The sequence below is a fragment of the Drosophila suzukii genome (genome assembly GCF_043229965.1).
Source record: "Drosophila suzukii chromosome 2 unlocalized genomic scaffold, CBGP_Dsuzu_IsoJpt1.0 scf_2c, whole genome shotgun sequence".
NCBI lineage: Eukaryota > Metazoa > Arthropoda > Insecta > Diptera > Drosophilidae > Drosophila > Drosophila suzukii.
Window position 1 is genome coordinate 13,995,291 of NW_027255896.1, and position 144,179 is coordinate 14,139,469.

At 42.0% G+C, this 144,179-nt stretch overlaps 4 protein-coding genes and 1 long non-coding RNA gene across 10 annotated transcripts; 2 read left to right on the forward strand and 3 right to left on the reverse strand.

The window, feature by feature from the left end:
• The first annotated feature begins 14,663 nt into the window (after positions 1-14,663).
• On the forward strand, positions 14,664-15,032 carry LOC139354303 (uncharacterized). Its single transcript, XM_070998524.1, has one exon. The coding sequence runs from the start codon at positions 14,664-14,666 to the stop codon at positions 15,030-15,032; it is 369 nt and encodes a 122-aa protein (XP_070854625.1).
• Positions 15,033-37,509: 22,477 nt separating this feature from the next.
• Positions 37,510-52,587, reverse strand: LOC139354046 (histone-lysine N-methyltransferase SETD1B-like). 4 transcript variants are annotated; one of them, XM_070998286.1, is made up of 4 exons: positions 52,423-52,587; positions 51,599-51,708; positions 47,659-50,161; positions 37,510-40,726 (listed from the first exon to the last, which is right to left on the reverse strand). In XM_070998286.1, exons 3-4 carry the CDS (start codon positions 47,780-47,782, stop codon positions 39,387-39,389), a joined length of 1,464 nt encoding a protein of 487 aa, XP_070854387.1. In that variant the 5' UTR covers positions 47,783-50,161; positions 51,599-51,708; positions 52,423-52,587; the 3' UTR covers positions 37,510-39,386. The 4 variants fall into 4 exon arrangements, with proteins under 4 accessions (XP_070854387.1, XP_070854385.1, XP_070854386.1 ...); XM_070998284.1 differs by having other exon boundaries at positions 47,659-51,708; XM_070998285.1 differs by lacking the exon at positions 52,423-52,587 and having other exon boundaries at positions 51,599-51,783.
• Positions 52,588-53,988: 1,401 nt separating this feature from the next.
• On the forward strand, positions 53,989-56,971 carry LOC136117551 (uncharacterized). 3 transcript variants are annotated; one of them, XR_011605147.1, is made up of 6 exons: positions 53,989-54,134; positions 54,699-54,799; positions 54,997-55,598; positions 55,663-55,756; positions 56,300-56,454; positions 56,564-56,971. It is a non-coding gene; the product is annotated as an uncharacterized lncRNA (long non-coding RNA). The 3 variants fall into 3 exon arrangements; XR_011605148.1 differs by lacking the exon at positions 53,989-54,134 and adding an exon at positions 54,285-54,303; XR_011605146.1 differs by lacking the exon at positions 53,989-54,134 and adding an exon at positions 54,315-54,460.
• Positions 56,972-60,724: 3,753 nt separating this feature from the next.
• Positions 60,725-61,954, reverse strand: LOC139354012 (uncharacterized). Its single transcript, XM_070998225.1, has 2 exons — positions 61,869-61,954; positions 60,725-61,812 (listed from the first exon to the last, which is right to left on the reverse strand). Exon 2 carries the CDS (start codon positions 61,674-61,676, stop codon positions 61,131-61,133), a length of 546 nt encoding a protein of 181 aa, XP_070854326.1. The 5' UTR covers positions 61,677-61,812; positions 61,869-61,954; the 3' UTR covers positions 60,725-61,130.
• Positions 61,955-72,885: 10,931 nt separating this feature from the next.
• On the reverse strand, positions 72,886-100,427 carry LOC139354009 (apical junction component 1 homolog). Its single transcript, XM_070998221.1, has 3 exons — positions 100,221-100,427; positions 75,343-75,420; positions 72,886-75,288 (listed from the first exon to the last, which is right to left on the reverse strand). The coding sequence occupies exons 1-3, from the start codon at positions 100,417-100,419 to the stop codon at positions 74,111-74,113; spliced, it is 1,455 nt and encodes a 484-aa protein (XP_070854322.1). The 5' UTR covers positions 100,420-100,427; the 3' UTR covers positions 72,886-74,110.
• Positions 100,428-144,179: the final 43,752 nt, after the last annotated feature.

Consider the following 144,179-nt stretch of genomic DNA (forward strand, 5'->3'; position numbering starts at 1 on the left):
AGACATTCAGACAGACAGACAGACATTCAGACAGACAGACAGGCAGACAGACAGACATTCAGACAGACAGACAGACATTCAGACAGACAGACAGACATTCAGACAGACAGACAGACATTCAGACAGACAGACAGACATTCAGACAGACAGACAGGCAGACAGACAGACATTCAGACAGACAGACAGACATTCAGACAGACAGACAGACAGACAGACAGACAGACAGACAGACAGACAGACAGACATTCAGACAGACAGACAGACAGTCAGACAGACAGACAGACAGTCAGACAGACAGACAGACATTCAGACAGACAGACAGACATTCAGACAGACAGAACGGCGCGCTTGCATGCTGGAGACGATAAGCGCTCAACCTACAGCAACACTACGCCATCAGTCAGTTCACAACACAGAGAGAGGTGTAAGATTTGTCACCTAGGACCACATAATCTTAGAGCATGTAGCCGTTTCCAGCAAATGGACCCCAAAACACGGCGCCAAGCCATTATTCAAATAGGAGCATGCACAAATTGTTTGTCTACAGCTCAAATGGCTGAAAACTGCGGATCACCGACCAATTGTCGAGTCTGCCAGCAACGGCATCATTCACTGTTACACAAAGGACCAACTAGCAATCCAGTGGACGACGTAGGGGGATATACTCTGCTCGCGACCGCCAAGGTATCATTACAAGGGCCAAACGGTCAATTGCAAACATGTCGCGCTGTAATAGATGCTGAATCACAGGTGAATCTTATCTCAAGGAAGATGACAGATCTGCTATCTCTTACGGAAATGTCGCCACCGATTGAAGTATCTGGAATTGGAGGAAAAATAACAACAGCAATTATATCAATACTAACGCTCTCATCAGTTAGATCAGGGTTTGAAACACCAATAGAGGTATTTATTATTCCCACAGTCATTACAGACCAACCGTCAGTACCGATTGATACCGATCTTAATATTCCCGAGGGACTGCCGTCAGCAGATCCTGACTTTCGGCAACCTGGACCCATTGACCTAACCTTAGGGGTTGAGGTGTATTCTCGTGTAATAACCGGTGAGCTTCTTGAACTAGAACCTAATAAACCTTTGGCACAAGGCACTAGGCTTGGTTATGTAATCACAGGTTATCTCAATAAAGAAACCTCATCTGATACGGAAGTCAACCGTATTCTGGTAGAAGGCAGAGGTGATTTTGCAGGACCGAACGCTGCTTATGAGCCCACAAAAGATAAAAATCCGCTGAATATAGAACCGACTTCTAATCAATTTAAAACCTACAAGAAGGCTGACTTTGGTTCAACATTTCTAAACTTAAACAAGGATTATCTTAGTTTTGTTGCAGAATGTCCACATACCATAGACGTGACAAATGCTCAAGTTCTACGAGGGCACAATTTCAGTCCCCACGGTAATGTCAATTTTATCGCAAAGGGGAGTGTTAAGCAGCATCAAGAAGATGTGAAGGACCTGAATCACAAACATGATCCTCAGTTGAAGGAAAGATCCACCTTGGTCAATGATTTGTTAGGTGCTTCCTATAAAATTCGGTCAAGGGCTGACCGACATCACGACTTAATTGAGGGTACCCCTCAATGGGGGGGGGGGAGAATGTTCGTACCCAAAGGTACTCAACATGACCACACCCAACAAATCAAGCAGCAGCCAAGTTGGGAACAGTACCAGGCGCTCAGTAGCTCCCACTGCATATGAGAATTGCTGATCATCAGACCGTGTTCCAAGTAGTATATAAACATGTTCCAAATGAAGCATAAAACAGTTATCAACACACCTCTTAAGTCCGCGGTTCTACTTTCTACATCTGGGAATAGGGCTCGTAATACACTATCTCAACTAGCAGCTAACCACGTTAGCTCAACCTCAGCGCAGCTCAGCATCGCCTGTGGTCCGGCATCACAGTAACCATCGTTACCATTGCCGCGACACGATCGTCCTGCCATCAAAGCGTCCCCGTGCCGGCGACAAGTGCTCATTACCCCCTTGTCCCGCAGTGTGACCCGGAAGAGTCTACTTCGGTTAGGCACAAACATATACTACAAATCGACTCCAAGGATACTACAGGGCAACTACAAAGGTGCAAAGAAATACATAAAGGACATCAGGAGAACGTTAAGAACACAAAGGGAGCAAACCAGAGCGTCCAAAGACTCGATTGGGACTGATTGGAGGAAAGAAAAAAAACACGCATCAACAGTCTGCCGAAGGAAGGGGGAAGACGGCACAGAGCAGAGAGCTGTACCGTAGATCTGAGTAGTAAGAAGGAGAGACCGAAGAAAATAGCTTGATTGAGCAAAGAGGAAGGCTCGGAACCGAGGTGTCGTTGAAGGGAGCCCAGGCTTCAAATGAACAATCAAAATCGACAAGCATCATGAGCACACATGTGACGAGGAGCGAAGCGCGCAAGATGATGGCTGCCCACCAGCCGTCCGGAGGATCCAGCCCGGTGAAAGGATAGTCGACAGCTTGGCCTACCCGAACCTCGCGGCGGATCTCCGGGCAGGGCGTTCCCGAGCCGGTCATCAGCTCCGACAGCGACGTCGAGTTGGTGGAAGACCCGCGGGTGAAGCAGCGGCGTTGGCGGCTTCGCAAAGCGGTCAACCGGGACGACGGCCGCATCCCGACTGGCGCGGCGGAGGTCGAATGGGCCAGCGAGGAACCGCCCCACGACCAGCAGGCTCCCGGTAGCCATGCCGAGTCTGTGGCAGCGGCCACGTTGGAGCGAGGAAGGAGGTAAAGAAATCGCCGTAGTGGCAGGCCCAACTGCGGACGGTCGTGGCGGAGGAGCAGCAGCTGTGGGAAAACCCAGGGTACCCATCCACGCCGTGGTGTGCGCCCGAGCCCTGCATCCCGCCGCCAGAAGTGGCAGAAGACTGAACTCACCTCCTCACCTCCGCGGTGACTGCCCGAAATCCCACCCACACCGCGGTACGAGGGATCACCGCAGTGGACGCCAGCACGACCACCCACGCCGAGGTTCGAGCAGCCACTACCGCAGCAGCAGCCACCAGCCAGCAGCAGCTCGAACGCGAGCAGCCACCACCGCTGCAGCAGCCACCACCGCAAAAGCAGCTCGAACGCGAGCAGCAACCACCGCAGCAGCAGCCACCACAGCAGCAGCAGACCGAACGCGAGCGACGCCAGCAGTAACAGACCGATCCGCCGCAGCAACAGCCAGGGAACCCGACGGGACAACACAACCGGACGGACATACCGGCGGCAGACGGTCTTCTGGACCTGCCCGGAGGGACCGGCGGAGGAGACGGCGGCAACGGAAGCGCCCCGAATCTGGGAGGAGAGTGGTCCCCGGGTGAGCCCGCTGGACCCCAGGACCCGCGTCGCACCAGACCGACGACGCCAAGGATAGGGCCATCGACGCCAGCGCCAACAGGGAGCGCGACGGTAACCGCGGATCCAGACGAGCCGCTGGAGCGAGGACCCTGGGAGTGGCCCGAACCCGTGGAAGGTGGCCGACCTCCGCTCAAGCGACAGCACTCGGCGCCCGAAGTGTCCGAGGTGGTGGCACGCCCGAAATTGTCGCGGACGGTGTCGGCGCCGGAGGGCCAGCGATGGCGAGAGATCGCGGAGCACGAATGGCCCGAAGGGATCGCGGAGGCACCGGCGGTGAAGGAGGCTCGCATCCTGGGCGGCAGGCGCAGCGTGCGCGTATGGAGAGAGGGGGGCGCGTTCCGAGTCCGGTTGGGGCTTGCGGGCACGAGAGTGTTCGAGGCGCAGCCAAATAATGTTTAAAAATAAAAGAAACGAAACAGAGTTTAAAACCGGCATAGGACGGGAAACGCAGCTGAAACAGAGGCCAGAAGAGAGGGGCATACTTGGCAGCTCCGGCATCCTGAAATTCACATTGGGTTAATACAGGTAGCAGCCAAGCGACACCAAAATACTTACCTGCTGCGAAGCAAATGCGAAGTCCTCTCCACACCCGCTCTCGAGTGTTGCCAGCGCGGAGCCAGGATCAGCCGGCTGAGGACGATTGAAGGGCGAGAGAGAGAGACGAGAGGCGAGAGAGGTCGTATGGGGAGAGAAAGGATGAAATAGAAAGGAGTGAAGAAATGCGAAAACTCACCTAGACAGTTACAAAATCACCATGAGACAGGGAAGGGGGCGTCTCGATAGGCGATCGATTGGCACTGGACGATAGTGCGATCGATGGGCACACGAAAATGGAAATATCGGCAAAGGTGGAAATATCGCAACGAGCAGCTGGCAACGCCGCACCGTCGGTATCGATAGTCGCAGAAACAGGCGGAGGAACCGTGGAAAGGTGTGGACGCAGCAATGAGCAGCGAGCTGGGGATCGATAGCCCATGAGTATCGATGTCCCAGTGGAAACACGGGAAATATCGGCGCGGGAGACTTAAAGTTGCTACGAGGAGGATGACCAGCGCTGTAGGAACTCGGTAGAGTTAAGAGCGTCGAGGGAGCATCGAGGGAGCAACGAGGGAGCGCCGCGGGAATCACAAGGACTCGAAGGCTAGGATATGCAAGGAAACGCATATATGAACAAGTTTTAAATGTTTCCCGAAGCAAGGGGGGAATGTGAGGAGTTGAACAACTCCCCACAAATAGAAGCAGCAGCAGATGGCCGGCCGCTTACCAGATACGCGGAGAGTTTGGAGACTTCGATGGAGAAAGAGAGAGTTTGGAGACTTGGATGGAGAACGAGAGAGTTTGGAGAACAAGGATGGAGAGCGAGAGAGTTTGGAGACCAAGGATGGAGAGCGAGAGAGTTTGGAGACCAAGGATGGAGAAGGAGAGAGTTTGGAGACCAAGGGTGGAGATCGAGAGAGAATGGAGATTGCGCGGGCAAGGCAAGAGTGCCGTGTGCAAAAGCGGATAACGGAACTCCACCGGACTTTGGACTCTCCCGTGAATTTTGTACCGGGAGAAGAAGTGCCACATCTCGGAAGTGGAGTGGCACACAGACGTGCCACAAGCACCACGGAAACCAGCGGGACGGCAGCAGTGGGCGGAGCATCGATTGGAAGCGGTACGTGAAGGACACGTGGGTCAACCAGGAGGCACGGACTTTGGACCCGGAGTGGAGAGACCCAGCGGGCCATGCGCAAAAGGGAAATAACGGTTCCCGGAGGCCCTATATTAGGCCCCAGAGCGTTGGCAGCTGGATCAGTCGATCACAAGGAGTCAAACCGTCATGATCAATCAGATTAACAAAGTGAACAATCAAAACAGCCAGAGTCGTCGGTGAAGCAGCGCCGTGGGAGCCTACGAGGAACAAGATTGCTACGTCGAGACGTTAGGGATTGGGATACCAGGAATCTCCGAATTGAGACGCAGGTAACTGAGGTCCAGAGGGCATCAATCGGATACGTCAAGGCGGTCGGCTTAACCCTATCAACAAAGTCCTGGACGCCTGGTGGTTAACGAGTATAACAAGCCAGAAGGGAGAACGGTCGATCGGTACGGTCTCAAGTGGAGTTGTCCAGGAGAGCCATACGGTCTCGACTTGCGAGGTCCCGGAGCGGCGTGCCCGAACCCCAAGTATAACAAGCCAGAAGGAAGACCGGTCAATCGGTACGGTCTCGAGTGGAGATGCCCAGGAGAGCCCTACGATTTCGACTTGCGAGGTCCCAGAGCGGCGTGCCTGAACCCCGAGTACCAAAGCCACGCTACGTCCAGTCGCGCAGCCAGCACCGCCAGGAGCAGTGCGTGAGAGATAGCGTCAGCAGCAAACCAGCCACCACATCACGACAGCCACGCAACACAGAGCGAGCCATGCGGAAACGTCCCGGACCACACGCAGAAGGGTGAGGCTAGGGTGGAACGTTCGTTTACACTAGGCGTAGAAGCAAAGTAAAGCGAGAGGCAGCTTCCTGGTGTTCCGCCTTGACTGTCCGCGCGGGCTGAGCAGAAACCCCAATGGGACCATCCGGGACAGAGCAAGGGACAGGCGGCGGTGTGTCGAAAGGAGTGATCCTGAAGAGCGCAGTTTTTGTTCACCCTAGTCTGAGAACGATGACGCTTCCCTAAGCCCGTACGGCTGATCCCCCTCGCGAGTCCGAGTCGTTACCAGCAGTCACCAAGTCAACGCGTCAGGAGCGAGCAGCGAGCGAGCATCTTCAGGGAGCTGCGAGGATCTTCAGGGAGCTACAGGACTGGAGCGCCGAGTCATCAAGGCGAGAGGTCGTCGAGTCAATCAGGACCGTCGGAACTACCGAAGGTCACAAGCGACGAGTCAAGGCCAACCAAGCTACCAAGACATATGTAATAATATACCCGCAATAAGCCCACTACAAGCCCGTAAATTCTGTGCTTTCTCACTGAGCTACAGGTCGGTCACGTTTATATAAATTTGGTGGGACGATCACACAATTTACTGAGCTAGACGCACGATTCTCGTAGCGAGCAGACCACAAAAATCAGTTCGTTACAACGTTTAAAACGGGAACACCTGGAGAAATTGCAAGAAGAAGTACAAGAAGACGACTTTGCAAGGCAAACACGGAGCAATACCACTTCTTCAATGGCAATCAACAGCAGCAGGTCAGAATCAACCGGACATAGCCCGGCGTATATATTATTATTACCGGCAAACCTGTTCAACGAAACCACACCCGGATCCGGAATCGTGCAGGAGACGATAGAGGCGCGATTACAACGAATTATAGAATCAAGCAAGTTGCCACATTGGCACATGGGAAAAGCAGCACAATATCAAGCCAGGGCGTATAACTTACGAAAAAGTGACTGGAGGCACAAGAGAAGAGACATCGTATGGGAACGACAACACCCATTATCCGAAGCAGCTATTGGGTTCGCAGCCAAGCTAGCACCAAAGTATGAGGACCCATTTAAAGTGACAGGCTTCGTGTCTACAGTGATAGCAACGATCAAACACACGGCGACAAGAATGACACACAGAGCGGACATAACGAACTGAAACCCGTAGTAGAGATCGAACTAACCACCCCGTGTCGAATTAGACTTTACACTGAACAACAGGCCATCCATTACAGAATGAAATACAAGCTAAAGAACTCGCTAGCGAAGTAACGAGAGAACTTTCAGCTCCTAAACCAGCAGCGGCGGAAGGTCGTAGTACTCGGGGCTGCTTACGTAGCTGACCCAAAAGGAGTACGAAGGCCGACCTGAGCAGCACCAGTCGCGAGACAGGCACCCCGACGACGACACGGCAGACACATGGCAACGAAGAAGGACACCAAGATAAAGAACGACGAACCCAAGGAAATAATAGCCCAAGCCACCGATCAAGATCCCCCAGACCAAAGACAACAACCGGTACTAAAGAGGCCTGGACTCAGTCATCGGACCAGAGATAGAACCATTTGCATTTGCATACCTGGATCACAAGTGGTCATCGGACGTACGAAGCGGAGAAACTGGAGAAACTGCAAGAAGTGATAAGACGACTTCGCAAGGCAACCATAAGGATCAGCAAGGAGCAATGACACTTCATCAAAGTAGAGCTAACATATCTGATCACTTAGTCAGCGCAAGAGGATACACAATGATTCGGAAAAGATAGCTGCGATCCTCAACATGCCAAGCCAAAAGGCTACGAAGCAGGTACACAGCTTCCTGGGTTCATTATCATGGTACAGAAGGTTCGTTCCTAACTTCACGGAACTGGCGCATCCGCTGTACAACCTGGTCAAAAAGGGTACGAAGTTAAAATGGAACGAAGAGACAGAAGAGGCAACCAAAAACTTGAAGAAAGCTCTAACAGAAACACCAATCCTAACTTGCCCTGACTTTGAAAAGACCTTTGTACTCCAGACGGACGCCAGTAACCGCCGATTAGGAAAACGGCGAAGACGTTATCTCATACTCCAGTCGAAAACATACAAAGACAAAGCAGATATACTCGGCCACCGAAAAGGAGTGCCCGGCAATCCACTGCATTATCCCAGATGCTCAAGGAAGAGGTAGACGGAGCCAAAGTCGAGGAAGACGAGTGGATAACACAGAAACTCCTGGCGATAGAAAGAGATCCAGAAACGTGACCAGATTATGCATTTATGGAAGGAAAACTATTTAGACATCTATTGTCATGGGACGCAGACGAGGATACACAACCGTGGAAACTATGCGTGGCATAGAACCAACAGGAAGGAGCTGTAAGGGAAATCACAGCGAAGCAGCAGCAGGACACCTAAGTATTATGAAAAGTAAGAACCGGATAGTGGCGTCATACTACTGGCAAGGGATGCACAGGGATATACAGCAAAACGTGCCAACGTTACAAGACTTCACAACAACAGGCTTTGGAAAAAATGATGACATAAATAGCAAAAGAACCCTGGGAAACCCTTTGCATAGACTTCGTTGGCCCACTACCTAGATCTAGCCACGGCAACAACATCCTACTGGTTGTGTTTAACAAGTTATCGAAATGGGTAGAGCTAGCAGAGAGAGAGCTAGAGAGTGCAAACAGGACAATCAAAACAATAAAAGCCCAATTCTTTGGACGACTGGGTACCCGAGATATCAATGGCAATCAACAGCAGCAGGTCAGAATCAACCGGAATAGCTCTGCGCATATAATTTACGGACGTGAAATACGATATCCGGGAAGCCTGTTCAACGAAACCACACCCGGATCCGGAATGGTTAAGGAGACGATCTAGGCACTATTATAACGATTTATAGAAACAAGTAAGTTGGCACATCGGATCATAAGAAAAGCAGCACAAGATCAAGCCAGGGCGTATAACCTACGAAAAAGTGACTGCAGGCCCAAGAGAGGAGACATCGTATAGGAACGACAACACCCATTATCCAAAGCAGCTATTGGGCTCGCAGCCGAGCTAGCACCAAAGTACGAGGACCCATTTAAAGTAACAGGTTTCGTGTCTACAGTGATAGTAACGATGAAACACACGGCGACAGGAATGACACACATAGCGTACATTAACGAACTGAAGCCCATAGTAGAGATCGAATTAACATAAAAACTAACCACCCCGTGTCGAATCAGATTTCACACTAAACAAAAGGTCATCCGTTACAGCGTGGAAAACAAACTAAATAACTCGATAGCGAAGTACCGGGAGAACGCGCAGCTCCTGAACCAGCAGCGGCGGGAGATCGTAGTACTCGGGGCTGGCCCAACAGGAGTACGAAGGCAGCACCCTGGCCCACCGTCACAATAACACGATATAGAAACCAAACCAAACAGAAAACACCCCAAAACAATGGTCTTTCATTTAGAAATCCTACGCCCGCACAACTATTCAAATGCGTGCACAAAGCTGGTCCACATATTCAGCGGAAATATCGATGGTCGATAGTAATCACCAGTGCCGTAACCCGATAATTATCGAAGCGGGATTATCACCATCGACCGCCCTGATCACACTAAACGGCGTCTATATAAACAGAAGCCCAGCGCTTTAGGAACTCGATAGAGTTAAGAGCGTCGACGGAGCTTCGAGGGAGCAACGAGGGAGCGCCGCGGGAATCACAAGAACTCGAAGACTAGGATATGCAAGGAAACGCATGTAGGAACAAGTTTTAAATGTTTCCCGAAGCAAGGGGGGAATGTGAGGAGTTGAACAACTTCCCACAAATAGAAGCAGCAGCAGATGGCCGGCCGCTTACCAGATACGCGGAGAGTTTGGAGACTTCGATGGAGAAAGAGAGAGTTTGGAGACTTGGATGGAGAACGAGAGAGTTTGGAGAACAAGGATGGAGAGCGAGAGAGTTTGAAGACCAAGGATGGAGAGCGAGAGAGTTTGGAGACCAAGGATGGAGAAGGAGAGAGTTTGGAGACCAAGGGTGGAGATCGAGAGAGAATGGAGATTGCGCGGGCAAGGCAAGAGTACCGTGTGCAAAAGCGGATAACGGAACTTCACCGGACTTTGGACTCTTCCGTGAATTTTGTACCAGGAGAAGAAGTGCCACATCTCGGAAGTGGAGTGTGTGGCACGCCTGTCCACAAGCACCACGGAAATCAGCGGGACGGCAGCAGTGGGCGGAGCATCGATTGGAAGCGGTACGTGAAGGACACGTGGGTCAAACAGGAGGCACGGACTTTGGACCCGGAGTGGAGAGATCCAGCGGGCCATTCGCAAAAAGGGAAATAACGGTTCCCGGAGGCCCTATTTAAGGCCACTGAGCGCTGGCAGCTGGATTAGTCGATCACAAGGAGTCAAAGCATCATGATCAATCAGATTAACAAAGTGAACAATCAAAACAGCCAGATAATATACAAGGGAGCAACAGCAAGTCGAGTCGTCGGAGAAGCAGCGCCGTGGGAGCCTACGAGGAACAAGTTTGCTTCGTCAAGACGTTAGGGATTGGGATACCAGGAATCTCCGAATTGAGACGCAGGTAACTGAGGTCCAGAGGGCATCACTCGGCTAGGTCAAGGCGGTCGGCTTAACCCTATCAACAAAGTCCTGGTACGCCTGGTGGTTAAAGAGTATAACAAGCCAGAAGGGAGAGCGGTCGATCGGTACGGTCTCAAGTGGAGTTGTCCAGGAGAGCCATACGGTCTCGACTACCGAGGTCCCGGAGCGGCGTGCCCGAACCCCAAGTATAACAAGCCAGAAGGAAGACCTGTCAATCGGTACGGTCTCGAGTGGAGATGCCCAGGAGAGCCCTACGATTTCGACTTGCGAGGTCCCAGAGCGGCGTGCCTGAACCCCGAGTACCAAAAGCCACGCTACGTCCAGTCGCGCAGCCGGCACCGCCAGGAGCAGTGCGTGAGAGATAGCGTCAGCAGCAAACTAGCCACCACATCACGACAGCCACGCAACACAGAGCGAGCCATGCGGAAACGTCCCGGACCACACGCAGAAGGGTGAGGCTAGGGTGGAACGTTCGTTTACACTAGGCGTAGAAGCAAAGTAAAGCGCGAGGCAGCTTCCTGGTGTTCCGCCTTGACTGTCCGCGCGAGCTGAGCAGAAACCCCAGTGGGACCATCCGGGACAGGCGGCGGTGTGTCGAAAGGAGTGATCCTTGAGAGCGCAGCTTCTGTTCACCCTAGTCTGAGAACGGTGACGCTTCCCTAAGCCCGTATGGCTGATCCCCCTCGCGAGTCCGAGTCGTTACCAGCAGTCACCAAGTCAACGCGTCAGGAGCGAGCAGCGAGCGAGCATCTTCAGGGAGCTGCGAGGATCTTCAGGGAGCTACAGGACTGGAGCGCCGAGTCATCAAGGCGAGAGGTCATCGAGTCAATCAGGACCGTCGGAACTACCGAAGGTCACAAGCGACGAGTCAAGGCCAACCAAGCTACCAAGACATATGTAATAATATACCCGCAATAAGCCCACTACAAGCCCGTAAATTCTGTGCTTTCTCACTGAGCTACAGGTCGGTCACGTTTATATAAATTTGGTGGGACGATCACACAATTTACTGAGCTAGACGCACGATTCTCGTAGCGAGCAGACCACAAAAATCAGTTCGTTACAACGTTTAAAACGGGAACACCTGGAGAAATTGCAAGAAGTACTGAGACGACTTCGCAAGGCAAACCAAAGGATCAACACGGAGCAATGCCACTTCTTCAATGGCAATCAACAGCAGCAGGTCAGAATCAACCGGACATAGCCCGGCGTATATATTATTATTACCGGGAAACCTGTTCAACGAAACCACACCCGGATCCGGAATCGTGCAGGAGACGATCGAGGCGCGGTTACAACGAATTATAGAATCAAGCAAGTTGCCACATTGGCACATGGGAAAAGCAGGACAATATCAAGCCAGGGCGTATAACTTACGAAAAAGTGACTGGAGGCACAAGAGAAGAGACGTCGTATGGGAACGACAACACCCATTATCCGAAGCAGCTATTGGGTTCGCAGCCAAGCTAGCACCAAAGTATGAGGACCCATTTAAAGTGACAGGCTTCGTGTCTACAGTGATAGCAACGATCAAACACACGGCGACAAGAATGACACACAGAGCGGACATAACGAACTGAAACCCGTAGTAGAGATCGAATTAACCACCCCGTGTCGAATTAGACTTTACACTGAACAACAGGTCATCCATTACAGAATGGAAAACAAACTAAAGAACTCGCTAGCGAAGTAACGAGAGAACTTTCAGCTCCTAAACCAGCAGTGGCGGAAGGTCGTAGTACTCGGGGCTGCTTACGTAGCTGACCCAAAAGGAGTACGAAGGCCGACCTGAGCAGCACCAGTCGCGAGACAGGCACCATCCCGAGAAGGCAGACACCCCGACGACGACACGGCAGACACATGGCAACGAAGGAGGACACCAAGATAAAGAATGACGAACCCAAGGAAACAATAGCCCAAACCACCGATCAAGATCCCCCAGACCAAAGACAACAACGGGTACTAAAGAGCCCTGGACTCAGTCATCGGACCAGAGATAGAACCATTCGCATTTGCATACCTGGATCACATCGGACGTACGAAGCGGAGAAACTGGAGAAACTGCAAGAAGTGATAAGACGACTTCGCAAGGCAACCCTAAGGATCAACAAGGAGCAATGACACTTCTTCAAAGTAGAGCTAAGATATCTTGGTCACTTAGTCAGCGCAAGAGGATACACAATGATTCGGAAAAGATAGCTGCGATCCTCAACATGCCAAGCCAACAGGCTACGAAGCAGGTACACAGCTTCCTGGGGGTATCATCATGGTACAGAAGGTTCGTTCCTAACTTCACGGAACTGGCGCATCCGCTGTACAACCTGGTCAAGAAGGGTACGAAGTTAAAATGGAACGAAGAGACAGAAGAGGCAACCAAAAACTTGAAGAAAGCTCTAACAGAAACACCAATCCTAACTTGCCCTGACTTTGAAAAGACCTTTGTACTCCAGACGGACGCCAGTAACTGCCGATTAGAAAAACGGCGAAGACGTTATGTCATACTCCAGTCGAAAACATACAAAGACAAAGCAGATATACTCGGCCACCGAAAAGGAGTGCCCGGCAATCCACTGCATTATCCCAGATGCTCAAGGAAGAGGTACACGGAGCCAAAGTCGAGGAAGACGAGTGGATAACACAGAAACTCCTGGCGAAAGAAAGAGATCCAGAAACGTGACCAGATTATGCATTTATGGAAGGAAAACTATTTAGACATCTATTGTCATGGGACGCAGACGAGGATACACAACCGTGGAAACTATGCGTGGCATAGAACCAACAGGAAGGAGCTGTAAGGGAAATCACAGCGAAGCAGCAGCAGGACACCTAAGTATTATGAAAAGTAAGAACCGGATAGTGGCGTCATACTAATGGCAAGGGATGCACAGGGATATACAGCAAAACGTGCCAACGTTACAAGACTTCACAACAACAGGCTTTGGGAAAAATGATGACATAAATAGCAAAAGAACCCTGGGAAACCCTTTGCATAGACTTCGTTGGCCCACTACCTAGATCTAGCCACGGCAACAACATCCTACTGGTTGTGTTTAACAAGTTATCGAAATGGGTAGAGCTAGCAGCCGTCAGAAAAGCAACATAGGAAATCGTTATGAAAGTAGTACGAGAGCAAGTCCTAACACAGTATGGAGCACCGAAAAAACTCATCTCGGGTATTTGGGTAAAGTTCACGAGTAACAAGTTTAAGACACAGTTCCAAAATGGGAAATTGTTAACCAGCTAACAGCCCCATACACTCCGCTGGAGAACCCGGAAGAGAGGGCAAACAGGACAATCAAAACAATAAAAGCCCAATTCTTTGGACGACTGGGTACCCGAGATATCAATGGCAATCAACAGCAGCAGGTCAGAATCAACCGGAATAGCCCTGCGCGTATAATTTAAGGACGTGAAATACGATATCCGGGAAGCCTGTTCAACGAAACCACACCCGGATCCGGAATGGTTAAGGAGACGATCTAGGCACTATTATAACGATTTATAGAAACAAGTAAGTTGGCACATCGGATCATGGGAAAAGCAGCACAAGATCAAGCCAGGGCGTATAACCTACGAAAAAGTGACTGCAGGCCCAAGAGAGGAGACATAGTATAGGAACGACAACACCCATTATCCAAAGCAGCTATTGAGCTCGCAGCCGAGCTAGCACCAAAGTACGAGGACCCATTTAAAGTGACAGGTTTCGTGTCTACAGTGATAGCAACGATGAAACACACGGCGACAGGAATGACACACAGAGCGTACATTAACGAACTGAAACCCATAGTAGAGATCGAATTAACATAAAAACTAACCACCCCGTGTCGAATCAGATTTCACACTAAACAAAAGGTTATCCGTTACAGCGTGGAAAACAAACTAAATAACTCGATAGCGAAGTACCGGGAGAACGCGCAGTTCCTAAACCAGCAGCGGCGGGAGGTCGTAGTACTCGGGGCTGTTTACGTGGCTGGCCCAACAGGAGTACGAAGGCTGACCTGGGCAGCACCAGTCGCGAGACAGGCACCATCCCGAGAAGGCAGACACATGGCAACGAAGATGGACACCCAAGGAAACAATAGCCCAAACCACCGATCAAGATCCCCCAGACCAAAGACAACAACCGGTACTAAAGAGCCCTGGACTCAGTCATCGGACCAGAGATAGAACCATTCGCATTTGCATACCTGGATCACATCGGACGTACGAAGCGGAGAAACTGGAGAAACTGCAAGAAGTGATAAGACGACTTCGCAAGGCAACCCTAAGGATCAACAAGGAGCAATGACACTTCTTCAAAGTAGAGCTAAGATATCTTGGTCACTTAGTCAGCGCAAGAGGATACACAATGATCCGGAAAAGATAGCCACGATCCTCAACATGCCAAGCCAAAAGGCTACGAGGCAGGTACACAGCTTCCTGGGGGTATCATCATGGTACAGAAGGTTCGTTCCTAACTTCACGGAACTGGCGCATGCGCTGTACAACCTGGTCAAGAAGGGTACGAAGTTAAAATGGAACGAAGAGAGAGAAGAGGCAACCAAAAACTTGAAGGAAGCTCTAGCAGAAGCACGAGTCCTAACTTACCCTGACTTTGAAAAGACCTTTCTTCTCCAGGCGGACGCCACTTACTGCGGGCTAGGAGCAGTCTAAACTCAAGATAATGAAAACGGCGAAGACGTTATTTCATACGCCAGTCGAAAACTTACAAAGACAGAGCAGAAATACTCGGCCACCAAAAAGCATTGCCTGGCAATCCATTGGGGCATCTAGAAAATGAGGATGTACTTGGAAGGATACCACTTCGTCGTCATTACGGACCAATAAGCTCTAAAGTGGCTCAACTCGATCGAGAGCCCATCAGGACGGATTGCCAGATGGGCATTGGCAATGCAGCCATACTCAATCGAGGTACGCTATTGCAGAGGAAAGCTTAACGTCGTGGCTAATGCATTATCCCGGATGCTCAAGGAAGAGGTACACGGAGCCGAAGTCGAGGAAGTCGAGTGGATAACACAAAAACTCCTGGCGATAGAAAGAGATCCAGAAACTATACAGACATCTATCGTTATGGGACGCAGACGAGGATACGCAACCGTGGAAACTATGCGTGGCAAAAAACCAAAGGGAAGGTGTTCTGAGGGAAATCACAGGAAAACTAAGCACCGGATAATGGCGTCATACTACTGGCAAGGAATGCACAGGGATATACAGCAGTACGTACGATGCTCAAAATGGGTAGAGCTAGCAGCCGTCAGAAAAGCAACAACGGAAATCGTGATAAAAGTACTACGAGAAAAAAATCCTAGCACGGTATGGAGCACCGAAAAACCTCATCTCGGATAACTGGGTAAAGTTCACGAAGGCACAGCTCCGAAAATGGGAAATTGTTCACCAGCTTACTGCCCCATACACTCTGTAGGAGAACCCGGCAGAGGGGGCAAACAGGACAATCAAAATAATGATAGCTCAAACCTCTGGAACAGAACACATGCGATGGGAATACCCGAGATATCAATGGCAATCAACAGCAGCAGGTCGGAATCAGCCGGAAATAGCCCTGCGTATTTATTATACGGTCGAGAAATACGATTACCTGGAAGCCTGTTCAACGAAACCACACCCCGATCCGGAATGGTGAAGGAGACGATCGAGGCGCGATTACAACGAATAATAGAAACAAGTTAGCTTGCACTTCTGAACATGGGATAAGCAGCACAAGATCAAGCCAGGGGGCCCAAGATATGAGACCTCGTACGGGAACGACCACACCCATTTTCCGAATCAGCTATTGGGTTCGCAGCCAAGCTAGCACCAAAGTACGAGGACCCATTTAAAGTGACAGGCTTCGTGACAGTGACAGTGATAACAACGACCAAACACACGGCGACAGGAATGACACACGGAGCGCACATTAACGAACTGAAACCTGTAGTAGAGATCGAAGTAACACTAAAACTAACCACCCCGTATCGATTCAGACTTCACTCTAAACGATAGGTCATCCATTACAGGGTGGAAATTGTAGGGGTATAATATATTCCCCCGAAGTTAGACACCAACACAAATATATGTATTTCTAGTCTTTGCTTTTATTTTATAATTTCGTCTGTTCAGGATGGTCGGCGTTCAACTGGCCTCGCTCTCAACTCACGATCCGCATCAACCCTCGACTCATTGGGAGAGTGTGAGAGCGATGAGAGAGATAGAGAACAGTGAGCGGCATCGTACAACAACAACAACTTATTCCTAGAACGTACAAGAATGATCTAGAAGGAATACAACAACACATACATACATACATACTACTACGTAGCAATCTTGCTACAATTCGGCCGTCCTGACATTTTAAGATCCCCTGATCTTGTGTTAATTTACAATTGATTTCAGCTTATATTTATCTTAGTTTCTATAAGTTAGTTTTGTATTTACAAATTCTTAGATATATTTACAATTTTATTTTCGTTTTCCAATCCAATGCCTAATATTTTGGCTACTCCAGACACCTTGATAAGGGCAACGCTACAATTGAAAACCTTCAACATCTTTTCTCAAGTATCTATCATTTCTGAAAACTTTATCTATAACATAAGGGCCCTTGTGTTTAGGTATTAGCTTTCTTGCAACTCCTACTGAGCTATCAACATTTTTTACCATAATATAGTCTCCCACTTTGTACTCCGAACTCTTTGTCTTTTTTTCATTATATCTCTGTTCGTTGTCTTTTTGTAATTTTCTTTGTGCTTCTGAACCGTCTTTTCTAATTTTGTCTAAATCTCTAACATCACTAACATTATCTAATTCTTCTAACCTTTGTCTCAATTCATCAATAACTTTTCCTTTCTGCTCGATTCCAAACAACATCTTACTTGGCATTTGTGCTATGCTTCTTCCTTTCTACTTGCCCATTGGCTTGAGGTGACCCAGTCGCAATTTTAACATGTTTAATATTACATTCTTCCATAAATTTTTTTAAATCTTCTGACGTAAAACAGCTTCCCCTATCCGAAACTATACAAGTCGGTCTGCTGTAAGACCTAAAGTAGTCTTTTAATGCTATAATTACTTCCTTTGTGTTCGTCGTTTTTGTTGCATATAGCCTAACAAATTTAGTAAATCCGTCTATAACCACAAGGAGATGTTTCTTTGCTCTTCCACTATCAACCGGACCATAATGATCAATATGTATAATTTCAAATGGCACATTTCCTTTTGGTATACTGTGCAACAGTCCTTCCCCTTTCCCTGACTTTGGCGACACATCTTATACAATTTTCAATATGTCTAACCACTTTCTCTATCATATTCGAAAACAAATACGTCCTAACAATAGCATCCATAACTTTATCTTTTCCTAAATGACCTAATTCATTGTGATATTTGTATAATATCTTTTCCTCCAATTCTTCTGGAACGCAAAATAACAGCTTTCCATTATTTGACTTTCTATATATAACTCCATTCCTCATCTCAAACATTTTATCTTCCTCATTTTCTAACTTTTTTCTAACATCTTTTAATTTTTCATCTTTCGCTTGACAAATAATTAAATTATCTTCAAAGCTATTCGTTTCAACCACCATTATGTTTGTATTTTTACTTAACGCTTCAACGTGTTGCATAAGTTTTCCCGATTTATGGACTAATTCAAAGTCATACTCTAGCAATTCTAATGCCCACCGTGCAATACGCGGGTTTAACTCAATTCTATTTAACGTCATCGTCAGTGAATTACAATCTGTGACTATTCTAAATCGTCTGCCCTGCACATAAATTCTAAATCTTCTAAGAGCGTAAATTATTGCTAACGATTCCAGTTCAAAACTATGATACCTTGCTTCGTCTTTTGTTGTTGCTTTCGAAAAATAAAATATAGGATGAAGCTTTTTATCCTCTTTTCTTTGCAGCAAAAACGCCCCAAAACCTTGTGCACTGGCGTCTGTATGCAATTCTACCTCGTCCTTGTAATAATATAATCCTAACACTGGAGCTTCCACCAACTTTTTCTTAAGCATTTCAAAACATTGCAATTCCTTTCCTTCAAATACAAATTCTTTATCCCTTTTTAACGATTCATATAAAGGCTTAGCGATCATCGAAAAATCTTTAATGAACCTTCTTAAATACGAACACAAACCCAGAAAGCAACATTGTGTACTTTGTCTGGAACGGGAAATACTCGAATAGCTTATATTCCTTTGTCATAAGCCTGAATTCCTTTGCTAGTTACCAAAAATCCTAAGTATTGTACACTTGCTTGTAGAAACTCACACTTGTCCATTCTTAATTCTAGTTTGTTCCTTGCTAATCGATCAAAAACTTCCCTAAGAACACTCAAATGTTCTTGCATTTCTTTACTCGCAATCATGATGTCGTCCATGTATATAACTACCTTACCATCCCTTATCATGTTGTTACGTGGGCATATTAGTGCCCGAGTCCTGACAAGGACTTGGGCCGAGGGAGAAGCGTCCGATGTTCAGGCACCATTTGCCGGCATAAGCTACGTCGTATTCGGGTCGTGGGATCTTGGTAAGCCTCTCTCCTCTCCAACATAACGAGAATAAATATTAAAAGCCTGGAAAATAATATTAGTCAACAAGTTCCTCAGTCATCAGTACACACTGCCCAACAAGCTTAGCTGTCGCTTGATCGCAATACGATCGGGCTGTGTTTTGGCCATATTCCCTCCCCTTCACACATTCGTGTGCCCATGGATCGTCGCGGGCCGAGCAATACAATCCCCTATTGTCAAGGTTGTTCGTCGAAAGTTATGTCATTGTTCTTGACCTACTTCACTCCTCGCGTCAGCACACCCCCTTTGTTAGAGTTCTAGCACACCATGGTTTCCAATTCTTTTTCACATTATAAATTTATTAGGTAATATATATCTGCGTCTCTTGATTAATCTAATTTAATTTACAATTATTCTGTTAGCGGAGAGTATCGAATTTATCACCTATGAAGGTGCACACATCAGCAAAATACTGACTATTCACGACTACAAACGTCGCTCAGAGGGCCTTATATAACTACAAGCCTGATACTCGCCGCTGAAAAAGTTTATAGTAGTCTATAAAACTGTAGGATACTGCACGAATATTTATATATGTATGTTTATAAGAAAGGAACCGTGTCCCGACAAACTTACCCCCTCTTTAAATCCTGGGCGATGAGATCTCGACGCTCCGGATCCTGGGCTTTGGGAAAATATTATATTGGATATATATATATATATAAATATACGTGCACCAAAATACGGCTGTTCTTAAGTATACCAATTCACTTAAACACAAAATATATATATATTATGCCAGAGGCATGCGACTTTTTCAACGGCTGGTGGAGAGATTCGTCCTCTCTAATTGTTTATCATGATTCGCACTTTGTCTATTGATTCGGTTGGTTTAAATATATTTCAATGCATGTTTGAATGCTTGATTTTCACTTGTTATCCAATTGTATTATTTGAGGATATTGTTCCTTGGTTATGCATGAGTTCACTTTAGCTTTGGTTGGCTCGATTAACAGATTTATATTGCATCACTACTTTCTCCGACGTATGCTATTGGTCGCTACGCTCTGAACGGATCCATCCTACAGCTGAACAAATTTCAGGAGCATGGAGATCACGGATACTGCGTCCACAAACATCGCAGTATGTCGGATGTCGTCCTTATTGTTGATCTTCTCCACGTTCTTTGATGACAATAGCGGCGCTGGTTCGGCACAAGATTATTTCGAGCTGCAATTGTGTTCTCCTCAAGGACTGTTTAATATGATGGCTGGTCCTGGTGGCAGAAGACTCCATGGACGACTGCCCCAGGGAAAGTCGCCTTCCCTCGAAGCTGCCGGCTTCCGTCAGCAAGACACCCAAATGGATTCTCCCCCTTTCTCTATTTGTCTAATGTCTTTTATACCAGACTAGAGCTTTTACTTGGCTGCGGGTATGGATCGGATAAACTAGGTGCTCCCACCTAGAATTACTGTTTCTTTATATCTGCTATCTTGGGAGTCAACGGCCGGCTGTTGCCCTTTGCCAGCTACCGGAGTATGGTTACCAATAGGTTGATAGTGGCCGTTGTTCTGACCACGCGACACCCGAGAATTGCCGAATTGCTTTTTCTTCTGCCTTTACCAGTATGAGTCTGATTAGTCACATGCACCCCTCCCCCTGGCTTAAGATTCGTCGTTGTTTCTCTATGTGAATCTTTCTATGTTGAGGGCTCGAAGTGATCGATGCGGACCGCATGGAATGACTTCGCAAAAGGAATCTGCGTACGACCATCGTTGTCTGCTCCGTGTTTCTTCTCCTTTTTAGGCGCCCATTCACGTGTGGCTTCGACCCACTCCTGTGATCAAGAGTCTCATGTTTTATCGGCTGAGCTGTCCGGGCTGATATCTTCACTGCTGTTGCTTTATGTTAAAGGTTATTCTGTACATTATTATCTTTCTTAAACTTGGTGCATGGAATCTGTGCTTTAATGTTTCCTCTTTTGATCCAACTGACGATCGATTAAAGCATATTTATTAGAAATCGTTTGATTTATATGTTTATAAGGTGTAAGAACTTTTGTACTACTAGAAAAGCTTTGTAGTGCTGGGCATGTTTTTCGCAGTATTTTTTTAACCAGCGATCCACACGGAGACCCTCCTTTTTGAACTCCGCTAACGAAGTTAATGGCGATGTTAACAACAAGCCGCCCATACGGGAGTTCATGTTGTCTTTCAAAAGCTCAACAAATTCATCTTCATCGATTTTATGCTTTAGTTTGAAATGCATGTTGTGCATATCGGAGACATAATCGCTGAAGGTTTCGTGCTGTCCTTGCTTGCGTTCCATTAGTTCCTTGACTTTCATAAGGTCACTTCCGGTTGTGGAAAACGCTCGTTTCATCTCCTGGGACAATGAGTAGTAGTCAAAGTCGTAATCTTCTGCCTTGTCCTCCATTAGCTGCCAATACCATTTCGTGGCTGCACCTGCCAGCAGAAGATGGAATTCACGAAAGACTTGTTGACGGCTGAGGTCATACAATTCTTGCAGTCGGTCCACGCGAAATAGGAAACTCTCAACTGTCATGCCGCGTCCGCTTCCATCGAACTTTAGGTTCCATCTGTCCAATCTGACATCTTTTGGTCGCGGTACTTGGAATGATGAGTTCCGATCGATCTCTGGATGCAGTTGGTGACTCGACTCCCTCTCGTTTGTTCTGAATTGCCTGTGTGATGGGGTGTCCATCCGCCAGGGTGTTCTTAACCGGTGCATCTGGCTATTGAGCATGTCCTGTGTTACCGGTTCCAGAGGCGGGGTCTCTTGGTATCTCAAAAAGCTGTCCGTTGGATTCGGAACAGTACGGGGCGGCGAAAGCAGTCCCTTCTGTTCGGGTCTCCTGGATGTCGGAGACTGCAATTCTCTTATCTGTGCTTTCAGCGCTTCTATCTGGGCACTCATTCCACGCTTCATTTCGTTGCTCTGCCTCAAGAGCTCCATCAATCTTTGTTCACGTCGCTCGGCAGCCTCTAAGTTGTCCTCCTCGTGCCTCTGAAACTGGGGAAGCATACTTGATCTCCCCTTCGGCGGTCCTATGGGTAGATTCTCCCCTCCGGCGGCTCCTTCCATTTCAGAATATTGGTCCAGGTTGTTTTCTTCAGACAGGGTATCTACCTGCCCTGGCTGATTCTGTGCGCGCTCCCACGGCTCTCTTTCAGGTGAATCTGCTAGCCTTGGCGCGCTTGCACTGCGGGGTTGGTGATTTTCACCGCGCGTTGTTGCCCGGGTCACTCTTCCGGTGCTGGGTTGGAAAAAGACCTTCTTCTTGGCCCCCTTCATTTGTACGATTGGTATAAAAGCTTTACGTGATTCTTTTCAAAATACCCGGTCAGCGACGTAAACGCTGAATAAGTCGACAATAAGAATGTTTATCAACTGGGGGTGCTTCCCTCTGCTCCTCAAGTTTCTCTTCGGTCAAGAACCGTCCGATATGTAAGCCCCAAACAAAAATAAAATAAATTTCCCTAACTAGGGGTGTTAGCCGCTTCTACACAACGCGGTTCCGCTAAGCTATCATGCCCTTACTTTCCCTTCCTATTCAGCTCAAATGCTCCAAACGGAAACTGGCTGTGTTTAGATAAGGGATCTGTCCAAAAACCCCCTCCCGCCAGTCGTCGGAAAACAAGTTATTTGACCGATCATTCTCGGGCTCCACAACCGTCTCCTATTTCTCTGGACTCGAACCAAGCAAACGACCTGACCAACTAGCCTAATACGTTGTGGGGCGTCGGCCAGAGAAACTAAAAATCGTCCACCGCCCAAATATGTCAAGGGAAACCGCAAAGACTCGAACCAAGCAAACGACCGGACAAATGCCTAGTACGTTGTGGGGCGTAGGCTTTGCGTTTCCTGTCAGTTCCCCCACCCCCATTCTGTCCTGGATCGACAAACGAGCAGTAGATCCGCACCGCAACTGCTAAATGCGTTACCGTAATGCTTGCGCTCCTGCTCTTTCTGGACTAGAACCAATCAAACGACCGGACAAATGCCTAGTACATCGTGGGGCGTCGGCCAGAAAGCATCTATAAATTGTATTTACGTTAATTTCAACAAAAAGTCGGTCGGCACTTAGTTTTAGGTATAGTATTATAGAAAGGATAACTCATAGTTCTTGTTTTAAGGAAATTCTGGTAAATTGGTCCGTGAACAAAACAGGGAATTTCTAAGGTTACAAATCATTTCAAAGTCAGGCCTCTATTCTGCGACAAAGTTCTGATTGAGTGGCCACTCAACACTGACAGTCACAGAAGTTGGAGACTTTACGGTTATTAATTTAAAGACAAAAAAAAAATAAGTAGGTGCATATTTAAAATTATTTAAGTTCCCTGCTCTATAAAACAGTCAAGTTACTCATGGCAAATAAAGATGAAAGCTTTGCCATCCCTAGGTACATCCACTCCGATACCGCAGGTATTGAGATTGTGGACCCTGGTAAAATTCCTTAAGGAATATGAAAAATCCTAGCGTTGGGCGCCAATTCTGTTACGTGGGCATATTAGTGCCCGAGTCCTGACAAGGACTTGGGCCGAGGGAGAAGCGTCCGATGTTCAGGCACCATTTGCCGGCATAAGCTACGTCGTATTCGGGTCGTGGGATCTTGGTAAGCCTCTCTCCTCTCCAACATAACGAGAATAAATATTAAAAGTGCCTGGAAAATAATATTAGTCAACAAGTTCCTCAGTCATCAGTACACACTGCCCAACAAGCTTAGCTGTCGCTTGATCGCAATACGATCGGGCTGTGTTTTGGCCATATTCCCTCCCCTTCACACATTCGTGTGCCAATGGATCGTCGCGGGCCGCGCAATACGATCCCCTATTGTCAAGGTTGTCCGTCGAAAGTTATGTCATTGTTCTTGACCTACTTCACTCCTCGCGTCAGCACACCCCCTTTGTTAGAGTTCTAGCACACCATGGTTTCCAATTCTTTTTCACATTATAAATTTATTAGGTAATATATATCTGCGTCTCTTGATTAATCTAATTTAATTGACAATTATTCTGTTAGCGGAGAGTATCGAATTTATCACCTATGAAGGTGCACACATCAGCAAAATACTGACTATTCACGACTACAAACGTCGCTCAGAGGGCCCTTGCAATTATCATATAACTACAAGCCTGATACTCGCCGCTGAAAAAGTTTATAGTAGTCTATAAAACTGTAGGATACTGCACGAATATTTATATATGTATGTTTATAAGAAAGGAACCGTGTCCCGACAAACTTACCCCCTCTTTAAATCCTGGGCGATGAGATCTCGACGCTCCGGATCCTGGGCTTTGGGAAAATATTATATTGGATGTATATATATATATATAAATATACGTGCACCAAAATACGGCTGTTCTTAAGTATACCAATTCACTTAAACACAAAATATATATATATTATGCCAGAGGCATGCGACTTCTTCAACGGCTGGTGGAGAGATTCGTCCTCTCTAATTGTTTATCATGATTCGCACTTTGTCTATTGATTCGGTTGGTTTAAATATATTTTAATGCATGTTTGAATGCTTGATTTTCACTTGTTATCCAATTGTATTATTTGAGGATATTGTTCCTTGGTTATGCATGAGTTCACTTTAGCTTTGGTTGGCTCGATTAACAGATTTATATTGCATCACTACTTTCTCCGAAGTATGCTATTGGTCGCTACGCTCTGAACGGATCCATCCTACAGCTGAACAAATTTCAGGAGCATGGAGATCACGGATACTGCGTCCACAAACATCGCAGTATGTCGGATGTCGTCCTTATTGTTGATCTTCTCCACGTTCTTTGATGACAATAGCGGCGCTGGTTCGGCACAAGATTATTTCGAGCTGCAATTGTGTTCTCCTCAAGGACTGTTTAATATGATGGCTGGTCCTGGTGGCAGAAGACTCCATGGACGACTGCCCCAGGGAAAGTCGCCTTCCCTCGAAGCTGCCGGCTTCCGTCAGCAAGACACCCAAATGGATTCTCCCCCTTTCTCTATTTGTCTAAGGTCTTTTATACCAGACTAGAGCTTTTACTTGGCTGCGGGTATGGATCGGATAAACTAGATCGGATAAACCTAGAATTACTGTTTCTTGATATCTGCTATCTTGGGAGTCAACGGCCGGCTGTTGCCCTTTGCCAGCTACCGGAGTATGGTTACCAATAGGTTGATAGTGGCCGTTGTTCTGACCACGCGACACCCGAGAATTGCCGAATTGCTTTTTCTTCTGCCTTTACCAGTATGAGTCTGGTTAGTCACATGCACCCCTCCCCCTGGCTAAAGATTCGTCGTTGTTTCTCTATGTGAATCTTTCTATGTGGAGGGCGTACGTAACAATTTCTGCAAAAATCTTATTGATAAATCGTTGAAACACCGCTGGTGCATTCTTCAGCCCCATTGGCATCCGCATAAACACAAATTGTCCTAAAGGAGTCATAAATGAGGTATATTTGATCGATTCACTATCCACAAACACATGAAAGTAGCCATGCTTTAAATCTAATTTCGAAAATATTTTCTTATTTACTAATGTATCTAATAAATCGTCAATCAAAGGTAACGGATAATTATCTTTGACCATTGTCTTGTTAAGCTTTCGATAATCTACACATAGTCGTAAGTCGCCTGACTTCTTTTTAACTAACACTATTGGAGATGCATACTCGGATTCACTTGGCCTTATAATTCCTTCACTTAGGTATTCATTTAATATCACCTGTAATTTTTCTTTTTCTGTGTAAGCTAAACGTCTGGGCGAACAACTAAATGGTTTCGAATCCTCCAATCTTAATTTCATTTCGCATCTAACCTCTGGTGGAAAGAGAATTATTTAATAGAAAGGCCAAGGCCTTTCTTTATTAACATAACCACTTTCTACCATCTTAACAAATTGACACCTAACATTATAATTCACATGATCACCAACTTTGTACTCTACACTTTCATCCGTTAAATTTGTATTAAATAATTCTCTTTCCACCAGATTTATTTCCGGCTAAATATAATCTCTTTCCGTAACTTTTACTTTGTCTCTGATTTTACTAAACATTTGTTTAATTGTTTCCCTGCTGTCGCTAATTTCATCACTAACATCGCCTAACATTTAATTTTTATCTTTAACATTACTAACAACCTCGCTAACTATTTGCTTTTCATCACTAACATCATCACTAACAATCTGTTTTCATCATTAACATCATCACTAACTATCTGCTTTTCATCACTAACATCATTAACATCAGAAGGTTTCTCAATGTTGTCAACCGTAACCATTTTCAAGATGTCAAGGTGTAAATTTAAATTACAAGCATCCATAAAATCTCGACCCAGGATTACATCATGACTCATAGATTCGATTATGTTAAAGGTTATTCTGTACATTATTATCTTTCTTAAACTTGGTGCATGGAATCTGTGCTTTAATGTTTCCTCTTTTGATCCAACTGACGATCGATTAAAGCATATTTATTAGAAATCGTTTGATTTATATGTTTATAAGGTGTAAGAACTTTTGTACTACTAGAAAAGCTTTGTAGTGCTGGGCATGTTTTTCGCAGTATTTTTTTAACCAGCGATCCACACGGAGACCCTCCTTTTTGAACTCCGCTAACGAAGTTAATGGCGATGTTAACAACAAGCCGCCCATACGGGAGTTCATGTTGTCTTTCAAAAGCTCAACAAATTCATCTTCATCGATTTTATGCTTTAGTTTGAAATGCATGTTGTGCATATCGGAGACATAATCGCTGAAGGTTTCGTGCTGTCCTTGCTTGCGTTCCATTAGTTCCTTGACTTTCATAAGGTCACTTCCGGTTGTGAAAAACGCTCGTTTCATCTCCTGGGACAATGAGTAGTAGTCAAAGTCGTAATCTTCTGCCTTGTCCTCCATTAGCTGCCAATACCATTTCGTGGCTGCACCTGCCAGCAGAAGATGGAATTCACGAAAGACTTGTTGACGGCTGAGGTCATACAATTCTTGCAGTCGGTCCACGCGAAATAGGAAACTCTCAACTGTCATGCCGCGTCCGCTTCCATCGAACTTTAGGTTCCATCTGTCCAATCTGACATCTTTTGGTCGCGGTACTTGGAATGATGAGTTCCGATCGATCTCTGGATGCAGTTGGTGACTCGACTCCCTCTCGTTTGTTCTGAATTGCCTGTGTGATGGGGTGTCCATCCGCCAGGGTGTTCTTAACCGGTGCATCTGGCTATTGAGCATGTCCTGTGTTACCGGTTCCAGAGGCGGGGTCTCTTGGTATCTCAAAAAGCTGTCCGTTGGATTCGGAACAGTACGGGGCGGCGAAAGCAGTCCCTTCTGTTCGGGTCTCCTGGATGTCGGAGACTGCAATTCTCTTATCTGTGCTTTCAGCGCTTCTATCTGGGCACTCATTCCACGCTTCATTTCGTTGCTCTGCCTCAAGAGCTCCATCAATCTTTGTTCACGTCGCTCGGCAGCCTCTAAGTTGTCCTCCTCGTGCCTCTGAAACTGGGGAAGCATACTTGATCTCCCCTTCGGCGGTCCTATGGGTAGATTCTCCCCTCCGGCGGCTCCTTCCATTTCAGAATATTGGTCCAGGTTGTTTTCTTCAGACAGGGTATCTACCTGTCCTGGCTGATTCTGTGCGCGCTCCCACGGCTCTCTTTCAGGTGAATCTGCTAGCCTTGGCGCGCTTGCACTGCGGGGTTGGTGATTTTCACCGCGCGTTGTTGCCCGGGTCACTCTTCCGGTGCTGGGTTGGAAAAAGACCTTCTTCTTGGCCCCCTTCATTTGTACGATTGGTATAAAAGCTTTACGTGATTCTTTTCAAAATACCCGGTCAGCGACGTAAACGCTGAATAAGTCGACAATAAGAATGTTTATCAACTGGGGGTGCTTCCCTCTGCTTCTCAAGTTTCTCTTCGGTCAAGAACCGTCCGATATGTAAGCCCCAAACAAAAATAAAATAAATTTCCCTAACTAGGGGTGTTAGCCGCTTCTACACAACGCGGTTCCGCTAAGCTATCATGCCCTTACTTTCCCTTCCTATTCAGCTCAAATGCTCCAAACGGAAACTGGCTGTGTTTAGATAAGGGATCTGTCCAAAAACCCCCTCCCGCCAGTCGTCGGAAAACAAGTTATTTGACCGATCATTCTCGGGCTCCACAACCGTCTCCTATTTCTCTGGACTCGAACCAAGCAAACGACCTGACCAACTAGCCTAATACGTTGTGGGGCGTCGGCCAGAGAAACTAAAAATCGTCCACCGCCCAAATATGTCAAGGGAAACCGCAAAGACTCGAACCAAGCAAACGACCGGACAAATGCCTAGTACGTTGTGGGGCGTAGGCTTTGCGTTTCCTGTCAGTTCCCCCACCCCCATTCTGTCCTGGATCGACAAACGAGCAGTAGATCCGCACCGCAACTGCTAAATGCGTTACCGTAATGCTTGCGCTCCTGCTCTTTCTGGACTAGAACCAATCAAACGACCGGACAAATGCCTAGTACATCGTGGGGCGTCGGCCAGAAAGCATCTATAAATTGTATTAACGTTAATTTCAAAAAAAAGTCGGTAGGCACTTAGTTTTAGGTATAGTATTATAGAAAGGATAACTCATGGTTTTTCTTTTAAGGAAATTCTGGTAAATTGGTCCGTGAACAAAACAGGGAATTTCTAAGGTTACAAATCATTTCAAAGTCAGGCCTCTATTCTGCGACAAAGTTCTGATTGAGTGGCCACTCAACACTGACAGTCACAGAAGTTGGAGACTTTACGGTTATTAACAAAAAAAAATAAGTAGGTGCATATTTAAAATTATTTAAGTTCCCTGCTCTATAAAACAGTCAAGTTACTCATGGCAAATAAAGATGAAAGCTTTGCCATCCCTAGGTACATCCACTCCGATACCGCAGGTATCGAGATTGTGGACCCTGGTAAAATTCCTTAAGGAATATGAAAAATCCTAGCGTTGGGCGCCAATTCTGTTACGTGGGCATATTAGTGCCCGAGTCCTGACAAGGACTTGGGCCGAGGGAGAAGCGTCCGATGTTCAGGCACCATTTGCCGGCATAAGCTACGTCGTATTCGGGTCGTGGGATCTTGGTAAGCCTCTCTCCTCTCCAACATAACGAGAATAAATATTAAAAGTGCCTGGAAAATAATATTAGTCAACAAGTTCCTCAGTCATCAGTACACACTGCCCAACAAGCTTAGCTGTCGCTTGATCGCAATACGATCGGGCTGTGTTTTGGCCATATTCCCTCCCCTTCACACATTCGTGTGCCAATGGATCGTCGCGGGCCGCGCAATACGATCCCCTATTGTCAAGGTTGTCCGTCGAAAGTTATGTCATTGTTCTTGACCTACTTCACTCCTCGCGTCAGCACACCCCCTTTGTTAGAGTTCTAGCACACCATGGTTTCCAATTCTTTTTCACATTATAAATTTATTAGGTAATATATATCTGCGTCTCTTGATTAATCTAATTTAATTGACAATTATTCTGTTAGCGGAGAGTATCGAATTTATCACCTATGAAGGTGCACACATCAGCAAAATACTGACTATTCACGACTACAAACGTCGCTCAGAGGGCCCTTGCAATTATCATATAACTACAAGCCTGATACTCGCCGCTGAAAAAGTTTATAGTAGTCTATAAAACTGTAGGATACTGCACGAATATTTATATATGTATGTTTATAAGAAAGGAACCGTGTCCCGACAAACTTACCCCCTCTTTAAATCCTGGGCGATGAGATCTCGACGCTTCGGATCCTGGGCTTTGGGAAAATATTATATTGGATATATATATATATAAATATACGTGCACCAAAATACGGCTGTTCTTAAGTATACCAATTCACTTAAACACAAAATACTTCTTCAACGGCTGGTGGAGAGATTCGTCCTCTCTAATTGTTTATCATGATTCGCACTTTGTCTATTGATTCGGTTGGTTTAAATATATTTTAATGCATGTTTGAATGCTTGATTTTCACTTGTTATCCAATTGTATTATTTGAGGATATTGTTCCTTGGTTATGCATGAGTTCACTTTAGCTTTGGTTGGCTCGATTAACAGATTTATATTGCATCACTACTTTCTCCGAAGTATGCTATTGGTCGCTACGCTCTGAACGGATCCATCCTACAGCTGAACAAATTTCAGGAGCATGGAGATCACGGATACTGCGTCCACAAACATCGCAGTATGTCGGATGTCGTCCTTATTGTTGATCTTCTCCACGTTCTTTGATGACAATAGCGGCGCTGGTTCGGCACAAGATTATTTCGAGCTGCAATTGTGTTCTCCTCAAGGACTGTTTAATATGATGGCTGGTCCTGGTGGCAGAAGACTCCATGGACGACTGCCCCAGGGAAAGTCGCCTTCCCTCGAAGCTGCCGGCCTCCGTCAGCAAGACACCCAAATGGATTCTCCCCCTTTCTCTATTTGTCTAAGGTCTTTTATACCAGACTAGAGCTTTTACTTGGCTGCGGGTATGGATCGGATAAACTAGGTGTTCCCACCTAGAATTACTTTTTCTTGATATCTGCTATCTTGGGAGTCAACGGCCGGCTGTTGCCCTTTGCCAGCTACCGGAGTATGGTTACCAATAGGTTGATAGTGGCCGTTGTTCTGACCACGCGACACCCGAGAATTGCCGAATTGCTTTTTCTTCTGCCTTTACCAGTATGAGTCTGGTTAGTCACATGCACCCCTCCCCCTGGCTAAAGATTCGTCGTTGTTTCTCTATGTGAATCTTTCTATGTGGAGGGCGTACGTAACAATGTCTGCAAAAATCTTATTGATAAATCGTTGAAACACCGCTGGTGCATTCTTCAGCCCCATTGGCATCCGCATAAACTCAAATTGTCCTAAAGGAGTCATAAATGAGGTATATTTGATCGATTCACTATCCACAAACACATGAAAGTAGCCATGCTTTAAATCTAATTTCGAAAATATTTTCTTATTTACTAATGTATCTAATAAATCGTCTATCAAAGGTAACGGATAATTATCTTTGACCATTGTCTTGTTAAGCTTTCGATAATCTACACATAGTCGTAAGTCGCCTGACTTCTTTTTAACTAACACTATTGGAGATGCATACTCGGATTCACTTGGCCTTATAATTCCTTCACTTAGGTATTCATTTAATATCACCTGTAATTTTTCTTTTTCTGTGTAAGCTAAACGTCTGGGCGAACAACTAAATGGTTTCGAATCCTCCAATCTTAATTTCATTTCGCATCTAACCTCTGGTGGAAAGAGAATTATTTAATAGAAAGGCCAAGGCCTTTCTTTATTAACATAACCACTTTCTACCATCTTAACAAATTGACACCTAACATTATAATTCACATGATCACCAACTTTGTACTCTACACTTTCATCCGTTAAATTTGTATTAAATAATTCTCTTTCCACCAGATTTATTTCCGGCTCAATATATACTCTTTCCGTAACTTTTACTTTGTCTCTGATTTTACTAAACATTTGTTTAATTGTTTCCCTGCTGTCGCTAATTTCATCACTAACATCGCCTAACATTTAATTTTTATCTTTAACATTACTAACAACCTCGCTAACTATTTGCTTTTCATCACTAACATCATCACTAACAATCTGTTTTCATCATTAACATCATCACTAACTATCTGCTTTTCATCACTAACATCATTAACATCAGAAGGTTTCTCAATGTTGTCAACCGTAACCATTTTCAAGATGTCAAGGTTTAAATTTAAATTACAAGCATCCATAAAATCTCGACCCAGGATTACATCATGAATCATAGATTCGATTGCCACAATAACTAAATTAAAACGTATTTTATCTAAATTTTTCATAACAACATAATACTTTTCCATACGTTTTTAGGTAACTTTTGTTTAAACCGTAATATAAACTTAAAACTGGTGATTTTTAAATGTCTTTGGGTACTTTGGATATTTTGATAAATGAAATCGGACTTCCTGTATCTATGAGGCATTCTGCAATTAACCTGGTATTTGATTCGTTTACAAAATTAATTTCAACATATCTTACATAATTATTTTCGCCCTCGTTCTTGTTTTTATTCTTCAAGCATTTCGCAACAAAATGTCCCCTCTTACCGCACGCATAGCACGATCCTTTCTCCCGCTTCGACTTCCTGCACTCGTACGCCCAATGCCCTTTTGCATTGCAATTGAAACAGCGAGTCTTCTTGCTGTTCTTGGGATCCGTTGATGGGGTCGGCCTGCCAACTCCATATGACTTTGGCAAGCTCACATCCGCAAACGCTCTCTTTATGTGTCCGATATCCACAAAGCATTGAATATGCGCCTGATTACGTAGCCCTTGATTCGGAATACCTTCGATGATGCAGCTCAACATTTCATCTGCATCAATATTAATGCCTTGAGCAAGCATTATCTTGTCGTCGACATAACACCCGAAAGTTTCTCTTTGTTTCCATTTGCGACCTTCGAATTTGCGTCTTATCTCCAACGTCGATGATTTTCCGCCAAACGTTGAGATCAGCTCTGCAGTCAAGCCATCCAACGGTAGCAACGCGCGGTCTGAGTTTGCGTGCAGCCACTCATAAGCTTTTCCTTTAATTTTGCTCACCATTAGCATTTTCTCGAATTTTCCACCTACTCCATAAATTTTCGCGATATTATGCATTTGAGTAGTCCATTTGCAGGCACACGACTCGCCGTCTTCTGTATAGTTTTCATTCCGTTTGTCTCTAATTCTGAGAATTCTGCCAGAAACTTCGTCATTCCTTTCACCATCTTTGCCGTTAGTTTCGCCGTCTTCTTCGTCGTAACTCTGGATGCCGCCGTCTTTGCCGTTGCTTTTGTCGCCGTCTTTGCTGTTACTTTTGTCGCCGCCTTCTTTCTGGATAGTTCCGCCGTCGTCTTCGAAATTCTCGTCGCCGCTGTCTTTGCCTTTACTATTATCGCCGTCCTTGTCTCCATTTTGTCTCGCCATTTCTTCAAACTGTCCACGAATTTCCTTCGGTATATTATTTAATCGCAAGATCAATTGTCTCCTTGTTCCGGTTGTTGATAACTTTAATACACTCAGCCACCTTTTTAATTATTCAATCGACACGTTGCTTAAATCCATTTTGATTTTCTTTTGTACTAACATTTTAATTAATTGGCTCGTGATCGGCCCACTTCTGATTTTGTAGGGGTATACTATATTCCCCCGAAGTTAAACACCAACACAAATATATGTATTTCTAGTCTTTGCTTTTATTTTATAATTTCGTCTGTTCAGGATCACGGTCGGCGTTCAACTGGCCTCGCTCTCAACTCACGATCCGCATCAACCCCCGACTCATTGGGAGAGTGTGAAAGCGATAAGAGAGATAGAGAACAGTGAGCGGCATCGTACAACAACAACAACTTATTCCTAGAACGTACAAGAATGATCTAGAAGGAATACAACAACACATACATACATACATACTACTACGTAGCAATCCTGCTACAAAATCAAACTAAAGAACTCGCTAGCGAAGTACCGGGAGAACTGGCAGCTCCTGAACCAGCAGCGGCGAAAGGTCGTAGTACTCGGGGCTGCTTATGTGGCAGGCCCAACAGGAGAACGTAGGCCGACCTGGGCAGCACCAGTCGCGAGACAGGCACCAGTCCGAGAAGGCAGACATTATCTTATATACCCTTGCTCTATCCGATCGTAGTAAATTTAATAATAATAAAATAATATATATATTATATTATAAAATATAGTAAATATCATTATTGGGGAAAGGGAGGTAAACCGATCTATGGAGGAAATAAATTTCTGACCCGAACCCTGGCCATGGCGAGCTATACTGTCTCCCGAAACAGGGTCGTTACAGTACACTTAAGAAAATGTCTACTTCAGTTCTGGACTTAAACTGAACAATATAAATTGTTCAACTTTTAGTACAGAAAAATCATTCAAAAAAAAAGAATATTTTTAGTTGTCGACCGTAGAAAAGAAATAAATAACTATATTATGTCAGCGATTACCAAAAAAATCTAAACATTCATACTCTACAAAATGTTCGTCACGATAACCTACAAGGTACTTTTCTAAACATGGTGGTATTACTTTCGTACGACGCAAAAGAAAAATACACAAAGTACCAAGAACTGTTGCTAAAGATATTGAGGCATCTACGGATCCCAAAACTGAAGATTTATTTGCTGAATTCTCTCAATCTACTTATAGTTCTGTTTCTTGGTCTAATTTTAGCTACCTTAATCACTTAAACAGGGCAAATTGTATATTTATACCCGTTACTCGTAGAGTAGTGTGAGGAGTTGAATAACTCCCCACAAATAGAAGCAGCAGCAGATGGCCGGCCGCTTACCAGATACGCGGCGAATTCGCGTAGTAACGGCGCGGCGAGGAGAACGAGAGAGTTTTGAGACCAAGGGTGGAGATCGAGAGAGTTCGGAAACCAACGAAGGAGAGCGAGAGAGTTTGGAGACCAATGAAGGAGAGCGAGAGAGATTGGAGACCAAGGATGGAGATCGAGAGAGAATGGAGACTTCGCGGGCAGAGCAAGAGTGCCGTATGCAAAAGGGGGTAACGGGACTCCACCGGACTTTGGACTCTCCCGTGAACTTTGGACCGGGAGAGGAAGTGCCACATCTCGGCGGTGGAGCGGCACACAGGCGTGCCACAAGCATCATGGGAATAAGCGGGGTGGCAGCAGTGGGCGGAGCATCGATTGGAAGCGGTACGGGAACGACAAGTGGGTCATCCAGGAGGCACGGACTTTGGACCCAGAGCGGAGAGATCCAGCGGGCCGTGCGCAAAAGAGAAATAACGGTTCCCGGAGGCCCTATATCAGGCCGCAGAGCGCTGGCAGCTGGATCAGTCGATCACAAGGAGTCAAACCGTCAAGATCACTCAGATACCAAAGTGAACAATCAAACAACCAGATAATCTAGAAGGGAGCAGCAGCAAGTCGAGTCGCCAGAGAAGCAGCACCGTGGGAGCCTACAAGGAGCGAGATTGCTACGTCGAGACGTTCGGGATTGGGAATCTCCGAATTGAGACGCAGGTAGCTGAGATCCAGAGGGCATCACACGGCTAGGTCAAGGCGGTCGATTAACCCTGTCCACAAAGTCCTGGCGTTACGCCTGGAAAGAGTATAATAAGCCAGAAGGAAGAGCGGTCGATCGGTAAGGGCTCGAGTGGAATTGCCTAGGAGAGCCCTACGGATTCGACTTGCGAGGTCCCGGAGCGGCGTGCCCGAACCACGAGTATAACAAGCCAGAAGGGAGAGCGGTCGATCGGTACGGTCTCGAGTGGAATTATCCAGGAGAGCCCTACGGATTCGACTTGCGAGGTCCCGGAGGGGCGTGCCCGAACCCCGAGTACCAAAAGCCACACGGAAACGTCCCGGACAAAAGGCAAAAGGGTGAGGCTAGGGTGGAACGTTCGTTTACACTAGGCGTGGAAGCGAAGTAAGGCGCGAGGCAGCTTCCGGCGTTCCGCCTTGACTGTCCGCGCGGGCTGAGCAGAAACCCCAGTGGGACCATCCGGGACAGAGCAAGGGACAGGCGGCGGTGTGTCGAAAGGAGCGATCCTGGAGAGCGCAGCTTCTGTTCACCCTAGTCTGAGAGCGGTGACGCTTCCCTAAGCCCGTACGGCCGATACCCCTCGCGATTCCGAGTCGTTACCAGCAGTCACCAAGTCACGCGTGACAAGTGAGCAGCGAGCGAGCGTCTTCAGGGAGCTGCGAGGATCTTCAGGGAGCGGCGAGGATCTTCAGGGAGCTGCGAGTATCTTCAGGGAGCTACAGGACTGGAGCACCGAGTCGTCAAGGCGAGAGGTCGTCGAGTCAATCAGGGCCGTCGGAAGCACCGAGGGTCACAAGCAACGAGTTAAGGCCAACCAAGCGACTAAGACACTTGTAATAATATACCCGCAATAAAACCCAATACGAACCCGTGAATTCTATGCTTTCTCACTGAACTACTGGGCGGTCACGTTAATATAAATTTGGTGGGACGAACACACAATATACTGAGCTAGCCGCACGAATCTCGTAGCGAGCAGACCATAAAAATCAGTTCGTTACATCTGGCGCCCAACGTGGGGCCCGAACCCACGACCCTGAGATTAAGAGTCTCATGCTCTACCGACTGAGTTAGCCAACAGATGCAAAACAACATTAAAAGTCCAAGGATACCTCCAAGGATGACCAAAGGATACTACGAAAGGAGTCCAAGGATACCTCCAAGGATGCCCAAAGGATACTACGAAAGGATTCCAAGGATACCTCCAAGGATGCCCAAAGGATACTACGAAAGGAGTCAAAGGATACGTCCAAGGATTCCCAAAGGGTACTACGGAAAGAGTCCAAGGATACCTGCAAGGATTCCCAAAGGATACTACGAACAAATTCCAAGGATACCTCCAAGGATACTACAGGGCATCTACAAAGGCGCAATGAAACACATAAAGGACATCAGGAGAACGTTAAGAACACAAAGGGAGCGAACCAGAGCGTCTAAGGTCTCGATTGGGACTGATCGGAGGAAAAGAAAAAACACGCATCAAAAGTCTGCCGAAGGAAGGGGGAAGACGGCACAGAGCAGAGAGCTGTACCGTAGATCTGGGTAGTAAGAAGGAGAGGCCGATGGAAATAGCGGGATTGAGCAAAGAGGAAGGCTCGGAACCGAGGTGTCGTTAAAGGGAGCCCAGGCTCCAGCTGCACAATCAAAAATCAACGAGCATCATGAGCACACGTGTGACGAGGAGCGAAGCGCGCAGGATGATGGCTGCCCACCAGCCGTCCGGAGGATCTAGCCCGGGGCAAGGATGGTCGGCAGCCCGGCCTACCCGAACCTCGCGGCGGATCTCCGGGCGGGGCGTCCCCGATCCGGTGATCAGCTCCGACAGCGACGTCGAGTTGGTGGAGGACCCGCGGGTGGAGCAACGGCGATGGCGGCTTCGCAAGGCGTTCAACCGGGCCGACGGACGCATCCCGACTGGCGCGGCGCAGGTGGAGTGGGCCAGTGAAGAACCGCCCCAGGACCAGCCGGCTCCCGTTAGCCTACCGAGGCTGTGGTAGCGGCTACGTGGGAGTTCCGGCGCAAGTGCGAGGCGCGAAGGCGAAACGAGGAGCGGCGGCTGAAGGAGATGGAGGAGTCGCCGGAGTGGCAGGCCCAACTACGGATGGCCGAGGAGGAGGAGACGCAGCTGTGGGAAAACCCGGGGTACCCACCTACGCCGAGGTATGCGCCCGAACCCTGCACCCCGCCGCAAGAAGTGGCAGACGATTGGGCGCCCTCGCCTCCGCGGTGGCTGCCCGAAATCCCGCCCACACCGCTGTACGAGGGGTCACCACAGTGGACGCCAGCACGACCGCCCACGCCGAGGCACGAGCAGCAGCCACCGCAGCAGCAGCAGCCACCGCAGCAGCAGCCACCACCGCAGCAGCAGCCACCGCAGCAGCAGCCGCCACCGCAGCAGCAGCCACCACAGCAGCAGCCACCACCGCAGCAGCAGCCACCGCAGCAGACATACCGGCGGCCCACGAATTTTGTTTAAGGAGTTGCGAAGTTTTTAAAAAAATAAATTATTTGTAAGTAAAACACGTCAAGCGGGTTTGGTGGGCAAAAATCAACTGAATATTCTTTATTGATAATGTTTTAAAGAAAACTTAATTTAGGTTTACAGAAGTGCTTATTAGGTTTTCTTACGAATTATTCTGGTCGACATGTGTAAGATCGTTGACCTCTAGTTAGCCTGAATTTAATAACGATCGATGAACTATGCATTTCCTGTTTACTGTGTTATATTGCTTATTTGGATTTTATATTTTCCTAGAACTTATTTTGGTTGGCATGTGCCAGATCGTTAACCTGTGCATTTCCTGTTTGCTGTATTACTTTAATATATTGTTTATTTAGCATTTAATGAGTTAAGCAATTCTTGTACTTTATTATGAAGAGGTGGTAAAGAAGAAATTGGGTTTTGGACATATGTGGGAGGTGAAGTGGGGTTGTACGTAACTTCTCCCCCTTTTAGATAAGAATTCTCCTGAATTCTATTGTTATTGAGCTGAATTTTAATTTTCTTGTTGTAAGGACCTTTTTCATGGGCTGGGATAAAACTCAGTCCGGCCAGGGTCCTCCACAGTTAAATTTGTAGAAAAGAGTTGGGACGAAACTGGACGGGGAGTTGCCGCGGGGATTTGTGGGGAAAGGAGGCCAGAGTATCCGCGTTGCACCGAGTAGGCAGCTCTAGCGCAACACGGCACCCGAAAGGTATAGGAGAGGGCGGGGCTGCTCCCGGCGAAAATACTAACGAAACGAGCGGCGTAGCCGATCCCTGAGAAAATACCAACAAAACTGGACGGCGTGGCCGTTCCCCCTGGATGTGCGACTCACAAGCTACTGGGGTAGGGGGGTAGGGGGGTAGGGATCCGAGGGGAGGATGGCCGGAGGCGACCCTTCCCTGTGCTCCCTGTGGTCGATCGAGTGGTCGTTTGCACTGAGTAAGCTTCTCTGGCGCAACCCGATTCCCGACCGGCACAGATCACTGCACGTGGCTCGCGACTACCTAAACCGTATTTGGGGCGGGGTTCCCAGGAGAGGGTGGCCAGATGCGATCCTTTCCTATGCTCCTTGTGGGCGATCGGGTGGTCGTTTGCACTGAGTAAGCAGCTCTGGCGCAACACGATTCCCGACCGGCACAAATCACTGCACGTGGCTCGCGCCTACCTAAACCGTAATTGGGGCGGGGTTCCCAGGAGAGGGTGGCCAGAGGCGATCCTTTCCTATGCTCCTTGTGGGCGATCGGGTGGTCGTTTGCACTGAGTAAGCAGCTCTGGCGCAACACGATTCCCGACCGGCACAAATCACTGCACGTGGGTTCCCGAAAAATGCACAAATTCACACGGACACATATTTCTTCATTCTCGCTTGTCTTTATTATGCGCTAGTACTACTACTACTACTACCCCTACTCGCACTCAGTCTGACCGCTATTGTCCCTCCCACTTACTCCTTGGATCCGGCGTGCCGACGCTCGTGCCGCTGTACCACTCCGGGTTCTAGTCCGCTCCTAGGTCTGATCGCCTTGGCTGCCATTCGAGAATGAGAGCGAGCTTCCGCCCTTGCGGCCGCATGTAAGCCCGGCTTGCCGGGTTTCTTCGTTTCCCAACACAGTTTCTTATCGAACCTCCCGCCTATCGCTATCGGCACTATCAGCTATCACCCAACACTGGGTGGTTTTCCAGCCCTGGTGCGCGCAATATTTAAATCGGATAGGCTTAGCTTCTAGTTTGAACTTAAATAAATTGCCTTCGTGGCGTAACGACTTATATTATAATTATATTATATATTATAACTTATAAATAAATGGCCTTCGTGGCGTAATCTCCAATTGCATGCCTTCGTGGCAGAAAGAATAGAAATGGCGAAATGTGGAGAGTGTGTTTCACGCATCCTCACACCCCCCCCCCCCTTTCTTCGGCGTGATTATGGCGGAGGGAAACGATCACTTCCCGCCCGGCGGTGATAGTGACTCGGAACCGATGACCCACGATCTGGCGCAGGTAGCGCACCCTCCGTCGATCCTGCTCCTGGATGGATGCGACTAGGGCTGTAGGCAGTCGTCGCTGGTGGGTGTCTACCCTCCTCCATAACTTGTCCAGCGTCCGGACACTCACGGAGGGCTTGCAGGACCTCATCCTCCTTTTCCCTGCTAAGGAACAATTTCAGGTCCGGTTCCCAGCCCAGCTCGCTTGGTGTGATCGTGCGGCCGGGAGTTTGCGGTACGGAGCGCGCAGAGGTGCTCAGGCCCGGCGATATTGGGTGCGGCGATCGCTGGCTGTGCGGTCGAAACATCCCTTCCGGGGTTCTTGGGGAGCTTTGCAAACGTCCGGGCGTTCGTGGTAGCGGACTGGTATAGTGGCTTCCACCTCCTGGGGGTGACGTCTGTCGCGGCGTTCTGGGAGATGCCCTCGGGGGCCGCTCTGGTGGTGATCCGGGCGATGCCTCTGGTAGGGCCGGCGGTGGCGGGTCTACGAAACCCTGGGGAGCGTTTCTTCCGACTCCTGGGTCCTGGCCAGTAGCGGGTCCTGCGTCCTCCTCGTTGGCGGCGTCCTCCTCCTCGTTGGCTTCGTCCTCCTCCTCGTTGGCTTCGTCGGAACCGTGCCCGGAGCTGAGTCTCCTCCCAGCGTCGGCTTCCCCAGGCTCTGGGTTGACGTAGCCGCCGTAGTCCTCCCAGGCCCGGTTAGCTTCGTCGATGACCGGCTGTTGGGGCGCGCGAAGTTGCCCGGCTCCAAAGCGACCGTCCATCGCCACGGAGGAGTCATCGGAAGACATCGGGCTTCCCGAGGGGCATCGTTCGGCTTCCCGCCGGCATTGCTCAAGGTAGCCGGGTGCGAACGCGTGGCGCTCCTGGCTCTGGATCCAAGCATCCACCGAACGGTGAACTGTTGCCGTCCCCGGTTCGCCGGATTCGAAGACCTGCAGCCGTGCCAAACGGGCCACCGTGGGTGCTGTCGGGTCGTCGTCCTCGTCCCCCGATGCTCCAACTGCAAACGCCGCAGGTGGCTCGCCGCTAACTGCGATGCTTGCGTCCGGCGACCACGGCACGGTGGAGATGGAGTCGCCGTTACGACCTTCGCGTGACTGGAGGCTGAGGATTGGGCTGAAGCTGGGTGGTGTGGGGCTCCGGTCTGACAGGACCGAGTCCCGGCTGGGGGGTGCGCCGTCGTTGGTATCCGTGTCCGAGTCACGGTGGTCGACCGGTTGGTAGACCCCTGCGACGAAGTATGGGTAGAAAGGCTCCATCCTGTTGTTGTAGTTCCGATCTGTAAATTGCTAGAATATTAGCCTAGGCCTACGTTCCTTACTGGCCCTGCCTGAGTGCGAGGATCGACTTATCTAGTGGGTACAACTCTCAGCTTAACCTAGTTTTCTACTAAAGTTATTACTACGATGCTTTGGGTACATTCGTCGACTCCCTTATGTTGGGAACGCGCTCTCTCCGGTGGCTTCTTCCGGGTCCCCTAGTTGGTCACTGCGTTGGTGGTACTCCTTCAGGTCGCCTACTCCTGCTGTTCGCCTCTTTCTGTTTTTCATATGTTGTATTCTGACGATATTCGGGGAGAGGAACTTCAGCACCTTAAATGGCCCCGAGTACTTAGGAGCAAGCTTCGCGTTAAAGCCTTCGCTGGCCTTTGACAGGTGGTGGAGGCGGACCATAACCTGTGATCCGAGCTGAGGTCTCCACTCGCGACGTCGCAAATTGTAGTGGCGGCCTTGTTCCTGAGAAGCCATCTGGTTGGTTTCCAGCGCAGTGCGGAAAGCTTCCTGAAGTCGTTTAGCTCGCTCAGTGGGGTCCAACGGCGACGAGTGTAGACCACGCGTGACCACATCAAAGAGGGCCCCTGGCAATCTGGGTTCCCTACACTGCACCAGATAGGCGGGGCTGAAACCGGTGCTATCTGAGATGCTCGTGTTTATGGCCAGCGAGATCTCTGGCAGTAGCTGATCCCATGTCCTGTGATCCTGGTCCACGTACTGAGCTATCATTGTCTTGATGGTCCGGTTTGCCCGTTCGGTGGGGTTCTGCTGCGGGGAATAGGGAGCTGTGTATTCCAGTTTGATGCCGTTAGTGCGACAGAATGTCTTGAAACCGCGGCTGGTGAACTGCGTGCCGTTGTCGCAGATCAAAGTCCTGGGTGCTCCAAAGCGGGATATTATCCTTTCCCGAAATCCAAACTCCAGTTGGGCGGCTGTGGCCTTCCTTAGGGGTATGATCTCGACCCATTTGGAAAAGACATCTATAAATACGAGCAGCATGGTATTCCCTCGTCGGGTCCGAGGAAGAGGTCCAACGAAGTCGGCTCCGACGAGCGCAAATGGCTCCGTGGGATGGCGGGTGAGCATTTTGCCCGCCGGTTTGCGTTGACTCACCTTGTATTGTTGGCAAACCAAGCAGCTGGTGACGTACCGCACAACGTCTCGATGTAATCCCGGCCAGAAATATCGTTGGGCAATCCGTCTGCGAGTCTTCCGGATGCCCAGGTGACCAGCAGAAGGGTGGTCGTGGCATTCCTCCAGCACTCGTTGTCTCTGCTCCCGAGGCACGCAAAGCTTCCATGGGTTGCTGTTTCCCACGTCTGAGGTGTGTCCGATGTGTCGATACAGCTGTCCGTGATCCAGAGTGTAATCCGGAAACTTTTCGGGGCGCCTCTGAACTTCTTCTTGCATCCTCCGGATCCATTTGCACTGAGTTCCGTGTTCCGCGAGCAGCTGAAGCATCCCTAGGGGTTGTCGGGAGAGGGCGTCGGCGACAACGTTGTATTTGCCCTTCCGATAGAGGACGGTAAGCTGGTATTGTTGCAGCTCCAGAGCCCACCGGGCTATACGGCCCGTGGGGTTTTCAATCGAGTTCAACCACTTGAGAGCGAGGTGATCCGTAATCACGTCAAACTGGTAGCCCTCCAAGTAGCAGCGTAGCTTCCGCGTGGCCCAAACTATGGCGAGGCACTCCTTTTCGGTAGTGGAGTAGTTTTCCTCGGCTCGCTCGAGGCGTCGACTTACGTAGGCGATGACCTTCTCCTCTCCATCGATGCTCTGAGTGAGGACTGCTCCAAGTCCTGTATCACTTGCATCCGTCTGAAGCTGGAACTTGTATTCAAAATTTGGGCAGGCCAGTACCGGTGCGGCCGTTAGTCTTGCTTTGAGTGTCTCGAATGCCTGCTGTTGGGGCTCCTCCCAGCTCCACTTGACTTCCAGTGGAAGAGTCCACGCCCAGGGACGGTAAAAGCCGTGCATTCGCGGCTTCCTTCCGCCATAGGGATCTGCCAGTATCCATTCTTAAGATCCAGCGTTGAGATGAACCGGGCGTTCCGTAGCCGCTCCAATATGTGGTTGATTCGTGGGAGTGGGTACGCATCGGGTATGGAATGTGCGTTGAGTTGTCGATAGTCGACGCACATCCGCATATCCCCTGTCTTCTTCCGCACGAGCACCAGCGGGGCACTGTGCGGGCTACGGGAGGGCTCGATTCGGTCGTCTCGTAATAGCTCGTCCAACTGCTGATTGATTATGCTCTGCATGGCGGGGTTCTTTGGATAGTACCGCTGCTTTAGTGGCTTATTCTCCCGGAGAGTGATGGTATGCTCGGCGATCTCCGTTGGCCCGCTTAGCTCGTTGAAAAGCTGTAGCTCCTCCTGCAGAAAGTGGGCGGTTTCCTCGGCGTGAGGTTCTTCGGTCACCTGTAGCCTGGTTGGGTCCTCCGCTACAGTGGCCAGGTGTCCGTGGGGACAGTGGCTCCGGAACGGGTTGTGCTTCCGTGCGGTGGCTGCGTCCGACTGGGCTGGCAGCTGATATACACCGATTTTCCGTTGTGGTTCCCCAGGCCCAGGTGAGGTGGCTGGTTTGCGCGTGTGAGTTTCCACCGTTGTGGTGGCCAACAGGGCGCTCGTGGAGGGGCGTCGAAACGGGTTCTTCTCCTTTGCCGTGGCGGCGTCCGCCTGCGGTTGTAGGCCGTACCTGTTTTCCGTGGTGATGCAGGTTCCCGCGGTGTCGCCTGACGGGTTCCTTGACAACGGGGGTCCCGAGGGGTCAGGACTTGTCTTCCGCACTGGCGCGTTTGGCTTTATGTGAGTCCTCGGAGCAGGCTTTGGAACTGTTTTGGTCCCCCCCTCAGTGCCTTGCGATGATTGCGGCGTACCGGGTGTGCTTGGGGATTGCGCGGTTGCGGCCGTAGGAGTCGCCCGCGTATCTGGGGTTGGTTCTACCTTCCGGGTGGCAGGTGGGGCTAGTTGCAAGCAGACTTGCCCGCAGATTAGAGTTGCGCTGATGGCGCAAAGAAAGTCGATGCCCAAAATCACTTCATCCAGGATCGTTGGCAGGACTAGTAGCGTCAGCCCGATCTGTCGGTCGTTTAAGCCGACTTGCGCCCGGAGGGCCTTGGTCACCTCTTTCTGGGATCCATCCGCCAGAGAGATGCGGGAGCGGACTTCTCTGCTGTTTCTTCCTGAGTCTAAGCGCTTGGCGATCGCTTCGCTGACAAAGCTTCGCGAGGCTCCTGTGTCAATTGTTGCCGAGAAAGGTTGTCCCTCGATGGTAACATTGGCAACAATTCGCCCCCCCGCCAGGCGAAGTGGGGAATCTAGTGATGGGGGAGCACCGAGTAGGTCACCGCGGGCTCCCGACGTGGGCGGCGACCCTGGCCGTTTTCCGTCCGGCGGCAGCAGTCGATGGTACGGATGCTTCGTTTCCCACAGTCCCAGCAGTACATCAGCGGTGGGTTTCGGCATTCTCGTGTGAAGTGTCCAATTTCTCCGCAGCGGTGACAAGCTCGGCCGACGTCAACCGGTGGTTCCGCTTCCTGGACGATCATCCCGTTGGATATCGCCGGCCTCCTGGGTCCAGAGGGCGTTGGAGCGAGAAAGTTCTGGAGTCGAGGTGTGGGTCTTCCGCTGCTCTCCCTGCCGGAATTCCAGCTTGCGGTTGGAATTAGGGCTGCATGTCGAACGGGGTCTCGATCCCGTGCGATTTCGAACGCAGTTGCCAGTTGGGTAAGCCCCTCTAGTGAGGAGAACTCATGTCGCCGTATGAAAAGCTGGTACTCCGGCATCAAATTCTCGTAGATCCGCTCGAGCTCCTGGCCTAGTGAGTACTTGGCGCGTTGCATCATCAGGCGTAATTCCACTACGTATATTTTGAAGGGCTCGCCCACTTGTTGTTGCCTGGTCCGGATGGCATCTTCTAGGCTCTGGTAGTACCGCGGAGGCAAGAAAACTCCAGAAACTCTCTCCGGAAAGTTTCCCATGGCTCGGTGTGCATTTGGTATGCCCGGTACCAGCCTTCGGCGCGGCCTGAGAGAAGTCCAATGACGGCCCTCGGTATGTCACTCGTTCTCACATTGTAGGCAGTGGCACCTTCCTCGATGCGTTCTATAAAATGAACGGGGTCTGACTGTCCGTCAAAAAGTACGCCCCATCCTCGCAGTTTCTCGGCGAACACGGCCGCGGATATGGAGCTGTGCGGAAGATGGGCGGCTGGGTTGGCGGCCGGTATCTCCCGTCCAGGGCTTTTCCGTAGGTTCCCTAAGCAGGGCACGGAAAACGTGTGATCCTCGATTCCGGGCATCGGTGAGGTGGACTGGTGGACGTCCTCGTGGTGGGTGCTTCCGAGTATATTGCCTCCAGTGCGGCAAAGCGTTCTCGTAGAGCCGGGCTGTGGTCTCCTCCTCCGATGAAGGATACCAATCGTGGTCGTAGTTCGTCCACTTGGCCGTTCGGGTCAAGTCCAAACTCTTTTAGTAGAGCCTGCAGCTCGTCCTTCCGGCGGTAGGCGATCCACCTGACCCCCATGTTTGCGGTCGTGGAATCACCCCCGGATGCGGTGAAAAACCTGTCCTCTTCCAGTCCGGCAGCTGCCGGATCTGGCTTTGATTCTGCGTCCTCTGACGTTTTCTTTCCCGAGTCACTGGGCATACGCGCGGTGGCGCTGCCGATGGCTCTGCTGGGGATCACTCGGTGAGCGCTCCTAGTGGCGTGACTGGGCGCTGGGCGCTACCAGGGGCGTGATGCGGCGGGCGCACGGCAGGTGCTGCTTACGTGAGGCAGTGGCTGACCGATGTGGTTGCGGCTGGCGCTCCCGTTGGCGCTCGGTGAGTGCGGCTGGTGAGCGGCGGCGCTGCTGTGGGCGCGGTGATTGGCGCTCGGTTGGCGCTGCTGAGGGCGCCTGTTGGGCACTAACGCCGCTCGATGGGCGCTGCTGATGGGCGCTGAACGCTACTGAGGGCGCGGAAGCCGCTCGGTGGGCGCTGCTGAGGCTGGCGCTCCGAATGGCGCTCGGTGAGCGCGGCTGGTGAGCGGCGGCGCTGATCGTTGGGCGCTCCTGATGAACACGTGGTTGGGCGCTTCCCGTGGCGCGACTGACGCGCGGCAGCGCTGATCGGTGTGGTGAGCGCTCGGTTGGCACTGCTGTTGCCCAGCTTGATGGCGCTCGGTGGTAGCCGCTCATAGGGCTGTGCGTTGGGCGCGGATGCCGCTGAGGTCGCTGCTGGTGGCGCTCGGTGGGTGCTGCTGGTGGTGCAAATGACGCCTCCCGATGGGCGCTGAACGCTGCTGAGGGCGCGGGGCCGCTCGTTGCGAGCTCCTGGTGACGCTCGTTGTGTGGCTGGTGACCACGTGTCCGGCGCGGTTGGCGCTGCTGGTGGCGCTCTGTGGGCACCTGATGGCCACGTGGGTGGCACTGCACGGCGCGGGACGCTGCTGGGTCTGCGCTGCTGATAACGCGGCTGGCGGCGCGGGTGACGCTGCTGAGGGCGCGGTGGTCGCGCTGTGCGTGCTCCTGGTGGGCACGTGGGTGGGTGCCGCTGGTGGTGCACTGACGCCGCTCGCTGGGCGCTCGTTGGGCGCTACTGGGCCGCTCTGTGGGCGCTGCTCGGGGCGCGGTATGCGCTTGACGGCTTCGTGGGAGGCCACGTGGCTATGTGGCGCTCCGGCAGTGGGTTGGCGTTGGCGGGCGTAGCGTTACGGGATCCCCTACTCTAACTATTCCTGTGGTCTCATATCTTTCCCTAAATCTCATCTACTGGACATGGGTCTTTAGGCCTTGCGGTTGGTGGTAAAAACGCAACTCTCCTAAAGGATATCTAGTCGTCCTTATTCGTCCCTGCTCGGGCGCCAAACTGTAAGGACCTTTTTCATGGGCTGGGATAAAACTCAGTCCGGCCAGGGTCCTCCACAGTTAAATTTGTAGAAAAGAGTTGGGACGAAACTGGACGGGGAGTTGCCGCGGGGATTTGTGGGGAAAGGAGGCCAGAGTATCCGCGTTGCACCGAGTAGGCAGCTCTAGCGCAACACGGCACCCGAAAGGTATAGGAGAGGGCGGGGCTGCTCCCGGCGAAAATACTAACGAAACGAGCGGCGTAGCCGATCCCTGAGAAAATACCAACAAAACTGGACGGCGTGGCCGTTCCCCCTGGATGTGCGACTCACAAGCTACTGGGGTAGGGGGTAGGGGGGTAGGGATCCGAGGGGAGGATGGCCGGAGGCGACCCTTCCCTGTGCTCCCTGTGGTCGATCGAGTGGTCGTTTGCACTGAGTAAGCTTCTCTGTCGCAACCCGATTCCCGACCGGCACAGATCACTGCACGTGGCTCGCGACTACCTAAACCGTATTTGGGGCGGGGTTCCCAGGAGAGGGTGGCCAGATGCGATCCTTTCCTATGCTCCTTGTGGGCGATCGGGTGGTCGTTTGCACTGAGTAAGCAGCTCTGGCGCAACACGATTCCCGACCGGCACAAATCACTGCACGTGGCTCGCGCCTCCCTAAACCGTAATTGGGGCGGGGTTCCCAGGAGAGGGTGGCCAGAGGCGATCCTTTCCTATGCTCCTTGTGGGCGATCGGGTGGTCGTTTGCACTGAGTAAGCAGCTCTGGCGCAACACGATTCCCGACCGGCACAAATCACTGCACGTGGCTCGCGCCTACCTAAACCGTAATTGGGGCGGGGTTCCCAGGAGAGGGTGGCCAGAGGCGATCCTTTCCTATGCTCCTTGTGGGCGATCGGGTGGTCGTTTGCACTGAGTAAGCAGCTCTGGCGCAACACGATTCCCGACCGGCACAAATCACTGCACGTGGGTTCCCGAAAAATGCACAAATTCACACGGACACATATTTCTTCATTCTCGCTTGTCTTTATTATGCGCTAGTACTACTACTACTACTACCCCTACTCGCACTCAGTCTGACCGCTATTGTCCCTCCCACTTACTCCTTGGATCCGGCGTGCCGACGCTCGTGCCGCTGTACCACTCCGGGTTGTAGTCCGCTCCTAGGTCTGATCGCCTTGGCTGCCATTCGAGAATGAGAGCGAGCTTCCGCCCTTGCGGCCGCATGTAAGCCCGGCTTGCCGGGTTTCTTAGTTTCCCAACACAGTTTCTTATCGAACCTCCCGCCTATCGCTATCGGCACTATCAGCTGTTGGCCCTCGGTCGACCAACACTGGGTGGTTTTCCAGCCCTGGTGCGCGCAATATTTAAATCGGATAGGCTTAGCTTCTAGTTTGAACTTAAATAAATTGCCTTCGTGGCGTAACGACTTATATTATAATTATATTATATATTATAACTTATAAATAAATGGCCTTCGTGACGTAATCTCCAATTGTATGCCTTCGTGGCAGAAAGAATAGAAATGGCGAAATGTGGAGGGTGTGTTTCACGCATCCTCACATTGTGTTTTAAAATAATGTAAGCAATTAATACAATTATTGACAAAAGTATTGTTGCATTAAAAAAATAATTTAAGTCTTTATGTGTTTTTAATTTTCTTATGTTCGACCAGTTAATCTTATTATTATACCCGTTACTCGTAGAGTAAAAGGGTATACTAGATTCGTCGGAAAGTATGTAACAGGCAGAAGGAAGCGTTTCCGACCCCATAAAGTATATATATTCTTGATCAGGATCACTAGCCGAGTCGATCTAGCCATGTCCGTCTGTCCGTCTGTCCGGTTGAACGCTGAGATCTCGGAAACTATGGGAGCTAGGCTATTGAGATTTGGCGTGCAGATTCCTGAGCTTCCTACGCAGCGCAAGTTTGTTTCAGTAGACTGCCACGCCCACTCTAACGCCCACAAACCGCCCAAAACTGTGGCTCCTACAGTTTTGATGCTAGATAGAAAATTTTAACTGAAATGTAATGCTCTCATCAATACCTATCGATTGACCAAAAAAAAAGTTTGCCACGCCCACTTTAACGCCCACAAACCGCAAAACCCTGTGACGCCCACAATTTTCATGCTAGATCAAAACTTTTAATTGAAATGTATTGGTCTCGTCAATACCTATCGATTGATCCAAAAAAAAATTTGCCACGCCCACTCTAACGCCCATAACGTTTAAATCTGTATACCGCCGGTAGGTGGCGCATTTTAATCTCGCTTTGCTGCTTGCATATCTCCATTTAGCTGAGTAACGGGTATCTGATAGTCGAGGTACTCGACTATAGCGTTCTCCCTTGTTTTCCAATATTTTCTCAAAAGTGATTTGTTTAGTAAAATTTTGAGTTTGGTTTGATTTCTCATATAAAATTCTTTTCTTATCTAATTCGTATGAATTTGTAAAATAATTATTTTCTATACCTATTGTACAATTTGTAAAGTGTATTAGAATATTTTTTTCATTTTAACTTCATTGCTGTTACAATTTTGATATAATGTTTCATTTTTAGCATTCTTAATTACTACGGTTTCTTCGTCTTGTTCTAATATTTGCATTTCATTTCTTTGTATCAGTTTGCAATTTTTCTTAAATACACAATGTTTACTTTTTCGCATTTCTTTTAATTTTTTATTTGTTTTATAGGTGTATGTTGAATTTTTATAGTTAAATATCAGTTCTGATTCCTGATCTATTTCAAAGTTATCTTCATTAGGCATCGGTATTATCTGTTGTATTTTTACTGTTATAAAGTTTTTTGGTATTTCTATTGCGAATACTAAAAGATTATTTCTGAACATAGCCGTAGCTAACTTTATATGGTTTAGTTTGTTGTATTTTTTTATTTCGTGATCTGTTAATATGCTGGGATGTAATATATTGTATCTAGCAGAAGCAACGTTATCCTGCAAATGTTCAATCTTATTTTTTATTAACTGAATTTTTATCTGTTGGTCGTATCTGTTATTTTGGTTGGTATCTGTTATTTTCGAATTTGCTAATTGCATTCAATTGTCTCTCTATTGCCTCTCTATCTGATTTAACTATTTGTTCAATGTATTTTATTGTATCATTGAAATACGTATTTATGTAAATTTGCTTGTTTAATGCTTCATCTGTTTCCTGCATGTTTTCTTTAAATGCAGAGATATGATTCTCAACTTCTTTCCTGTCTTCATCGTCCATTGTTCCAAACAACCATTTTGCTGAACTACCTACTACATTAATTAATCCTCTTCTTTCGCGATTGTGGTTTCCATATAGGGTATACAATTTGTTTTTTGTGTCAGTTAGTTCCGATTGTAATATGTGTTTGTTGTCATTGTTTGTCATTTCTATGTTTTTTCCTATTTCGTTGAAAATATTGTCAATATCTTTTAAGTTTATTATATGTACTACTATATCTGTTGTGATAATTATATCTTGATTTTTCATCTCTATTTGCGCATACCCGTCCTGATCAGGTATTTCTTGAATCGTTAGTGTTCCCGCTGTTGTTGTTATTGCCATTGTCATTAGTATTGTCGTCAGCAACATAGTCGTCGTTAGTATTTTCTGTAAATTTAAAAGGGCGTTTAATATTTATTGGGTCAATATTACCGAGATTTGCTTTTTTGAATTTCGGAGCTTCTTTGTGTCTGACTGCCTTGTAGTTCTTTATAAAACCCTCTTCTCGTTTTTCTTCATAATGCTCCCTGTTGCCGTTGTGCTTTTCTAACATTTTTTGTTTAGCGCTATCTATATTTTCTTTTATTTTTGTCAATTCTATCTTATTGTTGTGGGCTTCGCTGGGGGTACATTTGATTGTGGAGTGATATCTTTCATTGTAATTTCTCACTGCTCTCTGCATAATTTGTTTTACTGACATATTCTACGCTTCCGTTTTATATGTTATTCTAAACTTTTCTGCTAGTGAATTGTGTAGTCTTTCTACATCTGAATTGCCAGTGTGACTATTCGGTTTTGTTAAGTGTAATTCTATCCCTTCTTGTCTTAGTAGTTCTTTAATCCTGAATGAATCAAAGTCGTTATCAGCTATTATTTTACCTGGTTTGCCTATTTTCGTAAAATGTTCCTCCAATTGTTCTACTATAGTGATATGATTTCTATCATTTAATGGGTACACTGCTGCGAACTTTGAAAATTTATCTATGGTCGTTAAAAAATGTGTATTTTTTATTACATATGTATCCAAGTGTATTATCTGATTTTTATCTGATGGGGTTTCCGTTTTACTGAATTTATTTTTAATAGGATTTCTATCATATTTTATTTCTTTGCAAAAATCGCATTGATTTATAACCATTTGCACCAACTCTAACAATTTTGGAAAGTAAATCTTGTTTTTCAATTGGTTATATGTTTCCTGAATTCCTGAGTGCATACTTTCTCTTACATGATAAAACGAAATTTGTCTTACTGCTTCTGTTTCATGTTCAATATCTTGAGCTCTGAGTGTGCATTTTATGAATTCTAATTGTTTGTTGTCTGAAAACATTTCTATTAGTTTTTCTTGTACTATGTTATACTCTTGATACGGTAATTCTGAATGGATTCCGACTTTTCCTTTGTGTATATATTTCCTGAAAAAATCTCCCATTGTTGGAAAGTCATGTTTTGCTATAAATATTATTGATTTTCCATGTATTGTTTTATACTCGTCTGTTTTACTGTCTGTAATAATTATGTGTGTTTTATATTTGTTAACTATTTCCTCTTTTATATAAAAATGATTGTGTAAATTTTCTTCGGCTGAGTGTACTGTTGATGTTGAGAGATTATCTTCAATGTTTGCTATCATGTTTATGTCTGAAATATTATCTTTGTATTCATTGTCTCTTTCGTTTTCGGTTTTGTTCGTGAGGTCGCTGTCTTCCAGTCTGCTAAGAAAATCTGCCACTCTGTTCTCTTTTCCTTTCAAGTAATCTATCTCAAATTGATATTCTCCTAATTTTAATAACCATCTCTGGTGTCTGGGTGAAATATCTTTACCTTTATGTTTTGAGTGTAAGAATTTTATTGGCTGGTGGTCAGTTAATATTTTGAATTTATTCCCGTAAAGGTATGGTCTGAAATAATTGACGCTCCATAGTATTGCTACACTGGTAGAAAAAACACGAAGTGAAATCAAATATATTTTTATTTAATTTTTTTTACTCCCATGCATAGTCATATTAAATATTAAAACATTTCATTTAAATAAAAAACATATTTAAGCCGTATGTCAAATATGTAAGTATTCAATTCAAAGTGATTTTTATTTAAAAACAAGTTAGTCACTTTCAAATCCAATGTGGCCATCTTGGTTTTAACTATTACAAAAAGTAGTTAAATTCATAGTATATTTGATGGTTTTTTATATTTCAAGTAAATACTTTTTCAATTTGTTCGGAATATTTACTCTTTTATTTTGAATATAGAACGTTTTCAAAATTTGTATTTGACCAAATAATTGTAAATTATAAATCAAATTACATAGGTATGTATATGTATTAAGTTTGTGACCCATATACACAACATAATTTAAATTATTAGTAATTTTCAAAAGAATAATATATAAAAATAAAATAATAAATAATATATAATATAATATAAAAATAAATAATAAAATAATATTTAAAGAAAAGGGTTTTAGTTACGGCTGCCCAACCACCGGCAGCCTCTTTCTATTTCCATGACAATTATCATAAGATTTGGCTTTGTAATTTACTATTAAAAGTACAAAAACATGCTTAGCCAAAGAAAAAATGTGCGTGCATTGTTAACGCTGGGCCGTAACGAAAAACTAAAACCAACGGCACAATGTGCATACTTACATACATTCAGACAAATTAGAGACAAATATGAACAAGCAAAACGGCAAACGCAAGCGCGTCTTCTTCTTCCATTCGCATTTGTACATTGGTGGCCAAGAAGCCATAAATATTTCTTGTGTACCGATGTTTTAACAATAAGATATGTTCTTATAATATATAAATATAATAAAATAAAATAAATAATACTAAATTGACATATGCAAGTTATTAAACTTAAGGACTTATTTGTACATATTTTCTTATTTTCTTCCCCATTACTTTGACCTCTATTGTAAAGTAACGGCACGCTACAGATTTTGTGCGTCCTTTTTGCACACATGCATATGTATGTATGCCCTGCAGTTCCAACCCTGCAGTTCCAAAATTGAGTTAGGCGCCCAATCATCACGAAGCCGACTGCGACGTCGGCAGAGAAGCCAGCGATGCCGGCAGAGCTGAGCGCAACGGCGGCAAAGCGACGCGCTCTCAGTCGGGTCCGCAAAGAGAACGCACAAAAAAGTAATTTTGGGCTCTCCCTCTCTCGTCAAGTCTCAGACGAAAAAGTGCGCGTGAAGGGAAGGAGGCCCAGCAACTAAAATATATAGACCTTTGTGCACCCTTGCCTTTTGAATAATGCGACATTTGTTCGTAAATGTTAAAACAACGATTTAAAATAATAGGTTTCTGTTTTAAAATATTTGTATTTCTTAAACAAATTTATATGTTTATTAATATAATTTAATAATATGTAAAGTTTTAAAAGTATATTTTTATAAACCGATTTGCATAGTCGAATATGTCTATAAATACCCTGCTTTTATGTGCAAGATGCATAGACCAAACGGGACATGCAAAAAAAACAACAACGGCTTAGCGGAACCTTTGTTGTTGTTGCTTGTTGTTTTTCTGGAAGGCACGCGCCTTTTTATACCCGTTACTCGTAGAGTAAAAGGGTATACTAGATTCGTCGGAAAGTATGTAACAGGCAGAAGGAAGCGTTTCCGACCCCATAAAGTATATATATTCTTGATCAGGATCACTAGCCGAGTCGATCTAGCCATGTCCGTCTGTCCGTCTGTCCGTCTGTCCGTCTGACCGTCTGTCCGTCTGTCCGTCTGTCCGTCTGTCCGGATGAACGCTGTGATCTCGGAAACTATGAGAGCTAGGCTATTGAGATTTGGCGTACAGATTCCTGAGCTTCTTACGCAGCGCAAGTTTGTTTCAGTAGACTGCCACGCCCACTCTAACGCCCACAAACCGCCCAAAACTGTAACTCCTACAGTTTTGATGCTAGATAGAAAATTTTAACTGAAATGTATTGTTCTCATCAATACCTATCGATTGACCTAAAAAAAGTTTGCCACGCCCACTTAAACGCCCACAAACCGTGACGCCCACAATTTGCATGCTAGATAAAAAATTTTAACTGAAATGTATTGGTGTCGTCAATACCTATCGATTGCCACGCCCACTCTAACGCCCATAACGCTTAAATCTGTCTACCGCCGGTAGGTGGCGCATTTTAATTTCGCTTTGCTGCTTGCATATCTACATTTCCCTTTGAGTAACGGGTATCTGATAGTCGAGGTACTCGACTATAGCGTCCTCCCTTGTTTCGTCTTTTCACTTGCGTTTACTTTAGTGAAGGAGTTAGAAGTTGAAGCAAACATACCAGCAATTTACTAAATTAAATTAAATTAGTGCCTTAAAAGTGAAAAAGAAACGATTCCCAGGTGAGTCTGTCGCAGACTAATAATATTGAAAACAGTGAGTGTAAAAAACAAGATAATCTATATTTAAAATAAGGGAAATACAAGATTCCCAAAATAGCACGTGGCGGAAAAAAAATAGCTGTGAAAAATATTAATTTTTGACGTGAAAAGCAACAAATGGTGCATATATGTAATAAACAAATCTGTGAAAGAATTTAAAAATCTTAATGAGTGCAAAGTTTCTAGGGACAAAAAATAAGAGATGTTTGTTCTTAAAACTTATATTTGTGGTTAAAATTCGATAAAAATGAATATTAATAACATTTAACAACAATTCTTACTTTTGTGTACGTATTTAAATAAAAATCTCAAACATCTCCAATTTTCAGTTCCTGGAAAAGTGTTATTTTTTTTCCGCAACTGCAAAATAAATAAATGTTTTAATAAATAATATAAAATACATAAATAATGTTTGGTTTATTTTTCGTAATAATTGTTTACAACAAAATAAAATAAATCAAGTGACCGAAAACAAAAGTTTGCTAATTTCTTCTCGATATTTTTTGCATTTTCTTATATTTTTAGACAAGGCTGAAGGTAAATCTATAAAAAAATGGAAGGCTAAATCGTTCCATCTTAAGCATATTATCCGAGGAACTTGTTCTGTCCCACAACTTACTTATTAAGTAAGTTTTTATTGAGGCTGAAAGTAACTATTGTTTGTAAGTTTAATTTTTAAAAGACTTCTGGGATTTTTACATTGAATGCCAAAGATAACATTTCTTTTATTATAAATAAATCTTACAAATAACGATTACTTTCGGTCACTCGTTTTTATTCTCGTCTTGTTTTATTTTTAAAACTAATTTTTTTCTAATACTAGATGCAATCGCCCTGGTCGATCCCTCGGAGCCTCCCGAAAAGGCGCTGCAGAAGGCAATGCGGTGCGTTAAAAACCAGATGCTGAGGAGGAGGTGTCAGCGACCCCGATAACACCGGAAACCCCCGAGCGCAATTTTTAAAATAAACAAATAAAAATAAAAATTACAACTGAAATTTTTTTTGCTGCTAAGCGCTCAACGTGCGCTGAAAGTGCGCTTTTTCGCTGCTTGAATGAGCGCTCAACGTGTGCTGAATGTGTGCTTTTATCGCTGCTCAATCGAGCGCTCAACATGTGCTGAACGTGTGCTTTTTCAGCTGCTCAATCGAGCGCTCAACATGTGCTGAACGTGTGCTTTTTCAGCTGCTCAATCGAGCGCTCAACATGTGCTGAACGTGTGCTTTTTCAGCTGCTCAATCGAGCGCTCAAGAGGGTGCTCAAAAAAGCGCTCAATGAGTGCTATTTTTTGAGCACTGATGAACCCTAGGACATGCCTATGTTAATTTCATCACATAGCTCCATACAAATTGTGCGCTCATTGAGCGCTGAGTGATGAACTTTTTGCAGTGATTGAGTGCTCAATAAGCGCTGAATGGTACTGCAGGGTGTATATACGAAATATTTTGACACTCCGCTTTGTAGCGAATCCCGCGATCATTTCGAAGCAAGCGGTTCTCCTGATCGGATGTAAAAGTGATTAATAGAGCTCGGTAGACAAGTGTTCATTTAAGTGTAATAAAAAAGTGAAAAGTATAGAAAAAAGGTGAGTCAAATAAAAATACAATAATTACTTAGTATTAAGGCATGTGCATGTCCACGTTTTTTTTTGTCGCATTTTTCCTTTTTGAGTTTCTTCTTTGTTGTGCGCGTTATTATTTCGTGAAAATTTAGATAATACATTTAACGAAATAAACAAAGCTCAAAAGAAAATTACATTTAAAAACAATAAAATATATGCGATTGGGTAATAAACATGAAGTGGATAAAAAATACGCGAAAGAAATGAAGAATATGAAAGGAAATTAAAAGGAGTAGAATGCACGAGATGGAAAACACTAAAAAGGCGCAAAAAAGACGCTTTGCTGCCGTTGCATTCGGTTCTGTGGCGTCGCAGTCGTTTCATCTATTTCTTTATAATATTTTTTGGTTCTTTCACGTGATTTTTCTTTAAATCTAACTAATTTTGATATTTAAAAAAAAATAAAAACGAAATAAATTTAAACAATATTTTTGTCTTATTTAAATCCCTTTATATAAAAACACCTACTCGAAACTTATTATAAAATTATTAACTTTTTCTTTATAGATACAAATTTATTCCAACATATTGTACCCTGAGAAAGAAGCAATTTGATATATGGGACCCATTTAAGGAAAAGGTTTTTTGCTTTTACGAAGAGCAAATGCAAAACAAAAAGCAACTTAAACTATTAAAGACAGTTCAGAAAACTGTATCACTTGGTAATGTATAATTTTTTTTAAATTTATAAATTTTATCTTTTTATGATAAGCTTGACTTTTTCTAAATTATGCCATTACCAAAAATCTAATAACATATTCTTATTCACAGATTACAAGGACTAAATTTACACCGTATTGCTCACATCTGTCATCTTAAATAATTCGTGGACCGTCATTAAAGGAACCAACAAGCGAAAGAAATTATCACTACTATGACTCGCAGGAAAGTTTTGTACGCACATGCAGGCGTACGAACGTGGCAAAACAAAAAAATGTGTGATTATAAAAAATATGTATAATAATGTATAATATGTATAATAATGTATAATATGTATATGTATATATGTGTCATATAAATTCTAAGAGTTACGTTAAGTACAAATGTATTTAAAACAAAAGTAATGATAACGTGTTAGCATGGTAAAAATAGAGTTTAAGCAGAACAATTGTTTGATTATATGTTTACGTTTATTTTCAATAAAAACACATACTTATTTGGGTCTTTATTAAATATAAATCACGCTTGTTTTAAACTACAGATTGGTTTCTATTGAATATGCACCATATTAGTATGGCTTAAATACTATATTTAAATCAAACATAAAGTACAATTCTTTTAACGGGGACTATATTTAATTTAAATACAATTTGTATTTATATTAAAGTTCATCCCAGTCTGATTTAAATATGAGAATTATTTAATCCAAATAAAAATGTGCTGAGTTTGAGGGCGGGCTATAATTATTTTAACTATAAAAACCATTCAAATGAAATATTCTATTTACTGAAACTATATATGAAAATATTTAAAATAAATATAAAAATATAATACTTTTTACTATGGAACATATTTAATTTAATTATTTTGTACTACTTTAACATATTTAATCGAAATTAAAAAATCGTTGAACTTACTACGAGATTATTCAAAAAATAATTAACTATTTAACGTTTTCGTTTTTACGATTTTCATGTTAAGTTCTAAACCGCTGGGAAAAATAGTTGAAACGTTGGCGAAATAGTGACATTTACGATGTTTTTTCTACCAGTGTAGGAATTCTTTGTCTGTTGCTGAGTAATTTTTGTCATGATTGTTTAGCGTTCTTGATGCAAAGCAGATTGGATGACCGTCTTGAGATAGGACAGATCCAATTGCATATTTTGATGCATCTGTAGTTAATGTAAATTTTTTTTTTTAAAATTGGGATATCTTAAAATTGGGTGAGAACTGATTAAATGTTTTAATTTTTCAAATGCTTCGACATAGGTGGGGTCTTTTAGATTTATTTTAACATTTTTTTTCAAATACTTGGTTATTGGCTGTGCTCTTTTAGCATAATCTTTTATAAATTTTCTGTAATAACCTGTTATACCTAAGAAGCTTTTTATTTGCTTCTCTGTTCGTGGTAACAGTAATTTTTCTATGATTGCGATCTTATTTGGATTTGGCTTAATGCCCTCTTTTGTAAGGATATGTCCTAGAAATTCAGTTTCCTTTTTCATGAAGTTACACTTGTCAATCTGTATTTTTAAATTTTTCTTTTCTAATATTTGGAATATTTCGTTAATAGCTTGAATATGTTCTTTTAATGAGGTGCTGAAAATAAGTATATCGTCTAAATACACGACGCATTTTTTGTTAATGTGTTCCCTAAGTATTTCATTCATAAGTCTTTGGAATGTGGCAGGGGCATTTTTCAACCCAAATGGCATTCTTATAAACTCATATAGTCCATGTGGCGTTACGAATGCCGTTTTTTTTCTGTCTGATTCTCGGACGAAGATCTGATGGTAGCCTTTGGCTAAATCTATTGTAGTGATGTATTGAGCTCTTCTTAGTTTATCCAAAATATAATTAATGTTCGGAATCGGAAATTTGTCGTCTATGGCTATTTCATTTAACTTCCTGTAGTCTATTACTATCCTAAACTTTTTCTTTCCTGAGTTGTCGATCTTCTTCGGGATTACTATAAGTGGGCTAGAGTATCTTGAATTACTCTTTCTAATTATACCCTGTTCTTCCATTTCTTTTATTTATTTCCTAACTTCTTCCTCGTGTTGTGGTGGGTATCTATAAAGTTTTGAGTTTAACTGTTCCTCTGTATTGGTCCGTATTTCGTGTTCAATTTCTGTCGTACTAGTTAGTTGGTCTCCCTCCTTAAAAAAAAGTTTGCTAAATCATTGTACAATGACTTTAATTTCTCTGACTTCTTCTTCATTTAAGTGGTCGAGTTTCAAATTCTCTAAGTTTTTACTGCTACTTTCTAATACAGAAACTTCTTCGTATTGATATGGATTGTTTATAATTACTTTTTCTTTTTAAATTAAAAAAAATTAAAACCTTCCTCTCAATGTTTATAAATGCATTCAAAAAATTTAGGAGGTCTATCCCTATGATAAAATTGTATTTTCTTCCCTTAAGCGGGGCTAATTTCCATCGTACTCTTGCGTTATTTGGTAAGTTAAATTCTTTTGGGGCTGTGGTATGAATTTCGTACGCTATTACGTCTTTGCTGTTAATTGTAGTGTATGGTATGGACGTATTTAGTCTCATTTTTCTGTAACCGTTAATCTGGTCGCTAACTAAACTCAAGGTGGCTCCTGTGTCTATTAAGGCCACGTATTTCTGTTTGTCTATGTTAAGTTCTGTTAGTGGTAACCCATCCGAGGCGGCTTCGTAAAAAAAACCGTATTATTAAATTCTGCCTGTGGATAGTTTTCCATTTGATTATTGTCGTGTTTACTGTTCGAGTTATGGTCACTGTTGTAGTTGTCATTTTCGTATCTGCTTTGGTCGGTATGGTTTTGGTGTTGGTTGGCTTCTATGTTATCTACCTTCATAGGTACCACATTCGCTGGCCTATTTTGCCTAGACTGATGTGATCCTGCTTGTTGATTCCACTGATTATTTTGATATCGTCTACTTTGTCCGGAGTTATTGCCTCTAAAATTCTGAGGGGTATTGTTCTGTCTAACTTGTCCTGAATTGTTGCTCTGATAATTTTGATGTACATTTTGCATTGTATTGTTTTGCTGATTATATTGTTGATTGGTATTCTTATTTTGATGTGCATTTTGCATTGTATTGTTTTGCTGATTATATTGTTGATTGGTATTCTGGTTGTTGTTCCTGTAATTGTTTTGATTAGGTCTACCTTTCCTATACTGATACCTAATGCAACTATTCTCATATCTGCGTTGCATCATTATCTTTAATATAGTGCTTAAATCTCTGACTTCGTAGATCTTGTCTAATAAAGTGTCTTGTGTCATTTCTTTGGCTGTGTTAACTAATAAACTTTCGACATTACTTAAATCTATAAAATTATCATGTATATGATACACAATTAATTCATCATTTTTATATTTTATATTTTGAATTTCTACTGCAAGCTCGCTCACCGAATTCACTCTCAGGTAACATATCCTCTTGTAGATTTGGTGCGGCTCCGTGTCTGGTCTGTACCTTAACTTCAAGGTGGCTTTTATCAGGTCCCAGTTGTCCGGCTCCGGGATATTTATTACTGCATCCTTTGCTTGACCCTGAATTGTCCTGTAGAATATTGTCCTTGTGGCTTCTCTCTTGAGTTGTGGGTCCTCTACCGTCTGTAACAGGTACTCCACGCTACTGAAGATGGAGTTGATGGAGATTTCCCCGGTTCCCGTAAAGGTTGCCAAACGATTGATGTTTTTGAACAACCGCTCTTGTTGGGCTGGGTTGTTTCCAATTCCTTGGAGCTGTACATACGCTTGTTGCAGTTGCTCCAGCTGTCTTTCCCTTATGGCCAATTGTTCCAAAAGATCCGCTTGGGGCATCTGGCCGTTATCGTGAGCCATCCTGCTATTGTCGTATAAAGCGATCCTTCGCTGCCTTCTTATATCCAGGTTGAGTTGATTTCCTTCTTAGCGCTGTCTAAGTCGATTTTCGTTCGATCTCTACAGGCATTAATCCACTGATTTTTAGTTGGATTTAATGCTGTTGCGCTGCTTGGTCTGGTTTTGCTTTGATCAATGCACTTTTCTATGTACTGCACCACGTTCACTTAGCGGACTGATTTTTAGTTCGCTTCTGTTCGCTGACTTTTTGTATTTTTTATTTATCACAAAAAATTTTTGTTATATTTTTTTTTTCTTCACGTTAAGTTCGATTTGAATAATCACTGGACCCTCTTCAATTAAAAAGGATCCTACCGGCTGCGCCAATTTTGTTTAAGGAGTTGCGAAGTTTTTAAAAAAATAAATTATTTGTAAGTAAAACACGTCAAGCGGGTTTGGTGGGCAAAAATCAACTGAATATTCTTTATTGATAATGTTTTAAAGAAAACTTAATTTAGGTTTACAGAAGTGCTTATTAGGTTTTCTTACGAATTATTCTGGTCGACATGTGTAAGATCGTTGACCTCTAGTTAGCCTGAATTTAATAACGATCGATGAACTATGCATTTCCTGTTTACTGTGTTATATTGCTTATTTGGATTTTATATTTTCCTAGAACTTATTTTGGTTGGCATGTGCCAGATCGTTAACCTGTGCATTTCCTGTTTGCTGTATTACTTTAATATATTGTTTATTTAGCATTTAATGAGTTAAGCAATTCTTGTACTTTATTATTAAGAGGTGGAAGAAAAAATTGGGTTTTGGACATATGTGGGAAGTGAAGTGGGGTTATACGTAACTCACGTGAGCCACAGCACCCGGACGTTCGTGGCCGAAGGGGTAAGGTGGCGACAGCAGACGGTTGTCTGGACCTGGCCGGAGGGACCCGCGGAGGAGACGGCAGCGACGGAAGAACCCCGGATCTGGGAAGAATGTGGTCCCCGGGTGAGCCCGCTGGACCCCAGGACCCGTGGCAGACCGGAGCGGTGGGCACCACCGACGCCGAGCACCGGACCAACGACGCCAAGGACAGGGCCATCGACGCCAACGCCTACCGGGAGCGCAGTAACAGCGGAGCCTCTGGAGCGAGGACCCTGGGTGTGGCCTGAGCCCGTGGAAAACGGCCGTCCTCCGCTCAAGCTGCAGCACTCGGCGCCCGAAGTGTCCGAGGTGGTGGCCCGGCCGAAGTTGTCGCGGACGGTGTCGGCGCCGGAGGGCCAGCGATGGCGAGAGATCGCGGAGCCGGAGTGGCCCGAAGGGATCGCGGAGGCACCGGTGGTACAGGAGGCTCGCATCCTGGGCGGCAGGCGCAGCGTGCGCGTATGGAGAGAGGGGCTGGCGGGCATGAGAGTGTTCGAGGAGCAGAAATAAAAGTTAAATGAAACGAAAAACAGAGTTTAAAAAAAAAAAACCGGCATAGAACGGGAAACGCGGCTGAAACAGGGGCCAGAAGTAAGGGGCATACATAGCAGCTTCAGCGTCCTGAAATCAATATTGGGTTAATACAGGAAGCAGCCAAGCGACACCAAAATACTTACCTGCAGCGAAGCAAATGCGAAGTCCTCTCCGCACCAGCTTTCGAGTGTTGCCAGCGTAAAGCCAGGCTCAGCCGGCTGAGGACGATTGAAGGGTGAGAGAGAGACGAGAGGCGAGAGAGGTCGTGTGGAGAGAGAAAGGAAATAGAAAGGAGTGAGGAAATGCGAAAACTTACCTAGAAAGTTGCAAAATCACCATGAGCCAGGGAAGGGGGCGCCTCGATAGGCGATCGATTGGCACTAGATGAAAGTGCGATCGGTGGGTACACGTCAAATGGTAATATCGGCCAAAGGTGGAAATATCGCAACGAGCAGGTGGCAACGCCGCACCGTCGATATCGATATCGCACATCGATCACACACGAATGGTGTGACCAGGCGGAGGAAGCAAATAAAAGGAGTAGAACGCAGCGATGAGCAGCGAGCTGGGGATCGATAGCACACGAGTATCGATGTCCCAGTGGAGTCAGGAAAGATATCGGCGCGGGAGATTTAAAGTTGCTACGAGGAGGATGACCCCGCTGTAGAAACTCAAGGGAGTTAAGAGCGTCGAGGGAGCATCGAGAGAGCAATGAGGGAGCGCCGCGGAAATCACAAGGACTCAAAGGCTAGGATAAGCAAGGAAACGCCGGAGAGTAGGAACCAGTGTTAAATGTTTCCCGAAGTAAGGGGGGAATGTGAGGAGTTGAATAACTCCCCACAAATAGAAGCAGCAGCAGATGGCCGGCCGCTTACCAGATACGCGGCGAATTCGCGTAGTAACGGCGCGGCGAGGAGAACGAGAGAGTTTGGAGACCAAGGGTGGAGATCGAGAGAGTTCGGAGACCAACGAAGGAGAGCGAGAGTGTTTGGAGACCAATGAAGGAGAGCGAGAGAGATTGGAGACCAAGGATGGAGATCGAGAGAGAATGGAGACTTCGCGGGCAGAGCAAGAGTGCCGTATGCAAAAGGGGGTAACGGGACTCCACCGGACTTTGGACTCTCCCGTGAACTTTGGACCGGGAGAGGAAGTGCCACATCTCGGCGGTGGAGCGGTACACAGGCGTGCCACAAGCATCATGGGAATCAGCGGGATGGCAGCAGTGGGCGGAGCATCGATTGGAAGCGGTACGGGAACGACAAGTGGGTCATCCAGGAGGCACGGACTTTGGACCCAGAGCGGAGAGATCCAGCGGGCCGTGCGCAAAAGAGAAATAACGGTACCCGGAGGCCCTATATAAGGCCGCAGAGCGCTGGCAGCTGGATCAGTCGATCACAAGGAGTCAAACCGTCAAGATCACTCAGATACCAAAGTGAACAATCAAACAACCAGATAATCTACAAGGGAGCAGCAGCAAGTCGAGTCGCCAGAGAAGCAGCGCCGTGGGAGCCTACAAGGAGCGAGATTGCTACGTCGAGACGTTCGGGATTGGGATACCAGGAATCTCCGAATTGAGACGCAGGTAGCTGAGATCCAGAGGGCATCACACGGCTAGGTCAAGGCGGTCAATTAACCCTGTCCACAAAGTCCTGGCGTTACGCCTGGAAAGAGTATAACAAGCCAGAAGGGAGAGCGGTCGATCGGTAAGGGCTTGAGTGGAATTGTCCAGGAGAGCCCTACGGATTCGACTTGCGAGGTCCCGGAGCGGCGTGCCCGAACCACGAGTATAACAAGCCAGAAGGGAGAGCGGTCGATCGGTACGGTCTCGAGTGGAATTATCCAGGAGAGCCCTACGGATTCGACTTGCGGGGTCCCGGAGCGGCGTGCCCGAACCCCGAGTACCAAAAGCCACACGGAAACGTCCCGGACAAAAGGCAAAAGGGTGAGGCTAGGGTGGAACGTTCGTTTACACTAGGCGTGGAAGCGAAGTAAGGCGCGAGGCAGCTTCCTGGCGTTCCGCCTTGACTGTCCGCGCGGGCTGAGCAGAAACCCAGTGGGACCATCCGGGACAGAGCAAGGGACAGGCGGAGTGTCGAAAGGAGCGATCCTGGAGAGCGCAGCTTCTGTTCACCCTAGTCTGAGAACGGTGACGCTTCCCTAAGCCCGTACGGCCGATACCCCTCGCGATTCCGAGTCGTTACCAGCAGTCACCAAGTCACGCGTGACAAGTGAGCAGCGAGCGAGCGTCTTCAGGGAGCTGCGAGGATCTTCAGGGAGCGGCGAGGATCTTCAGGGAGCTGCGAGTATCTTCAGGGAGCTACAGGACTGGAGCACCGAGTCGTCAAGGCGAGAGGTCGTCGAGTCAATCAGGGCCGTCGGAAGCACCGAGGGTCACAAGCAACGAGTCAAGGCCAACCAAGCGACTAAGACACTTGTAATAATATACCCGCAATAAAACCCAATACGAACCCGTGAATTCTATGCTTTCTCACTGAGCTACTGGGCGGTCACGTTAATATAAATTTGGTGGGACGAACACACAATATACTGAGCTAGCCGCACGAATCTCGTAGCGAGCAGACCATAAAAATCAGTTCGTTACAGTAGATTCGTCGGAAAGTATGTAACAGGCAGAAAGAAGCGTTTCCGACCCTATAAAGTATATATATATTTGATCAGGATCTCCAGCCGAGTCGATCTAGCCATGTCCGTCGAAAACTATGGCTCCTACAATTTTGATGCCGGAATAAAAATTGTAACTTAAATGTATTGTCCCCATCAGTACCTATTGATTAACCCACAAACCGCCCACAAACTTCAAAAAATCGTAAATATGAACGTCGATATCTCGGAAACTATCAAAGATAGAGAATGGAGATCTCAAATTTAGATTCTGTAGCCTTGAACGCAGCGCAAAATTGTTACGTGAATATACCGCCCCCACTCTAACGCCCACAAGCCGCCCACAAGCCGCCCACAAGCCTGTGGCGCCCACAATTTTCATTTCACAAAATTTGAACTGAAATGTATTGGTCTTTTCAATACCTATCGATTAAACCAAATAAAATTTTCCACGCCCACTCTAACGCCCATAACACTTAAATCCGTCTACCGTCGGTAGGTGGCGCATTTCAATCTCGCTTTGCTGCTTGCATATCTCCATTTCCCTTTCGTCCCTTTAGCTGAGTAACGGCTATCCGATAGTCGAGGTACTCGACTACAGCGTTCTTCCTTGTTTCTCCTGTAATCACCGAAAGTACTCTACTTAGTGGTTTAGAAACTATAACGCCAACCTATTCCTCGGGGCCAGATGGACCCCCAGGGTGTGTGCAAAAGTTTAGTGCCCGAACTATTTGTAAGCCCATTCTTAATTTTTTTAATTTGGCTATCTCATCATCTGTTTTTCCTACTATCTGGAAAGATTATTTTATTATTCCACCCCACAAAACGGGTGCGAAGGTGAATGTTCAGAACTGTAGAGGAATCTCCAAATGGTCTGCAATTCCTAAAACATTTGAACGCATTATTACCTCTCATTTGCATCGTTTGTGCTCCTCTTTGATATCTCCGTGTCAACATGGTTTTGTTAAGCGAAGATCGACCACCACTTACCTGCTCGAATTGACATCTTTTGTAATAGATGGATTTAACAAAAAAATTCATACAGACGTTATATATACAGATTTTTGTAAAGCCTTTGACTCTGTAAACCACTCTCTTCTTTTATTCAAATTAGATCAGCTCGCGTTTTCGAATAATCTGTTAGCTTGGATTTCAAGTTATTTGAATGGTAGATCTAAGAGGGTTTTATTCAAAAACGCTGTTTCCAAGATGATCAACGTGATATCTGGAGTGCCTCAGGGCAGTCAGTAAGCCCTTTACTGTTTACTCTGTTTATAAACTATCTTCCCTCTATAGTAACTCACTCTCATGTACTAATGTATGCTGATGATGTTAAGCTTTGTTTATCATATAATAATATTGAGTCTGGTTTCTGCTTGCAGTCAGACATTAATAGATTCCAGGAATGGTGTCAGTACAACCCTTTGAATTTAAACTATCTTAAGTGCAGCGTTATGGATTTTTATAGGGGTTCGCCAACGTTCAAGATTTACTCTTTTCAGAACATGTCCCTGGACCGAATATACTCGTACTCTTTAAACGATTTTCGTGTTCTACTCGATCCTAAACTTAAATTTGACTCCCACATAACCTCTACCGTAAATAAAGCTATGAGTGTTCTTCGGTTTATAAATCGTTGGTCTAAAGAATTTGATGATCCATACACTACCAAATTATTATTTACCTCCCTTGTCCGTGCACATTGACCGTATAGAGTCTGTACAGAACTATGCTTGGTACTATTTTTATGAATAATCTTATCATAGGCGATACTGATTCTGTAGATTTGGTAAGCCGTCTAACTTTTAATGTTAACTAACTACTATTCTATCAACTTGCACGATTTTCATCTAATTTTAGTCAGCACGAGCCCTTTCGAGTTCTTTCTAATAATTATAGAACCCTATATCATTTAATTTGTTCCTCAACTTCTATTCCTGTATTAAAAATTAAATTCTTAGCTCATTTGCTTTAGTCTTGTTGATCAATGTTTTGTCCTGTCTCTATTTGTTCTACGTACCTTCCTCGCGAACCATATTTGCCTGAAATAAAAATGGGCCCGAGCGTAACAAGCACGAGCTTGGTGTCGTTTGGGCCACTTGTTTGTTTTGCTCTTAGTGCATCAACGTTCAACAATATATATCTTAATACTTTTATATATTTATCTGACTTGCTTCACACAAATCTTTGCTCTGGCACTGCTGAAATACAAATAAATTGAAAAGCTTTTTAAATTTTTGCTCCACTTTTTTGTAAAAACTATCTTACATAGACCTTACGCAAACTCTTAGTAATATTATTTTACACACATTGTCGGCACAACAAGAGAAATCGAATACAATTATTTGGGATTTTCGACGTGAGTTCACATAAGAGATTTGACGAGTTCGTTGCCTTACACTACTCGTCTCCTTACCCTACACTCCCCTACTTTATGGGGTCGGAAACGTCACCTTCACTGCGTTGCAAACATCTGACTAAAATCATTATAGCCTCTGCAATGGTCTGCAAATCGGATGACGATCTCGATAACTATAAAAGCTGCAATACTGAGATTTGGAATGCAGATACTAAAGATCCCTGCGCAAGTTTGTTTCTACTCTAACGCCCACAAACCGCCTAAAACTGTGGCTCCTACAGTTTTATGGCTAGAATACAAATTTTAGCTCAATTTACGTTCTCATCAATACCAATCGATTGATCCAAAAACATTTTCCACGCCCACTCTAATGGCCACAAACCGCCCAAAAACTTAAAAAAATCGTAGATATGGACACGGATATCTCGGAAATTATCAGGTAGAAACATTTTAGGCTTAGATTTCGAAACTTTGTACGCAGCGCAACTTTGTCACGCGAATATGCCACGCCCACTCTAACGCCCACAAGCCGCCCAAAACTGTGCTGCCCAAAATTTGTATGCTTGAAAAAAATTTTGCTGAAATGTATAAATCTCGTCAATACCTATCGATTGACCCAAAAAAAGTTTGCCACGCCTACTTTAACGCTCAGAAACCTTCCAAAACTGTAGCCACCACAGTTTTCGTGCTAGAAACAATATTTTAGCTGAAATGTATGTGTCTCGTAAACACCTATCGATTAACTTAAAAAAAAGTTTGCGAAGCCCACTCTAACGCTTAAATCTGATTCACGCCCACATAACCATAAAATGAGATCGCTTGTATATCTCCATCTCCCTTTAGTACCTTTTACTAAATTTTTAGTCGAGGCACTCGGCCATGGAGTTCTTTCTTGTTTTTTACACAAATCATCCGATAATATTGTTTGTGTTGTGACTTTATTCGGCTCCGTCTAGCTGTGGTATTTTTGGTATGTTAAAGTGTACATAATAACTGAGAATATCGATAAAGCAAATGGCCAAGATTTCGTGAATTTAATACATATCACATCTCTCCCCTAAATTTACATTTTGTTAGTAGTTTTACGCTTTCTGAAATCTGGGGGTTGGAAACGGTTGACATCTTGGCGCGAACGAGTACTGCTGTGGATGGGGATACCAGATCGACGGTTGAGGTTCATCTAGCTGGATTGGTGCTGGTACTTCATTGGAAGCTTGGGTGGATTGGAGAGGCTGTGATGGGCTAGATAGCTGCTGTTCTTCATGTCTTGGGCTTGGCGGAGTTGTTGGTGGATTGGAAGTGTCGGGCATCCACCAAAACGGAGTGTTGTCATCTTTGGAGCTGATACTGAGATCATCGTGATCGCTTAGTAAAGTCTGTGGATGTTCGAAGAATAAATACCATACGGCCTATGGACCGATCGATGACAGCTTTTATCCACTTTTCTCCCCTGGCGTAGTTTTTGGCAAATACTTTTTGGATCGGCGAATACTTCTTTGGTTCGATATGCTGGCTTTCAGTTTGTTTTTTAAAAAGTTGACTTAAGATCGTATGCACAGGGCGACCATGTAGAATTTCTGCCGGGCTTTTTCCTTCCGAGTTCGGGGTGAAACGATACGAACTAAGGTATTTCGTAACGGCTATTTTTACTGAATACCCGTCTTTAATGTTTTTGCCGACAGAAGTTTTAAAAGTTTGGACGAAGCGTTCAGCAAGTTCATTTGATGCTGGGTGAAAAGGAGCTGTAGTTTGGTTGTTAATTCCATGTTGAAGGCAAAATTCCTTAAAGGTTTCTGCAGTGAGTTGCGGTCCATTATCATAGACAATTGTTTTGCGGTAACCCTCAATCGCAAATATAGCTGTGAGCGCTGATATTGTATTTGCAGTTGTAGTTGACGACATTTGGCTTATTAACGGGAACTGAGAATAAGCATCGACGCATATTAGCCACATTAACTCAAATATAGGACCCGCAAAGTCTATGTGTATCCTTTCCCAGGCACTTGTAGCTTTTGGACAGCTTTGAAACGCTTTTACCGGGGCTGGGTTGCCTACCTCGCAAACGGTACAACTCTTAGTTAGTTGTGCTATGTCGTCGTCGATACCTGGCCACCAAACATGCTGACTTGCTAGTTGTTTCATGCGAACTATTCCCCAGTGACCGTCGTGAAGAAGTATAAGAATTTTACTTCGAAACTTGCGAAGAATAATAATTAGGTTGACTTCAGAATGGAGACATAGCAGCTTGTTGTTGATCGTCAAGGCAAATCTGCGGCTGAAGTAAGGTTGTATTTCGGGATCATCCTGTTGTTCTGGCCAACCAGTTGATACGAAGTTGTATACTCTCTGCAAAATTGTATCGCTTTTTAGACTTTCGTTGATGATATCGGCATTTATTGGACAGGATATATCGACGATGTTTAGCATTCCTCTTCCTTATCGAAAAGGATTATAGGAAGACGTGTGAGCGATATTTAATATCAAAATTGTAAGCCATCAATATTATAGCCCAACGCTGGAGTCTGTTTGAAGTCATTGTTGACAAATGCTTGCTAGGATTAAAGATTGTGACCAACGGCTTGTGATCAATTATGAGAATAAATTTCCTGCCATATAAATACTGATGGAACTTCTTTCCCCATGATTGAAAGGGCTTCCTTCTCAATTTGCTTGTATCGGACTTGGTGGACGTCAAGGGTTTTTTGATGCGAAGGCTATTGGCTTTTCCTTTCCATCTGGATGTATGTGTGACAATACAACACCAATGCCGAAAGAGGATGCATATGTGGCTAAAACAAGCGGAAGATTCTCGTTGAAATGTGCCAGCTCAGTAGCGTCGAGGATATGCTTCTTCAAAGCTGAGAAAGCTTGCTGTTGCTCGGGTCCAAACTTGAAGGGTATGTTCTTTCTACGCAATTGATTTAGGCGTGAAGCTAACTGGGAGTAATTTGGAATGAAATTGCAGTAATAGTTCACTTTTCCCATGAACGCATCTAGCTGTTGTAGATTGGAGGGCGGCTTTAATTCCTTAACGGCTTCTAGTCCTGACGAATCCGGAAGGATGCCCTTAACACTGACCCTTCTCCCAAGGAACTCAATTTTATCCCTTAGAAAGAAACATTTCTCTTTCTTACATTTTATGCCAATCGCCTGTAAAATGCATAAAATTTGTTCAAGTAAGGCTAGGTGTTGGTCCACTGTAGGAGCCGAAATAATTATGTCGTCGAGATAATTTCCACAACCTTCTATTTCACTTAGAAGTTTCTCAAGGTGACGCTGGAATATAGCTGGTGCGCTAGCTATTCCATACGGCAAACGTTGGTACTGAAAGAGACCCAACGGCGTGTTGACAACCATAATTTCTTTCGCTGCATCGTCTAACTCCATTTGTAAGTATGCGTCCTTGAGGTCAATTTTGAGAAATGCGTGCCGTGATGAATTTTGTGTAACAATGACTCACGTGTCGGCAATGGATATTGCTCGATGTCCAATGGGGAATTGACGCCTTGCTTGAAATCACCGCAGATTCGTAGTGCTCCACCTGGCTTCGGTGCTAGTACTATTGGCGATGCCCAGTTGCTAAATTTGACGGGCTTCCAAATACCTGCTTCTATAAGACGCTGCGCTTCCTCCTTGAACTTAACCAATTGGGCAAACGGAATTGCCTGCTTTTGTAGAACTTTGGTACGGAACTCGGTTTAAGGTAAATGCTTGCCTTAAAGTTTTTTATCGTACTTAAATACCTCCTAATACCTCTGGCAAAGATCTGTCATTTGAGTCCCCTGCTTTTCAGTGACGTTTGCGATATGCTGAATTTCAAAATTCAATGTTTTAAACAAATCCAAGCCGAACAGATTATTGGAGTTCTCCACATTAGCCACAATTATCTCCACCTTTGCCAATTTGTTGCCACACCTTGCTACAGAGTGTAGCTCACCCACTACAGGAATTTGTTGTTGGCCAAATGCGTGCAAGATTCGATCGCACTTCTGCAGTTTCAGGCTGTTTAGCTTTTTGTATGTATTGACATTCAATACTGACACCGTTGAACCAGAATCCATTTGGAAGGATACGATTGTATTGAAGAGCTCCACTTCAATCACAGTTTTGTTTCCTTCAAACTTGATCAAGCTGGAAACGTTGTAGATTGCTTAAATTGACTCTGCGTTTTTGTTTCGTGTTTTTGGTTGATCGGTGTGTTTTTCGTCTTTGCACTGCTTGGACCGACAGCTATGTGCCCCTTTCTGGAACATTTGTGGCAAATTGCCACCCGAGACTTGCCATTTTCGCGAGAATGAGAGTGACCGCAGCAAGAGCACGATTTTAAAGCAGTCTTGTCGCCTTTACCATCAGAAAAATTGAGTTTTTGATGATTTGATTTTTGTGTGTATACTGCGTTTGTATCAAGAGCTCTCTTCTCACTCTCTTTGATTACTGCCACTGTCTTTGTTGTTGCCTCGTAAGTTTCGGCAATTGATAGAACGTCTTCAAGCGACGGCTGTAACTTCTGCAAAGCGGCTGTGCGAATTGCGTCGAATGGAGTGTGCACAATTATTTGATCGCGGATCATTTCATTAACGTAATTAAATGAACACCCATCGGAGTGGCAAACAAATTGACACTCTCTAGCAATGCCACGTAGATCGGCGACTCATTCCTTATGTGTCTGTGTGTCCTGCATCTGACGTTTGAAGAATTTGTACTGTGCAGCAACAATATGACGCTTCTGCTTGAAATGTTCTGTTAGTTTTTCCGTTATTTGTTCAAATGTCTGCTGGTCCAAGTTTTCGCTACCAAACAGATTTTTTACAAGCCCAAATATGTGAGTGCCTGCCCACGATAGAAAATACGTTTTTATACCCTTGCAGAGGGTATATTGATTTCAGTCAGAAGTTTGCCACGCAGTGAAGGAGACGTTTCCGACCCCATATAGTATATATATTCTTGAACAGCATGACTAGACGAGTCGATCTAGCCATGTCCGTCTGTCCGTCCGTTTCTACGCAAACAAGTCTCTCAGTTTTAAAGCTATCGGGCTGAAACTTTCCAAAAAGTCTTATATCTTTTGCAGGTAGTATATAAGTCGGAACTAGCCGGATCGGACAACTATATCTTATAGCTCCCTAAGGAATAATAGGAAAAACAAATTTAAAAAAATTATATCTTTGGTGTTTTTAAGCATATAACCTCCTAAGCTTGGAAATAACATTTTTTAATTAGTTTTGAATTTCGAATTTAATTTTATCAAAATCGGAAGACTATATCATATAGCTGCCATAGGAACTGTCGTAAAATTGGTGGAAAAATAATATGAAACAAATTATAGCTTCGGTGTTTTTCAACATATAACCTCCAACGCTTGGAAATAACATTTTTTAATTAGTTCTGAATTTCAAATTTTATTTAATCAAAATCGGACGACTATATCATATAGCTGCCATAGGAACGATCGGAAAATTGGTAGGAAAATAATATGAAACAAATTATAGCTTCGGTGTTTTTTGACATATTATCTTATACTATTGGGAATATCATTTTTTGTGTTTTTAAATTTAAGAATTATAGCTGCAAGGGTATATAAGCTTCAACTTGCCAAAGCTAACTTCCTTTCTTGTTTTCCTATCTGCTGCTTGCAGGTGTTGGAGGTACGTTTCCCAATTTTGATTTTCTTTGTTAAAGTTTGGAAACGGCGGGCACACGGATAATTCTCCCGATCTGGCTTAGTTCACACCACTTTTTTGTGAAAGAACTTCTGCGCAAATTCTTGCTGTTGAGCCAATAATGTTTCAAAATTAACTTGGCTGTTAGCCATTGTATGTCTTTTTGCGTTCGATTACTGTTGTTTTAGTCTACCGACACGAATTACACAAAATGAAATTTTGCGGCACTTTTTTCCTTGTCGCCAGAAATGTTGTGTTCCGATTAAAAGGAGACGACAGATCAGATTGAGATTTAATGTCCAACTGACTTTTTTCGGCTCTGTCTAGCGTCTAGCTGTGGTATTTTTGGTATGTTAGAGTGTACATAATAACACAGAATATCGATAAAGCAAATGGCCAAGATTTCGTGATTATGATACTTATCAGTTTGCGTAATAAACCTTTGCTTTTAATTGCATAATATGGCTTAAGCTAGCTTTCTTTTTATTATATTGTGGAACTAAAGTGAGTCAAACCAAATTTATACATACAACGATTTAAGTATACTAATTTATTTAAAAATCCAACAGGTCATAGAGAAGCTTTTCTTAAGAATGTAATTCTAAGTGACAAAACATCGACATTGTTATCCGGAACTACATTTATTAATTTTGTTACTATATCGGAGAAGTTCGAAATCCTTAAAAACAAATATTTGTTCTACAGATCGCGCAACATAATAAGATGTATACCACAATTTACATACATCCCGCTAGGCCCTTAATTATACATTCATTTTTGAAGGCTCAATTTGTGGTGCAATTTTTAAATTACATTTGATACATAATTGGTATTCATTTAAAAGATTGTTTAAAACAGGAAGTACGCTTTACAGAAGAATACTTAGAAATCAAGGTCAACATTTTGAAACAAATTCATTTTAAGCAGTTTTGTTTTTTTTTTATAAGTTTTAGTTTTTATAAAGTAATTAAATGAAGAACTCATTTAAATTTTGTTTTTACTTTTGCTTTAAAATTACTAATAAATATTTATAAAAAACATCGTATGAAAAATAAAATAGTTGCGGATTTCCATGGATATTGGTCTTGATGCAATTTCTAGAACCATGTTGCTTTAACTTTTCCTTCCTCATGCAGACAAAATTGTGAACAGACGCTTCTCGAACTTTCCAATTATTAAGAAGAATCTTCAGAAAACGTGTTAAAAATGTAATATACAAATACTTAAAAATATTATTTTTATTCTTCCGCCATCATGGTTGAAAAACACGGAAAAAAATGAACATTTGGCAAAGCGGATATCAAACTATAATAGAGTCTTATGTGTTTTACACTTAGTAAACACTGCAATAAGTGGAAACAAGACAAAATGATACTGAGTTTTTAAAATAATCTACCCATAATTGTGCTAAATTAGCTAAAAATTTGTGTTTTGTTTTTAGAACCAAAATCGGTTATCTTCCAAAATTAAAATTTTTCTTGACTTTTTTATATTGAAAAGCGTTCCTTTGCGACGTTGATTAATTAATTATACCGTTCAAAAGAAAAATGTTAATAATTTTAGTAATTTTTAACTAGAAATATTACTATTATTAGAGAGAATGTGTCTTATGTGTCTTGTGGTACTTTCTATGCCACATTTCAAGGAGTCGCTGAAAAGCTTGGCGTGAAAAGCTTTGGCACTGCCGCTCCTTTCCTTTTTAAGTTCTTTGCTACTACTGCAATTGATTTTCTTTTGCATTTAATCAACTGTTCTTGGATATTGTCTTAAGTAGCTCATCATCGTTTAGCTGGGCGAAAGCCGCAGGAGAGCACACATCGATGGTAGTCACTCGATTGCCACCGTCCGCCACTGAGGGAAAATTAATGAATTGACTTTTTGTTTGCATCGGCATGATAATGCAGACAAAGCTTTGGCCGGTCTGCGAATCTCGGGGATGCAACGTTACTGGGTTGAATTTATCGCTCCGCCCCCAGATGTATGCTTGCAGGCGCTGAAAAATTTCTGGGTAGTGCCTGCGCAGCATGACTCCGCGTCTGGACAAAATGTCCAGAATGTTGGAAAGGATCAACTCCCGGTTGCGGTTCAAGAAGCCCTGCCCGGTGTTGAAGGTTAGAATGACAATTTCAGTTCGTTCTGGCTTGGCCACCACTGCCAGCGGTTGCTGGAGCCCAAGCGCAAGCTCCTGTTCCAACTCGGTCAAAACTTTCTTGCAGAGCTTTAGTTTGGCACAACGACTCACCAGTTGTCGTTCCCAGCGCACCGGCGTCTGACCCATGCCCGGCGCCTCCGACACCACGCAAATGGCTACGTATATAAGCATCTTGGACTCTGGCTTGTACATTGTGATGAGCTTAAGTAGCTCTGAGTACATTTCCAGGCCCATCTCGGCTGGCATAAGGTCCGGCCAGCGCACGTACGAAGCCTCGCCCATACATTGGAACCCATTTCTGAAGAACCCCTCTGCCATCTCAACACTCCGAAATAGAACCCGCACGACGCCCCGTCCCTGCGACAGGCATCCTTTGCGTGCTAGCAGGCTGAGATGGCACTGCGAGTCCAGGTCGTCTTTGCAAGTAGCTAGCACCTGGCGACACAGGTTGGAGGCACGCGAGTGGAGGCACTCCTTGCGATGCCTTTCCCAATGGGTTCGTCGACACTCACGCGAACAGTATAAATGGGAACAATTATGGCATGACTTGTATAGCTTCTTGGCATCGCCTGGCGATGCCCACTGGTCGCACTTCGGGTTCCGACACCGAATTTGTTGTCCTGATTCTTCTCCTTCTCGGGGATCCTTGTTGAGTTTTCCGCCGCTTCCCAATATTTTGTCCGTATGCGTATTTTTTAATGTGGAGTCGCCCAGGGAGACCCTCCTGCTTTCCTTAAAGATATTCAACTGTCCACTTAATTCTGCTTCAACTGACGGTGAATTGGATTTAAAATTTGACTGTGGCTGTTGTGAATGGGCGTCACCTTCGCTGCGACGTCGGGGCCCCTGCTGCTCTACTGCAAGAAGCGTCTTTAGCTGCTGTCGACAAGTTGCGGTTGCTCCTGTGAGAAAGAAAGATAAAAATCTTTTAGCTAAAATATTTCAAAAAAAATTATTTTTCATTTAATTTTGCTATAAAAAAATGTACATATAAATTGTGTGCTTGTTAGTGAACTCGTGGAGTTGAGTCTCCCAACTTCTATTATTAGCACATCTGGAAATCTGTAACTAGGAGGGTTGTGATATTAATCACGTGATGTGTGTAAAAGCTAGAAGTAATGTCTGTTTAAAGGCAATCTTTTTTCCTATTGCGCTTTTTTAGTTACCTTTTGCTCATTATACTAATGATACAATTTTGCTGCTTTAAGGGGTTATATCCCTTTTTTTTTCAAAAAACGAAAAAAAAATTTTTTTTCTGAATCCTAAAGTATATCCCCTAGAGAACATTTTCCCAAAGTTTCATAGAGATCCGAATAATAGTTCGACGATGACTTGTTAGTTTGTCTGCTCGACTTCAATAGTTGCATATACTCAACGTAAAACTTTGAATGCGATTATCTCAAAGTCGTGTTTTTCCAAAAGTGCCTTTGCTGTGACCGCGATTGCACAAGAACTATTTGATCGATCTTCTTCATTTTTTTTTAAATTATTCGTAATGATTGTGCCGAGTTCGTGAACGATTCAGTTTTTATGCACCAATTTTTATTTTGCAGATCACAATTTTTTAATAAGTTTTTTAGAACTCGAAAAATGAACTTTTTGGAAAAATCGTTACTGTATGCTATATATTTTTTGGTTTTTTGATATCAGTTGACCTGCTGGACTTCCATCGTGGTCACCGCAAGCCGCTATAAAAAAAGGGTTCCGAGAGAATTGCCATAACTTCGTAAACTACTTATATTTTTTTAAGAACAAACGCTTGTTGTTTCGATAAAAACATGTACTATCAATAAATTGTAACTTCAGCGTCATAAAATAATTGCTACACACCTGAAAAAAATATAAAGTTCCCTCAATTTTTTCGCTCAAAAAGGTATATAACTCCTTAAAAGCTATTAGCAAAAGTCGATATCAAAACATTATGTTTTAAAAAATTGTCCATAAACTTAATTTGGCGTTTCAGGTATTCGTTGCGAGTGTACTGGTTTCAAAGGTATAGCAGCTTTGTAATTCGCTTGTGTTTCTTTCAGGACTGATACAGAAAATAACAAGGAGTAGCGCCTTAACAAACCTTTTTTATAAATTAACATTGATATTTCGACTGAGAATTGCTTTTATTAGACCAGTAGTAGTAGTTCTGCTACCCTAATTATATAGTTTTGGTCAGCAACTCTGACCCTATAAACTAACAACCAAAAACACCTCTTAACGAGGAAAAAGAAGTGACGATTGCACCTTCTACATAAAATAGTTCTGATATAAGCTTTTGTGCCGAAATTTACACAGAAAACTTCTTAGGTAATCCCCAATCTGCTGATATGTCGAGCATATCGGCTCAACCTCTACGAGTTGATTTCTATGCAAATTTGCCCCTTTTTTTTTTGGGAAAAATTCGAGGTTGGTTTTCTTGAGTTGGTTTAGCGTATATACTGGCATAATCTCTGTGGGACAGCATTTTTCAAATGCCCTTTTATGCCGGTTACTCGTAGAGTAAAAGGGTAAACTAGACTCGTCGAAAAGTATGTAACAGGCAGAAAGAAGCGTTTCCGACCCCATAAAGTATATATATTCTTGATCAGGATCACTAGCCGAGTCGATCTAGCTATGTCCGTCTGTCCGGATGAACGCTGAGACCTCGGAAACTATAGGCTAGGCTATTGAGATTTGGCGTGCAGATTCCTGAGCTTCTTACGCAGCGCAAGTTTGTTTCAGAAGAAATGTGGCTCCTAAAGTTTTGATGCTACAATAAAAATTGTAACTGAAATGTATTGTTCTGATCAATACCTTTCGATTGACCCAAATAAAGTTTTCCATGCCCACTTTAACGCCCACAAACCGCCCACAAACTTCAGAAAATCGAAGATATGAACGTTGATATCTTGGAAACTATCAAAGATAGAGAATTAGGATAGCCTTGTACACAGCGCAAGTTTGTTACGCGCATATACCACGCCCCCTCTAACGCCCACAAACCGCCAAAACCTGTGACCCGCGCAATTTTCATGCCAGATAAAAAATTTTAACTGAAATGTATTGGTCTCGGCAATACCTATCGATTAAGCCACGCCCACTGTAACACCCATAACGCTTAAATCTGTCTACCGCCGGTAGGTGGTAGGTGGTAGTCGAGGTACTCGACTATAGCGTTCTTCCTTGCTTAAATTTAAGTAGGACTCGGATTTGCCCCTAACATATCTAGATCATTTACAAATTTTTTCTAAGCAGTTTCGCATTTTAGCTATTTTGATTTGGCTACTTTCCCAAAAATATGCTTTGGCTAAATTTTGGCTTTTGATTTATTTAAACCGTGTCTTCCGTTCGCCAGATACAGTGTTGTGTCTTTAAGCATTATATTTTCAACAATTTTTGAAACCTTCCAACAAACAAAATTTTAGCTAAAATGTATGTGTCTCGTAAACACCTATCGATTGACTTAAAAAAAAGATTGCGAAGCCCACTCTAACGCCCATAACGCTTAAATCTGATTCACGCCCACATAACCATATATTCAGATCACTTGTATATCTCAATCTCCCTTTAGAACCTTTTACTGAGTTTTTAGTCGAGGCACTCGACTTTCATCATCATCCGATAATATTGTTTGCGAAATAAACCTTTGCTTTTAATTGCATAATATGGCTTAAGCTAGCTTTCTTTATGTTATTTTGTGGAATTCAAGTGAGTCAAACCAAATTTAACGAACAACGACTTAAGAACATTAATTTATTTAAAAATCCAACAGGTCATAGAGAAGCGTTTCTTAAGAATGTAATTTTAAGTGACAAAACATCGACATTGTTATCCGGAACTACATTTACTACTTCTGTTACTATATCGGAGTAGTTCTACAGATCGCGCAACATAATAAGATGTATACCACAATTTACATACATCCTGCTAGGTCCTTAATTATACATTCATTTTTTAAAGCTCAATTTGTGGTGCAATTTTTAAATTACAGTTGATACATAATTGGAATTCATTTAAAAGATTGTTTAAAACAGGAAGTACGCTATACAGAAGAATACTTAGAAATCAAGGTCAACATTTTGAAACAAATTAATTTTATTCATTTTGTTTTTTTTTTAAATTTTGTATATCATTTAAATTTTGTATATACTTTTGCTTTAAAACAACTATTAAATATTTATTAAAATAGTTTGAACCGAACTTATTATCACTGAAAACATTTCCAAATTTAAAAAATATATGTAAGTTCGTAAGAAAAATAACATAGTTACGGATTTCCATGGATATTGGTCTTAATGCAATTTCTAGAACCATGTTCCTTTAACTCCTTTCCTTCTTCATGCAGACAAAATTGTGAACAGACGCTTCTCAAACTTTCCAAATATTAAGAAAAATCTTCAGAAAACGTGTTAAAAATGTAATATACAAATACTTAAAAATATTATATTATTTATTTTTTATCAAGTTACAAAATATTCAGACAACTTCATTTGGAAACTAACCATATCAAACTATAATAGGGTCTAATGTGTTTTATACTTAGTAAACACTGCAATAAGTGGAAACAAGACAAAATGATACTGAGTTTTTTTTAATATTTTACCTATAATTGGGCTAAATTATTTTTGTTTATATATATTAAGTTACTTCCTTCCGTGAAGAGGTAAGAATTATGTGGCCGCCCCGTTGGAACGGGCTACCGCCACCGCCACTTGGGCTAAAATAGCTAAAAATTTGTTGTTTGTTTTTAGAACCAAAATCGGTTACCTTCCAAAATTTAGATTTTTGTGACATTTTTATATTCAAAAACGCCACTGTGCGACGTTGATTAACTGAATATACTGTTCAAAAGAAAAATGGTAATACTTTTAATAATTTTTAACTAGAAATATTAATATTATTAGAAAGAATGTGTTGTGGCGATCATGTTTTCTGCCATCTGGTGTCGCTGAAAACTCCTCAATATAGATTGGTATCAAAAAACCTCTCTGGGCACACTCTTCGAAGAACCACGCTAAAAAGCCCACTAAGAAAACTGATCTCAATTCTGAACAATCACTCAGTATAAAAAAGTAAAAATATATATATTAGCATCCAAGTTCTGTGTTTTACTTAAGAGCAGGACTTACCTTGGTTTGAAGACAAACCATAGTGTCTTACATTCTGGTACTTTCTATGCCACATTTCAAGGAGTCGCTGAAAGGCTTGGCGTGAAAAGCGTTGGCACTGCCGCTCCTTTCCTTTTGAAGTTATTTCCCACCAATGCAATTGATTTTTTCTGAACTGAAATGTATTGGTCTCGTCAATTCCTATCGGTTCGCATTTTAGCTATTTCGATTTGGTCCCCAACTAGCAAGAGTTTAAAAATATAAAGAGCCCTCATGTTCCACTTTCCACCATTCTACTTTCCCAAAATATGCTTTGGCTAAATTTTGGCTTTTGATTTATTTAAACCGTGTTTTCTTTTTTAAAATGTAATGCTAAATAAAAAAAACTTTTGACAAAGTAATGCAAATGAATAATAAATTCTTTAATTTTTGAAAATGTAGTACCAATTCATTACTTTGCAACAGGGAAGACCTCTATGGTACCTCGACTATCAGATACCCGTTATTCAGCTTAAAGGACCAAAGGGCGGTGGAGATATGCAAGAAACAAAGCGAGATTGTAATGCGCCACCTACCCGCGATCTCAATATATGGTTATGTGGGCGGTATACAGATTAGCCGCTATGGGCGTTAGAGTGTGTAGGTATTGACGAGACTAATGCAATTCAGTTAAGATTTTTTTTTAGCATGAAAATTGTGATCGCCACGGAATTGGGCGCTTTGTGGGCGTTAGAGAGGGTGTGGCACACTGATGAAACAAACTTGCGCTGCACAGGTAATTTTAGAATTTGCATGCCTAATCCCAGTACTGCAGCCTTTATATCACAGCGTCCATACGGACAGATGGACATGGCTAAATCGACTCGGCTAGTAATCCTGATCAAGAATATATATTTTTTATGAAGTCGGAAACTCTTTCTTCTACCTGTTACATACTTTCCGATAAATCTATTATACCGTTTTACTATACGAGTAACGAATATAAACAATAATAGTAATAGATATATTATTGCTATACTTTTCAAAAACATAATGATGATGGCATAGCATTACATTATTTTCAAAATAAATTACTTTTGGAAAAACTAATACTAATGAAAAAATATTTCATAACAATGGGAAAAAATATAATGCTCATGACAATTTCTTTTAAAAATTTTAATGGTAATGTAAAATTGTACACTTAAATAGAAACTTTTTTGAACGAAGTTTGGGGGCTAATTAAATCTGAAGCTTTTACCAATTTAATCAAATTCAGTTTAAATTAAATTGGTACTGCACATCAGGCACCTTGGCCATCTTAAAAATAGTTTTTTTTTATTCACTTCGAAAGCTTAAACTTGCGTAGTTTAATTGGTATCGCACATAAAAAACGTTAGAATTCGAGTCGTGATTTTTCGTGCCAATTTCAAATATTAATTATAAATGTTATATATAATAATTATTAACTCAGCATTAAGCGATTTCTAAGGCACCCCTGATTGTCGTTTTATATGGTTTTTGTAGACAAAAGGGGCTTAAATTAGAGGATATTGTCGTTAGAAAGGATGGCAGCAAAGTGAAATACCGTTCTAAGTTTTTGTATGAATTGTTCTGGGATTAGAAGGATTCGCCAACTAACGAACAATACTTATATTTTTCGATCTTTAGCGTCGTAGATAAATGTTTTCAAAGATGTATTTTGGAATTTTCATATAGGCGTTTTTTCATTCATGCAAGTCATAGTTAATTTTACAATGATATTAAATTAGGGGAATGTAATTTCTTGTTAATCTGCATGGAACGGAAAAGTTTAGCTGGCTAACCAAGCCGGGGATATAAATTTCACCTCGAGTAAGGTTATAAATAAAGTTCCTCGGTTGGCTAGAGAGGGTAAATTAATTAGGACTAATCTACTAGAATAAGAAGGTAAAGTCATAATACCAGTTTAGGCGCCTTAAAGCAAATAGCAAAAAGTTCTTCTATACAGATTCGATATAGTTATAACTGAGGGACGGCCATTTATAAATAAAGTAAAAAGTAGCGGCCCCAGGTGTGTCCCTTGTGGGACACCGGAGGTAACGAAAACTATAGAAGAAACATATACACATATTGAATATACACATATATTGAATATCTACTGTACCAAGAGTTCTTGAGGCAAACACACTGTAACACTTTGTTGTAGTGTTTACATAAACAATGGCCCGGTCAAAAACCTAAGTGGCCGAAACATGAGTCGGTCGGCGCGCTCACAGAAAGTGCAAGTGTCAGCATTCTGTTACACACGCCGGTCGCTTAACCAAACTCAAGTACGTACATGTACCATTGCGCTCCAGCTAAAGAGAGCATAATTAAATAGACATGATGTATATAAGATATACATAGCCGTCTCTCTGCCGTCCAACTGTAGGCAGCGCAGCTCGAGACTTAGGATTACTTAGAACCTAAGGAAAATTGTTAAATCAGAAACAACTTGACGTTGGAGGCGGAGAGAAGAAACGCAGTGAGTAGAGTGTGATGTGTGCCAAACTTAGTGGCGTGGTAAAAAGCCAGAAAGGCTGAACTACTGAAGCTGCTGAACAGCGGCAATGCAATAAGTTGGAACAACTCGGTAAAAATACATGCCGAAATTAAACACATAAAAAATTTGCTAACAGTACATAAAAATAAGACCACAGCCACACACACATCCACCTACCCTGTAATCCCAAATATTGCCAAAACTATAAAAACATTGCCTCCTCCAGAAAAAATTGTCATTCCAAAGCTGAAGAAGACGTGCCCGGATGACTGCGAGGGACCACTGTACTCCCCCCACTACGAGTACACCTGTGCAGCCAGCACTGGTGCCCCACCAAAGAAGTAACAACCTGTGCAGCCAGCACCGGTGCCCCACCATAGAAGTACAGCCTGTGCAGCCAGCACCGGTACCGTCGGGCGCACCAAGTCAGACCAAGGAAAAGTGAACCGACAGCGCTACCAAAAGCGCATTATTTTTTTCCTCTGCACTGCGGTGCAAAATTTTTTTAATTGCACTGCGATGCATATTTTTTCATTTATTATATAAAACAAATGTTTAAAATTGAGCGACATAAAAGTTGAAGAATTAGAGTATGGCCTGAAAACCATACACAAAAATAGGTAGAAAACCTGTAAAAATAGATGCAAAGTAATGCAATAAGTAAATTTTCTGCAGAAACAGATTGTTATAATTATAATTTAAAAGTAAATACCCCGAAAATAGCTATAGCAGAAGTTAAGCCAGTGTACTCCACTGCAAATGTTATTAATAAAGTCGAGTCGGATAACATTGACTTAGAATTAATTCATACATTGTTAATAATAATTGTTTTTATAATGTGCGCAAATTGTTTCTATTTACTTTATAAATTGCATAATAAATGTCTTAAGAAGAAATATATGAGCCAGGAAAATGATCTGGACAAAATTTAAAAAAAATGTATAGCACAAACAACATTAACAGAAAAATAATTCTGTAATCAAATTTTAAAATTAAAGAAAATTGAACAAAATAAAAATAAGTAAATAAAAATATATTAACTAAAAATGGCTACACTAAAGGCAATTAGAGACATATATGATAGGGACATTCATTTTAACGAAAGAATTCTGCAATTAGTTTCAACAACTTCAGTAAGCATTTATGAATTAGAAAAAGTATATATTGAAACATTTAATTTAGATACTTCTCCACTAATACATTGCACAAGCACCCAAAAGGGAATTGTATTATCCACCATTCTAGGTGTACAAGTTAGATCAGTAGTAGACAAACACCCAATACTAGGTAGAGCAATAGTAATGATGGTCCTTAAAAAATAATTCATCTCCATAATATAATGGAATGGAGTGATTTATATAACGAAATAAATAACATACAAATTGACTTTGATAAATCATATAAATCACTTACACAAAACAGGCCAATTCAAAAAAATACTATTACGGAACATGTAGAAATACTAGTAAAATGCTTTAATGAAGCACTTATACTAATACATGGCCAGAGGAAAAAATTAAATGAAGATAATTGGTCCCAAGTAAAAAATTTTTGATCAGACTACGATCTAATTTAATCTTAATTATATTAAAGCTCAATTTAAATATATATGTTCCGACCATACTTAACACTTCTCTAACAGTTGAAACTAGCGATGAGCCGGAATCAATAGAACAAACTGACATTGACCAAACAGAGTCAGAAGAGCTAGCAGAGACAACCCTTAAAATAGAAGAGCAAGATTTAAATAATCTTACTATTCCAACTGTTTTAATGGCAGATCTGGATATTTCTTCATATTTTTATGCTAGTTATAATAATAGAGAATAAATTTAGCGGAAATATAACAATCTAATATTGATTTTATTAATACAGCATCCAAGCTTATACCAGTTTTCGATGGTAAAGATGAAAACTTAACAATTTTTATTGATGCATTATAAATAATAGAACCAATAAAAGGCGAACACGAATAACTAGCAGTTTCTATAATAAAAACAAAGCTAAAGAGTGTCGCCAGAAATCTAGTCGGAAATGAAACAACAGTAACTGAAGTCATTTCCAGATTAAAAAGCAAAGTCAAAGGCAAAACTGTAGAAGTGCTGTTAGCCAAACTGATGAACGCAATAAATCTGCTAACCAGTACGCACTAGAGGTTGAGCAGATGACAAAGGCTTTAGAAAGTGGATATATAACAGACGGCTTACCCCTAGAGTTAGCCAGAAGTTACTCCACTCAGGATGGAGTCAAAGCAATGACTAAAAATTGTACAATCGATAAGGTAAAACTTATCATGCAAGCTGGTACCTTCAATACTATGAATGATGCCGTAAACAAATTTGTAAATAGTTGCACAGAAGCAACCGGACAGCCAAAACTTGACCTATGTTAATAAAATTATCCACAGCCCGGCGGAAACCGCAGACGTGGAAATTATAGAGGTAACTTTCGTAGTCGTAATAATAACTACAACAACAATGGTACCCAATACAATAATGGACGAGGCCAATACAGAGGAAACTCAAGAGGCCGTGGCAACTGGAGTCGAGGCCACAACAATAATAACCCAAGTAACATCAGAGTAACCAATAATGCATCGGGAAACTCACAAAACCCTTTAGATACTCAACAGTAGAAAATTCAAGGGTTCATACCGTTAATCTCAGTCACAACATATTTGTATCATTTAACCATGTGGCTACAGGAAAATAACTTTTGTTTTTAGTAGACACAGGTACAGACATTTTAATAGTTTTTTTTTTTTTTTAATGCTTTGCTATTTTTTTATTGAATCTTCTCCCTTTGGATACTAACAATATGTGTATCAAATCTTAAAATAATCCTTGCGGGACTCCAGCTTTGATAATGTAGTCGTCGGATGTTGTTGTATTGCACCTTACTGCGAAGGTGCTGTTGTATAGTTACGACTCAAGAAGCTTGTGAGTGTAATCAGGTAAGTGTGTTTTGATTTTGTGCATGAGGCCATCTAGCCATACTCGATCGAAGGCTTGAGATACATCGAGGATGTTATTCTGTCAACTTATTCGATTGTTCCATGATTTTGACGAAATCCAAATTGATGAGCAGGGATAACATTGTGTGCTCCTAGATATGGTGTTATGCGAGTTAGAAGGCATTTTTCGAACAGCTTAGACAGACACGATAATAAACTAATTGGTCTGTAGGATGACGGAATTGTGTGGTCTTTTCCGGGCTTCGGTATCATAATGATAATAGATTTTTTCCATTTTTTCGGATAGTAGCCGAGAGTTATAATCCCATTGAAGAGCTTACAAATAACCTCAATGGCAGAGTTTGGAAGTTCAATTAACATTTTTGGGGTTATTTGGTCACCGCCAGGGGCCTTTTTCGGTTTCAGTTCCCCAATGACTTTCGCGATCTTCTTTGGCTGAAACAATGGTGGTAGGGAAATAGATTCAGATTCGATTTGTGGTAGGAAAAATGAACCAGCGGCAGGGTTTGGCTGGAAGACGTTTCTTAGATGTAAAGCAAAAGTTTCTTATCGGAGTGACTGTTTCGATTGGAGAGCTCAGATTTGGGTGAGCCCTCCACAGAGGATGTTTTGTATTGGTTGGCGATAGTTTTTTAGTGTACTGCAGCTGTGCATTTTCTGTTTCTTGCTTTAGAGCTCGATTCAGTGAGCGAGTGGCTTCCTTAAGACGTTGTTTTGATGACGGCGATCTGTTGGTTTACCAGGCACGTCGCAGGCGCCTCTTTTCTAGGACTAACCGTTCAATTTGCAGATTAGTTTTGAAGTGGTTGGTTTGCACGTCCCTGCCTTGTGGTGTTGAGATAGTGGCTGCCTCCACAAATACTTCTTCAAGAGCATCGGTAGAGCAGTCGATGTCCGCTTCGATGCTGAAGTGAGGGGTTAATTTGATGTGTGAGCTTACATACTTTTTATATTTTAACCAGTTGGTTCTGTGCGACGTCAGCCTGAGGGGGTGATCTGTGGTTTTTGTGCTTTGAAGAAGAGTAATTAGCACTGGCGAATGGTCTGACGACAGCTCCGAAAGCGCTTTGGCGCTTATTATATTGCGGGGAATGTTCTTTGTCACCGCAAAGTCTATTAGGTCTGGAACTTTCCTGGGGTCTGTTGGCCAGTATGTGGGGCTGCCAGGGGAAACATAGTCTAATTTGTTGTTCGGTTTTATGATTGCATTGTATAATTGTCTTCCTTTGGGAGTCACAAGGCGTGATCCCCAGTGCGTGTGTTTGGCATTATAGTCCCCTGCAGCTATAAAGCGGTCTCCAAGCAAGTTGTAGAAGACCATGAGTTGTCCTTCAGAAATTGTAAAGCGAGACGGGCAGTAGACAGCGGCTATGGTGAGGTTTCCGTTGCCTGACTGCACTTTGATAGACGTGGCTTGTAAGTAATTAGTTGAAAACCTTTGGTGAAAGTGGTGCTTGATGCGTTCCCTGATTAGGATGCCGGTTCCGCCGTGGGCTTTACCATCTGGATGGTCTGTGCGGTAGAAAGTGTAGCCTCTTATTTGGAAGTTATATTTGTTTGTGAGGTGCGTCTCTACCAGTAGCATAATGTCGATATGATTTTCATTCAGGAACTGTGTTACTTCAAGGTTGTGCCGGGAAACGCCATTGGCGTTCTACATTGTTATTCGTAGATTTGCCATCTGATTATTGGGACTGCTTAGCTGCAAGTAGCTGTAACACCATGTTCTGGTCGTTTTCATGAATGACATGAGTTCCATCATACTTTGTTGCATGGTGACCATCATAGTTTCCAGAGTGCTTTGCGACTGTTCTTGGATCTGCTGAGCGTTTCCTAGATTAGACTGGAGTGGGTTTTCCGTCCCCGATCGAAGGGCATCGGCGTATCCTTCTGCGTATTTAGTTGACCAAATGAGGATCTTGCAGCCGTGCCGAAAAATACTTCCGGCGTCGTACGCGAGTAAGTGTACGCATTTTGGGTATTCTGATGACGCGTTGCTATCACTTTTCGCATGCGGTCCTTCATCTCCTTGTAGACCGGACAGCCCCTGTAGTTTGCCATGTGGTTACCTTGGCAGTTAACAATTTTTTTCTTTTTGGGGTCTTCTTTGTTGGCAGGGCAGTTAGCCGGATTGTGGAAGTCTCCACAAGCTACACAGACTGTTCGAAGTGAACAGTATGCCCTTGTGCGTCCATACTCCTGACAATTTGTGCATTGCACTGGGCCGTTCCTTTTATGTGGCTCTTCCACGTTAATTCTTCGGTGCAATAAGTATTGCAGGTTATAAATGGGGTGCACTTCATTTTTCTTGAAGACTCTGCTGTCTGGCTCCAGCTCGACCCTGAAGAGTGGTTGCGGCTCTTTTTTCCTGTTTATAATGTTTCTGACGTTCTTTGCAGAAAACCATTTTTCCTTGAGAGCATCGATAACTTCCTTGGCGGTTACGTCGGGCTCGATTCCTTTTATTACCACTTGCAGGCCCTTGCTGTTTTTTAGTTGGTACGTGTAGTAGCTTTTCCTAGCTTCCTCCAGGTATTCGGATACTGCTCGGAAATGTTCTTCAGATTTGGTCTTAGGCTTGGTTTCATGGATATCCCCTTTTGTGACCGGAACAACATGAAAGTTTCCGTCCCCGGTCAGCGCAACAATTTCGTTGACCAGGGCGTTCGAGATTTTCTCCCTAATGTAAATTGGTGGGGGCTTAGGTTTCGGTTGGGTCTCCTGAGCCCGTCCTAATTCATTTTCTGCTAGAAGCGCAAATCGATTGCTGTCGGATCTCCCGGGTAATATATCTTCTACTTGGACACGGTTTATTTTTGACTTGTTACCTACCGCGGTGTTCTGCGGGCTAAGCTTACGCTTGATATGGATGTACCGATCTAGTCCGGTCTGTACGGCCGGACCCGCTTGCTGAATTTTGTTTTGGTTTTTATTTGTTGTCGTGGTTTTTGTTGCCGTTGTATTTAGGTGTGGTAGTCGTTGGTTTTTTTGTCGTAGCTGTAGTTGTTGCTGACAAATTTAGTGCGGATGCAGAAGTTTTAAAGTTGCATGTTGTTGGTGCGCCAGGGGTCGAAACTGATGGTGGGGGGGTTTTGCATTGTTGACTCCGCGGCGTCGGAGTAGGGGTAGCCGTAGGTAAGCATGAGGATCGTGCTCTTTGGCTATCGACCGACAGTAGGGTCGTTTTTTGCACTTCGCTATTACGCGTTGAGACATACGAAAAGTAACCGTCTCTTCGGCTCGCGGAGCTGAGTCGCTCTTTATTCTGTTCGTAGCTCATTGAGCTTTTATTAGCGTGGCACTTATTTATTATTATATGATGAACAAATGTATGTGCTATGTAAAGTCATTACACCGATTTTGTGAGTTGAAACCTAAATTTCTTTGGGTTTTAGCGTCTTTTCGCTTATTTGAAATTAACCAGTTTAGATTTTGTGTTTTGTTTGCATTTAATTTATCAACTTTCTTGCACTTTTCGCGGAGCTCGCACAAGACACGTCCGCTCTCTTCAGCGGTCGCGATCACAGTCCCGATTTCAATATTTAAAGAAAATTCTGATGTCTTTTATGACATAAAATATAATTATATTATAGACGTATAAGGAATAAGTCAAGAGGTATCCGAACCCAAGGCAAATTCAAGTGTGATGGCATATTGGGAATCAATTTTATTAAAAAATACAACTGTCAATGGACTTTAAGCCATCTGAAGATTGACTTATAATTAGACCTAATAACTTAATATTTCCAAATTGACGTTCCATTAACATACAGCTCTGGCAAAAACTTAATACTTCTGCCAACAAGATCCCAAGTTATTAGAAAAATTCAACTAAATTCAAAGGAAGACAGGGTATTGATTCCAAATCAAGAACTTAAGAATGGTATTTACATAGCAAGTACCATAGCTACATCTAAAAACGCTTTCATAAGACAACTCTATACAACAAATAAAGATCAAGTAGTCAGTACAAATAATTTAGCTTATGAATCACTTTTTAACTACGAAGTAGTCAAAACTAATCTAGAAAATAGAGAAAAATCTATATTATCTCAACTTTTAAAAAACTTTCCTCCACAATTCAAATCAAAGCTTTCAAGTCTATGCTCACAATATAATGATATATTCGGATTGGAAACCGAACCAATAAGCACAAATAATTTTTATAAGCAAAAACTGATATTAAAGGATGATGAGCCAGTGTATATAAAAAATTACAGAAGCCCACACAAATTAATAAAAAATTACTGTCCGATAAATTTCCACTCCCAAGAATTGATGATATTTTGAATCAACTAGGACGAGCAAAATATTTTTCATGCCTTGACTTAATGTCAGGATTTCATCAAATTGAATTCGAAAAAAGTTCAAGGGACATAACGTCATTTTCAACGAGCAATGGCTCGTATCGCTTCACGCGATTACCTTTCGGATTAAAAATAGCGCATAGTTCATTTCAAAGAATGATGACTATTGCATTCTCTGGATTAGAACCTTCACAAGCATTCCTTTATATGGATGACTTAATAGTTATATGTTGATCCGAGAAACATATGCTTAAAGGCTTAACAGACGTTTTTGAGAAATGCAGGAAATACAATCTAAAGTTACATCCAGAAAAATGTTCATTTTTTATGCATGAAGTGACTTTTTTCGGTCATAAATGCACAGATAAAGGAATACTTCCAGACGACAAGAAATATGACGTCATTATGAATTACCCTGCGCCGCACGATGCGGACAGCGCTAGACGATTTGTAGCATTTTGCAATTATTATAGACGCTTCATAAAAAATTTTGCCGAATATTCACGGCACATAACAAGGTTATGTAAAAAGAATGTTCCTTTTGAATGGACAGATGAATGCCAGAACGCATTCCAATATTTTAAATCAAAACTAATGGAACCTACTTTGCTACAATATCCCGATTTCAGCAAAGAATTTTGTATAATTACACACGCCGGCCGCTCTACCAAACTCAAGTACATACATATACCCTCGCGCTCCAGCTAAAGAGAGCATATTATAGATATACCTCAGTAAAATTTATATATGTGCATCGAGATTTTGTTGTTTTTTTTTAACTTCTTCATGCTAAATTTGTATATTTATTTTTTTTATGTAGGTAGTAAATGTACAAAATGAATGAGCCTAAAAAATATTTAATAACAAATTGTTCCATATTTAGAAAATAACTTAAAACTATTGTTCATAGAAAATTGAAATTTGTGCAAAATTGAGTTGATAAGAAAAAATGTATTAAATACATTCTTACTATATCTTCAGTATTTTTTTTAGTATGATATAGTGTCTCCCTTTTGTTGCTCCACTAACGGCAACCGTCTAGGCATTAAATTAACCAAGTTCTGCAGGACAGGTTTATCAATGTTTGCCCATTCCTTAACAATTGCCTCCTTTAAGTCCTTTAAGGTCTCGAACTGCCTTCCACCTCCGAAAACTTTAGCTGATAGGATACCCCAAAGATCCTCAATCGGATTTAAGTCTGGACTTATAGCAGGCCACTGCATCAAGGGGATTTTTTTGGATTCCAGAAACATCTTCGTATACCGTGCAACATGTATAGGAGCGTTATCCTGTTGAAACACAAAATCCTCGCTATGGAACTCTTCAGAAATGGTATAAGCTCACTTTCCAAGAGATCCGTATATATTTCCGCATTCATGCGACCTGGTACAAAGCATATTGGCGATTTCCCAAAGAAACTGAAAGCCGCCCAAACCATAAGAGACCCACCCCCATGGTTGCGTCTGTGGCAAGTCAACCGGGGATGTCTGGGGTCTCGCCAATACTTTTGATTTCCATCTGGGCCGTCTAAATTGAATTTCTTCTCATCGCTAAAGACGACATTATGGAATTCATTGACCCAAAATTTATATTTTTCGTAAAAAGCAAGTCGGGCCATTTTATGGCGTCGTAATAGCTTAGGTTTTGGCACCTTAGCTTCGTATCGAAGATGTAAATCCTTTCGGCAAATTTGTTGCACTCTTTGCCTAGTTATTGGCAACTTCAGTTCTGCTTTAATTTGGGCGCAACTCATCATTTTTTCGGTTGCCAAAGCTCGAACGTGGAGTTTAGTCCGCTCATCAACCTTAGGAACTGCACCTTTTCGATTGTTCTGAGCATATTTTTGCGGAGACTTTAGAAAATTTGATATAGTATTGCGATGTCTGTTTATTGTTGTAGCAATAACACCCACTTTAACGCCGCAATCCGCCATTGTTTTGATTTTAATCTGCTCTTCGTTACTTAATTCGGTTCCACGTGGCATTTTAATTAAATTTAACCGTTTACTCAACTTAAAGCTTTTTAAAATATCGCGATAGAATTTTAAGTTTGGCGCTTATAATTAATCACACAAATTTAGTCAATTTGTTCCAAGACAATATTACCAGATCACACTCCAAACGTAAATGAATAACTTTGCACATTTATCAACTTTCTATGAAAGGGCATTCGCGTTCTTCTTTATTTTAAGGGTGCTTAAGATTGGGAGCTGATAAGAAATCAATGCTTGGCGAAACATTAGTATATATAAGAGAAAAATTGTGTATACTCAAAACAAAACTGTCGCTTTTAAAACGACGGTAATATAAAAAAAAGAATTGCACATATATCAATTTTACTGAGGTACATAGCCGTCGCTCTGCCGTCCAACTGTAGGCAGCGCAACTTCGAGACTTAGGCTTACTTAGAACCTGAGGAAAATTGTTAAATCAGCAACAACTTGACGTTGGAAGCGGCACTATTGCTGCTCCTGATTACAAATAAAGAATATTAAAAATACAAAAGATGCGTTTACACTACAACAGAGAATTTTTAGAAAGTGCTCTTTGTGTTGTGCAGTTCAGATAACTTAAGATCCATCTTAAAGAATCAAGAGGGAACCCCAATAAATCAAGTTCTCTTACCAGAAGAATGCTTTATTAAAGTCAGTGTAAGTGAAGTCTGTTTGAAGATGTTTTATTAGCCCCTTGATCACAAATGATGTAAGTTCCAATAGGTTAGTGGTTGTTGGTCTACGTTTCGAAAACCGGTGTTGACACGGAGATATAACTGACCCACAGAGGTGCTGCAAGTTGGGAGTCACAATATTTTTAAAGAGCTTTGGGATCGCTGGCAATTTAGAGCAGCGGTCGGCACACACATTCCATCACAAGTTTGCCTAGCATAAGTGTAAGGGTAAAAAATACGAAGTTGGAGCGCAGCGCGCTAAAGCGTGACGTTTCTCTGCCTTGCACTGATTTCTGTCGCCCTGCGACGCCGAACCTCTGCTAAAGCAGCCAAGAAGCGGGTCGAAGCTGAGAAAAAAAGAACCGTAAACCCTTGCTGAAGTCACACAAACATCTACGTTATATACGAGCGAGCTGCGGATGGGCAGAACAATTCCCTATGCTCACTTAATAAGGCACTGCCGACCGCTGAATTAGAGATACCTCTATAATTGCATGCTTCCACTTTGCTACCCTTCTTGTGGAGAGAAATTATAAACGATTCATGCCACATATTGGGAAATTGCGAAGAATCATGTGATTCATGTACAGCAGACCATGAAAAGGTGGGAGTCCATGCTTAAGGTTATTGCAGCAGCTTGACATTTTACAGTTGCGTTTGACCTGTAAGGGGAATATTGCAAGTGAGACGGTCAGAGGGATGATTGACCGACAAGAAACCATATTTTATGAGATGTGAGTGACTGTTGAAATGTGTTCCGTTTATTAGTTGAATTCATCATCAGTAGTAACATAGTTGCGTTAAATTCGAAGTGATAGATCCAGAAAAAGATAGCTGGGCCCCAACACTCTGAGCAGGAAGATGGGCAGGTACAAATTGAACTGATGGTTGTTTTTTTGTTGTTCCTGATTTGCGACGGGCAATTGCTTTTAAAAAAGTTGGATATTTGCGGTAGCCTACACTGTGGTTGGAACCGCAATTAACGCACTTAAGTTGATCCTGAGACCTAGCGGGGCAAACAGGGTTCGAGATTCATGATCACCACCACATTGTGAGGAGTTGAATAACTCCCCACAAATCTCAGCAGCAGCAGCAACAGATGGCCGGCCGCTTACCAGATACGCGGCGAATACGTGTACTAACGGCACTGCGGATAATTCAGTTCAAGAGAGTTTGGAGAATTTAGTACGAGAGAGCTTGGAGGATTCGGCTGAAGAGAGTTTGGAGAGTACGAGGAAAGAGAGATTGAAGAGAAAGAGCGAAGGGTTAACGGTAGGTCGACGCGCATAGCAAGCTAGTGTGGGGCCGTGTGCAGAGGGCGAAAGGTCGAACGGTAAAACCGGGGACTTTGGACCCTAAAGTGGTGCCGTGTCCAGTGGGCCCAGCGCTGGAAGCAGCATCAGTCGATCACGAGGAATCAAACCGTCAAGATCAGTCAAGATACCAAAGTGAACAGTCTGTCAACTAAATAAACTACAAGGAAGCTACAACAAATCGAGTCGTCGGAAAAGCAGCACCGTGGGAGCTTACAGGGAGCAAGATCGCTACGTCGAAACATTCGGGATTGGGATACCAGGAATCTCCGTATTGAGACGCAGGTAGCTCAGGTCCAGAGGGCATCACACGGCTAGGTCAAGGCGGGCTGTTTATCCCTATCAACTAAGACCTGGCGCTGCCCCTGGAAAATCCCAAGTATAACAAGCCAGAAGGGAGACCGGTCGATCGGTACAGCCTCTCCAGGAGTTGTCCAGGAGAGCCCTACGGTTTCGACTCGTGAACTCCCGGATCGGCGTGTCCGAGTCCCGAGTATAATAAGCCAGAAGGGAGAGCGGTCGATCGGTACGGTCTCGAGTGGAGTTGTCCAGGAGAGCTTTACGGCCTCGACTCGTGAAGTCCCGGATCGGCGTACGCCCGAAACCCCGAGTACCAGAAGCCACGTTACGTCCAGCCGCGCAGCCAGCACAGCCAAGAGCAGTGCGCAAGACATTGTCAGCAGCAAGCCAGCTAGCACATCACGACAGACACGCAAGACAGATCGAGCCACGCGGAAACGTCTAGGAGAAAAAGCAGAAGGGTGAGGCTAGGGTGGAACGTTCGTTTACACTAGGCGTAGAAGCGAAGTGAAGCGCTAGGCACCCTCCTTGCGTAACTTGGACTGTCAGCGCGAACTGAGTAGTACCCCAGTGCGACCATCCGGGACAGAGCAAGGGACAGGCGGTCGTGTGTTGAAAGGAGTGATCCTGGAGAGCGCAGCATCTGTTCACCTTAGTCTGAGAACGGTGACGCTTCCCTAAGCCCGCACGGCTGACCCCCCTCGCGAGTCGAAGTCGTCACAAGCAGTCACCGAGTCAACGAGTCAGGGAGCTACAGGACTGGAGCATCGAGACAACGAGGCGAGAGGTCGTCCAGATAACCAGGACCGTCGGTGATACCGAGGGCCACAAGTGGCGATATCAAGTCCATCCAAGCTACCAAATCCCTTGTAATAATATACCCGCAATAAACCCACTACGAACCCGTGAATTCTGTGCTTTCTCACTGAGCTACTAGGCAGTCACGTTTTTATAAATTTGGTGGGACGAACACACAATTTACTGAGCTAGCGAGCAGACCACAAAAATCAGTTCGTTACAACATTTAGGGCATTTGGAAGACAAGAAACAGTGTGTTTTTTGGTGCAATATCTTGGCAATTATAACACCTAACAATATCATCCCATCGTTCAGGAGGGACTAAAGTAATTGATGTAGTAGGTTTTAAAATTATTTGGCGACGACTCCAGCTCAAAAAAGAAAATATTGGGTCTGAAACCATTGTTCTTATTAGGGGGGTTGTAAACATTGCGGACAACATGAACAGCGACGACTATTTCAGCCTTGATATCTTCAGGATCCGGAGATGAATGAATGTTATGGTACGATTACTAGTCACAGGGGGCTGGCGGGAGCTAGAGGGCTCCTGTGAAGGAGAATCGGTGTCCATACGATCATTAGGTAGTGGATTGCGATAAGATGGCAAAGCCGTTTTAATGACCTAAATATTTTTGACTAGTAGAGTCTGAAACCTCAGATGCAAATCTGAATTAACCTTGCGATGATGACTATGAAGCATCCTCACCACAGTCAATATCAAGCTCGCTTCTCTTTCTAATGCGCTTGACAGGCCCGCAACACAACTGGTCAGCCACTTTTTGACTGATGAAGTCTGGACTTATAGCAGTTTTTCCTTCTTTAAAATTATCAAATCCATGTGGAGAAGCAAAATCTTTCTCATAATCAACCAAAGTAACCGCCGAAGCATCCAAAACGTCTTTAAAATTGTCTAGCGATGATGAAGATGTATAAGCAATAGATTGTTAATTGCCTTTAGAATCTAATTTCTGTGACCTAGCATCCTTGGACCTGTCGGAGGTCACCCATCACGATCTCTACAAGACCTGGAAATCTCTTTGCTAGTGACATTTTAATTCTCAAAAATAAATAAATTAAAAGACGAAGAACCATTTCAGTTATCAAAATTCCTATTAGCACATTATAGAGGGTCCTCAATAGCTTAATCAGGGACCAATATAAAGAGGACCAGCAGGGCGACCGGCCAGCCAATGCAGGCAAGGCTGGCCAACACGACGTGTTAATGAAGTCGAACAAGAAAGAACAAAAGCTTACAAATAGTTTGATATTTTGTATGGAAAAATGAAACAGATTTTATTTATGGCGTCACTTACCTGACTTTGTTTTGCTTTTCCTAGGCTTATTTTCTTCTTTCTAGAAGAACGACTAACAAAAACAACGAACTATGTCTCTGCGGAAGCTGATTAAAGGCAAAGAATAGCATATTACAAATCAAAGAAAAGAGAGATAAATCTACGAATAACTGCTTATCTTTCTTGTCCGACCGTTTTTGTCGGCAGTCTTCGACGCTGCGGCGGCTTCTCTGCTGACGTCGACAGCGGCAGTGTTTTGCCTGCTAACATGTCACCCAAAGCTGACTCCAGAACTGAATGGAACTTACATAAATCAAGTTTTTGAAATCGGTGTAAGAGGCATCGCACATTTAAATCAAATCAGTCTTTTCATTTTATGTCGCTATCTAAGTCAGAGAGACCTAAATGGTTTTTAGCTTATTTCGATGTGCACTTTTCTCACGTGAAATCCAATTTGTGGTTAAATTTCATAACACAACATATTTTAGTACCCGTTACTGATAGAGTAAAAGGGTATAGTGTATTCGGGGAAAGTAAGTAACAGGCAGAAAGAAGCGTCTCCGACCCCATAAAGTATGTTCTTGATCACCATCATTCTGTCCGACTGTCCATCTGTTCGTGTGTAAGCTATGATCTTGGAAGAGGTTGAGGGATGAGATTTCAGATTTAGATTGCTTATTTTCTTTGCATCGCATGTTTGTTCCGAGAACATGCCACACCCACTCTGACGCTTAGTAACCCCCAAAAACTTTGGCTCCTACTGTTTTAGTGCTAGAATTTTAATAAACGAGCACTGCGTATGTAGGTAACGAATCTATATCTGAAATCCAAGCTTTGATAGTTTCCGAGATATCAGAGTTCATTTGGATGATCTCTTAAAGCTTATGGGCTTTAGATTGGGCCAAGCCACGGTTTTTTAAGGCCAATCCATAGGTTTTTACGAGACCAATACATTTTAGCTAACATTTTTTCCTAGCTTTAGGACTGTAGAAACGTAGTCTTGGGCGGTTCGTTAGAGTGGGTGTGGCATATTCGCGTAACTTGCGCTGCGTACGAAGCTAATGAATTTAAATCTGAAATCCTAACTCTTAAGCGTGATAGTTTCGGAGATATTAGGGTTCTATAATGGCGCCCAACGTGTAGCTCAATGGTAAAAAAATTTAGTTTTAATTAAACTATGAGACTCAGCAACGATAGTCCAACATCTCTTTTATTTCATTTTCATTTTTATCAAACCTAGAATTGAATATGGTCATTTTAGAATACAGATTAGAGAAAATTTCGATTGATCTTCTGACCATTATCGTAGTCAGTTCATGGTTTGCCTAAACGTGTATTGAGACAAATTTATATTGACATTTGGAATTTATAACATTACGCCCCAGAGCCCAGGTTTGACCCTGGTCATATTAGATGTCTGGTGCACGAACGATGGCCACTTCATGTTTTCAGATAACCTGGAATTTCAGCAATCATTTCAGAATTTTACCATACCAGCATTCTGATAGTAACTGAAGAGTTCATCCTACAAAAGCATTTTACGGATGGCGGAGGTGCATAGGTTTGCGAACCTTAACAACAACACTATACAATAGCATATATCTTTCTCAAATTTTAAAGACACATTTCTTGTCTCTTTTATAGGACATTCTTTTTGCGTACCTATGGGTGTGCTTAACATCCTCCAAAAAGGACAGATGCCCAAGGCTGAATTTATAATACATCTTGACTTAAAGGACGCCTACTGGCAGGTCCCCTTAGATGAGGCATCAAGGTATAAAACGGCATTCACTGTTCTCGGAAGAACCCTGTACCAATTTAAATTGATAGACACGCTAGTTCCACCACAGCTGCGAAACGAAGTGTTTGTTTACTTGGACGATTTACTTTTAGTTTCGGCTACCTTCAAACGCCATTTAGAAATCCTCAAGGAAGTAGCTTGCCAGATATTTGGGTTATTTTATGATAGATTTCGGCTATCACCGCTTTTCCTTTCCCAAGTCGTTGCGAAAAGCCTTAGAAGTGCCAATTCTCCGAAGCCGCTCTACATGCACTGCGATGCCAGTAAGACCGGGGTTGGAGGAGTGCTAGTAAAGCTTTCACCTTTAGGAGATGAGTGTTCAATAGCATTTGTTTCCAAAAAACTCAACCAGGCCCAGCAAAACTACTCAGTTACCGAGCGGGAATGCTTAGCAGCCATTGTATGTTTATAATGTTTCAGGGGATATGTAGAGGCCAGAATTTCACTATAATAACGGACCACGGTAGCTATTTTTTTTTTGTATTTTGTATTAGTTGTTTTTAATTGCAAGCATATACACATCCCACCATCCGTGTGTTTGGTATCCCACGGAATCCTCCCGTTTTATTGCATTTTAAATATTGTGACCCCTCGTTATCTTCTGAGAATGAGCTGAAGAAAATGAACGTGCGTACCCACGAACCCGAATCTCATCCACTACCTTCGAGTCCTTACTCATGACTGCTTGTGCGCGAAGGTGTGAAATTTTAATTCTATGAGTCCCAATGGAAAGGGCTTGAAAAATGCTTTTCAATGATACCAATTTTTTTTTTGTAAGGGGTATACTAATTACGGTAATTTGATGAGAGCAATACATTTTAGTTAAAATTTTTATTCTAGCATTAAAACTGTAGGAGCCACAGTTTTGGGCGGTTTGTGGGCGTAAGAGTGAGCGTGGCACAATCGATACCTATCGATTGACCCAAAAAAAAAAGTTTACCACGCCCACCTTAATTATGAACGCGGATATCTCAGAAACTATTGAAGATAGAGAAATGGGATCTTAGATTTAAATTCCGTAGCCTTGTACGCAGCGCAAGTTTGCTACGCGAATATGCCACGCCCACTCTAACGCCCACAAACCGCCCAAACCTGTGGCGCCCACAATTTACATGCTAGTTAAAAAATTGTAACTGAAATTTATTAGTCTTGTCAATATGTATCGATTGATCCAAAAAAAAAGTTTGCCACGCCCACACGAACGCCCACAAACCGCCCAAACCTGGGACGCCTACAATTTTCACTATAACGCCCATAACGCTTAAATCTGTCTACCGCCCACATAACCATATATTGAGATCAGCGGTGGGTGGCGCATTTCTGTCTCGCTTTGCTGCTTGCATATCTCCATTTCCCTTTGGTCGTTAGCTGAGTAACGGGTATCTGATAGTCGAGGTACTCGACTATAGCGTTCTTCCTTGTTAAAATTGAGATCTTATAACTGTTTTTTTATTTATTGGAGAATTTTTCTTTGCTTTGCAAATACTTTTTAGCTCTGCGTTGTGAACCAACAGACGATGTAATGTCGTATCGCAACCAAAATTTCCGTACATTAGGGCAGAAATAACAATAATAAAAGGAAGATCTAGATTTCTGACAGGCGAAGTTGTGTATCTTTAATGTATGCACAACTCGCAATGATACTTCACCATTTCGATGTTTTTAAAAATAAACTTACTTTTCTATAAAAAATGTATCTTATATAGCATCTGAGAGATAATTCTTACGTTATATACACTAACTTTATTTTAACGCTATTGAAAGATTTATATAAATATAAAAAGAGATAGACAGACTGATATGAATTTCTGACTTTATTCTCGAGTATTACATAATTTGAAAAAGTATTTTGATACATGTAATGAAGACATAGTGTTATCTAATTTACTTCACATGAATTGATAGAAATTGTAAGGACCTTTTTCATAGGCTGGGATAAAACTCAGTCCGGCCAGGGTCCTCTACAGTTAAATTTATAGAAAAGTATTGGGACGAAACTGGACGGGGAGTTGCCGCGGGGATTTGTGGGAAAAGGAGGCCAGAGTATCCGCGTTGCACCGAGTAAGCAGCTCTAGCGCAACACGGCACCCGAAAGGTATAGTGGAGGGCGGGTCTGCTCCCGGCGAAAATACTAAGGAAACGAGCGGCGTAGCCGATCCCTGAGAAAATACCAACAAAACGGGACGGCGTGGCCGTTCCCCCTGGATGTGCGACTCACAAGCTACTGGGGTAGGGGGTAGGGATCCGAGGGGAGGATGGCCGGAGGCGACCCTTCCCTGTGCTCCCTGTGGTCGATCGAGTGGTCATTTGCATTGAGTAAGCTTCTCTGGCGCAACACGATTACCGACCGGCACAGATCACTGCACGTGGCTCGCGACTACATAAACCGTATTTGGGGCGGGGTTCCCAGGAGAGGGTGGCCAGAGGCGATCCTTTCCTATGCTCCTTGTGGGCGATCGGGTGGTCGTTTGCACTGAGTAAGCTTCTCCGGCGCAACACGATTCCCGACCGACACAAATCACTGCACGTGGGTTCCCGAAAAATGCACAAATTCACACGGACACATACTTCTTCATTCTCTCTTGTCTTTATTACTCGCTAGTTTCACAAGTTATTTTCCTAGTCCCCTACTCGCACTCAGTCTGATCTCTATTGTCTGTCCCACTTACTCCTTGGATCCGGCGTGCCGACGCTCGTGTCGCTGTACCACTCCGGGTTGAAGTCCGCTCCTAGGTCTGGTCGCCTTTGCTGCCATTCGGGAATGAGAACGAGCTTCCGCCCTTGCGGCCGCATGTGAGCTCGGTTTGCCGGGTGTTTCCGTTTCCCAACACAGTTTCTTATCGATCCCCAGTCTATCGCTATCGGCATAAATAAATATAAATAATATATAATATATTATAAATATATATTATAATATATATATATTATAAATAAATGGCCGTCGTGCCGTAATATCAAATTGTATGCCTTCGTGGGGGAAAGAATAAAGGTGGCGAAATGTGGAGGGTGTGTTTCACGCATCCTCACAAAATATATAGTTTTTGCCAAGTATAAAAGACCATGTAACTTCTGGTTAAAGAATTAGTATACAACAGTTAGGTACTAGGACACAAGGAATTCAATCTTACACTGATCAAAAATGATATGCATATAAACTAAAAGTAAAAACTTTATCAACTAATTTTGCTAAAATAGCTCTGTATTTAACTAATAAGAACGACAAAGATGTTTGGATATTTCTACCTAAAAGTTATGTTAACAAATTTTCTACAAAGACAACATTTAGGAAATTAAATGAGAATGGAATAACTCATATGGTATATAAAAGAAAAGATCTGAACAGATATAGTTGTGCTCAAATTGGGCTACTAGGCAAGCTGTTCGCATTTCATACTACAAGGGTATTTATGGATGTTAACTATTAATCCGGTTGGAGAGCATTGACATCACTAGATTGTGGAATTGGTTGAACATGGTGATCATTATGGACTCCATTTGACGCATCAACCTTTCCTCCAAGGAATCGAGGGGGACTGGCGATTGAATTGATTGTTATCGAAGTTTCCAGCCGCGTCTGCCCTAGCAACGTTGGCGTAGCTGAGTTTGGGGTTGCCTGACTGGCTCGCGGCAACGCTCGCTGGGAAATTAGCCTGTGGAGCAAAATTGGATGATGAAGTTGTTGCTGGTTTAGGTTTAGCGCTAAAGCGTTTCTTGGCCTCGACGTAGATTCTGCATCCACGGTAGGAGGCGGTGTGTTCTTCTTCACAGTTACCGCACATGGGTGGGATTTCCTTTGCCTTTTTGCAATCAAAAGAGTTTAACACAAATGTATTGGAGCTTGCAGTATTTCTTCGTGTGCCCGAAAGCTTGGCAGCGGAAATATTGCACCACCCCATCGAACTTTTTCGGGTCCTCAATGGTGACAACGGCGTGACATAGTCTGTTAGTCACGAAGACTTGTTTATTGGTGGGAGCTGGTGCAAGGTTAATAAAGAACATTGACAAAGACATTTTAGTTGCTTCCTTAACCTCCTCTAGTGGAGTTGTGTGGTGCAGTCCTTTAACTACGATGCGAAATGCTCTCTCTTCTTTGAGTTGGCAGGTTTGGAATGGTTTTGGGCAGTTGTCCAGGTATGCGACAATTTTCCTGTAGGTGGTGCTGTCTTTTGGTAGCAGCCTAATGTTTCCTCCTCTCGTAGCCTTGTAAGAGAACGTATCAGCCTTGACAATTGTGCGCAGTTCCTTCAGCAATTCGCCAATGTTTTTAACCTCCGGGAGAAAAATTGGGGGAGGCTTGGGTACAATTTGAAGTTCGGCGTTATCGTCGGCCTGTTCATTGGTGCTCTCTACAGGCAGAGAAGCGAAGCGATTGCTAGGTGCTAGGACCTATATCCATATTTATGTCTTGATTCTCGGAAGCATTATTCTTTGTAGTCTTTTTTGGGAAAATGTAAGGATGAGTTATTTCATCTTCCTCAGGTGACGAGTTGCTCGAGGAGCTCGGGTTTGGACTGGGAGGTTTTTCACTCTTCTCCACGATGATTTTCTTCTTTGTCTTTGGTATTGGTATGGTTCTCGGCTTCAGAACTTGCCATGAAGTCTTCTTAGTTGCAGCCACAGCCGGTCACCCATGGCGACAGCACCACAAACAAGCACACGGTTATCTGTGTGAGGTAACTATGTATGTTAAAAGTTTTACGAGTAGTCGCGCTCTGGCGAAATGAATCAGCTGATTTCCAATAATCCAACCAATTTGTGGAGTCACGATCCGAACAGCTGCCAAGTTCGTGTCTATGAAAAATGTAAATACTAGAACCGATTAGTGCGGACACGACCCGTGCTGCTGTCAAATCAAAATTTGAATAAGACAAACGCCTCTCACGAGAGAGCGCCTCTCTCTCAACGCACTTTTAACTTTCCCGAACTGTCTGTCCAATAAAATGCTTGGGTTAACTGTTATATGGTTCATGAAAAGTTCTGCTTCTAGTATCTTTAAACCCGCGGCCGCGGCCCAAAGAATAAGAAATTTAATCTTTGGCGAAGTTTGTGCAGAACCGGTGGGGAATTTAAAAATTAACAAGGAAGAACGTTATAGTCGAGTACCTCGACTATCAGATAGCCGTTACTCAGCTAATGGGACCAAAGGGAAATGGAGATATGCAAGCAGCAAAGCGAGATTGAAATGCGCCACCTACCGGCGATAGACAGATTTAAGCGTTATGGGCGTTAGAGTGGGCGTTACAAATTTTTCAGTTAAAATTTTGTATCTAGCATGAAAATTTTGGGCGCCACAGGCTTGGGCGGTTTGTGGGCGTTAGAGTGGGCGTGGCAAACTTTTTTTGGGTCAATCGATAGGTATAGGTATTATTCTAGCATCAAAACTGTAGGAGCCACAGTTTTGGGCGGTTTGTGGGCGTTAGAGTGGGCGTGGCACTTTTCTGAAACAAACTTGCGCTGCGCAGGAATCTCAGGAATCTGCATGCCTAATCCCAGTATTGTAGCTTGTATAGTTTCCGAGATCTCAGCGTTCATACGGACAGAGGGACATGGCTAGATTGACTTGGCTGTAGCAGTTCCAGGAGGCAAGAACGCTAGCTCCTTAACAAAAACTTGGTTGTTGTTTTCAAAAACATATTGAAAATCAACTATATAGTGTTAAATTACTATCGACTGTGTTTATGATTTGTGTGCTTGTATATAGGTAAGACTAGAACATATTTACAGTGTATTTAAAGTCGTCTTACCTGAGGGACATGTGTTTAACTAAAAGAAATAAAACTTGTAGAAAGTACCAGGACCGTGAAGTCATATTATGTTGTTCATAACCTAAAATTCGAATGTGTGTGTCAACTACTCGAAAATTTTTGCCGGTGGTTTGGATGCAGCAAAGTAAAAAGAATTTCATTGGATTTGACAAAGACGAATGAATGCAACTGCTTACGTATAAGCAATTTATTCAGTTGAAACTGGACCAGTATGACTTCTTGATGCCTGATACAATTAATGATTATCCTGGAGATCATTACTAAGATTAGGCATAGTTATACCCGTTACTCGTAGAGTAAAAGGGTATACTAGATTCGTCGGAAAGTATGTATCAGGCAGAAGGAAGCGTTTCCAAACTCATAAAGTATATATATTCTTGATCAGGATCACTAGCCGAGTCGATCTAGCCATGTCCGTCTGTCCGTCTGTCTGTCTGTCCGGATGAACGCTGAGACCTCGGAAACTATAAGAGCTAGGCTATTGAGATTTGGCGTGCAGATTCCTGAGCTTCTTACGCAGCGCAAGATTGTTTCAGCAGAGTGCCACGCCCACTCTTACGCCCTTAAACCGCCCAAAACTGTGGCTCCTAGAGTTTGGATGCTAGAAATAAAATTTTTTTCTAATCAATACCTATCGATTGACCCAAAAAAAAATTTGCCACGCCGACTCTAACGCCCATAACACTTAAATCTGTCCGGTAGGTGGCGCATTTTAATCTCGTTTTGCTGCTTGCATATCTCCATTTCCTTTTGGTCCCTTTAGGTGAGTAACGGGTACCTGATAGTCGAGGTACTCGACTACCAACTAAACAAGCCTTAGCCTTAAGTCCAGCAAAAGAAGTCATAGCCCTACCTGCATTTTCATCCTTCATTTTTCAATGTTCCCTATTATTAGCTTGGACTTAAATTGGTTTTCTAGTTTTTAATCGTTGGGGATTTTTTTTATAGTTTCGTAAAAGTCTTTCTCTGAAGATAAAATAAATAAATCTGTGTCCATATATATTATTTTCGTAGGACTTTTAAGTAATAGAAATTTATAATAAAATGAATACATTAACCATTTAGATTATTCTAAAACAGCAACTGCTATGTATATTGGTTTCGCTGAAGATCTGTCCCGAATATTTCAACGCTATGGAAATCATGCCTAGCTATGCGCTGCGTAAGGCCTGGCGAATTTTGTCTTGATTTATAATGTTTAACTTATACTGCATTTCTTCGCTTGGGGACATTTTCCATTGTTTTGCCATATACTGCATTATTCATTACCCTAAACAAATTTTTTTCAAAATAATTTTCGGGTAGTTTTCATTGATCAGTGTTTAAATCAATATAACGCTTTAACAAGCATTATTGTGTTAAAGCAAAACGCAATGTATTTATACCCGTTACTCGTAGAGTAAAAGGGTATACTAGATTCGTCGGAAAGTATGTAACAGGCAGAAGGAAGCGTTTCCGACCCCATAAAGTATATATATTCTTGATCAGGATCACTAGCCGAGTCGATCTAGCCATGTCCGTCTGTCCGTCTGTCCGTCTGTCCGTCTGTCCGTCTGTCCGTCTGTCCGTCTGTCCGTCTGTCCGTATGAACGCTGAGATCTCGGAAACTATGAGAGTTACAATACTGGGATTAGGCACGCAGATTCCTGAGATTCCTGCGCAGCGCAAGTTTGTTTCAGTAGAGTGCCACGCCCACTCTAACGCCCACAAACCGCCCAAAACTGTGGCTCCTACAGTTTTGATGCTAGAATAAAAATTTTAATTGAAATGTAATGTTCTCATCAATACCTATCGATTGACTTAAAAAAAAGTTTGCCACGCCCACTTTAACGCCCACAAACCGCGAAAACCTGTGACGCCCACAATTTTTATGCTAGATAAAAAATTTTAACTGAAATGTATTCGTCTCGTCATTACCTATCGATTGACTCATAAAAAAGTTTGCCACGCCCACTTTAACGCCCACAAACCGCAAAAACCTGTGACGCCCACAATTTTCATGCTAGATAAAAAATTGTAACTGAAATGTATTGGTCTCGTCGATACCTATCGATTGATCCAAAAAAAATTTTGCCACGCCCACTCTAACGCCCATAACGCTTAAATCTGTATACCGCCGGTAGGTGGCGCATTTTAATCTCGCTTTGCTGCTTGCATATCTCCATTTAGCTGAGTAACGGGTATCTGATAGTCGAGGTACTCGACTATAGCGTTCTTCCTTGTTTTTTTTTAAATTAAACCATGCTGTATACAAAGTTGAAGCTGTTTTAAATGGATAATGTATTCGCTTATACTCGTTAAATCAGCTATACGTTTTTTCTGTTGACGTCCTGGAGGAACTTTGTTTTCTGGACAGAAAGGCAAGTAGTTATGTGAGTCATGCCGATCAGTAGAGTATTCTAAATCAACTTCTAATATATATCCTACATTTCCCTCAACAGAAATATTTTTATAATCTAACGATTCTAATTGATCATTATTTAACAATTTAAATCGAGAAATCCGTAAGGGCCGACTCATTGCCCAACCATATAAATAATTTGCATCAATATAGCTCAGAAACTTATTTGGTTTTCTTGAATCAAAGTTAGTTATGTATTTATTATTAGCTATAGAAATTCTTTGGGTACATTAAGTTAACCCTCCTCGTATGGCTCTTTTTAAAAAATTGTACATGTCTCCGTCGCTAATAAGTTTTAAATGTAAAAGTTAAAGTTTTATACAATCTTTTATGGTATTACAATTGAAAGTTTTCCAAGCCTTTTGGTCAAAATTGTAATCATCTATACTACAATTTTCTTCACTGAAAGAATTATAAAAACCATCCATGTAAGGAAGCTGGGTATCCTCAAATTTTTCAAAACTATCTAAATAGTCGTAAAAGAAAACACCATTCCCACGCATTTGCTTGAATTTTTCTCCTTGAAATTTAGTACTTACAATTTTAAAATCTTTGTCTTCCATGTAGTTCGATAGTTTTTCTAAGCTCGAATTTAAAAATCTAATTGAATAGATGTATCTTATTTGAGGCATTTATTTTAATTGTCTGCGTTAGCGCTACACAAAGCTCATTATTACTGAGTAGGGAGCTTAAATCTCTTTTTAGTTCAGTTCTGAATAAATGTATGTAGGTTATTACAAACTAAAATGTTTATTTCGGGTATAGTTAAGTAAATTAAAGAAACAAAGATTTTATATTTAAACTCCAAGACTTTCGCACTCTATGGATGACACGACTCCCTCTGACAAACATCCAAATCAACTGACTTGCTTAAACTTATAAGGCGTAATTTCTAATGAAAGCGGGTGATGGATATAGATCACTTTGATGAAAAGGGATAGGAACTGTCTTGCGTTTTTGGCTGATGAAATATTCTATGAGGTTGTCCCCATATGAAATCAAATTGGCTGCTTTAAATCCCTCAAAATATCCATACCCCACTGAACCCTATTTATTTCAAATATTCGGCTGCTGTCGTAGTATAATTTGGTCCCACCTGATTGCCTTCTTTCTTTACTTCATAGCTCCCGTGATTAAGTTTTTTAGTTTCTTTATATGGGCCGAAAAATTTTGGACGGAGTTTCATTCCAGTTCCATACTGTGTTATTTTTATGGCACCCAATTGAAATGCAGCATATTCAGTTTCTACCTTCATTTTTTCGTTAAAACTCCTTTTGCTTTCTTGCTGGACTTCTCTATATTTTGCTGAGCTTTCTTTCACATCTCTTCACGTTTGTCATTTAGATCTTCTATTTCTAAGTTTTTAAAAAGTTTCGAGAATTTGTCGTCCCTCTTTCTCATATTCAATCCGGTCAAGACTTGGAACGGACTGTACTTAGTTGTTCGAGGTGGAGTGTTGTTAGTTATCTGTTGAGCTCTATCTACGTGGCGATACCAATTTAGAAGGTATTTCTTGCACATTTTGCTGAGAATCGGGATGACAATTTTTTGTATTCTTTCCACTTGGCCGTTACCTCTGGGTACGCCTGTGGTGATGGGTAGATGCTGGATTCCTTCACGGTTGCAGTACTCGTTAAAGAGTCCTGAAGTATAAGCGGTGCCCCTGTCAGTAACTATGCGGCTTGCTTGCTCTTCCACTTTTTCTAAGACTTCTTTGGTTCCAGTCGACTTTGTTGGATAAACCAAACAAACTTGGAAAATCTATCCACGACAGCCAAAATGTGGTTATAGCGATTCTTCGTGTCGGTGAGGGGTCCAAGGGGTTAAACGAAAGTAATCCTTGCTCTGTCTACGTGAGATTTCAGTCATCCTTTTTGTTGCTTTTCATCCGAAGAAGGTCGCTTAAGTGTTTTGCTGTGAGGGCGTAGTCTTTAATGAAGCGCCGCATATATGACGTCAGACCCAAGTACCGCTGCAAAGCTTGTCTGCTTCGAGGAACGGGAAAATTGACGTGCTTTTCCCACTTGATTCGTTTGCCCTTGAATGAGATCCCTCATCGTAGCCGTGACATTTCGGCAGAAAAAAACTGGAGAATTTGAGATACCAAATGGTACATGAGTAAATTCGTACTGCCCGTTAAGCGTCACGAACGCAGTTTACAGCGTCAATCTTCTTCGTCAATCGGCTCATGAAAGAATCCGTTTATCATGTCCAGGGTCGTGAATATTTTTGAGCCCTGCAACCTGTCGAGAACATCGTCAATTAGACTCATCGGAAAATTATCCTTCTTGATATTTTGATTGAGTCGACGATAATCTCAACAAAATCGTCTGGATCTGTCCTTCTTAGCTACCAGGACCACTGGCGAAGCATACTCTGAGGAGCTGGGTACAATAATTCCCTCTGCCAACCATTCCTGCACTTGCTTCTCTATGAAACACTTGTTATCGTATGACGTGCGCTGATATACAGGAATGTCGTCTTCCAAAACCATTCTCATCCGTTTGAGAGCATTTGATGATGTTGTGGGATGATCGTCCAGATGAATTTGCCTTTGGTTTTGTGGTTACTGTTTTTCAACGTTCATCACAATTTTAATAGTGCTCGTCAAATTAATAATTGTGAACTAAGGTAGAGCATAAGTAACACCTTATATATGATTTCCTCATCTCCACATTTTTGGTACACAAGTCACAAGCAATGAATGACTCAATTTGTAGGGTTTTAGTTTTATCTTTTTTATTCAAATAAATATATTTATATATGTTGTAATGTTGTTAACAATTTGCACCCTCACATTAAGAACGTAAAAAGCACGATTCGAATTTTTAGGCGCGATTACAATGACCGATGTGACAGACGGACATGGCTAGATCGACTCGTCTAGTGATGCTGATCAAGAATATATATACTTTATGGGGTCGGAAACGTCTCCTTCACTGCGTTGCAAACTTCTGAATTAAATCATAATACCCTCTGCAAGGTTATAAAAATATGAAATTGGAATCCAGTTTTAGGTATTCCTTGGGAAAACTTACAGATATTTCATTTTTGAAAGCATCTGAGTGCATTAAAAAAGAATGCGTCCAGAATTTGTTTAGTTTTTTGCATCTAGGTGCATTGAAAATATATGCATCTAGATGCATGCCACGCAGAAAGGAACAGCACCTAGAAGTCGAAAACAGAACGCTCGAGGGCCTATCTGCATGCCCCTCACCTCGCGCCCTTAAGCGTTTATTTTTATACCCGTTACTCGTAGAGTAAAAGGGTATACTAGATTCGTCGGAAAGTATGTAACAGGCAGAAGGAAGCGTTTCCGACCCCATAAAGTATATATATTCTTGATCAGGATCACAAGCCGAGTCGATCTAGCCATGTCCGTCTGTCCGGATGAACGCTGAGATCTCGGAAACTATAAGAGCTAGGCTATTGAGATTTGGCGTGCAGATTCCTGAGCTTCTTACGCAGCGTAAGTTTGTTTCAGCAATGTGCCACGCCCACTCTTACGCCCACAAGCCGCCCAAAACTGTGGCTCCTACAGTTTTGATGCTAGAATAAAAATTTTAACTGAAATGTATTGGTCTCGTCAATACCTACCGATTGATCGTTTGCCACGCCCACTCTAACGCCCATAACGCTTAAATCTGTCTACCGCCGGTAGGTGGGGTATTTTAATCTCGCTTTGCTGCTTGCATATCTCCATTTCTCTTTGGTCCCTTTAGCTGAGTAACGGGTATCTGATAGTCGAGGTACTCGACTATAGCGTTCTTTCTTGTTTAGTTTAGCTTCGCCCAAGCGAGATTGCTTCGGCGCATGCGCGCATGTTAGCGTATCTGATGCCGTTCGGCTGCGGCGCGCTCGGTAGCCTCGGAAAAGCTTACCAGCAACAATTTAAGAGATGCACTCTCAAGAGCACCACTAGTTTCGTTTGCTTACCTTTTCCAAAGTGCAGCTGCACGTTTGAAAGGACTGGAAGAGCATTTCGTTTAGTCTATTTGTTAATTATAAATTCAATTTAGGTTTCCATTCGATGTTTCGCGATTAGTCATAAATTTAATGTCCCTTTTAATTATCGTATCTTTATGTTTCGTGTATCTTGTTGATTTTAAGTAATAAATATTATAATGTTTAGCAAGAAAATTATTCATGTGAAAATCAATGTCCTAGGCGTTTAAGAAATTAGCGGAAGGGGTCATCAAAAATAATAATTTTTTTGGAAAAGATGATCGCAGGCAGGGTGGGCTATGCAGCCACAACAACAACAGTCCAGTTGTAACGTTCGTGTCTAGGTGTTCCTAGTACCTTGAACGTATCTTTGATTTTCGCAAGCGCGCTTAATTTATAAGAAAGGCGATGAATAATAAGAGGCCAGGATAGCAGGATAGTATATAAAGGGTGCGCTGCTGCTAGTCCTAGATCACTTCAGCCCAAAGGTTATTGCTTGGCATAACCAAAATTCTAAAACTTCATTAATTTTTAGACTCTTTGTTTAAAAGTTTAAATGTTGATAGTGACTGCCGTCGTCGATAAAGGGTGCCACCGATCAAAGGCGTGGTATAGATTTGTGTCTGAGGGGTTAAATGTGTATGTCGAATTGATTTGAATAACTGCGATAGTAGGCCCTGGACTTATGTTATTGACAAGTGGATCAATGGGTATCTCGGGATATACAGGTTGTATGTTGGCTTTGGTATCCAGGATATTTGCGTAAACGTAACTTGTGTATATTTTGAGAGTCAGTATATTTTTCGGCTACGTTTGCATTACTAGTCAGGACATTCCCCATGCTAATTAACATAAATATCCCAGGTGCAACCCTTCAGTTTGGAAAGGATCTGATCCTCTTCCAAATACCAACAGAATTCATTTTGATGGATTTATATAATTTAATTTTAAATAATTTCCTCCTCTTTTCTGACGGTTTGATCGCTCCGTAAAGTTTGTTGAATATTTTATACCTGATCGCATCCATAATTCCGCGTGTGAATTTCTTTGAATTTGTAGATCAGTACGACCCGTTATCATTCCCAATATTGGTGGTAATATAATTGAGACGGAATATTGGCAATATTTAACCGAAATTCCGGGAAAATAGCAGTGACCACCGACAACGTTAGAATTATTGGAATTGTTGGAAGTATTTAGAGTCCTCCCTCTGCGCACAGCAAGGAGCAGGTGCCGCGTGCAGTGGTTAATTAGCGGAACATAAGCTCCGAAACGAAATTTCATCAGTGCTACGCCTGGATTTCTTTCAAACCCGCGTTAGGATTCACCTAACCAAATCTGCACCACGATCGACGAGTTGGACTAAGTTGGAGTTCGGGTGAATATCTCAGAAAGGTGTAGTATGCATATATTGAATATCTACTGTACCAAGTGTACTTAAAGTGAACACACTGTAACACTTTGTTTCAGTGTTTACATAAACAAAGTCCCGGTCAAAAACCTAAGTGGCCGAAACATGAGCCGATCAGTGCGCTCACAGAAAGTGCTAATGTCAGCACTCCAGTATATGCATATACCCTCGCGCTCCAGCTTAAAAGAGCATAGTTATATACATATAATATATTAGATATACATAGCCGTCTCTCTGCTGTCCAACTGTGGGCAGCGCAGTTACGAGACTAAGGCTTACCTAGAACCTAAGGAAAAATGTATGAACAGAAACAACTGAACATTGGTAGCGGCACCTTATCTGCTCCAAATATAATAAAAGATTATTCAAGTAAATATAGAGGACATCTTTTTACTGCATAGCGACCGTGACAGGTGTTCACATTTAAACAAAAACAACAAAAACATCAACTCAGGGATGATCAACCACAACAAAGAGGAAAGATGTCATAAGTCTTTGCGACCAGCAGTCCACAAGTACGTGTGCACGTCATTTGAACCAACGCTGGAATAAAAAAAAAATGTTCAACAAGTGTGAGAGGCAATCCTTCCCTTACGCCAACGCGGGTAACCGGCAAATAGGAAGGACAAATCAAAAGTCTGAGTGAGTAGAGTGCGAGTAATGGGCAAGCGCAGAGGCCAGGAAATCAAAATCAATAATATAATAGCACACATTAAGTGGCTATTATACACAAATACGCCGACCACATGGGCAACAGCAGAAAAATTAACTGCTGAACTTGATTTTCTGAAAGAATACCGCAACTCACTCAGCAAAAGTTATAAATGAAACACTAAGACCAGGGGGAAGACCGGCACCGACCCCGCCTGAGCCAATAGGCCGCGGACATTAGGAGCAGTGAAGCCAACAGCGCGAGGGGCTCTCCACCACTTTCGCCTACGAAGGATCTTCAGCGTAGCCAAACCGGCGACGACCAGCTGACGCGGAAGACATCCGGTGCAGCAATCAAAATAGTTCTAATATACATATAGTTGAAAAAAATGTAAAGTTGTGCGGAACCATCTCCGCTCAATTGAAAGTGTAGCCCGTTAAACTATACAAAACAATAGGTAGAAAATCTGTAAAATTAAATGCAAAGTAATGCAATAAGCAAAATTTCTGAGGATACAACAAATAGTAATAATTATAATTTAAATATATATACACACAAAATGGCAATAGTAGACGTTAGTCAATGGACTCCACTGCTAATGTCATTCATAAAGTAGAGTCAAATAATAATTACTTAGAATTAATACACACACTGTTAATAATAATTACTGTTATGTTGTGCGCAAATTGTTTTTATTAAGTATATAAGTTACATAATAAATGTTTGAGAAAGAAATACATGAGCCAGGCAAATGAACTGGACAAAATTTAATTCTTTAATTCGAATTCGGTCTCTGTTGTACACGGACGCGTTTTATATTTGCTCCTACATTTATTCGCCTAGTGTCTAAATTACCGATCTGATATATTCCCAAAGTTTCATTTTCACCTCGGTTGAGACCGCCGTTTGCATGCAATTTAGTTATTTGTGTTAAAACCATTATCTGTATTATTATATTGGATAATAGTTAAAGACGCGGGTGCTTTGTGCATTGTTGTTGTTTCTTATTTACATTGTTGTTTTGGCGCTCTCTCGCACCGTTCGCTCTGCTACATTCTCCCAACTTCAGTCACCGGCTCTCATTTTCGAGTTAACGGGTCTTTGCTGAATTGGTCTTACCGCTCTCTTTTCTTATCTTTCCTCTGCGTTTTGCAAAGCCACACAGCTGTTTGTTGGCACTCATCTAAAGCTTCCTACTTTTTCTACTTTTCTACATTCTACATTTAACTGACCTCAACTTGTAAACAATGTCTGCCTGCTGTGTTGTTGGTTGCCAATTTGTTGGTAAAATCACTTCTCGGCAGCCAATTGTTAGTTGCTGGTTATGTGAGAACATTGCGCACGCAAAATGTGCAGACTTTGGGCATAGTGCTGCCCAAATTGCTGATCGCACTAGATCTAATGCTAACCTGGACTGGACGTGCCCTACATGCCTACATATCAAAATCGATATAAGAGCATTTATGAGGCAAACGGAGCTGGAGTTCCAGGCATTACGTGCTGGATTTACGGACTTATTAAGTCGATTTAATGTTTGCGACTCGAACTTTAAAGGTCGGATTCTTCTAAGTCAATCTTCATTAAATATAAATCGTAGTCCTACACTGCCCAATGTTTCTTTACACGTTCCAGATCTCTCGACCAACCTCTCTCTTCCCAGCCCCACTGCAGGCTATGTGTCGTGCGACGAGGATGATTCCAATGGGATCGAGTCATCAACGAATGACCCCACGGGGCAATCGCTGCCAGATTCAGGGACTGTAGTTTCGCCTGAGTCATTAAGGCCTACTAACCGTTCACCGGCTGTTGCCACTTCCGGGGCTCTGCCGCACCTTGTACTTCCTATAGCTAATACCCTCGCACCTCCTCCTGTCCCACTTACTAGCATGATCCCTAGGAAAAACACGCATAGCCCTGCTCCCTCTTCTCCGGTACCACTCACTGTCATGGTACCTAGGAAATCTATTTTTGTGTCTAGGTTGAATGCAGCAATAACAGTAAATGACGTTATGCATCATATTGTCACAAACCTCTCCCTTCACAATCAAAATGGTATTGACATCACCAAATTTAATTTTAAACAGAAAAGAGATTACTCTTCATTTAAAATACTTGTTCCGGACGGGCTGTTCTCTAAACTTCTTTGCCCCAATTTTTGGCCTGCTGATATAATTGTCCACGAGTATATAAAAAAAAATAGCTCCCTTTCCATGACTTCTTTGTCGGCGCCCAGCTCTGATATAAATTCAAAAAACTAAATTTCCTAATTCACTATCAGAATGTTCGGGGGCTTCTTAGTAAACTCTCTACGCTTTATATAAATAGTTCAGTTTTTGAGGCCAATGTTATTGTACTCACTGAGACCTGGCTTAACCCATCCGTACACGATAGTGAGATTTTGTCTAATAACTTTTTTGTTTATCGGAAGAATCGTCAGACCCGTCGAGGAGGAGGCGTTCTTATTGGAGTCAAATCCAATTTAACTTCTGAGTTTGTTGATATTTCTGAATCATCAGGTATTGAATTTATTTCCGTAAAATTATCTTTCCCAAAAAGAAACATTTTTTTAACCTGCTCGTATATATCTCCCGGCTCTGAATTTAACGTGTATCTACTGCACCTGTCCGCCATACATTCTATCTCCTTGTTGCTTACTGAAACTGACCAACTTATTGTGCTTGGTGACTTTAATCTTCCCAATATCTCTTGGTTGGAGAGTAAGGACTCATTGGCAATGATTCCTAGGATGCAAAATGATTTTATTGATGGTCTTGTTGAACTATCTTTGCAGCAAGTTAACAGGATTCCCAATCATATTGGTCGTCTTCTTGACTTAATCTTTGTTTTTGATAGTAGCGATGCTGAAGTCAGTCGTATTTCGCCACTATCTTTACCTGAAGATTGTTATCATCCTACCCTTCAGCTCTGTATTAATGGATTTTTTAATAATCCTAGGACTGCAATAAATGTACAGCCTAGTTTGTGTTTTAAGAGGACTGATTACGGCGGACTAGTGGAATCTTTATCGACAGTAAGCTGGTCCTTTCTAGTTGACCTTCCTGTTGATGATGCAGTTAGGCACTTTTATGAGATCCTTTACCGTCTATTTGAAGAACATGTCCCTCTTTCCTCCATGAAGAATTCTTACAGCTCTCCATGGTTTACCCGTCAACTATCTTATCTGAAGAATAAAAAAACAAGACTATTTAAACGTTTCAAAATATCCGGCTTACAGACAGACTTCACCAAATATAGCTCAGCTAAGGTGGAATTTGTCCAGTACAATACAGATTGTTACAAAAATTACCTGTCTCATTGTAAGCGGGATTTCAAAAGCAATCCTAAGCTTTTCTTTTCTTTCGTCAATTCTAAACGAAAATCTAGCTGCTTCCCTCCCTCTCTCGTTCTCAATAATAAGGTAGCATCTGATGATAATGATATTTGCAACTTATTCGCAGACTTTTTTCAATCCACTTATACGAAATGCAATAATGTCATTATCAAAGATTATCCATACCCGCTACCTCATTTGAACTCTATCTTCAAACCAGTGATTGATGTATCTGATGTTCTTCAGAGTCTTAATACTCTCAAGCTCTCATTTTTACCGGGTCCTGATAGAATACCAAGTTGTATACTTAGGAATTGTTCATCTTATCTTGCTCTTCCCTTAACATTGATATTTAATCTGTCCCTAAGTCAATGTAGATTTCCATCCATATGGAAGGAATCCTTTATTATCCCATTGTTTAAAAAAGGGAACAAGTCTGATATCTCAAACTATCGCGGTGTTGCTAAACTCAGTTCTATTCCTAAACTTTTTGAAAAAATTATTACCTGTCAGTTGCAGCATCATTGCAGGTCTATTATTTCACCTTGTCAGCATGGCTTCACTAGATGTCGCTCTACTTCTACAAACCTACTTGAATTTACGTCTTTAATCACTAGAGGTTTTCTGACACATCATCAAACTGATGTGATTTATACCGATTTCTCTAAAGCTTTTGATTCAGTGAACCATAGGATTCTTATTTATAAATTGTCCCTTTTAGGTTTTTCACCCAACCTACTAGAGTGGATACTTTCCTACCTTTCTAATAGAACTCAAATGGTCTGTTTTAATAATAAAATTTCCAAAATAATTAATGTTACTTCTGGAGTGCCACAGGGTAGCCACCTGGGACCTTTACTTTTTGGCTTAATGATTAATGATCTACCTCATGTTATAAAATCGTCAACTGTTTTAATGTATGCAGATGATGTCAAGCTATGTTTGTCCATGTGTTTACCTAATTCATATAATGACCTTCAATTAGATCTTGATTGTTTGTATACGTGGTGCATGATTAACAAGTTGAATTTGAACTATTCTAAATGTAACTTTATGACCTTTTATCGTAGTAGTCCATCTCTGTATTCTTATTGTATCGGTAATAACGCCCTTGAACGTATTTTTTCTGTTCAGGATCTTGGCGTTCTATTTGATCATAAACTTAGTTTTAAAGACCATATATCTACTATAACTAACAAAGCCAGAAGTCTCCTGGCGTTTATGAAGCGCTGGTCAAGGGAGTTTGATGATCCATACACAACAAAGCTTTTGTATGTTTCTCTTGTTCGTCCCTCAATGGAATATTGCTCGTGTATATGGTCACCTCAAATTAGCTGTTACCAAAATATGTTAGAGTCCGTTCAAAAACAATTCCTTTTATTTGCTTTGAGAGGTTTAAGCTGAGACACAGGAAGTCGATTGCCCTCTTATCATGCGAGGTTGCGCCTGCTGGACTTACCAACCCTGAACCATCGTAGAAAGTGTCATGGAGTTATGTTTTTGCATAAGTTAATTAATGGTGATGTTGACTCTCCCTTCCTTCTTAGTTCCCTCAACTGGAATGTACCCTGTAGAACACTTCGTCGTTTTCGTCCGTTGTCCCTGCCAATTTGTAGATCCAATTATGCCCTTCATGATCCTTTTCGGGTTCTTTGTGACGACTATAATGCACTGTGTCACGTCTTACTGTTTGATAGCCCTAATGCAACTAATTATGATAAACTTATGTATTTTCTATCTTCCAATAATTTGTAAATTTCTATGTTACTAGCCATTCTATGTGAGCATGTATTTTAAACTGTCTATTTTTATGTCGTCTTTTTCCATGTCCGCGATTTCGTTTACTTGCCCAAATCGGCTTAGGGCTCCGCGCGTAACAAGCATTGCTTGGTGTCGTAAGGGCCACTTGTTTGTACTGACCATAGTGCATCAACGTCCAAGAATAAAAAAAAAAGAGCACAAACATTGATTGAAAAAAAAATAGTCCTGTAATTAACTTTGAAACTATAGGAAAATGGAATAAAATAATTATAATTAAATACAAATAAAAATATATATTATAAAAAGCATGGCTACACTAAAGTCAATTAGAGAAATATATTATAGTGACCCTTATTTTAAAGAAAGAGTTCAGCAATTAGTCTCAACGACCTCAGTAAGGATATATGAATTAGAAAATGTATATACTGAAACCTTTAATTTAGATGCTTCTCCATTAATACATTGCACAAGCACCCAAAAGATAATTGTATTAACCACCATTCCAGGTGTGCAAGTTAAATCAGGAATAGACAATCACCCAATAATAAAGAAATAATTCATATCCATAATATAATGGAATGGAATGATTTATATAACGAAATAAATAACATACAAATTGACTTTGATAAATCATATAAGTCACTTACACAAAACAGGCCAATTCAAAAAAATACTATTGAAGAACATGTAGTACTAGTAAAATGCTTTAATGAAGCACGTACACTAATACATGGCCAGAGGAAAAAATTAAATCAAGATCATTGGTCCCAAGTAAAAAATGTTTGATCAGACTACGATCTATTTTAATATCAATTTAACTAAAGTCCAATTTAAATATATATGTACCGACCATACTTAACACTTCTCTAACAGTTGAAACTAGCGAAAATTCAAAAAATGATATCCCCAATAGTGTAAGATAATATGTCAAAAAACACCGAAGCTATAATTTCTTTCACATTATTTTCCCACCAATTTTCAGTCCGATTTTGGTAAAATTAAATTCGAAATTCAAAACTAATTAAATAATGTAATTTCCAAGCGTAGGAGGTTATATGTTAAAAAACATTGAAGCTATAGTTTGTTTCATATTATTTTTCCACCAATTCTCTGATCGTTCCTATGGCAGCTATATGATATAGTCGTCCGATTTAAAAAAAATTTAATTCGAAATTAGAAACTAATTAAAAAATGTTATTTCCAAGCTTAGAAGGTTATTTGTTAAAAAACACTAAAGATACAATTTTTTTTAAATTTTTTTCCAGATTATTCCTATGGAAGTTATAAGATATAGTTGTCCGATCAAGCTGGTTTCGACTTATATACTACCTGCAAAAGAAATAAGACTTTTGGGAAAGTTTTAGACCGATAGCGTTAAAACTGAGAGACTAGTTTGCGTAGAAAGGGACAGACAGACGGACATGACTAGATCGACTCGTCTAGTCATTCTGCTCAAGAATATGTATAAAATCAACTCAGGGATTATCCACCACAACAACAAAAAGGAGGAACGATGTCATAAGTCTTTGCGACCAGCAGTCCACAAGTACGTGTGGCAGCACGTCATTTGAACCAACGCTGGAATAAAAAAAAAATGTTCAACAAGTGTGAGAGGAAATCCTTCCCTTACGCCAACGCGGGTAACCGGCAGATAGGAAGGACAAATCAAAAGTCTGAGTGAGTAGAGTGCGAGTAATGGGCAAGCGCGGAGTCCAGAAAATCAAAATCAATAATATAATAGCACACATTAAATGGCTATTATACACAAATACGCCGCCCACATGGGCAACAGCAGAAAAATTAACTGCTGAACTTGATTTTCTGAAAGAATGCCTCCAGCTACGAAAGCCAAATACCGCAACTCACTCAGCAAAAGTTATAAATGAAACACTAAGACCAGGGGGAAGACCGGCACCGACCCCGCCTGAGCCAATAGGCCGCGGACATTAGGAGCAGTGAAGCCAACAGTGCGTGGGGCTCTCCGCCACTTTAGCCAAACCGGCGACGACCAGCTGACGCGGAAGACATCTGGTGCAGCAATCAAAATAGTTCTAATATACATATATTTGAAAAAAATTGTAAAGTTGTGCGGAACCATCTCCGCTCAATTGGAAATGTAGCCCGTAAAACTATACAAAACAACAGGTAGAAAACCTGTAAAATTAAATCAAAGTAATGCAATAAGCAAAATTTCTGAGGATACAACAAATAGTAATAATTATAATTTAAATATATATACACACAAAATGGCAATAGTAGACGTTAGTCAATGGACTCCACTGCTAATGTCATTCATAAAGTAGAGTCAAATAATAATTACTTAGAATTAATACACACACTGTTAATAATAATTACTGTTATGTTGTGCGCAAATTGTTTTTATTAAGTATATAAGTTACATAATAAATGTTTGAGAAAGAAATACATGAGCCAGGCAAATGAACTGGACAAAATTTAATTCTTTAATTCGAATTCGGTCTCTGTTGTACAGGGACGCGTTTTATATTTGCTCCTACATTTATTCGCCTAGTGTCTAAATTACCGATCTGATATATTCCCAAAGTTTCATTTTCACCTCGGTTGAGACCGCCGTTTGCATGCAATTTAGTTATTTGTGTTAAAACCATTATCTGTATTATTATATTGGATAATAGTTAAAGACGCGGGTGCTTTGTGCATTGTTGTTTTTTCTTATTTACATTGTTGTTTTGGCGCTCTCTCGCACCGTTCGCTCTGCTACATTCTCCCAACTTCAGTCACCGGCTCTCATTTTCGAGTTAACGGGTCTTTGCTGAATTGGTCTTACCGCTCTCTTTTCTTATCTTTCCTCTGCGTTTTGCAAAGCCACACAGCTGTTTGTTGGCACTCATCTAAAGCTTCCTACTTTTTCTACTTTTCTACATTCTACATTTAACTGACCTCAACTTGTAAACAATGTCTGCCTGCTGTGTTGTTGGTTGCCAATTTGTTGGTAAAATCACTTCTCGGCAGCCAATTGTTAGTTGCTGGTTATGTGAGAACATTGCGCACGCAAAATGTGCAGACTTTGGGCATAGTGCTGCCCAAATTGCTGATCGCACTAGATCTAATGCTAACCTGGACTGGACGTGCCCTACATGCCTACATATCAAAATCGATATAAGAGCATTTATGAGGCAAACGGAGCTGGAGTTCCAGGCATTACGTGCTGGATTTACGGACTTGTTAAGTCGATTTAATGTTTGCGACTCGAACTTTAAAGGTCGGATTCTTCTAAGTCAATCTTCATTAAATATAAATCGTAGTCCTACACTGCCTAATGTTTCTTTATTCGTTCCAGATCTCTCGACCAACCTCTCTCTTCCCAGCCCCACTGCAGGCTATGTGTCGTGCGACGAGGATGATCCCAATGGGATCGAGTCATCAACGAATGACCCCACGGGGCAATCGCTGCCAGATTCAGGGACTGTAGTTTCGCCTGAGTCATTAAGGCCTACTAACCGTTCACCGGCTGTTGCCACTTCCGGGGCTCTGCCGCACCTTGTACTTCCTATAGCTAATACCCTCGCACCTCCTCCTGTCCCACTTACTAGCATGATCCCTAGGAAAAACACGCATAGCCCTGCTCCCTCTTCTCCGGTACCACTCACTGTCATGGTACCTAGGAAATCTATTTTTGTGTCTAGGTTGAATGCAGCAATAACAGTAAATGACGTTATGCATCATATTGTCACAAACCTCTCCCTTCACAATCAAAATGGTATTGACATCACCAAATTTAATTTTAAACAGAAAAGAGATTACTCTTCATTTAAAATACTTGTTCCGGACGGGCTGTTCTCTAAACTTCTTTGCCCCAATTTTTGGCCTGCTGATATAATTGTCCACGAGTATATAAAAAAAAATAGCTCCCTTTCCATGACTTCTTTGTCGGCGCCCAGCTCTGATATAAATTCAAAAAACTAAATTTCCTAATTCACTATCAGAATGTTCGGGGGCTTCTTAGTAAACTCTCTACGCTTTATATAAATAGTTCAGTTTTTGAGGCCAATGTTATTGTACTCACTGAGACCTGGCTTAACCCATCCGTACACGATAGTGAGATTTTGTCTAATAACTTTTTTGTTTATCGGAAGGATCGTCAGACCCGTCGAGGAGGAGGCGTTCTTATTGGAGTCAAATCCAATTTAACTTCTGAGTTTGTTGATATTTCTGAATCATCAGGTATTGAATTTATTTCCGTAAAATTATCTTTCCCAAAAAGAAACATTTTTTTAACCTGCTCGTATATATCTCCCGGCTCTGAATTTAACGTGTATCTACTGCACCTGTCCGCCATACATTCTATCTCCTTGTTGCTTACTGAAACTGACCAACTTATTGTGCTTGGTGACTTTAATCTTCCCAATATCTCTTGGTTGGAGAGTAAGGACTCATTGGCAATGATTCCTAGGATGCAAAATGATTTTATTGATGGTCTTGTTGAACTATCTTTGCAGCAAGTTAACAGGATTCCCAATCATATTGGTCGTCTTCTTGACTTAATCTTTGTTTTTGATAGTAGCGATGCTGAAGTCAGTCGTATTTCGCCACTATCTTTACCTGAAGATTGTTATCATCCTACCCTTCAGCTCTGTATTAATGGATTTTTTAATAATCCTAGGACTGCAATAAATGTACAGCCTAGTTTGTGTTTTAAGAGGACTGATTACGGCGGACTAGTGGAATCTTTATCGACAGTAAGCTGGTCCTTTCTAGTTGACCTTCCTGTTGATGATGCAGTTAGGCACTTTTATGAGATCCTTTACCGTCTATTTGAAGAACATGTCCCTCTTTCCTCCATGAAGAATTCTTACAGCTCTCCATGGTTTACCCGTCAACTATCTTATCTGAAGAATAAAAAAACAAGACTATTTAAACGTTTCAAAATATCCGGCTTACAGACAGACTTCACCAAATATAGCTCAGCTAAGGTGGAATTTGTCCAGTACAATACAGATTGTTACAAAAATTACCTGTCTCATTGTAAGCGGGATTTCAAAAGCAATCCTAAGCTTTTCTTTTCTTTCGTCAATTCTAAACGAAAATCTAGCTGCTTCCCTCCCTCTCTCGTTCTCAATAATAAGGTAGCATCTGATGATAATGATATTTGCAACTTATTCGCAGACTTTTTTCAATCCACTTATACGAAATGCAATAATGTCATTATCAAAGATTATCCATACCCGCTACCTCATTTGAACTCTATCTTCAAACCAGTGATTGATGTATCTGATGTTCTTCAGGTCTTAATACTCTCAAGCTCTCATTTTTACCGGGTCCTGATAGAATACCAAGTTGTATACTTAGGAATTGTTCATCTTATCTTGCTCTTCCCTTAACATTGATATTTAATCTGTCCCTAAGTCAATGTAGATTTCCATCCATATGGAAGGAATCCTTTATTATCCCATTGTTTAAAAAAGGGAACAAGTCTGATATCTCAAACTATCGCGGTATTGCTAAACTCAGTTCTATTCCTAAACTTTTTGAAAAAATTATTACCTGTCAGTTGCAGCATCATTGCAGGTCTATTATTTCACCTTGTCAGCATGGCTTCACTAGATGTCGCTCTACTTCTACAAACCTACTTGAATTTACGTCTTTAACCACCAGAGGTTTTCTGACACATCATCAAACTGATGTGATTTATACCGATTTCTCTAAAGCTTTTGATTCAGTGAACCATAGGATTCTTATTTATAAATTGCCCCTTTTAGGTTTTTCACCCAACCTACTAGAGTGGATACTTTCCTACCTTTCTAATAGAACTCAAATGGTCTGTTTTAATAATAACATTTCCAAAATAATTAATGTTACTTCTGGAGTGCCACAGGGTAGCCACCTGGGACCTTTACTTTTTGGCTTCATGATTAATGATCTACCTCATGTTATAAAATCGTCAACTGTTTTAATGTATGCAGATGATGTCAAGCTATGTTTGTCCATGTGTTTACCTAATTCATATAATGACCTTCAATTAGATCTTGATTGTTTGTATACGTGGTGCATGATTAACAAGTTGAATTTGAACTATTCTAAATGTAACTTTATGACCTTTTATCGTAGTAGTCCATCTCTGTATTCTTATTGTATCGGTAATAACGCCCTTGAACGTATTTTTTCTGTTCAGGATCTTGGCGTTCTATTTGATCATAAACTTAGTTTTAAAGACCATATATCTACTATAACTAACAAAGCCAGAAGTCTCCTGGCGTTTATGAAGCGCTGGTCAAGGGAGTTTGATGATCCATACACAACAAAGCTTTTGTATGTTTCTCTTGTTCGTCCCTCAATGGAATATTGCTCGTGTATATGGTCACCTCAAATTAGCTGTTACCAAAATATGTTAGAGTCCGTTCAAAAACAATTCCTTTTATTTGCTTTGAGAGGTTTAAGCTGAGACACAGGAAGTCGATTGCCCTCTTATCATGCGAGGTTGCGCCTGCTGGACTTACCAACCCTGAACCATCGTAGAAAGTGTCATGGAGTTATGTTTTTGCATAAGTTAATTAATGGTGATGTTGACTCTCCCTTCCTTCTTAGTTCCCTCAACTGGAATGTACCCTGTAGAACAGTTCGTCGTTTTCGTCCGTTGTCCCTGCCAATTTGTAGATCCAATTATGCCCTTCATGATCCTTTTCGGGTTCTTTGTGACGACTATAATGCACTGTGTCACGTCTTACTGTTTGATAGCCCTAATGCAACTAATTATGATAAACTTATGTATTTTCTATCTTCCAATAATTTGTAAATTTCTATGTTACTAGCCATTCTATGTGAGCATGTATTTTAAACTGTCTATTTTTATGTCGTCTTTTTCCATGTCCGCGATTTCGTTTACTTGCCCAAATCGGTTTAGGGCTCCGCGCGTAACAAGCATTGCTTGGTGTCGTAAGGGCCACTTGTTTGTACTGACCATAGTGCATCAACGTCCAAGAATAAAAAAAAAAGAGCACAAACATTGATTGAAAAAAAAATAGTCCTGTAATTAACTTTGAAACTATAGGAAAATGGAATAAAATAATTATAATTAAATACAAATAAAAATATATATTATAAAAAGCATGGCTACACTAAAGTCAATTAGAGAAATATATTATAGTGACCCTTATTTTAAAGAAAGAGTTCAGCAATTAGTCTCAACGACCTCAGTAAGGATATATGAATTAGAAAATGTATATACTGAAACCTTTAATTTAGATGCTTCTCCATTAATACATTGCACAAGCACCCAAAAGATAATTGTATTAACCACCATTCCAGGTGTGCAAGTTAAATCAGGAATAGACAATCACCCAATAATAAAGAAATAATTCATATCCTTAATATAATGGAATGGAATGATTTATATAACGAAATAAATAACATACAAATTGACTTTGATAAATCATATAAGTCACTTACACAAAACAGGCCAATTCAAAAAAATACTATTGAAGAACATGTAGTACTAGTAAAATGCTTTAATGAAGCACGTATACTAATACATGGCCAGAGGAAAAAATTAAATCAAGATCATTGGTCCCAAGTAAAAAGTGTTTGATCAGACTACGATCTATTTTAATATCAATTTAACTAAAGTCCAATTTAAATATATATGTACCGACCATACTTAACACTTCTCTAACAGTTGAAACTAGCGAAAATTCAAAAAATGATATCCCCAATAGTGTAAGATAATATGTCAAAAAACACCGAAGCTATAATTTCTTTCACATTATTTTCCCACCAATTTTCAGTCCGATTTTGGTAAAATTAAATTCGAAATTCAAAACTAATTAAATAATGTAATTTCCAAGCGTAGGAGGTTATATGTTAAAAAACATTGAAGCTATAGTTTGTTTCATATTATTTTTCCACCAATTCTCTGATCGTTCCTATGGCAGCTATATGATATAGTCGTCCGATTTAAAAAAAATTTAATTCGAAATTAGAAACTAATTAAAAAATGTTATTTCCAAGCTTAGAAGGTTATTTGTTAAAAAACACTAAAGATACAATTTTTTTTAAATTTTTTTCCAGATTATTCCTATGGAAGTTATAAGATATAGTTGTCCGATCAAGCTGGTTTCGACTTATATACTACCTGCAAAAGAAATAAGACTTTTGGGAAAGTTTTAGACCGATAGCGTTAAAACTGAGAGACTAGTTTGCGTAGAAAGGGACAGACAGACGGACATGACTAGATCGACTCGTCTAGTCATTCTGCTCAAGAATATGTATAAAATAAACTCAGGGATTATCCACCACAACAACAAAAAGGAGGAACGATGTCATAAGTCTTTGCGACCAGCAGTCCACAAGTACGTGTGGCAGCACGTCATTTGAACCAACGCTGGAATAAAAAAAAAATGTTCAACAAGTGTGAGAGGAAATCCTTCCCTTACGCCAACGCGGGTAACCGGCAGATAGGAAGGACAAATCAAAAGTCTGAGTGAGTAGAGTGCGAGTAATGGGCAAGCGCGGAGTCCAGAAAATCAAAATCAATAATATAATAGCACACATTAAATGGCTATTATACACAAATACGCCGCCCACATGGGCAACAGCAGAAAAATTAACTGCTGAACTTGATTTTCTGAAAGAATGCCTCCAGCTACGAAAGCCAAATACCGCAACTCACTCAGCAAAAGTTATAAATGAAACACTAAGACCAGGGGGAAGACCGGCACCGACCCCGCCTGAGCCAATAGGCCGCGGACATTAGGAGCAGTGAAGCCAACAGTGCGTGGGGCTCTCCGCCACTTTAGCCAAACCGGCGACGACCAGCTGACGCGGAAGACATCTGGTGCAGCAATCAAAATAGTTCTAATATACATATATTTGAAAAAAATTGTAAAGTTGTGCGGAACCATCTCCGCTCAATTGGAAGTGTAGCCCGTAAAACTATACAAAACAACAGGTAGAAAACCTGTAAAATTAAATCAAAGTAATGCAATAAGCAAAATTTCTGAGGATACAACAAATAGTAATAATTATGATTTAAATATATGTACATATATACACTCAAAATGGCAATAGTAGACGTTAGTCAATGGACTCCACTGCTAATGTCATTCATAAAGTAGAGTCAAATAATAATTACTTAGAATTAATACACACACTGTTAATAATAATAATTGTTTTTATTAACTATATAAGTTACATAACAAATGTTTGAGAAAGAAATATATGAGCCAGGCAAATGAACTGGACAAAATTTAATTCTTTAAAAAATAAAAAGAGCACAAACATTGATTGAAAAAAAAATAGTCCTGTAATTAACTTTGAAACTATAAGAAAATGGAATAAAATAAATATAATTAAATACAAATAAAAATATATATTAACAAAAACATGGCTACACTAAAGGCAATTAGAGAAATAGTGACCCTTATTTTAAAGAAAGAGTTCAGCAATTAGTCTCAACGACCTCAGTAAGGATATATCAATTAGAAAATTTATATACTGAAACCTTTAATTTAGATGCTTCTCCATTAATACATTGCACAAGCACCCAAAAGATAATTGTATTAACCACCAATCCAGGTGTGCAAGTTAAATCAGGAATAGACAATCACCCAATACTAGGTAGAACAATATTGATGTTGGTCCTTAAGAAATAATTCATATCCATAATATAATGGAATGGAATGATTTATATAACGAAATAAATAACATACAAATTGACTTTGATAAATCATATAAGTCACTTTCACAAAACAGGCCAATTCAAAAAATACTATTAAGGAACATGTAGAAATACTAGTAAAATGCTTTAATGAAGCACGTATACTAATACATGGCCAGAGGAAAAAATTAAATCAAGATCATTGGTCCCAAGTAAAAAATTTTTGATCAGACTACAATCTAACTTAATATCAATTAAACTAAAGTTAAATTTAAATATTTATATTCCGACCATACTTAACAATTCTCTAACAGTTGAAACTAGCGATGAGCCGGAATCAATAGAACAAACTGACATTGACCAAACAGAGTCAGAAGAGCTAGCAGAGACAACCCTTAAAATAGAAGAGCAAGATTTAAATAATCTTACTATTTTAGCAGTTTTAATGGCAGATCTGGATAATTCTACAGATTCTTATGCTAGTTCTAGCATAACAGAGAATAAATTTAGCGGCAATATCATAATCTAATATTGATTTTATTTATACAGCATCCAAGCTTATACCAGTATTCGATGGTAAAGCTTTACAAATAATAGAACCAATAAAAGGCGAACACGAATAACTAGCAGTATCTATAATAAAAACAAAGCTAAAAGGTGTCGCCAGAAATCTAATCGGAAATGAAACAACAGTAACTGAAGTCATTTCCATATTAAAAAGCAACGTCAAAGGCAAATCTGTAGAAGTATTGTCAGCAAAACTGATGAACGCAATAAATCTGCTAACCAGTACACACTAGAGGTTGAGCAGATGAGTTAGCTAGAAGTTACTCCACTCTGGATGGAGTCAAAGCAATGACTAAAAATTGTACAATCGATAAGGTAAAACTTATCATGCAAGCTGGTACCTTCAATACTATGAATGATGCCGTAAACAAATTTGTAAATAGTTGCACAGAAGCAACCGGACAGCCAAACAATGACCGGCGGAAGCCGCAGACATGGAAATTATAGAGGTAACTTTCGTAGTCGTAATAATAACTACAACAACAATGGTACCAATACAATAATGGACGAGGCCAATACAGAGGAAACTCAAGAGGCCGTGGCAACTGGAGTCGAGGCCACAACAATAATAACCTAAGTAATGTCAGAGTAACCAATAATACATTGGGAAACTCACAAAAACCCTTTAGATACTCAACAATAGAAAATTCAAGGGTTCATACCGTTAATCTCAGTCAGAACATATTTGTATCATTCAACCATGTGGCTACAGGAAAAGAACTTTTCCTTTTAGTAGACACAGGTACAGACATTTCAATAGTTAAAGAAAATTCTGATGTCTTTTATGACATAAATTATAATTATATTATAGACGTATAAGGAATAAGTCAAGAGGTATCCAAATCCAAGGCAAATTCAAGTGTGATGGCATGTTGGGAATTGATTTTATGAAAAAATACAACTGTCAATTAGACTTTACGCCATCTGAAGATTGGCTTATAAATAGACCTGATAACTTAATATTTCCAAATTAATGTTCCAATAACATACAGCTCTGGCAACAACTTAATACTTCTGCTAGCAAGACCCCAAGTTATTACACCCAAAAAAAAATCTTTGAGTGTCAATTTGATAAGTGTGGGTGAAAATGACACTACACCTAGGATCAAATTTTTGGGATCAATTGGATCCTAAGTGAGTGTCAAAAGTATACTACATTGTATGAAAAATGTGTCAAATTAGTGTCATTTTGACCAAATCCAGGGTCTCGTCGATACCAATAATTGTATTTCTATTTTCGAAATTCGAACTGCGCCTATCGTGCACCCAAAAAGAAATCGTCATCGATAGCAAGCGTAGTTATCGATAAATCATTGTGAGCTCGACATTGTGAAAAAGACGTCATATATTTCAGTGCAAGGTGCTAGTGTTTATTGAATCAGTAAGTACATTCCTAAAAATATAATATGTAATATGTATGTAATGTATGGAATGTGTACCTATTCGTTATTCTTCGAATTCATAGATACACAGTGCACATATATATGTATGTAAGCATGTAAGCACTGACGGTCACATCGCTTGCAATTTTTGAATGCAATATTTTTTGTCATTTAAGTTCACTATGGAGGACAACGATTCTATGCAGATGGCCCGCCTATCCACGTATGTACACCTGGTCGACAGCAGCAAATTTATAAGATTAAAAATACACATATAACTTCAATTAAAAAACCAAATTTGTATTAAAAAAAATGAAAAAGAAATTATTGGTCTTTTTTTTGGGTGTGAAATTAACAATTAATTCGTGTCATATTGATACTAAAATCTTATCAAGTTGACCCTAAAAATGGCCTTTTTACACCTCGAATGAGTATCAAGTTACTGTGAAATAGTATCAATTTTACCACATATTCTTACTAAAAAATGCCAAAGCGTAGTGTTCTTTTGACACCAAAAAGTGTTAAATTGATATTTTCGAAAATATCAATATGTCACCAAAATAGTGTCAATTAGATGTTCTTCGTATCAGAGATTTTTTGACACTCAATAGTATCACATTGACACCTAAATAATGGCATATTGATGACGATTTTTTTTTGGGTGCAGAATTGGTTAGAATGAAACCTCGGTTTGCGTCTTAGAATTTACTGTTAGTGCATTAGGTGACGCAATCGCAGGTGGATGATGCGATCGCCACTTCTTTGTTTATGTTTACATAATTCGGTCTTATTGGATTTTGCGATCTTATTGGGTTTTTACGTTTATAGAATTACGTCATTGTTGACGTTCGGACTTAATCAATTTTCTTTGTTTGTTTGCAATGCGGGGTCTCGAGCTTCTGTATCGTTTTTAATCAAAGCCGAAATTGGCGATTCGTTTTATTTGTAAACGGTTTCGATCTTTCAACTGGTGGCCGTTGAGAAATCGCAGTGCAGACACGTCACTCCCCCATCACTTAGACAAAATCGTATGGTTATTTATGTGATTTTGGGGTATAGTTTTGGTATTTCTTGTAACTCTTGTGAGTCTATTGTTGGGTCGTCACCTTTTGTGTTATTGTATTTTATAAGTATTCTTTTAGGTATTTCCTTAAATTTATAAAGTAGGTAGAGTGATATACTTAATATTAAGAGACCCAGTGTTACAATTACAATTATTTTGTAAATCTGGTTTTCTTTATTTTGTTCAAAAAATATTTCTTTTGCTTGTATGTATGATATTGGGTCTAATTTGGTGACATTATTTCTTGTGTATATGCTTTGTGTGTAGTCAGAATTATAATTGCTTATGGATAAATCGTTAATTGCAATTGAGCAATTGTGTATTTTGATCATATTGTTTCCTTCAATTACAATTTCATTTTTAACACAATTTTGATTTAGTATAGTTTTTGACAAATTCCATGTAACTATGATATTTGGTTCGACATAATTAATTTGGGTAGTTAAGAGCGTTTTTGTGTACCTGCAACTAGTATCTGTTTGATTAACGAGACCTAAAAGACATGTGTTGGTAACAGGTTTTTTGTTTCTTTGTTATACAAACTATTTCTGTATACGTAATATTTGTTTTGGGTGTTATCTTGTAATATTTTCTTATTTTCATCTGGATAAGGTAATATTTCGTATACGGGAAGTTTCTTTATTTCTCTGGGTATGTGGGATATAATTAAAATTTCGTTTGAATCCGACCTAAGCCAAGTTGAGGTTTTTATGTTCAGAAGTATCTCAGAATTAATGTTTGTCAAGTAGTCGTGTTTTAACAACTTTGGATTGAATATTCCTAATCTTGCTAACTGCATTTTTTCGTTTTCGTTGTATTCGAGATGCTTGTTTATTATATCGATGCCTTTGTTAACTGTATCGATTATATTATTAGGTTCGTTTACCTGTACACTGTTTTGAGCTATTACATTGATTTTTTCTTCTAATTCTTCTTTATCATTATTATCTAATGTTCCAAAAAGATATTTGTAAGCTGTTCCTACAAAATTAGCTAATCCTCTTTTGTTTCTCCTAACAATTTTTAACCCATTCATTTCTCTTTGTAGTTTTTCTGTTAAATATTTAATCTGTATTATTTCCTTAAAGCCAAACGCTTGTGATAGCAAATTTTTGTAAGTTTCTTCCGTTTTTGTAATACTAATTGTGAGACAACGGTATTCAAAACTATCTGGGATGTTGATTGTGTCGGTCATAAATAACAAATAGCCATTGTATGATTTTATAGGGTTAATTTCTATAAATTGGTTGTTACCCATTGGCATCATTATTATTAACGTTGATGTCAGAAAGATGAAAGTCAAAGCGCTGGGTCTTGATCTGGGTCCTCCTGCAAATATTTACTTTTATTAACTTTCTTTTGTCTCTGGAAGTTTGTTTTGTAATGTTTTATTTTTCGACCTCTGTTAGTTTCCTCAAAATGATCATTATCTATTTGTTCTATATTTCCTGTCTTTTTATAAGGATTGTGTAAGTTCCCGTGAATTATGGGAGCCTTTCTAAATTTGGTATTTACCTCAAAATGTTGTCGTTTTTTATTAAGTTGTTCTATTTTAGCTTCTTTTATAATTTGGCTATTATATGCAGGGGTACCTGCATAAATAAAAATATCAGCTGGGGTTCTACCTGTTGCATTGTGTTTTATTTTATGATTGTAAGTATACAGTATTACTTCCATTTTCATAAGTTTATTTTCCGGATTGTCGCCGGTCTCGATCACACGTATTTTTTCGTTAATTGTTTTGTGTAATCGTTCTACATCTCATACTCTATTTTTACTTGTTGTTATCTGAATATTTACGTTTTCTGTGTCCAGCCAATTTTTAAGCGCTATACTCATAAAAGCACTATCCCTATCTGTTTTCAAGGTTCTGGGTTTTCCCATTGAATTGAATATTCGAAAAAGTCCTCTTTTAACTTCCATCCAGACTTTCCGTTTAATTAAATCGCGCTTCCAAATTTTGAGTATAAATCAATACAAGTTAGGTAATTTTGATTTTTGATCGTGTAAATATCTGCTACGTAAATTTCCCTACAAAATTCTGTTTCTGGAGTTGTTTTTAATAAAAGCGATGTTTTTCTATGTTCGGTTTTTGCTTGGTTACAAACATTCCACTTATTAATTAAATTCTGAATTAAATTCTGGTAGTCGGGATAATAATAGGTTTCTTTGAAAAGCCTTACCATTTTTTCAATTCCTGGGTGCAATAGTTTTTCGTGGTTGCTAACAATAATTTCTTTAAATTCAGCGTAAGTTGTTATGTCCTGTAATTCAATTACTGCTCTTACAATTTTTGTAGTAGTGTTCATAACCTGTTTACAAGCTTCTTGAATGATTTGAAAATCAGAGTCGTGTTCGATGAAAAGTGCACTTGACTTGGTACAAAAATGTTTTATTAATATTTGCTTAGCTTTTTCGATGTTTGATTCACTAAACATTATTTTAATCTTGACTTTCTTAAAATAATTTTCACTTTCTTCACCTTCTGTATTGCTTCGAATCATTTCTACCTGTCTTGCGAAATGATTGATTGGTTTTTCAGTAATTGTTATTAAATTTTCATTATCTTCTTCAGCGCTATGTGCTGTTGCTTTGTTACTGCCATAGTATACTTCGTTAATTTTGATTCTTGACAATGCATCGGCTATGTGATTTTGCTTTCCTTCTAAATATTTTATTTCGAAGTCATATTCTCCTAACCTTATCTTCCATCTTTGCAGTTTCATATTAGGTTCTTTGATATTGTTTAGCCAGACTAACGGCTTATGGTCACTTAATATCTCAAATCTTCTTCCGAATAAACAGGGTCTTAAGGTTTTTGTTGCCCATACTATAGCTAATAAATTTTTTTCAATTGTACTATAGTTTTCTTCATGTGCATTTAGAGTCCTACTAATGTAACTGATTGGTTTGTTATCCTGAGAAAGAACTGCTCCTAATGCAAAGTTGCTAGCATCAGTAGTTAATTGAAACCTTTTTCCAAAGTCTGGACAAATCAGTATGGGATTGTTTATGATTAGTTGTTTTAATTTATTGAATGCTGCAATAAATGTATCATCTTTGAATGTCACTTTAGAACCAGCTTTTAAACATTTAGTTAAAGGTTTTGAAATGTCTGCGAAGTTTGGAATGAATTTTCTGTAATAACAGCAAAGACCAAGAAATGATTTTATTTCTTTTTGAGTTTTGGGAATTGGAAATTTATTGATTGCCTTAACCTTTTCTGGATTTTTTTTTTTTTTTTTATCTTTATTTTTATTTACAATCTGTTTGTTTAAACAAAAAGTAAATTGTATAATTTATATTAAATTAACAGAAATAGCAGTTTTCCAGTGAGCCCTGCTATTATATATAACATCTTTCCTGTTTGTTTAATTTATCTATGAGGGAGATCGAGAATATGATATCTTTTCAGTCTTCTTACTGTTAAACTGTTGTCTACTAGACTTAAGGCTAAATTATATTCGTGGTTGTGAAGTCTGTCGATATATTTCTTACTAGTTTTATTTATTACTTCTTTTATGGTTGGAATATTAAGATCTTTATGAATATTTGCATTGGATACGTAAAAAGGAGCATTGACAATTTGTCGCAAAGTTTTTGATTGGTAACGCTGAAGTATCTCAATATTTGAGTTGCTAGCAGTTCCCCAGAGCTGTATAGCGTAGGTCCAAACAGGCTTCAGTATGGATTTGTAGAGGCGAATTTTGTTTTCCAAAGTGGTTTCCGATTTTCGACTTATCAACCAGGACATTTTTAGTGTTTTAAGTCTGAGCTGCTGGCATTTTGCTTTAATGTGGTTTTTCCATGTTTATCTGCGGTCGAGATGCAAGCCGAGATACTTCACACAGTTACTTTGTGGAATTGGTGAGCCGTTAAGTGTAACATTTGGGCAGCTACCTTGTCTTAACGAAAAAGTTATTTGGACGGATTTGACATTACACCGTTTGGTCCAACTATGTGTCCCAAAAATTCTGTTTCTTTTTTCAAAAATTCACATTTGTCTAGTTGTAATTTTAGATTAGCGTTTTTTAGTTTTTCAAAAACAATTTTTAATGAAGTAAGGTGTTCGTCAAGGGACGTAGAAAAAACAATTATATCGTCCAAGTATACAAGGCAATGCTTGTTTATTAATTCACGAAGTACATTGTTCATGCATCGCTGAAAAGTTGCAGGTGCATTTTTTAATCCAAATGGCATTCGTGTGTACTCGTAGTGTCCGTACTTTGTGGAAAACGCTGTTTTGTTTATGGAATTTTGGTCCATTTCAATCTGGTGGAAACCTTTAGCCAAATCAATGGTGGTAAAATATTGACACCGTCCTAGCTTGCCTAGTATTTCGTCCATATTGGGAATGGGAAATTTATCACTAATAGTGATCTCATTTAAGCCCCTATAGTCTACTACAAGTCTAAATTTTTGTTTACCTGAAGCATCTTTCTTTTTTGGTAATATCCACAATGGACTGCAATAAGGTGATTGGCTGTGCCTAATTATTCCTTGCTTTAACATATCCTGTATTTGAGACTCAACTTCTTTTTCAAATGAAAAAGGATACCCATACGGTTTTTTATAAATTGGATTTTCATGATGAGTTTTTATTTCATGCTTAACAACATTCGTAAAGGTCAAATTTTCACCATCACGATTGTTGGGTCAAGCAGCCGCAGCAGCTAATTAACGTCTTAATTCGATCTCTTATATTAATTGCATCGCGAAAGGTAGCTCTTGCCATTCTAGCTCTCTCGTTTTTTGTGTACTTGCATTCTTGGGCCCTGCATTCGGCTGGCCGTCTCTTTGTAAATCAGTACGAATTCTGATCTCGACATTAAATGCACTCTCGTCTCGCCTGCTGTAATCTTTTTCGCTAATAAATTGTTAACAAGCATAAAGCTAAAGCAACCTGAAATTCGTATTTTTTAATTTAGCAATAACTAATAAAAAAGCTTATTAGTTCAACATTGGTGACCCCGACGTGATTTGTGCATAAATAACACTAAGTGCAAATCATATAAGTCTATTTATTGACTTTTTCATTCTTGCTGCTGCGGTGCATTGGCGGAGCAACAATCATAAGGCCTTAAATGCAGTGAGCGCTATAAAATAAATAGCAGTTGGTGATTGCGGAAATTTACATATAAGGCGCAAAATCAGCTATACATAGAAGCGTACATAGCCAAGTAACGGGCTGTTATTCCTTCGTTTGCTTTGCGCTCATATTCCCGCTTGAGCCGAATTTCGGGCATTTCGTCTGCTATTGTTGTTGTAGCCATGCCTACGGGAACTTTTGGAGATGTTACCACCGCTGATGCAAACAGGGCAATATTTTTAAAGCGCAAGGCAACGGCTTTATTTAATAGAGTGGAGCGCTTAGTGGATTCCCTATCAAGTGCGGCGTTAACTTCATGCGACGAATCCGGTCTTCATGTGAGGTTAGAGTTGATCAATGAGCTTCAAGAGTCATTTAAAAAGGTGCTCGGTGAGCTCGAAGAATTGGATTTCAAGGAAATTGAAAGTGATTTAAGTGAGAAATTTTATGACATTCTCGTAACTCTGAAGTCATCGGTTCGATCCGAAATTTCAAAGCGCGCCTCACAGCTTCTTTCGCATTCAACCTTTGCTGACGGCATCACTCCGGGAGTTTTCGGCCCCCAGCAGCGTCAGCCTCGACATAGGGCAGCATTGCTGCCCCCACTGGAGCTTCCAAAATTCGCTGGAGGTTATGCAAATTGGTCTTACTTTTATTCTATGTTTACCACGATCCTAGATAGTCATCCGGACCTCACCAACGTAGAAAAGCTGCAGCATCTACGATCATGTCTGAGGGACGCAGCGTTGGAAACTATTCGCTCATTGGAAATTTCGGATGGCAACTACGCAATTGCTTTAGATTTGCTGAAAAATAGATTTGATAATCGACGTTTGGTTTTTCAGGCACACATTACTGAGATCCTGGGACTAAAGGCGGTGCAGAGTGGTTCCGTCTCGACACTTCGGGAGCTGTCCGATAAATTCAACGCTCATATTCGTGCTCTCAAAGGACTGGGCACGACGGAACAAATCGCAGGATGCATCATCGTCCAAGTCCTGTTCCAAAGGTTGGATCCGGCAAGTCAGGCAAAGTGGGAAGAGCGTTTAGAGGACCCTGCCTTCGTCAATTTAATTCCTACGTGGGAGTCAATGGCATCATTTTTGGAGCAGCGATGCAGGACGTTGGAGACTATGGATTTCCCCATGGCAAACTATGCGCCGGGCAATCAGGTGGGAAGTAACAGAATACCCAATGCGCGTAGATCAGCATTTGTTGCCTCGAATGCTAACTTTTGGATTTGTATATTCTGTAATGATACGGGGCATTCCATTCCTTATTGTCAGAATTTTAAAATCCTGTCTCCTGCGAATAGGCTTAAAGAAGCGAAGCGGCTCGGTCTTTGCATAAATTGTCTTAAGGTTGGTCATCAAGTTCGGCAATGCAACTCTAGTAGTTGTCGTTCATGCGGATCTAAACACCACACCCTGCTTCACCTTGGAAACTCACCTTCTTTTCCTTCACAAGAAGGAGCACAGCTTCAAGAAGTACTTCCCTCTGCTTCACCCTCTGCACTGCCTTCCACTTCGACTGCTCTTATTGCACAGGAGTTTAGTAATGATATTGTGCTCTTAGCAACGGCTAGCATTTTGGTAAAAAACCGTTCTGGGGTTTTCGTTCCCTGTCGAGCTCTACTCGATTCGGGCTCCCAACTGCATCTAATAACATCCCGATTCGCAAATCAGCTTCAAGTAAAGAAAATAAAATCCTCAGCATCTGTAACTGGAATAGGAGATTCCAGTTTTGTGACGGACGGTCACTCGGTCAATATTACGATTCAGTCCCGAACTTCCGAATACTCGGCCAACATTACCGCGGTGATTGCTCCGAACATAACAGAGCGGCAGCCTAGCTTCAACGTCGACATTGGCAGCTGGAACATACCCAAAAATATACAGTTAGCTGACCCAAGGTTTCATGCTCCCCAGCGGGTGGATCTTTTAATCGGAGCCAGCCTCTTTTTCGAGATGTTGTGCGTTGGCCAAATCAAGCTCCCACCTGGATTACCCCTAATTCAAAAGACGCGTTTGGGTTGGGATGTTTTTGGAGGCTATGGCCTTTCCAATGACTCGGCTCTAATGTCGTCTCAAGATGTACTTCTCGATAGTAGAGAGAATAGTTTCGATCGGTTAGATGATCTTCTTCGACGATTTTGGGAAGTGGAAAGCTGCGCCGAGCCAATTATACGCGCTACTAAGGAAGAATTGGACTGTGAAGCACATTTCGTAAGACACGTCGTTCGTTTACCGGCTGGTGATTATTCTATTCGGCTGCCTGCCAAATTCAATCTAGATCTTTTGGGAGAGTTCTACCAGCAAGCTTATCAAAGATTCTTGTCCCTAGAGAGAAAGTTGAATCGTCAGCCAGCTTTGAAGGCTCAATATGCAGCATTCATAAAAGAATACCTCGATCTAGTACATATGTCATCAGTTTCTGCCGCTGACATTGGGTTGTGCCGATACTTCTTGCCTCATCATTGCGTCATAAAGAAAGATAGCTCCACTACAAAGCTTCGCGTAGTTTTTGATGGATCGGCAGCCCGTTCCTCAGGCTATTCTCTCAACGATGTTCTTATGGCAGGCCCTGTTATTCAGTCTAAGCTATTCCAGATTCTTCTACGGTTTCGTTCACACCCAGTAGCAATCACAGGAGACATTTGCAAAATGTACCGTTGCGTTAGGGTTCAGCCTGAGGACAGACATTTGCAATGCATTTTGTGGAGGGATTCCCCCCAGGATCAATTGCGGGTGTTTAAGCTAGACACCGTTACTTATGGCACGAAGCCAGCATCATTTCTGGCTGTGCGAGCTATGCATCAGTTGGCAGCAGACGAGCATACAGCGTTTCCGCTTGGGGCTGAGGTCATACGTCGCGATTTTTATGTGGATGATTTGATATCTGGAGCCAAGTCCAAGGAAGAGGCAGTCATCATTATGGATCAGGCATCAAAACTTTTAGCCAAGGGAAAATTTATGCTTAGAAAGTGGTGCTCAAATGTGTCAGCTGTTTTGGATGGAGTTGCAGACAAGGATAAGGAGTCCTATTTGAAGTTTGATGATGGCACTGATTTTGCAAAAACCTTAGGTCTCGCTTGGGATCCAGTTTCTGACCAACTATTGTTTTCCTTCTTGGTCTTACAGTCAACATCAAGCCCCTGCAGGCGATCTGTCCTGTCTGCAATAGCGCGATTTTACGATCCTCTCGGGTTGGTTGGACCTGTGATCACCAAATCGAAAATTTTCCTTCAACAACTGTGCAAGGAGAAGTTATCCTGGGATGAAAGCCTTCCTGAATCACAGAATACAGAATGGAGTGCTATATGTACGAGTTTTGGGCAGATTAGACATGCGTCATTTCCTCGGCTGGTTCGTTCTCCAAACTCTGAGAGTGAAATTCATGGATTTTGTGATGCCAGCATAGAAGCATATGGTGCGTGTGTCTACATCGTTTGCAACGGTCGATCTCAAAGTCAAGGGTAGCCCCCTTGAAAACACTCACTGTGCCCAAGCTGGAGCTATGTGGGGCGGAACTCCTGTCTAGGCTCATCGCAGAAGTGGCTAGGACGAGTGCATTTGATGGAAAGTTTTACTGCTGGAGCGACTCTGCGTTGCGCTTTCATGGATCCAAGACGAGCCGTCCAGATTCAATATTTTTGTAGCGAACCGAGTAGCTGCCATTCAAGAGCTAACTGAGTCAGTGGAGTGGCGATATGTTCCAACTTCTTTAAATCCAGCTGACATTCTCTCCCGAGGTGCTTTTCCTGCTGAGCTCAACGAGTCTCCTCTCTGGGCACACGGACCAAAATTCCTCTGTGGCCCCAAAGCTGACTGGCCTATCCCAATCACTGCTGAAAAGCCAACACTTGAGGTTCGCCGGAGGATTCTACTAACAAAATCTCCATGCGAAGACATAGTGGCCAGTTCAAAATTTGCCAATTCCTTTGCGGCCCTTCAAAGAATTTTCGGATACGTTTATAAGTTTAGTAATCGCATCCGGCGCCCTATGCTCACGGTGTCTGACCTTCAAGGCGGTACTCTGCTGTTGCTTCGTCTTGTCCAGCGCTCACATTTATGGGATGACATCAAATCATTGCAGTCAAAGGGAATGGTGCACTCCTCTAGCTCGCTCGCATCTCTTTCGCCATTCATTGACCAATTTGGGCTTCTTAGAGTGGATGGCCGGCTAAGGAATTCTTCTCTGGATTTTAATGGACGTCATCCAATTATATTGCCACGTGGTCAATCGGTCACTATTGCCATTATTACTCACTTTCATGAACGCAATCTGCACACTGGGCCACGGGCACTACTCGGCATTATTCGATCCCAATATTGGCCTATTGGGGGGAGAAAGACGGTGATGAAGGCGGTAAACAAATGCATTAGATGCTTTCGAATGAAGCCTCGAGTAGTGGAGCATATAATGGCGGATCTTCCAAAGGAACGACTTGATGGATCTCATGCATTCGAAGTCACTGGCATTGACTTTTGCGGGCCATTTCTCTACAAGTCAGAGGTGCGAAGCAAGCCTCCAGTAAAATGCTACGTTTGTGTCTTCATTTGCTTCGCCACAAAGGCTATTCATCTGGAGTTGGTCAAGGATCTCTCTACGGTATCTTTTCTACATGGCCTCAAACGATTTGTATGCACTAGAAGAAGGCCGCGGCAGATTTGGTCTGATAATGCAACCAACTTTGTTGGAGCTCGCAATGAGTTGCTCGAACTAAGGCGCCTATTCCTCAGCAGTGATCATCAGAGAGCTACATTGGACTTTTGCCTAGCGGAGGCTATTGATTGGTGTTTCATTCCTCCTAGGTCGCCACACTTTGGCGGTCTTTGGGAAGCGGCTGTGAAGATCGCTAAGCATCATTTCTACCGCGCTGTTGGCACTGCTGTTTTAGCCTTTGAGGAGCTGCGGACCCTGGTGTGTCACATTTCGGCGGTTGTTAATTCTCGACCATTAGTCTCGATTTCAGAAAACCCGGCTGATCTGGATGTATTAACCCCAGCGCACTTTTTGAATGGTGGTCCGTCTTCCTCTTTCGTCGAGCCGGATGTGACCAGTCTTAACTTCAATCGCTTGGATGGATGGCAACGCGTGGCATACTTGCAGCAGATCTTTTGGTCCCGATGGAAGGAAGAATACTTAACATTACTGCAGCAGCGCTCCAAGTGGCGCACCCCAAAACCTGGCCTGGTTGTCGATGACTTAGTTCTGGTCAAGGACGAAAACTTGCCTCCCATGAAGTGGCCCCTCGACAGAGTGATCGAGCTTCTGTTCGGTGGAGACGGGGTTGCTCGAGTTGCCGTTCTGAAGACAGCATCAGGAGTGACAAAGCGAGCAGTAAACAAGCTGTGTCTGCTACCCCTTAAGAATGATGTTGAAACCCAGGCTTCCAACGGGGGGAGTATGTTGGGTCACGCAGCCGCAGCAGCTAATTAACGTCTTAATTCGATCTTTTATATTAATTGCATCGCGAAAGGTAGCTCTTGCCATTCTAGCTCTCTCGTTTTTTGTGTACTTGCATTCTTGGGCCCTGCATTCGGCTGGCCGTCTCTTTGTAAATCAGTACGAATTCTGATCTCGACATTAAATGCACTCTCGTCTCGCCTAATTTAGCAATAACTAATAAAAAAGCTTATTAGTTCAACAACGATATTGAATGCATTTATATTGGTTAATTAATTTTAATAATTTAACTCTTTCTTCTTCATTTAAGTGTTCTAAGCGATAACTTTTTCCCTCTGCTAATTCATTTTGAACAGCATAATTTATTTCATCAGTATAATTTTTAGATTTTAGCAATGCCTCAAAATCATTTATTTGTGTTGGATTTTTCAAACTAATGTTTTTGTGTAAAAAAATGCGCCCACTAATAGTAGTGCGATTATTTAAATAATCAATACTTGCCTGGTTTGCCTCTAGTAACTTTCGTCCTAGTAGTAAGTCATAATTGGAAGAAAAGTCGTGAATATAAAATATTTGTTCTTGAGTAAATAAACTATTAGGTGCAACTTTTACAAATTCATTTAGTTCATAATGCCCTCATAGTCCGTATAATTGTCGGATCTTTATGTATGCTCCCGTTGAGAAAATTCTTTTTCATTAAGTTAATTGATGAACCGGTATCGACGAGGCAACGATAATTATGATTATTTATAGTTATTTCTATGTATGTAATGGGTCCGAGGCTTGCATTGGAAAATTTTCATTTTCATTATAAACATCTTCTTTGTACTCCTTATTTTGTTGATAATTTTCGTCTACTAGCATTCTTGATTGTCCACTATTACTTTCTCTGACTCTCTTTTGTGATTGGTTGGGTACTGAGCCCGATCGTCCACTTGGCTGTTGGCTTTGATTCATTGTATTATTTTGCTGTCCCTGAATTAAATTTCTTCGATACTCTTGGTAACTTCCCCTATTTTGGTCAAAAGTGTTATTTCTGTTATTCGATTGGAACCTATAATTTTGTGGAACTATTCTTTGGGGTTGGTTGGGGTGTGGTTGAATTGAAAGAGCTGGGCCAGGATTAAACTGTTAGGTGTTGTACAAATTAGTGTAAGGGTAGGGGTTACGTGTATAATATGTTTGTTGATGCTTTTGAATTTTATTAATATTGATGTTATAATGTTTTAAATTTTCATTTTCTTCGTATAGCCCTTCTTGCTGAGCCGCTTGTTTCAGTTTAAGTACTGTTGAAATATCGCTTCTTGCTAATGTCATACAAATTCTGTCAGGTAATTTTCGTTGTATTAGGTTTTTTGTAGTCCTAAACATTGCTTCTGTGTACAATATTAATTCATATGGATGTCCTTCAAGTTCTAATTTGTTGCTTATAACTACTGCTTAAGCTCGATCTCGTTACAAAATGTTCTTAGATTACCTTGAAAATTAGTATTGTATAATCGCCATAATAGTTCCTCCACAGGTGTTTGCGTTTTGTACTCGTCGATTAGGGCTGCTCTAAGATCTGGCCAGTTGTTGACTTGTAGAACTTGCAGAATCCTCTGGGCATCACCGGTGATTTGAAGTTCAATTGCTCCAAATATAACGCTTGTCTGTCGATCATGGGTTGTAGGATACAGACGCAAAAGGTAGTTAACTCTTCTGACAAAGATTCCTAGGGTAGATGGATCTCCTTCAAAAAAAAAAAGTTGATTTAAGTTTTGCTCCGTCAATGGGTTGGGTGCCACACCAATTTGTGGTTGCCCTTGAGCTGGTGGTTCTTGGTCTATTTTGTTGTGTTTAATTAAATTCCACTCAACTTTATTACTGACCGAATTGGACTACTGAATAAAGTCGATTGAAGTTTAATTTATTATAATATTTGTTCAGTGCCTTTAATTTGCACTTAGGTTCTTTTGCGGATCTCTTAGTTGCACTTCCGAGCTAGTCGAATAAATTGCTTACTTGTGGGCAATTCCACGCGCTGATCTGGTAGTTAAGAAATATCCTTTTAATTGATCAGTAAGCTCCCGACTTTGTTTTTTTTTCGCAAGGATATATTTTTAAAGAGATCCTACCGACTGCGCCATTTAAATGAGTCGTTCTTCGCCCGAATAAAAATTTTAGAAGATTTTTTATATTCGTTGGTTATTCTTTATTAGAACGTTGGAAAAAGACTAATTGTATGTTACAGAATCGGTTAGAATGAAACCTCGGCTTGCGTCTTAGAATTTACTGTTAGAGCATTAGGTGACGCAATCGCAGGTGGATGATGCGATCGCCACTTCTTTGTTTATGTTTACATAATTCGGTCTTATTGGATTTTTCGATCTTATTGGATTTTTACGTTTATTGAATTACGTCATTGTTGACGTTCGGACTTAATCAATTTTCTTTGTTTGTTTGCAATGCGGGATCTCGAGCTTCTGTATCGTTATTAATCAAAGCCGAAATTGGCGATTCTGTTTATTTGTAAACGGTTTCGATCTTTCAACTGGTGGCCGTTGAGAAATCGCAGTGCAGACACGTCACTATATGTATGTATGTACATATGTCGTTTTCAGGCTCTAGTGTCAAGGCTTGTCCTAACTACTTTGGTTTGAGAGCATTGGACTGAAAACGGAAAAGTTTTTTTGGGACAATCTATAGGTATTTATTAAGCTAATTCATATTCTTTGAAAGAGATAAATAAAGATGTACAGATCTTTAAAGGTTTTTGCCCGTCAATGGGAAAAATTGATAAAGGGTTCATTATTCAAAAGAATAAGTTAGCCGCACACTTTGCTCTCTCTGAGCGCCGGCAGGGCTTTTTTCTTTGCCGCTAAGTTCGGCCGGCAACTATTTACATACACACACGTACACGCGTAAAAACATTTCGCATTGTCTGGCTCTGACATCATAGCTTTTTTCTTTGGAGGTTTGTGGGCGTTAGAGTGGGCGTAGCAAAATTTTTTCAAATTTTTTTTGAGTCAATCGATAGGTATTGACAAGACTAATACATTTCAGTTAAAATTTTCTATCTACCACCAAAACTGTAGGAGCCACAGTTTTGGGCGGGTTGTGGGCGTTAGAGTGGGCAAAGCACTCTACTGAAACAAACTTGCGCTGCGTAAGAAGCTCAGGAATCTGCACGCCAAATCTCAATAGCATAGCTCCCATAGTTTCCGAGATCTCAGCGTTCATCCGGACGGACAGACAGACGGACAGACGGATAGACGGAAATGGCTAGATCGACTCGGCTAGTGATCCTGATCAAGAATATGTATACTTTATGGGGTCGGAAACGCTTCCTTCTGCCTGTTATATACTTTCCTACGAATCTAGTATACCCTTTTGTTCTACGAGTAACGAAGCCGTAACGTAAGAAGCCCACACAGTCAGGTGAACAGAAAGAAGTCGGAAAATTGATCACCGACGTGATTGTTTAACCATCTGTATCTGAATATAATAGCTTATTATTACTTGTTTCTAAGAAACCATCTCCTGGTTCAGAACAAAAGAAATGGCGATTAGTGATTGACTTTCGTCAAATGAATAAAAAGTTATTGTCCGATAAATTTCCACTTCCAAGAATTGATGATATTTTGGATCAACTGGGACGAGCCAAATATTTTTCATGCCTTGACTTAATGTCAGGATTTCATCAAATTGAACTCGAAGAAAGTTACAGAGATATAACGTAATTTTCAACGAGCAATGGCTCGTAACGTTATACCATTCTGATTAAAACTAGCGCCTAATTCATTTCAGAGAATGATTACTATTGCATTCTCTGGATTAGAACCTTCACAAGCTTTCCTTTATATGGATGATTTAATAGTTATAGGGTGTTTCGAAAAACATATGCTTAAAGACTTAACAGACGTTTTTGAGAAATGTAGAAAATACAATCTAAAGTTATATCCAGAAAAATGTTTATTTTTTATGCATGAGGTGACTTTTCTCGGTCATTATGGCACAGGTAAAGAAATACTTCCAGACGACAAGAAATATGACGTCATTATGAATTACCCTGCGCCGCACAATGCGGACAGCGCTAGACGTTTCGTAGCATTTTGCAATTATTATAGGCATTTCAGAAAAAATGTCGGCGAATATTTGTGGCACATAACAAGATTTATACAAAGAATGTTCCTTTTGAATGGAAAGATGAATGCCAAAACGCATTTTAACATTTAAAAA

Excerpts from the sequence above, each read along its gene's own strand:
- LOC139354303 (XM_070998524.1), top strand. The coding sequence starts at position 14,664 with ATGACACTTCTTCAAAGTAGAGCTAAGATATCTTGGTCACTTAGTCAG.
- LOC139354012 (XM_070998225.1), bottom strand. The coding sequence starts at position 61,676 with ATGCCCGCCAGCCCCTCTCTCCATACGCGCACGCTGCGCCTGCCGCCC.
- LOC139354009 (XM_070998221.1), bottom strand. The coding sequence starts at position 100,419 with ATGCCGATAGCGATAGACTGGGGATCGATAAGAAACTGTGTTGGGAAA. Across the intron at positions 75,421-100,220 it reads CGGCACGCCGGATCCAAGGA|GAGCAACCGCAACTTGTCGA; the intron begins GTAAGTGGGACA and ends TCTTTCTCACAG. Across the intron at positions 75,289-75,342 it reads GCCCCGACGTCGCAGCGAAG|TTGAAGCAGAATTAAGTGGA; the intron begins GTGACGCCCATT and ends ATTCACCGTCAG.
- LOC139354046 (XM_070998286.1), bottom strand. The coding sequence starts at position 47,782 with ATGCGGCCGCAAGGGCGGAAGCTCGCTCTCATTCTCGAATGGCAGCCA. Across the intron at positions 40,727-47,658 it reads CGGCACGCCGGATCCAAGGA|ATCGGAACTACAACAACAGG; the intron begins GTAAGTGGGAGG and ends AGCAATTTACAG.